This window comes from Sycon ciliatum, chromosome 3 (genome assembly GCF_964019385.1).
Source record: "Sycon ciliatum chromosome 3, ocSycCili1.1, whole genome shotgun sequence".
Taxonomy (NCBI): Eukaryota; Metazoa; Porifera; class Calcarea; order Leucosolenida; family Sycettidae; genus Sycon; species Sycon ciliatum.
Window position 1 is genome coordinate 11,950,528 of NC_088645.1, and position 141,585 is coordinate 12,092,112.

Here is a 141,585-nt window from a genome sequence, read left to right on the forward strand (position 1 = left end):
ATAATTCCCGTTTTAAAAATCACACTGATAATTCCCGAAATTATGCCGGCATATTCCGCGGAGGCCTACTGGCTAGCGCCGGACGTTACTGAAGTAACGTCTCCTGCATAGCTACGGGAATAATAAAATCTACTACTACTACTACACTCCATTATTATCATTATCATCCTCTACTGACATGATTATTATTATTATTATTAAATTTTGAATAGGGCATGATGAGCTCTGGCAGGGAGCGAAACAGCTGTCTAGAGGCGTGGAAAAATATCATCTCTCAACGGAAGTGTCCTTGCTGGCGTCTGTATGGTTCAGCTGAGAGCGCGTGGTTGCGACGAGTTGGGAATGCAATAAATAATTTTAAAATTGGAAAGACATGTACATTGTACATGTACATGTACATGTAAGGCCGAAAGCTCTGTCGCAATATTTAGTTGTGAAATATAGCCCTAAGGAGTGAAATATGCAGGAATATTTGACTGCTTAGGCATAGCGATAATCAATGGGAGTCACTACTAAGAGAGTGGTAAAAATTAATGTACAGTCAACTTCGCTAATAACGACTGCGGATATAACGACAATTCGCGAATAACGACCGAATTTCCATGCCCAGAGCAAAGTCCCATCTAACTGTATACATTTTACTTCGGATATAACGACTATCTGAATAACGACAATTCGCGAATAGCGACATGCTTTTAGTGCCCCGAGGTCATATTCACTGCTTGAACAACGACTTTCTGGGCTTTTGACAGCTATTTCAAGTACCTGTCAGTCAAGTATATGTACCTGTCATGCAGAAGTACCAGAACCTATGGTGATGGATAATATTATTATTATTATAAAAAGGCACACATGCAAGAAAATGCAGCCAAAGGGGGGGGGGGGGGGCTTTTTCTTCCTTTTACATGTTGGCTTCAAAATTGTTGGATTTACCAGCACACCTATAATTATGTATACAATTATGTACATGTAGTTGTACATGATTGTACAGTAATCATGACACATGTACATGTCTCTGGCCCTGTAGATGGCTCAAAAAGGCATATTTTTCAATTGATTTCCCTTGCATATTGAATTTTTAGTTCCTTTCAACTGCAATATGAAAATAAAGTACACATTGACATAGAGCAAGAAAAGAGCTTGATTTTGATATGCATATCATACTATACAAAATATGGGTTCACATACATTCAAATGGGACTTCGGTTATAAGGACACTTCGCGAATAAGGACACTTTTCTGATGCCCCGCCACATGTCGTTATTGGCGAAGTTGACTGTAATGTAATGACTATACATATAGTCATTACATTACATTACATTACATTCGCTCCCTGCCGGAGCTCATCATGTCAGTAGAGGATGATAACGATAATAATGGAGTGTAGTAGTAGTAGTAGATTTTATTATTTTTACTAGGGGAGTCCCAACAGGCGTTGCCTTTTTACTGGGAACCCTAGGTGAATCTTTACATGTACATGTACCCTGTACAGTCTTTCATTGTCATTTTCACATTTTCACATTAAAATTTTTATCATGACTTGTACTGTTGTAGCTACCAAACTCCAAAGAAGAATAAGAAGACCGCCGATTTCATGTCGGAGTCGGTGTCGGAGCGTCGCCATCGGCCGAAAATAATAATTAGCCTAGTGTGGACCTGGCATTAGACGAGAGGGCAGAAATGTCTGCGTATCTGGCGAAGTACTAAAAATAATAGGAACCAACAAACATTGAAACATTCGACTACGGCTACCGGTACACTCTCCCTGTACCATACTACTACTTACTAGTATTACTACGCCAAGCAAAGGAGTCGAGTAGATCTACGCCTAGGCTACTATGGCCTTCTCTTGAACAGACAGCTAGCCCCGGCCCCTTGCCCTTGGCCTTGTACAGTCATGACTCAGTCATGGTGTTCCGTAGACCATGGTAGACTGTAGTGTACTAGTAGTGTGGACCACGGACAGACGGGTCATGGTGATGCGCGGGGGTCCGGAGTGGCCTGCCTGGCTTGGGCCGGAGTCCGGAGGCCGAGGTGGCTACTCGTAGATCTACATGTACATGTCCATGATCTACTGACTTCTGCCTACTGGTAGACCCGGGCCGCGGGTCTATAAAAACAAAAAATATGGAGACCAGGTGCGAACAATGGAGAAAGCAATGCATGTGTCACTCTGTGGTTGAGGTCGAGAAGCAGTTTACGGAGCTGAGAGTGAGCATGGTGAGAGGGAGACAGAAAAAAACTGAAATGTGAAAGGCCGTCACAAGTGGTACTAGTACTGGTAGTGCTATGTACATGTAGATCTACATGGTAAATTATTTATTATTTTTATGGCTTGTGAAGTAAAGTAACATTAGTTGTGTAGATCTCGCCATAATGCATGTGAACCATTTTTGCAATGGTGACAGGAAGAGAGTTACTTACTTGTTGTTGCTCTGTACCTGTGACGTGTCCGGGCGTTTGAGTTGACTGTTAACAATACATGTTGTCAGTGTTGAGACTTTACAGTTTACTTCTTACCTACTACTAGTACTACTAAGTACTAGTAGCAGTACTCACACTCACTCATACCAGTCATCATGCCTTCATGGTCATGACTCCCTATGCTGCACATAGATACTGGCAAAAGGCAAACGCCATTTGCACACCGCCCTCTTGCCACAAAATTATTTGCTTGCTTGTTGCAGCGCCATTGCGACCTCAAAATCTTGACACTGCACTGAGATGGGTTCAGACGCTGCAGATCATGGCTGGAAAGTGGAATATTCCAGTACAGCCGTCAGCATGCGTTCTGGTCGGGAGACGCGCTCTTGTTTACAATCGTTCCGTCTCGTCGACGACTCGCGAAAAATAATAGTGCCAAGGGCCTTTGGATGGTAGCTGATGATTTGCATTTCAATACCGTTGCCGAAGCTGTTCACCACTATCCGAATCACCGCGCCTTGGCGAGGAGTCCAGCCGGCATTCCAAGCCCGTGCCGATAACACCACGGACGTATCGATGATAGCTATCGAGTAATTCTGCCAAACGAACGTTTGGACCAAGTTTCATTGGTACATGTACTCTGGCGAAGTTAGTTCGTTTGGGTAGGAGCTGGGATCTTCGTGGTGGCCGTCCAGCAGCACCTGTACACGCATTCTAGCTAGCCCAGCACATCAACGCGGCCGTGCTGAACATTCCGGATTGCCTCCGAAGCGGAGAGCAGACCCGGAACGGCGGAGTCCGCTGTTCGACCGGGCTGAGCGACACCGGTGCTGATCCGGCAAGATGCCCGCCACTGACGCGCTGGTAAGAGCGAGTTTACGAAGAAAGATCTATCTCCCACATAATTGCTCACAATAGGACCATTCGCAATACGGTTTCGTGTAGTTGTTTCTGTGCCTTGCACTAAGGCGTCACATGAATTCAAACATTCGTCCCTTCGGCGAGGCTTGGTTGTGAGCCACACTGTATACCATGGTGTACATGTAGATAAACAACACAGTCAAGTAATTGTTCTGTCAGAAACGAACCATCGAAACGATCATACCTGAGCTGGTTTGAATGTGAGCGTAATAGCGTCGGTCAACTCGGTACCATGCTGGATTTGGAAAGCCTATTGCTGGCTCAGCATAGTGCAACACAAACAATACTCAATAGTAGCAGTGTATCATGATGCACAACCTCCGACAGCTGTACTAGTGACGTAGTAACTGGTGGTGTTAGTGGATATTATACCGTAACTTGTAGCTCTTTGGTCCTCTTTCTTCATTATAGATGTATGTATTTCGTGACAAAATCTGGGTGCAGCTTACATGTACTTCAGTGCGGTTTATGCTGCGGAAGATGGTATTAAATTTGTATGATTGTGCACCTGTACACGTGTGGTTCACTATCTTTACAGCAACAACAGTTGCAGCAGGCATGCAAGGAAGGCAATGTAGCCAAAGTGCAGGAGCTCGTACGCATTCCCGAAATCAAGGTGGACTTCCCAGATCAGGTAGGCGCAAGCCGTTAACAAAAATTCATTTTAATACATTGTACTACGAAGTGCGGTTTGCAAGACGGACCTTAGTAAGTCGATCGATACGTTTTGGCAAAGATTGGGATGTCTGCAAATTGTACAGAGGGTACGCCAATTGAGGTACCTGGTTGGTTGGTTAGAATGTTTATTTTCAGGTCTGCAGAATGAACCGGCATTGCCGGCATTCTTGCATTGACAAGTTTTAAATTCATCCAAGCTCTCATAGAAGGACGTACTGAGTCAGTACAAGACATTTTGAATTGGGTGCATGGAGTGGTGACCAGTGGTAGTTTTGTTTTGCGTTGGCAAAGTGTGCTAGTCGGTATTGGAATTTTGAATTGAGTGACGAATCATGAAATCTGAAATCAGTGCTGACCGCCATTTCACGCTCAGATAATTAAATGTGTGTGTGTGTGTATGTGTGTGTGTGTATGTGTGTCTGACTGTCTGTACACATATGCACGTGTGTACTACTTCGAAGTATTATACATGTACATGCATGACTATTTGTGTGTTCACGTGCATATATGCATGCTTGAATGCCTCCATGTTTGTATGGCTGCATCCGTATTTGCATGCATGACTGTGTCTTGCTCCCGGTCTCCAGAATGGATTGACGGCGCTGCAGCATGCACTGTTTCATGGCTATCACAAGGTTGCAAAGGTGCTCTTTGAAGGAAAGTCCAGCTCCAACCATCTAGCCAAGGTCGGTGTTACTGGATGCATTTCAGACACCACTTTTGAAGATAACCTTGCCTTTGCACCTAGAACGGTTGCAGATACTGTCTATGTCATGAGTGCGTCTTGCAGTTAACAGCTCCCTGACTTCTCCTTCGTGTTCAATGAGATCATGTTCTACATGTACATGTCAACTAATACTTGGCAAATCACGGCACTCGATCGTGAAAAATGTTGAAAAAATGTTGATATTTTGTGAGGTTGAAAGTATTCAGTCAAATGATCACAAGGACTGTATTCGATTGTGGAAACTGAATCCCGATCCTCGCCGACCAGATCACTCCGATCCGACGGATACAATCGAATGTGCTCAACTGATAATCCGTTTCAAGACCTTAGCAACCGCTTTGCTACAGCTTATCCCGTACTATTCCATGGTACATGTATCTGTACGCATTATGGTGAACTCTTGACCTATTGCACGCATATCTGGGAGTTTTTAGTAGATACAATGCAAATGCATCCGTCGAATCCGTCGAATCCGGGTCTGTGAGGTGGGTTGACTGGATCCGAATCTGTGGGACCGGGATCCGGATTCGTACAATCGAACATGTAGGAATTTGGCGAATCCGGTTCTGGGGCCCATGGATTCGCACAATCGAACATGCTCTAGGTCTGAAGGTTGTGCCGTTACTCGTCATTTTGTAGTTATACTGGATGTCGTCATTCACTAGGTTGACTGTATGATGCAGACTCTTGTACATCAGATTGGCAGTGATGTTCCATGCTGTACAATACTGTGATGTTAGGAACATTCTGTGGCTTGTCTATACGTGTGATTGTGACTGCAGGACGACGTTGCCCCTATCCACACTGCTGCGCTGGGAGGGTCGGTGGAGTGCGTTCGTCTTGCTGCTCAGTACGGTGCGGATCTCGACGCCGTAACAAAGGTATGTCCCTGTCCGCTTTCCATGCCAGGGCCCCTGTTTGTATCTAAGATTCTCGTGCTCTTCCCCCTCCAGTAAATATAACAGAGGTTGTCCCTGCACACCGTCCATGCCAGGGTTCATGCTGTGGTATCATCAAGTCTATGTGATGATTAGTTATATTGAAATAGAATATTGCAACGAAGGACTGAGAGAGGACGACTCGTCAGGAAACTACCAAGGAAAAGACTGAACAGCAACAAGAGACATGCACTGTCGATTATGGGCACGGAGTACACATGCATGCATAGTATGAGTAGTATGCTGTAAGGTCGTACGCGCGTCCATGCAAGGAGATGCAGTAGCATAATAAGAAACATGAGAGTGCAAATATGTACGATGTACACGGGTACACCACACACCCCTTCTGAGATAAACAAGCGGAACATCGGAGCTGTTTATCTCACATAAACGAGAAGGAAAATTCCGATTACACGGGTACACCACACATGCTTGTATCTTTAGGACCGGCGGAAGCAGATTTTTGATTGATCCCACCATACCATAGGCTTTCCTACTTTGTGTATGGCATAGTGCGTATACGCATGACCTCCTCAGCAGTAAACCCGCATTGGTAGCCAAACAGTTGGTCCAGCCATGGCCTGACCAACCGGACTTGTTCCGCCCCCCCCCCCCCCCCTCTCCCTGATATTGTGTTCTTCTGTCCCACGCGACATAAGCAACAATTCGAAACGGTTGCTCGTGCACCTACTTCTTCCCATCGAAACGTGTGGAGATACTGTTCAGGAACGCCGGAATCAGTTTTTGATTGGTCCGGTAGTGTTGTGGCCTTTCATACTTTGGGTATCGAGTGCTGGTTACATATGCCCTCTATCCCTCAAACATTTTGTTGGTGGCCAAAAAGTTGGTCCGGTAATAACCTGACCAACCGGACGGGATCCGGCGGACCTGCTATTGTAGGGATGAAGGGAAGTCTGCGTCCACTCAGAGTTCCATGTTTTGTGTGATTATCAGTCACTCGGCGTGTGATGCGTGTATGGATATGAATATCAGATTGTTCTGCTGGTGAAGAACAGTGCAAGTACTTGTACTCCAGCCAGTCCAGCCATTTGAGCTGGTGAACAGCGCAGGGCGACGGGCATCCTAATGCATGCTGTATTCTGACTGTGCATCTGCTTTGAAGGAGGGACTTACTGCCCTGCACTATGCGGCAGACGGTCGGCCCGATGTGGCACGCGAGCTACTGGACCTGAAAGCCAAGGTTGACATCCCAACAAAGGTATGGCACGAGTCGTACATACACTGTTCTCACCCAAATGGTATCTATTGCCAAAGTTTCCAAATGTTTATATGGATGAAGTATGTCAAGAACCGTAATTTTTTTTACATTTAGCTAGCGTCTAGCATTGCCCTGGTAAGGAGTGTGTCACGCCGAGGGGAAGTTTGATGCCCATTGGCAACCGAACAAAGAATAGTGATCTCGAAGAAATCCAATGTGTTCTGTGCATTGAGTGAAGGCATAATTTGTTGGCTGCACATACCGTCTCTTGCTGGCCTTCTTACTCCCATCATCATAGAATCGAGAGAACTACCGTGTCACACGAATGGCAGATCACACCACAGGATTCACAAATATTCCTGTTTACGTTGGTTACTTTGTAATGTTGGTGTTATCACTTGCAGCACATTGGATACACGCCACTCCACAAGGCGACGTTCGGTGGTCACGTGGAGATTGTCGAGCTGCTGCTCGACGCCAATGCCAATGTGCACAGTCAGAATATCGTAAGTCGTCCACCGACCTCTTTTCAGCAAGATTCTCTCCAAGTAATGCTTAGTGGTGGAGTATTGCTGGCTATAAGCGAGGGTCCCTGGTGCAAGTACTCATGGTGACAGTCGGGCTTTCACTGTTTGCAACTTTGCCTCGAACTAATGAGCGGAACAGTGCTATAAAGTGTTGTGAGAGATGCAGTTTTACCCTCAAGGAAACAACCACGTCAAATGCTCTACCAGGGTCGTCGGAAGGTATTTTAGTGTGCTACCGTCAGCCATCTGAAGTACAATTGACTCATGGGGGAGGGGTGGCGGAGCCGGACGTTTTGAAAATCTAGCGCCCAGATCAATGCATTTTTGTATTCACGGGATACCCGGGGCAAAAGGTGGTACGGTCAATACTGTAGTGACCGTACCGTGTCCGGCGCCCCTGTCTGCCTTGGTTTGGTGAATGTCCCAGGAACTACTGCTGGTGTCTTACTTAAGGATAGTGAAACCCCTGAATGCACAGCATGTTGGTGTGTGTAGACCGGTGGCTGTTGTCCATTATGCACACTGAGAGCAGTTGATCAGCACCTATGGACACCCGCAGCTCATGATCTACAAACTCAAATGTTCTGGTACTTAAACCAGCCACGGGATATTGCTGCTATATCATCCTGTTGTTCATGAAAGTCATCCAGCCAACTTGTGGCAGCTCAGGCCTTGTGCTAATACCAAACAAATGATGCAGGTATTGTGGTATAGCGATGGCTTGCGCATTGAGTGTTGTTCATGTCGCCGGAGAATCTCTGTGACGCTTGCCATTCCCATGTGTATTCTCTTACTTCTGTTGTTTCTTTATCTTTATTTTCTCTCCTCTCCTTTCACTCTCTCCTCTCATCACCCCCCCCCCCCCCTCTCTCCCTCTTGTGCTCTCTTTCTCTTCACTCGCTGATAGAATGGCAACACGGCTCTACATGTGGCATGTCGTGAGGGCTATGTCAACGTAGCGCAAGTTCTGGTTGACAGCGGCGCCACACTCCAGGCAAAGAACAAGGTAGAGTTTCTGTCGCCTTACAATATATGCCATAGCTTCCAATCTTACAATATATGCCATAGCTTCCAATCTTACAATATATGCCATAGCTTCCAATCTTACAATATATGCCATAGCTTCCAATCTTGCTATACAAACCAATGTACCATAATCGTTAGTGTTTTGAGCGGAACCAGTACACTCAAGTAGAGTGATGCCAAATAAAATTTTGACGTTAATACACTGTCTGTGGAGCCGTGGCGACTGAAAAGACATCAACTGAATGGGACTGAAAGTGGTAGCGATGGCGGTACGGCAGGCTCAGCCGGCCAATGTTCTCGGCTTCAGCTTCAGTTCTCGGCTTCAGCATCTTCAGCACTTCTACATTATGTGTGTGCCACAACTGTACCATTCGTCCATACATGCATACGTATGATCTACGGTGCTGCTGCTCAATGCCATCCTATCGCGTGAGCCATGTTTGTGCTCGGCACCAGTTCACATCCGAGTGTTTGCAGGTCTAGGGATGCACCTTACCCGGCATAGCATTCCTTTGCTTGATCGGATTTCATTGAGCGGCACTGTAACATTAATAGACTTGGCACATGCCTGTCAATTCTGATATTGATTTTGATGATGTGGATGAGTATCACATGACTTCTAATACCTCAATGTCTGGTTTTGCTGTGCTTCATGCGTGCTACACACAGGGTGGCAAGACTCCCCGGCAGCTGGCCGAGGAAGATCGTCAGCTGGAAGTCCTCAGCTGGGTGGACAGTCTCTCATCAGAACGTACGTTGTGTGGCTTGATCGAAGAATAAAAAAGTTTGTGTCACACATGTTTTGACCATTCACAAAAATGAACAGAACGAAAACTGAGATCTGCCGACCAGAAATGGAGCATATGTGTCGATACAAGTCAAGTCCAGCCTGCTTGGCCAGGAGATCCAGGACTGGTTTCCTATTTTGCATAAATATGGTGCCTCCAAGCACACATTCAGCTTGAATGTCTTTCACAGGGTATACCCTGTATGAATTTCAAGTTTGGTGTGCTGTGCGCACGTGTAATTGTTTCGTGCAGAGATATCAGTAAACATGTCGATAATAGCATTATTGGTTTTACTGGATACTCGTCACACATATTGGCGGCTGATTCTCGCTTAAAGCATTTCAAATTTTCAATGAAGATTGTTTTGGTTACATGACAGAGAAAAGCATCTGTTGGGTAATCTGGGTGCTTCTGGTGCTGTCTGCCTCACTGCTACTGTGTGTGTTGCTGGTGCAGATGGACCAATGGAACTGGTGTGTGCGATTGAGGACTGTATGGGTGGAGGCATCGACAACCATCTCTCCTTCAAAGAGGTATGGGTCTAGAGGACGGGAAGCAAGTGAATAATTGCCATTGAAGCCATGCATGCAGCTGAGTTAGAACAGAGGCAGCGATTTGCCGCTCTGATAGCTGTGAATGCAAGGAGTGCAGAATTGGTGACAAGTGTGACTATCTGACATGTGTTTGAGACTTGTGCCGGCTTGCAGTCATAATCAGGCTCGGAACTACAGGGGGAGGGGTGGAGGGACAGAAGTGGTACGATCCCTACTTTAGTGACTATAGCTTGCCCCCCCCCCCCTGCTACCGTTTTGATAGGTTAGGGCGTCATTAAGCATGGCTATATTCGGAAAATATGGCTGGACAGCAAAACCTGTCAAGGCGACCACTCGGATAAGGCGACAACCTGTCCCAGAAGACCACTGCAGCCAGGACCAAGGGATGCTATTTCCAGTCAAATGGCACTGGATAAGGAGACCACCTGCTTACAGAGACCACACTTTGAATGTCCCTTGAGTAGTCGACTTAGACAGGCTTCACTGTGTTTGGAACTTTGCCGACAGTGTTGTGTATTTTTTATTTTATTTTTTATTTATTTATTTCACTCAACTCGTGGTCCATGACCAATTGGCACGCAAAGTGCGAGAGAGGGGTGACAGCCAACCACGGCAAGAAAAGAAAAGAAAAGAAAGGAAAGGAATAAAGAAAAAGAGAAGAAAGAAGGATAGACAAGAATCCAGCAAGGAGATCCTATCGTACCATCGTACTACATTATGCGATCGGAGTAATTGTAAGCTGGAGACAGGCACACATGCAGTTGGACTGATCTGGACTGTTATTGTTGTTGATGCGGCCCTGTTCATTACGTTATGTTATGCAGGGCGACTTTATCACCGTTGTCAAGAAGCCGTACGAAGACTGGTGGATTGGAAAAGTTGGCGACGGGCCGGAAGGCATGTTCTGTATTCTGATGGTGGATACTCGGCCGCTAGGTGAGCAAGAAATGATTAAGTGCCTGCAATACAATGCGCTGAGTGGAGCTGTCTAATGGCATGTTGTGCATGTGTCAGTTTATCATGGCCTTCAGGGTTTCATAGGAAACAACAACGGCGAGAGATACCTAGAGATATGGAGAGATATTCTGTCTGATGATTGTTTCACGCGAAACTCTGAGCAACGACGGAAAAGAACTTGGTTGAGACATTGCTGTGTGATCATTGTATTACTGGCTCTGTCCACTGGACGTAAAGCGCTATATGCAGCCTGAGGACCTTAGACAACTGTCTAGAGATACCTAGACATACTTAGAGATATGTAGAGATACCTAGGGATACTTAAATACCTAGAGATGCCTAGACATAACTATAGCGGCCGATACAACGAATTCATTCTATGGGATCTTGTTACGTTCATAATTTTCCTGACAGCTGCACAAAAAATGCAGTTTTCAGCCCAATTTAGGGCGCGTTCGAATTGTCTTCATCAACTGTTCAAACAAATTTTATAAAGAGATTAGTTGAAGTGCCCCAATAGAACGGTTTCTATCATTTTAGAGTTTTTCAGTGGAATTGTCATGGCGATGATGACGTCCGATCAGATTGACCATCTCCACGTACTACGTGACGTAGCTATTCCAAACTCTTCGAAATTAATCCACCTCTCCCATCGGGTGAGGTTGTGGAGTTTCGAGGAGCTTCGTTTTTCTGAAGAGCCCAATAAGGCCACCTCTTCAGAAAAACGAAACTCCTCGAAAAGTCAAAGAGTGACAATTCGAACGCGCCCTTAGTCTATTACCTTTTTTGTCATGAGCCAAAATAGGAATTGAATTTGGACGCTTGGCAGGAACATCAGCAGTAGCAAACTGGCAATGGAAAGCGCGATTGGAAACTTTCAATGGTGCTCTCTGGAGGATGTACCCAGTGTGCTGACAGTGCTCAACACCGCGGAGGCAGAGCGTAATACAAAACAACAAGGACAATCAAGGCTTGTTTGCTGCTACTACAAGTTCCATGCTCTGGCAATCACCAGGCAACAATGGTGCTCTTCTGTATTCTGTTTGCTACTTAGATCCAAGTGAGGGTATTGTTACCCCGGACATGGTTGCAGAGCAGGAGGCATCGAAGGGTCGAGTGTGCCGTGAAACAGACAAACTCATGGGTCAGGCATCAACAACAGTAGCGCTACGCCAGGAACTGCAGAAGATCAACACAATGCCCATGCTAACGGATAAGGTGAGAACCGCGGTGTGTGCACGTGTGTGTGAGAGAGAGAGATAGATAGAGAGAGAGAGAGAGAGAGAGAGAGTGTGTGTGTGCGTGTGTGTGTGTGTGTGTGTGTGTGTGTGTGTGTGAGTGTGTGTGTGCGTGTGCGTGTGTGCACTTACATGCATGTGTGTGTTCAGGCAATGGACTATTCTTGGCTAGATTAACTCTTGTGTAATCAATGGTGCTATCCAAGCCTACTAGTAAACAGTATGGCTTGTGTGTGCGTGTGTACTTGTCTCCATATGCAAAGCATGCATGGTGGTGCTATTCACTGAACCTCTGTTGTGCGATCGTATTCTCTGCTTCAGGCCTCTGGTTACGACAAAGTACCGGACCTCGCCACCGATGCCAGGAAGAAGTACAGCGCCATCAAAGCACAGCTTGCAGCACAGGTAAGGTGTCAGTTTGCTGACTACTACCGTGTTGATCTGGTATTCACAAATGACAGTGTGCTGCAGCAGTAGACTCATCCCGGTTTCGGAGGACCATGTTATTTGTACTGTGTACTGTCTGAAGTGATACCTTTACTCAATACTTGACAATGGCCAGAAGGCAGTGCAGTATTTACATTCGTTCATCTGATTATGATGAGTCCTGAACTCTTAGTTGTTCAACTTCCAGTTCAACTTCAAACTTCAAGTTTTTTGGTCAAGTTAGGCCGTCGGAATGAGAGTTCAGCTAACATCTCGTTTGTTTTTTCCTGTAGTGCTAATGGCATGATGTTCCGTTCTGTTCATAATTGCGCTGTCCATAGGAAAGGTGATTGCTCCCCACATCAGAGCTCGTGCTTTTCCGCCGGCTTGACTTGACACTTGACTCTGGTGCGGGGAGCAAACACCGTCACCTATGAAATTATCGCCAAAGTCGCTACAGTCACGTTCGCGTATAACGACACTCGGCGGGGCATCAGAACAGTGTCCTTATACCCCAAGTCTCATTATCTGTATTACAGTTACAGTAAAACCTGTAACTAACGACCACCCCTTGGTGCCCGGAAAAGTGGTCTTTAGTGGCAGGTGGTCTTTAGTTAAAGGTTTGCACCGCGTGACCATATATGGATCCCATTATATGATATGTATGTCAGAATGCAGATAATACAATCCCCCACCACTTGCGCACTGACATTCTTCTTTCAGATCACACAATGCGTGGAGAGAGAGAAAATCAAGTTTTATTGCAGACATTAAATTCAGCTCCTACTTCTGAAGCCAGGAGTCAAGAGTTCCCTGTTGAAGCTTCTCTTTGCGCTGGGCTTCAAGTTTGTTCATGAAGGCACCAAGTTTCTCTACATCCATTGCCATGGTAGACAAGCCACGCTGCAACGTAAACTGTTGCAATGTTGAGATGCAGGACAGTGCTTCTTTGCCGGATACTTCTCTGACTTCTGTGGACTCAGTGTGACCTGGTGACTGAGCTGTGTGATTGCACTTCGACAGAGAGCCGCTCAGTCTTAGTTTCTCCTTCGAGTAGTAACATCGATCAAAGAGCGCTTTGGATGCGCTCTCCAAGACGTTTCCTATCATGTTTGTTCTTGACAGCACTTGAAATTATGACAGGTGTAGTGCAGTCCACACTGATTCCACAGTCAAAATGAGACTGCGTTCATTTGTCCAGCTGTCGTATCGAAACAGTCCTTTCAGGACCATGGAAAATCATCAACATTTCGAGAAGGAGCTTCGAGCAATGTTTGATTTCCTACATCGAGGTCGCTAGTTACGGGTCAAAATTCGACATTGGGACAAGAAAAGGCGGTCGCTGGTCGCGTTCAGCAGGTAGTCGCTAGTCACAGTGCATTTTGAATGTGAGACCGTCCGTGCCTGACAAAGTGGTCTGTAGTACCAGGCCGGTCGCTAGTCACGGTGGTCGTTACTTACAAGTTTTACTGTAGATGGGACTTTGCTCTGGGCGTGGCAATTCTGTCGTTATTCGCGAATTGTCGTTACAGTCAACTTCGCTAATAACGACTGCGGATATAACGACAATTCGCGAATAACGACAGAATTTCCATGCCCAGAGCAAAGTCACATCCCATTGTTATACATATAATGAGACTTCGGGTACAACGACACTTCGCGAATAAGGACACCTTTTTGATGCCTCGCCGAGTGTCGTTATAAGCAAAGTTGACTGTATATCCGCAGTCGTTATTAGCAAAGTTGACTGTAGTTGCTTTGTCCATAGGAAAGACGATTGCTCTCCACATCAGAGCTCATGCTTTTCTGCCAACTAATTACTTGACTTGACAATTCACTCCGGTGCGGGGAGCAAACACCTTTTTCCTATGAAATTATCACCGAAGTCGTTACCACTATCTAATCCCTGTGTGTTGTTCACCTGTTTACAGGACAAAGGGCCTGGCGTAGCGGCAGGAAGCGTGAACACCCTCGGCAAGGAGCTGGTCTTGTCGGCCATGCAGTCACACGAACGACAAAGCAGCAAGCTGCGAGAGAGGGTAAGTCCGTCAGACATGTGCTTGTGCGCTTGTGCGCACGTGTGTATGTGTGTGTGTGTGTGTGTGTGTGTGTGTGCGCGCGTGCGCACGGGCGTGCGTGTGTGTGAGTGTTGTGGTTTTCTGGTTATTATGGCGAGGATGGTGATGGGATTATCTAACCCTGTGTTTTGTTTGTTCCATACTCCTATCACCTACCCACTCTCTCTTCCAACCACCACTTTATCTAGTATATACACTACATCATGCAGAGCAGAGACTTGTCAGCTTGAGCACTCTGGCGAGGTACGTTCGGGCCTGGTTATAATCTGGCTTTGGAAAATGTATCTTTCATTGCTACCAGGTAGGGATATCAGCGAACGCACTGCGCAGCCCATCTGCGCAGGTCAGCCTGGCCCATCTACGCGCGGCCGACAAGAAAACTCATGAACACTTTCATTTTTTTGCAAAATAAATCGTGCGAAGAAGATGCACGGAATGGCTGAAAACTAGGCTGAGGAATAGTAGCATCCAGAGACTCTCAAACAAATTCATGGTCCATCGCTTCTGACAATGGCAGCGAAGACATCAGGGAGCTGATTGCAGCAACTCTCTACCAAGCGCGAAGCTGATTACTCACCAGGGCAGGGCGCTTCCATCGCGCAAGAAATGGCCGCGAGTGAGAAATGCAAGTCCGATTTTGGAACGATCCAACCAGGGAAATTCCTTGAAAATTTGCCTGAACACCTCTCATACTGGTGTTTCACGATGTGCAAACTTTCAGAGAAATCGACCGGGGAGAACGTGGGGAGTACGTGGGTCCTCGAGTATCGCGTATGATTTGAATGGTCGCGGGGACAGAAGAACAGTAATTTTACGACTCCCAGCGGTGCAAACAGACCGCGGCCATGTTTTCTCTGTCGGCCGCGATCACGTTCAAAAAATCGATGACGCAATGCATGCGCAGAGGCCTGCGCAGTGCGTTCGCTGACATCCCTATACCAGGTTCGGCCTCATTTCCTCTGTGCTGCGCTGATGGGTCCACAAAGGACAAAACAGTTCTGCCTGCAGATTTCGTCATGACTGTTATTCCATGTCGTCACAAAACTGTGCTATGTGTGGTGTCTTGCTGCATACAGATAAGTATGATGCAGACAGCAGGTGAGGTGAGCAGAGAACAAGTTGATCAGCTGATGGAGAGAATCCGAGAAAATTCTACAAAGGTCAGAAGAGTATGTGCGTGGTTTATGGAGTTTTTGGGACTGTCAAGAAGTACTATACTGTATTATGAACTTGCACTCACAGAAAGCTTGCACCTTTGATATTCGTTGTGAGTTGGGTCATTTAGGAATCGCTGTAACAACACTACCACCCAAGGCCATGGAGTATAGCGATTGCTTGGCCAACTTCTCTCATTGGTCAGAGGCCATCGTGAGAATAAAGATTTGAAACCTGATATGTCTGTTGTATCTACATGTATGTTCAGATGATGGAGTGGAAGAATCTCGTGACAACTTGTCCTGAAGCACTCGTCTTCTGCACTCGCCTGTTCTGCAAGATGGCCGAGTTCTTCATTGGAATGAAGGTAAGGACAATGGTACTAATAAAATGATGTGTGAAAGTCGGCGTTGATGGCGACTAACAGAGTGTAGATCATTGTATATGCATCTCGCATAATGTGTCCAACTATCCCAGTGCTGTCTTGGTGCAGGTTTTTTCAGTTGCTCGAAGAAGCCAGTGTTTGAGGATAGTGCTTTGATTCTCAATCTCTCCTCTCTATTTCTCCCTTGTTCTCTCTCCCCGCCCCGTCTCTGTGTATGTGCGTCTCTCTCTCTCTCTCCTGTTCTGTCTCTGTGTGTTTGTCCGTCTGTTTCTCTCTCCCTCACTCCCTCCTTGCTGTGGCTGTATTCCCATGCTGACTGATTGCAGGCCTTGCGTCTAGCTCTGCAGATGAAGACACGTGATCACTGGGCAAAGAGCAGTTGTGGCATCAAGCTGCTGGATCAGCTGGTACCCATGCCAGGTAAACACACACTGTCATGCACCCAGGACCGCCGGAAGCAGTTTTCAATCGGTCCGGTCGTACCCACAGTCTTTCACACGTTGTGTATAATATGGCAGGGACATGATGCCCTCCTCAGTAGTAAACATCCATTGGTAGCAACAAAGTTGGTCCGGTGTTCACCTGACCAACCGGACCTGTTCCGGCGGGTCAGTCTGATGCACCGACCAACTCACTGCATGCTGCACACGGCAGACACCACGTGCTCTTCTCCGTTGTATACACGAGCGGGTGCGCATGGGGCAGTATTTCTTGACAGTTTCAGGAAAACTTCGGTTTTAACATCCCGGTTAAAACATACTGTGTCATTGCGTGAGATACGAAGAACCTTTCTGAGGACCCTGGGTAAAGAGTACGTTTCCTATGACCCTGTATAGAAATCTTGGTTATAGAATGACTCAAGTGTATGGAAATGATTCTGAGGTTTAGTTGATGTACCACTATATTGACATTTCGGCGTACAGTGTCCTCAGTTGCTTGTTCAATGTGCACCGTACGTATGATTCTCTATGATGCAATTTACACACTTTGGAAATTGTGGTCTGATCGAACACCCGTTGCTGTGGAGTAAAGACAAACAACTCGCTCCTTTTTTCCCACTTTTGTGACCAACTCTAGACGCTGTGCAGTGAGCAACAGTGCCTGCCTGTGTGCATGATGTAGCTTAGATTTTGTAATCATCGTAGTACTAATGATAATGTTGAATCGGTGCGTACATTCTGTGCTATAATCGTGTGTGTGTGTGTGTGTATGTGTGTGGTGTGTGTGTGTGTGTGTGTGTGTGTGTGTGTGTGTGTGTGTGTGTATTCGGCCGTGTGTATGTGTGTGTGCCTGTGTACTCTGCAGGCTTTTCGATGATCCTGGAGCACTCGGAAGGCTCGCTAAGCCTGAGTCGCGCGCGCATTCTCGACAAGGTGAAGAACATTGCCGCACTGGTGCCACACATGACGTCCACAGACGAGATCTGCATTGGTACAGCACTCGCCGTTGTGCACGCCTACATCAACCAAATCAAACAGGTAAGTCATCACTCTGCTCTAACACACTATTGCCATTTAATATACTGCAATCGGTGCATTGCAATTGGTCTTTGAGGAAAGACGGAAGTTCGAGCCGTTCCCATCGTGCCCTTTCAATCCTGCTCCTCAATGAGCTGTTTGAAATAGACTTTACAGTGAAATCTCTCAGTATAAGTACCTTAGATACAACAAGGTTTTACTCAACTACCACACCTCACCGTTGTGCTCTCCAGCCTACGGTGCTTGATAATAATCTGGACATGGCCAAATGCTGCTGTTTACCCCTCAAGACTTTCCTCAATTCCCCCAATCTCCGGACAGCTAGCTGTTTCGGCGTTGTTAGCTATCCCCGGCTGAGTTCAGCGTGACTGCCGGTCCGATCCAGTCCGATCCGATCGCAGTGAAGTCTAATGAGCAAGAAAGCATTTTTTTTAGCTGGCTCAAAGCATCCAAGTTAGAGTGCTCTGACTGAGATAGACGCAGTGAGCTTTGCACAAGGGCAGAACACTTTGAGGCTAAGCAGAAAGAGTGCTCATGTGCAAGCCGATTTATAGTAATTTTTTTGCGGGCACTGCACTAATTTTACAAGACCAGGTACATACCGTATTTCCACGATTATAAGTCGCTCCTCCATTTTTAGGTTTGAGCAATATCGTTTTGATATCTTGACTGCAGTAGTAAGTCATGCTCGATTGTAAGTCGCACCCTCTTTTCCCCCTTTGAATTTTTGAGTAAAAGGTGCGGCTTATATTCAGGGAAATACGGTAGTCACTTGTCACTAAAATAATATACAGTGCATCTGCAAAAGAAAACATTTTTCCTGGTCCTTGGAGACATGGTATGCTAACATTTACTGTATCTTCATTTTGATGGTGCAGTTGACGACAGTTGGTGCTGCCATGCTGGCTGATGGAGCTTGTATGCAGATGCTGGAGTATCTTATCCACGACTGTCCGGACCCGAAAGGCACGATGGTCACTATTGAAGCTCTTAGCAGGTAAGATCACCATAATGGTTTGTGTGTGGATACGACCCCTGATTGATATGGGGTTGCGATGCAGACTTGGCCCGAACCCTGATTGATATGGGGTTGCAATGCAAACTTAGCCCGAACCCTGATTGAAATCGGGTTTGCAAAGCTCACTTGGCCCGATACTTGATTGATATGGGGGGGGGGGGGTGCACACTTGGTCCGACCTCTGGTTGATATGGGGCTCAGCCGCTGACATGCACACTTGGTCCGACCTCTCATTGATATTATCCTCTCTGAATTAATTATCTTGCAAATGATATCTTGCGAGCACGGGCCTCTTACAGCAGTTGATGCCTCGAGAGAATATTGAATATTCTGGAATTCCCATTTCTTTGTGTGTGTGTGCGTGTGTGTGTGTGTGTGTGTGTGTGTGTGTGTGTGCGTGTTCTTGGGTGTGTGTGTGTGTACTTGGGTGTGCGCTTGCACGTGTTGGTGTAGATCTGTCGTGTTTGCACGTCGCGGCAATGACACGGCTCGCTGGCTCAAGTCCCATCACTTGCCACTGCACGTCCCTGACCCGCAGCACACGTGGACCATCAACGGTGTGTTCCGCGAGACTGGTGTCAGAACTCCAGATGGAAAGTAAGTTAGAAAGGAAAAGGACATTATGGATACAAGTTAAGAGTAACTCTCCACCACTGTAACTAGATACTATATACAGTCAGAAAGTGCAACAACTACAACAACATCCGAGTTTCAAATCGGAAAGTAAGTTGTTTGTCATTCTCTTATTACCATGCAGCAGTTGAGGTGGTGCATGTAGTGATTATAATATTATTATTATTATTATACATTCATATCAGCATCCTCCTATCCTCCCAGGTAGACCCCTGTACTTCCTCCATTCTTCCTGGAGGGGGACCCCTGCACTCTCTTGTATCCTCCTAGGGAGACCCTAGACTCCCTTCAAATCATCCTGGAGGGGGACCCCGTGCACTCTCTCCTATCCTCTTGGGGGAGACCCTGTACTCCCACCTATCCTGCTGTGGAGACTCCCGCTCTTTCTATGCCGATGTTCGACAGTGCCACGATCTCTTGGCTGTTTATTCTCTTGTTATGCAGAAAGCACCGGGGTCGAGACACCAACACCGATATCTACGGCTATCGCAATGGCTCCTATCTAGAAGCCAAGGAACTGTGCATGGCATTGGCCGGTCAAGAGCACACACTGGGTCCACGACGTGGGGTGAGTCCGATAATGCTCATTATAATAGAAAGCAAGTCTGAAGGTAATGACGATTGGGCTCTGCTGGGTTGATGACTAAACCATAGCTTAGTCGTAGAGCAGCGATGGTCATAAACAAGGGTCCATGGTTTGGGTCCAATCGGTAGCAGTCGATGTTTTCTGAACATTTTTGACAGTTTCAACTCCATCAAATTTGGGAATATCTGAAATCATCTCGTTGCATTCCATCAGACTTCATATTTTCTCTATGTCCTCAGCCATCACCTACACATAGGACTTGAAAGAAGGTGAACAGAATTGTTTGCAATGACTTATTGTCGCTATTCCAACTGTGTGTTTCTATGCTGTGTTCTTGTAGAAAATCCTCCACTCCACCATGACGCACAATCTGTTCAAACGTCCCAGTCAGAGGGAGCAGGAGGCCGTGCAGCGGAGACAGGCGGCGCGTTCCCGCTTCCAGGCCGGACTTCGCAGTAAGACCGTGGACGTACCGGGTGTAAGTGCCCGCACCGGGGGAGGAGGAGTGTTCGGGCAGGGCCGCTCCGCGGGAGGCATCCCGGTCGGAGGCAAGTCACCCACAACCGGTCGTAGGGGTACAGCGGCGGCTGCGATAGGCAGGCCGGCTTCGTCGCCTCTGACTGCCAAGAAAGCTGGTCTGGGCGGTGGTGACGTGTCACCTGCTGCTGGTGGTCCTGGCGGTGCTGCTGCTGCTGGAGGAAAGGACGTTGGGCAGCTGACGGCCACGATCGCACAACTGCAAGCAGGCTCCGAGCTGGGCCAGGCGCAGCTCAAGGCTATGTACGATCAGATGTGTGCGCTGAGCGCTCAAGTCGATCAGCTCAAGGGCCAGGGCCAGTAAGGAGACTTATCCTGCTATCTACTGTCGTGGACATGGAAATTCGGTCGCACGTCTAGCGGCCCCAGGGCGCTGGCCATGCAGCCGTGGGTAAGCAGTACACACTTACGCGCTGCAGCTCGCTGGTCGCATGACTGTTCACTGTTCTTTACGCGCTGAGGCTCAGTGCGGGCGCCGGCCCCGGTCAATCCACTGGATTTCCATGTCCACGACAGTAGTTCGTTTCTTTTCCTGTTCTATTGGTTTCCTGTTTTCGTCCTCCGCAGTCAATCCAGCTTTTCTTTTCTCCCCATGCAACTTACAGTAATAGCATGCCTCAAAGATGTCTTTAGTACAGACATTTCCTTGCACAAATAGTCGAGCAGATAATAATTTCTAATTTCAATATTTCGATTGTCCGCCATTTTTCAATTTCAAACTTCATGTACACTATTTAGCTCTTGTGACAGGGAAAATTCCGAATATGTACACTTCCTTTTACTGCATGCGGTACTTATTTGCATAGTCATATTTTGGAATGTGAAAAGAGAACAAGGAATCGATGCTAGTGTGTGTGGGTGTGTCCACTCGTACCATTGACCGTACGCGAACCTGCACGCACGTGTGTGTGTGTGTGGGTGTGTGTGTGTGTGTGTGTGTGTGTGTGTGTGTAGGGGTGAGTGTTTGCGTGTGTATGGATATACTTGATGTGGTGTGGCTCTGGCTCGGTCAACCGGTCAATGGTGATGGGAAAGCATGCATACATCCACTGCTGTCTATTACGTGTACAGATAAGCCTGTCTAAGACGACCGCTCAAGGGACCTTCAAAATGTGGTCTCTGTTGCCAGGTGGTCTCCTCATCCAGGGTGAATTGACTGGAAAGAGCATACCTTGGTCCTGGTTCCACTGGTCTTCTAGGACTGGTGTTCACCTTATCCAAGTGGTCGCCTTTACAGGTTTTACTGTATGGCGTATGTAATTTGTAAAGGCCTCACTCTAGTGCCACTACCTCCAATCTTCTATCGTCATGCATACTTGAGAATGTTGCTCCGGTAGACGACCATGTTCTCTCTCTGTGTGTTTGTTAGGCACTGCATAGTCTGTATCCGTGTTGATTCTTGTCGGTGACAATGATTGAAGGACGCTAACATGGTTCTCTTGGGACTACCGTTATCTACAACTACAAGGGATACACTCTCTCATCGAGTGCAGCGTTGGATAGGGATTCTCCAGTTACAAATCATTTCAAGTATTGGAAATCTGAATCAAATGATCTAAAAAATCATTTTTTGACGTTACTCTATGGGGTAGATTTACTGTATAAGCAGAAATAATCGTCTGGAAAATATGGAAATTAATTTCGTCTTTTTCGTCCAAGGTATACGAATAAGCGGCGTGGAGACAATAACTTTAATAAGGCAATAAGCAGAATCAACGAAGCGGACATTGGACGTACGTAGTCATGAACAAAAATTATAGATGGATAAAAAAGTTGGATAAAAAGTTTCCGAACACGTTTTCTAGAGACATTCATCAGGGAAAATACGTCTCAATAATGAAATCTAGCAATGAACAACGATATATACGTGGAAGAGTACGAAATGCAGTATGTGAAAGAAAATAGGTGCTTTTGGACTAAATGAAATGCCGGACTATTAAAATTAATGTCTTCCAGCTTTTCAATTATCTCTTATGGTCCATGGACTAAAATGGACAAACTCCCTTTCTTTGGAGTTGGACGAAATTATTGACCGACTAAATTTTCGGCCTGTACAGTACTAGTAGCGTCCTGTTGTAGTACCCGTATGAATTAGTCTGCACCCGAACATGACCCCTCATCTGAATACTTGGTCCTAAGTTTAGCATTGTGCTTCGCCACGAACGGCTACTCTTCACACATCGGCATACACCTGAACCTGCGGTGCCGTGGTGTCGGTTATCCGAACGTGTTGGAACCAGTCCTGTCTATCTTGGATGAGTGCAAACTCTGGATCTGGAGCCCGAATGTTCGACTGCTGTAACGACCCTCGAACCCAGTCGAGAAATATTTCGAAATTCGAAAAATATCTCAAGTACTTACTACCCATTATTATACAGTGGAGCCTTGAACGGTGCATGATATGTACGATGCATCACCATTATCACATGCATCACATGCATGACATGCATCACCATTATCACATGCAGTGTTTCACATACAGTACTCAGTAGGCCCAGACAGATTCTGCTCCGCTCGCCTCGATATTTTGCCGCAAAATGTTGCTGCAAAATCTTCGATATTTTGCCGAGCCTGGCGCAAGAATCTCGATATTTTGCTCCGGAAAAACGTGTATTTTCCAATTCTCGTACAATCCCGTGCGTTTCATAAAAATCGCAGGGTCGGTTTCTCAACACGGGTTTCCACGCACGTGTCCCTGTGTTCTTCCAAAATCATGTCGATCCACAGTGAATCCCAGTGATATTTCGGTGACATGATCTCGTCCTGGGCAGTGTATCCTGCTGAAAGGGTAAGAAACAAGGAAATCCAAGTATCAGGCATCGATTTTACCCAACATCTCGATATTTTGCTCCGATTTTGCCGGCAATTTCCGCTCTTTCAAGTCCTCGATATTTTGCCGAAAGAATTTCCGGCAGGATCTCTCTGGGCCTAGCACTCAGCTCAGTCGTTCCGCTGGATCGGAGCATGGAGTTGGTCGCATTCTCCTGGTATCGTATCCCTATATTAGCCAGTTATTCGTCGCGACGTCGATTGACGTGTTCGCAGGAGTGAAGTTCAGATAACATCTCCTACAAAGGCTACATGCACTGCGTAATAATACTATTATCGTTATCATTCGTGGATCAGGTGTACGGCAAACTAAATGATTCAGCAGCGAAATTTCCTAGGTAAGTTTTGTGGCAAGGCTATGATGACAGACAGACGCGAACACACAACATATTTTACCTCTCGCTCCCTACACGGAGGCCTGCTGGCCAGGTCATACCACGCCGAGGTCATTGCCATCTGACCTTCTCCGCCATCCTATCCGTGCGGAATATCCATGGAGGAAAAGGAGCAATGTTATTCGCCAAGTTGCAAGGGCAGAGGGGAGCAAAAACAATAATGCGTTCTACAGCGCTCCTCAATGAAATCCGGTCAACGAGTAATGATATTCATGACTGTGTGAGTTAGTTACAAACGCAATGATCATGAGTAGATCTACAGACAGTACAGTCATGTACTAGTATTCATGTGTGATATTCGCTGCCACAGACATGAGACTGAAACGTGAACGGAGGCAAACTGCAACATTCTGCAGGATACCTGACTGCGCGTAGATCTACGCGTTCGGTTCTAGACAAAGACCGGTGTAGACTCCCGATCTTCGGCTGCCGGGACACGGGTGTAGTTGGAAAAAACTCACCAGCGGGGCACAATTTTTCGCCCGAGGCAGAATATTACAAGCGAACTCTCCGTCATCGGGCTCCGGTATAAAAGCATGCGGGAGCTGCTTTTGATCTCTCTTCGAGGAGCTTCAGGCTATGCGTGCTCCGAGCCCCCTGTAACAATCCTATTTTCACCGGCGCAGTTGCTTGGGCAAAAAGGAACCTTGCAGAAGGTATCGCTCCTACAGTTGTCAGTTGTGAGGGTCGTCCACCCGCATAGCCCGGTCTCATTCGCTTGTAACACTAATTAGGTCCCATTCGGCGTGTAGTAAACTACGGAGAGTTATCTCCTCGACCACGTGCTCCGACCGTCTTGTTCCGTGTCCTTCGGGACAACTGCGCTGTTTGTTCTCTGGCGAAACAGACTCTGGGTGGTGTTTTCTTCTCATTTGTTCCGTTCGAGGCGCAAGGGTATACGAGCTTCCTGCATCCGCCGACGCGGCTTGTAGGTTGCCAGGTAAATCCGATAATTCTGTTGCGAGGCCTCGCCTGTGACTGCTGCTGCTAGCTGTTGTATTCGAGCGAGAGTGCTCTTCCTTCCTGTGCGGAGGTGATCAATCCGACTCCAAGAGCGGAGCAGTAACACAGCAGCGGCAGCATGGCAGATAGTCCTTCGCCCAGGGGCAGTGTCATTCCGTGTCGTGTGTTCGTCGGTGGCATTGCCTACAATACCACGGAACTCGAGCTAAAGAACTTCTTTCAGAGCATGTTCGGCCACGTAAAGGACAGCAAAATAATTACGGACCGAGATGGTGTATCGAAGGGCTACGGTTTCATTACGTTTGATAACCAGGAGGCGGCCGACCGGGCGCTCGAGACCAAGACCCTCTACTTCGAGGAAAAGAAGCTCAACATCGGGCAGGCTATTCGCAAGCCTAACAGCGGTCAGTTTTCGCGTCCGTCAAGTCCCGAGTCACCTCTAAGTCCCATCCCGGTCGCTCAGCAAACATTGTCGTCATTGTCGTCGCCAATGACTGCTGTGGCTGCTGCTGCACCTGGATTTGTCTCCGGCAACGCCAGCGGAAGCGGCTCAGTAGCCTATGCTAGTCCCCAGCAGCTGACCGGCGCTGCAGCTGAGACTGCGGCCACAGCCCAGTATTACTATGCCCCACAGTCGGCAGCGGCAGGTATCGCAATGGATCCCAACGTACTGCAGCCAATGGCCATCGGGCAGCAGGGTCTTTATGCGGCCACGGCTGCAGCGTCGCAAGCCCAGCAAGCCATCAACATGGCCTGCGTGAACGGATGGTACCAGGCCGATGCACGCTACATCATGCAGCCGCAGAAGCCAGCCCAGGCTGCTGCTGCTGCTACGGCGGCCACAGCTGCGGCCCAGCCCGTACAGTGGCATCACGCCGGAGCAACACACGCCATGGCTGCAGCTCCCGCCCAGTGGGGACGTGCAGCGCCGGCTGCCTACATGTCAGCTCCGGCTCAGGCAGTGTACGCTCCCACACAGGCCGCAGCTACCGCCGCAAGCGCACACGCTTATCCGATATACTACCAACAAGCCGAGCCGCAATGGTGGGATCCAAACACTGGCACCGCTATGACACAGCAGTACATGCCAACTGATGTGTTCTTGGACTACCAGCATCCGCACTCTGCAGCCGTACCTATGCACTCACAACAACAGCAGCAGCAGCAGCATCAACAACCACAGCAGGCGCCGCAGATGGCGCCACAGCAGATCACGTATCAGAAGGCTGCTCAGCCCTATATCCAACATGGAGGAGGCCAAGCAGCAGCAGCCTACGCTACACCATCGCAAACACCCGTGGCCACTGCTGCCGCTCCAGCTTACTCTATCCAGGCGTACTCCGGTGAAGAGCACGAGAGTCATCCATACCGCACTCCTCAAGCTGGACACCGCGGTGCACAGAATGGTCACCTGCTACCGAGACCCTCTGCTCGGAATGGCAACAGTCGCAGAGATCCGGGGAGACGCGGACGACGCAGCTCTTCGTTTAGAGCAATGCGCCCGTCCACGTCCTCGTCACTGTCCAGCTCCCTCGGTGATTCCGCTTTCATCAGCGGCAGCGGAGGGTCTTATGATCACGCAAGCCTCGGCTGTGACAGCAGTTTGCCTTCTTTGGGACAAGTAGTGATAGGAAGTGCAGCCATCGAGACGCCCTCGCCCTCTGCCAAAGCTGCTTCTACAGGCTCCAGCTCCAAGGACTCGGCATAGGCTGCCGTGGGCAGAACGCGGGTAAGGCATGGCATCATTATCGGTTCATAGTGTTTCGCTGCTGTTTTCATTTTTTTTGGTACAGGGAGTATGATGAGAGTATGATGTAATGTTCCAACTTTGTTACATCATCCAAGGCGCGTGCTATCGCGTACACATTGCTAGCTTCCTGGCGCTGGGGCATGGTGTAGTGAGCAGTCTTTGCATTACATCATTGCTGCCAGTGTATGACGTAATGAGCAGTCTTTGCATTATGTCATGGCTGCCAGTGTATGACGTGATGAGCAGTCTTTGCATTATGTCATAGTTGGCACCGTCATTGAGTGCAGTGTCGCAACTATCTAGTTCCAACCACCTTATGAGATGTCAGGCTTCTCCCTATCGACAGTTATGCCGCGGACAACAAGGGTATAGGCAATGCTAGTCCTCTAACCCGACCAAACCTTTACAATAATAGCACGGAATTGTGCAGGAAAACTCCCATCCCACTCTTCTTTATTCACTCCTCTCTCTCTCTATCTCTTTTTCTCTTTCTCTCTCTTTTGGCCTTTCGTCTGTCCATTTCTATCCCCTGATCACGAAATACTACAGCATTAGGAAAACACTTCTATAACGCACATAATACCCAGCACACACACACACACACACACACAACCTCTCTAACGGTAGCTATAGACGTTCACACAATATTACCAGCATGCCTCCTGCATTCCATGGCTTTGACCGGGCCTCCCAATCGCCTAAATCTTCCTTTTATTCCGATTCTTCTTCCTTTTTTTCCCCATGATCACGACGAGATATTTTATGCCTGCGGATACACTGTCTGGAGCAGTTCAACTTCATACTGTTATAAGTCCTGAGGAAGTAACCGCTTTCTTTCGGGCGCGGTGCTTTGCACACAGAAGACTTCACACTATTTTTTAACGCTTTGATTGCAATCTTTGCGCATAAACTGATGGTGCACGCGACACAATGACATCCTACCAGGCTCCCGCTGACAAAGACGACGTCGGCGAAGGTTATGTATGACTGGCGTGTATCTTCTCTATCTCCCTGCCGCTGAACTCTGTTCGAAATCTTTTCTTACTCTTTGTTCCGTCTTGTCAATATCTTTCCAATTTGGCTGGTGTTTTGGACCTGAAGCTTCATGTATGGTCCCACAAGAAAGTCCTGTACTTCAGTGAATGTAATGTGCTTTCCTTGCATTTGGTTTGGTTCCTTCCATGCCTCTGTTTCTGTATGCGGTCCTGTGGCGATGCGTCCTAGTACTTTTAAGCATTGTGGAAAAACAAACTCTTCTTCAACGTGGGTATGTGGGGACGTATACGTGCGTGTATTTGTGTGAAATGCTGGCCAGGTGTACAGCATGATAATGTTATCTGCTAGTGTTTGTTAATTAATATGCTCGTGTGCTCACTTGCATGCAAGCAAATGCGTACATGCTTATACATATCCAACTGCGTTAATGTCTATAATTATGAATATTGCAGCCTGAGTGATAATAATAGTGCTATTCCCTGAGTTTGACTGTTTCAGGATCTGTCGGAATGTCACAATGCACAATGCACAATGCGTTTATGTACTTGAAGTAATCTAGTGGAAGCATATACGCCCAAGAGTAGCCCGAGCCCGGCTTGCGTAATATCAGGAAACTATGTACACTGTACAAGGACAACTTTTCGTTTGCGAAATCTTTCGTCAGATCACTCGACCAGCAGGTTCGTTACGTACTAAATTTCGTCTCTGGTCGAGGTCTGTCACCCCGAACGTTCAGAAAAAACTAGTTTGGTAAAAACTTTGGTTATTTCGGGCCCCCTAACGAATATAGCGAAAGTTATTTCCAAACGAAACTTTGTACTTGTATAGTACACAGCGTTGGACAACAGGCAATCACACAAGAACTGAAACATCACCATGCATGTACCAGCATCTGATGCTGAGCTCAACACCTCTGTGATACAAGTGCACACTGCCGCAACGAAACACTGTCTTTGCCATGGTACACCGGTGTCAGTCCTCAGCGGAACGTAATTTGTTTGCAAAGTTGTACAAACATCATGGCATTGTTTTCAAGGCAAACCTTGTATTTCATGAACGCACAGACAGACAGATTACACAGACACATATACACATGCATGCACACACACACACACACACACACACACACACACACACACACACACACACACACACACGCGCATGCTGACCCGACACTGATAGACACCTTGCTTCCCTTCCCTTCCCAAGCATGCTTGAGTTACTCACGCCTCGTAGGAATAATACATAATCGGCAATTTACTCTTTGTAGAAGAAATGTAGAAGTCCCGGAAAAATATGTACATAACCTTTCAGTAGCAGCGGAGCCTCATGTAGATGGAGTATGACATTGTGGGGGAGAAAACTTGAAGAGTAAAGTGTGAGAAAAACAGATAGAGAATAAAGGAAATGTGAAATGAAGCACATTGCTTCTAAGAAGATAGGAAAGCTTGCAAGGTTGAGTTAATTGTTTGGCGGTGTGAGTCTGAGAAGAAAAGGATTAGACAACTTGGAGCACAGCATAAACGATGTATTGTGCATTCCTGTTGAATGTTCATGCAATGCTATGTGAAACCATCTGATCTCACTGCATGCTGGTGCAAGTACTTTGCCAGCATGGCTGGCCGTTGTGCGAGGACTGGTTGGCGGTTACCGGGCAACATTGGAAATGAAATTCTAAAGGTTCCTCTCAGTGCACACGTGGACAAGCAGTCGCTGTGCACTACACACTGCGAATGGCACGGCACGCAGAATGTCATTGCTCAGTAGAAAGCGGTTGTCTAGTTAGTGGTTATATGTACTCTGTTCAACTTCTTGGACAAAAGCATTTTGACTTTCAACCACTGATTGTGTGCAAGAGGCGTTTTAGATGTTTCCACACAACAGCCCTGCGATATATTAGCAAAGCATTGGTCGCGCCTGAAGAATTTCTTACGGAATATCAGCGATGGACTGCAGCTGCGCCGATAACGCATCGTCGGAGGCCTTCTGTCGCTGCTCAAACTCCAAGCTGATCTCGCGCATCAGATCGTGCCGTAGCTGTGCCATGTGCTGGGCGATGCCAGAGGAAATCTGCGAGCTCAGTGTTTGATTATTGCGCTATGCAGAGAAGCGGAAGATGGAAAGAATTTTCCAGACATTTTAATTTGTTTGTGCTGAGACAGAATTCTGCTGTCGTATGATGTTTGAAAAGAATTTTTTTACCATTTCATGTATTCAGTTATGAAGATCAACATGGATTGATTGCCAAGACGCAAAAAGCCACGGCAATTCAAGGGCGGATCCAGGAGGGGTTCCAGGGGTTCCACGGAATCCCCTAAATTCGTAAATGTACTACTGGCAACCATATGCGTGCCCATGTATATGTATCAGCTATTCAGTTTTGACTATACTGGAACCCCCCTGTAGAGATCGCTGGATCAGCCGCTGCAATTCTCCACTCCTCAAATTGCGAAACAACGGGCCACTCAGATATTGTTATGCTCTGCAAGTGCACCTCTTCCAATTTTCACAATAGAAGTCTTGCCCAGTCTGCCAAATTCAATGTGAAAATCTAATTTGAAAGTAGATCTCTTTCTATCAGTACAGTGAAAGCTCGTTAAGAAGAACACTGATCAGACAAACTTTCGCTTAAGAAGAACTAGTGTTCATAACTCTATTGGATAAATCACTGTGTATTCACTGGGTATAAAATATGGATAAGAAGAACTTCCGTTGTTGCAAGCAAATATCACCGGTCCCTTGGTGTTCGTCCTAAAGAGGTTTGACTGTACTAGTGTTACATGATAATAGTACGGCCCAGTCCGCCACATTCACTGCTATTCCTCACTGCCAGCCAGCTTACCGTGACAAACTGCTCCACAGTGCGCATGGTGTTAATGTGTGCCAGTTTGATGTTGTCCTGCGTCGCTGCCTGTGCATTCGCCACGATGCTCTGCACCTGTGACACAACGTGCGGCTGCTCACCGGGCGGCGGTGATGAAGCGGAGCGGCGCTCACCCGAAGCTGTGGCTCCCCCGGTGGGCTGGGATTTGGGCTGGTATGTGGACTGTGAAACACACAAGAATAGTAGAACGATCACAGTTTTTTGCATTTGTTTTGAAGTATTGAAAAGGAGAACTCTTCGGATGACAATGATTTGCCTTTCTGTGCAATTATACAAGAAAACTGGAGCATATCGAGCTCATGTACACTTACAAACAGGTACATACACACACACACGTGTACACACACACGTGTACACACACACACCTGCATACACACACACACACACGTGTACACACACGTGTACACGTGTGTGTGTACACACACACACACAGGTGCATACACCCACACGTGCATACACACGTGCATACACACACACACGTGTACACACACACGTGTACACACACACGTGTACACACACGTGTATACACACACATGCATACACACACACGTGCATACACACACGTGCACACACACACATGCATACACACACGTGCATACACACACGTGCATACACACACGTGCATACACACACACACATGCATACACACACGTGCATACACACACACGTGCATACACACACGCGTGCACACACACACGCGTGCACACACACACACACACACACACACACAACATTGACATCCTTACCTTGATCAATTCGCTCAGCTCCTCCACAGTGCTGCTGTGGGCAACGGATATCATTTCTTGCAAGGTCTCTGGTATCGTCTCCTCAACCTGAGTGCTAACGGCAGTAATAGTACTGTCTGTGGATTGCAGCTGAGTGGTCAATGACCGCAGTAGCTGACCAACTTCATCATGTCGTTCTCCTACATAGCTCTGGAGGGATTTCGATGTCTCTCCCATGCTGTGATGCATGAGTAAAAAGCTCTTGTCCTGGCGAGACTGGTTGCGCTCCATGCGTGTGAACACCTCATCTCTTGACCTGTCCACAACACTGCCCAGCATTGAAGGCAGTGTGTCGCGCACAAGCTCGTTCAGTGCCGAGCGCAGCTGCGGTGGTATCTCCTCGTTCTTCTGCAGCATGATGATGGCCGTGCGCATCTGAGCCCTGGACACAGAACACAGGTAGGGAGTGAACACACACACACACACACACACACATACATACACACACACACACACACACACACACACACACACACACACACACACACACACACACACAAAAACACACACACACACACACACACAGATGAAAGGAAGATGACGGAAAGCCCCTGGGCACATGGTGGATACACGCAGATCATAGTCTGATCATAGGCAAGTCACGAATCCATGCAATTCTGTTGTTGTTGTCATGGCAATCCACACAAAAGTCATCCCCTTACACAGCCACTCACTCACATGCATGCGTATTCATGCACACACCTTGCATACTGGTGTGTCAGTGACTGAGAACAACACATGCCATCTCTACAGTGCACAGCATCACCCAGAAGACAGAATGGCTGTACTCGCATACCCACTGCAGGTTCACAGGTCTTACTTCAGTGCCATGATCTGCTGCTGCTGTTGGTGGATGTGCTGGTCGAACTGGCGCTGGCGTCTCTGCTCTTCCTCTTGCTCGTTCTCATCCGCCGGTTCTTCCCAGCCAATCAGGGTATCTGTCACAGATATGATGCATTGTAACAACCAGGGCAGGAGCATCACTGTATTTTCCAGGTGCTGCCGACATGCCGCTAGATAATGACCTCATTAAAGTTTATGGAATTTCTCAGAACCAGCTAGTTTGCGAGGACAGCTGTTCCCGGGTTGCAATGGCCACACATATACACCAACTGTTGAAGCTTGATTTCACCCTGTTCACGTTACAGCCATCTCAGGAAAATTGAAATAAAAAACATTACTCCGCAAATATTGGGTTTACGGTGGAGCACCTATCTGTTATACACACTTTCTTGGATGGAGTGATTAAACACATTCCTGCAACCAAAGCCATGTGGAAAGAGAATATAATTGTTGTGCACTATTCACATTCACCGCCACGGCATTGCCCCGCCATTTGGCTGAGTTCCTTACCTCCTGGATGTTCAACATCTTGGTAGTGGCTGTATGTCTGGAATCTCAGGCGCTTGAACGGCGATGTCGACTGCTCCAGATTCTTAAGTGATACACCCCAATTCTGCTCCAACTCGCGCTGTGCATCCGCCTTCACATCGGCATATGTATCGCTTAGCTGGATGTAACATAGAGACACAAGAGACAAAAAAGAGCGGTTTGTTGCTCACAGGACACGCTCTGGCGTTTTGACGGGCACTGTCACCAAGGCAATGACCATTGCCAGTACCGAATAGACTCGGATGGAGAGCCAAGGATGACAATTACAAAATTAAGGTATCTGTTTTGTCCAGCACTAACAATTACAAGCATTATACTGGTGAGTCAGAACATACAACAATTTGCACCAATGGTCCAATACTGAATGATGTGATAATGACATTCGACGACCTGACGCTTAGCTGCATCTTACGGTCTGCCCTTTTTCATAGCCCGTACCCTGTGTTTTTAAACCTGGAAGTCAAGCTATAGCTAGGTAACTGAGGCCAGAAACCAGGATTTCTATACCCTACCTGAGCAATCAAGATGTTTAGCAGCACGATAAGCACAATGAACAGGAAGAGCATGTTGATGATGATTCCCAACCAGCTGTAGGTGACAAGGGAGGCACACAGATAAGCACTAAATCTTCACACAGCCCAAAGCTAATATAATTATATCTAAGGCCATGGTAAAAATAAAGTTGTTTCTCAGGTCATGAGCCTGTGAAAATCGGTGTGAGTGAGCGATTTTTTATTTTTATTTCCCACAATTTTTTTATTTCCAAAGATAGGGTCACACATATGTACATGGTCACATGTTCATATATTCAGGCCACCGAGTAGAAAAATACGGGTATTTTACTACTCCCGGATTCATGCCTTTCGCATTGACCGTTTTCATGCGCGCATATGCATGCATAGAATTTAAAAAAATCGTCGGTGCGCCGCCAAAAATCGGTGCTGAGTGTTGTTGACGAGGGGTGCGTGGCGGGCATGTGTGAATCTGACGATCAAGGGGAACTAGAGGGGCAAGGGGTGGTGGTGGGCAGTTTAGCTAGGTGCAAGCCATTTTGGGAAACTATGGGGCATTCTTTCTCTTCTTGCTGTTGCTGCTGTCCCCGCAGAGGCTGTTTGTTGTTGCTGTGTGCGTGTGTATGTGGGTGTGCATGTGACTGAGGTGTGTTAGGGGTGGGGGCACGTATGGTGTGGCTGCACACAGGAGTGAGAAAGAGAGTAAAATAAGAATCAAAGATATTTTTTACCATGGCCTAACTATAGGATAAATTGAATACATTGAAGCACAAGCAATGCTGTTGACGCTTAGCACACATATCAGGGAATTCCCCAGACATGACAATTGAGACTATGTATTATGCTCTTGTTGTTTTTGGTACAGGTTAACATAAGCCTACACAATCCAATAATGAATGGTTATGCTTTTAGAACCGATGGCTTACCCAAACGAGTTGTGCGCACTGTCTTCATTGATGTAGTCGACGACGGACTCCTGTTGGATCATAGTCCGTATACCAGTGATCAGTATCTCAGGATAGGAGCTGTCCAGCACACACAATACATTGATGCAGGCCATGTTATAGTAAGGTGAGTTGTGAATAGTCAGAGCAGGAACACGGGAGAGAGGGCAGCTCTTCTGTCATTGTTTCACCACGTTCTCATAACGGTATTAGCTTGGTCATATTGTTATAGGTAACGGAGACCGACTATCATGGCAACTGGTCTGCTTGTCTCTCTCTCTCTCATACCCAGTTACACTGTTTCTTGCTCTCAGTCTTGAGTCTTGCACAATAAAATGGTATACGGTTGACATTACAATAAGCCCATTGCGCATTGCCAAAATATGGACGGTATGAGTAATGCATGTGAGTACACTGGGATCAGGAATTTACTGTTCAACACCCCAGACGACCATGCCCGGTTAGCTATGTGGGGTGTTTATGGTACAAATTTCGTCATTGCGCAATGGGCTTATTCACACCTGTGTGAGGTTGGCACCGGTCAATTGCACAGGGACCAGTTGATTGTTGCCTGGTGATTCCGTCCATATGGTTAAAAACAAACGAGCAAATAATTGAGCTGCACAGCGGAAACGGTTTTGCTCTTCAAGTCACACTGATCATCCCCCCCCCCCCCAATAAAAACCTTGTCCGTCCCCAACCCTAGGCCATGAAAGTCTCAAACCTTGTTAGTCTCGTGATATCCAGCTCCGTTCCGGTTTTCCCCGGTTCCGACGCTTGTGCAGTATCCCCTGCGCCAGCTGTTGGACTCGCCTCGCCTTCCTCGGGTTCCGGCTCCCACCGTTCACCGCGCAGGGCCAGCAGCAATGCCCCGGTGTACGTCAGCAGGAAGAGGATGAAGATGATTGTGAAGCGAGACACATCCTTGTAGAGGATTCTTGTCAGGATCTGCAAATAGATACCGACAATCCTGGGTGACAACAAACACACAAGACAGCAAACAGAGGTGACACACACACACACAGCAGTTTAGGGACCATCCATTATTGATCTCTAACACACAACAAAAAAGTTTTGTTTATGGGTGGGTCCAGGAGGGTTTTGTTTCGAAAAAATAATGATTGCTGAAACATCAATCCATTCTAGCTGCAAGGTCAGTCTATTTTTCATTCGGGGGGGGGGGGGGGGGGGGGGAGTGGTACCTAAAGTTTCGTTCCGTGAAAATTATCGCTCATGCTGGATGGAACCTTAGAACACAAAATATTCTGAAATTGGAGTAAGCACATAAGTCCTCCACAGTGTCCGGACCGTACCAACCTGAGAACAGAGATGAGCTGCAGCATTCTCAAGCACAGGAACGTGTAGGCAATGCTGGCAAGATGCCACTGCGCAGTCACTCCCGTCCAACGCAGTGGTATTATCAACAACAGCAGCAGCGTGGAGAGTATCTGCAGATAGTTGTACGGCTGTTTCAGGTATGCCAGACGTTCCCTGGAAGAAGAAAGAAGACAAAATGATCAGACGGTAGGCAGAACAAATCGTGGAAACTCTGAGCTTCACAAAGCAAAGAAACTTGTGGATGAAGCTGAGTAACTGGTTACAAAGTCTGGATAGCTCCAAATACGGTTAGACGTTCAGACGTTGATCACAATACAAAAATCTCTGTAGATTCTACGTCAGCATTTCGCTCATAGCAGCAACACTCTGCCAAGGGTGGACTGATAGGAGGAAACAGAAGCTACGACTCATCACACATACACACTCAGACACACACATACACACACACACACACACACTCACCCGCACGCACCCGCACGCACGCACGCACGCACACACACGCATGCACAAGCACAACTAAGGGGCCCTATTCTCTCAGCTACATGACAACAAAACAACTTCATCAGAAGTGAAAGGCACGGAATAAACCTGATGCAATTGGTAACTCATATAAAGTGGGATTCCAACAGATACATGCTTCATTCTTTCAAATGATATGCAGGCGTGTAGCTGGTGTGTAGTGAACGTTGTCTTACTTGTTAGTTACCTGCAAATGGCCGTCGCATATACTACTACACAGTAAAATAAGCAACATGGCGGCTATGAGGTTCCCATGCAGTGGTGCATGGTCTCCACATCACATAATGTGCTCTGGGTAACAGTCGCCACTTCACATGTGTGCGAGCTACGCCCCTTGATAAGAATTAGTGGTATGCACGGGTAGTCGGGTACCCGTGCTACCCGTGAGGACCTCGGGTAGACGGGTACCGAATCGTACCCGAAAACCCGAAGTCGCAGAAGACATCAAGTACAGTGCACGTGTACAAATTGATGTAATACACCGCATGTCTGCCCAGTGTGTAAGGGAAGGGGTGAATTGTGGTGTTACCATGGATACATTACCCGATCGGGGACCCGTGGAAAATTATCCGAACCCGATACCCGAAGAAAATGCTACCAGACTCTGCACTAATAAGAATATAATGTAGTACAGCTTGTTCAACGCCACATCTGACCTCTTCATTTCTCGGACTTCCTCGACGACATTTAGCATGATACAGATGATGGAAAGAATTTCACAGATGCCTCTGATGATGTTCTCAGCTCCTCGGTATTTGCGCGGGTCAACCTGGCGTGCGGCCGACACCAGTGAGAAGGAGACGAGAACCATGAACAGGAAGTACATGCCAATGTTCATCCTGAATAGGAATGATAGGAGCAGACGCACACAAACGCAGATACAATGGCCCACTGACGAACATACAGATAATTACAAAGACCCATCGCTGTACATACAGATGCAAAGACCCATTGACGTACATCGTACTACGTAAATGTATAGTCTCATTGAGATACATACAGATACACAGACCCGTTGGCAAACAAACGGATATAAAGACCCATTTACAATGGTGTTTGAAGAAGGCAGGTGTAGTTGAAAATGAGCTCACTGCTCTTTGGACGGAGTATAGGCCATAAAAATATAACATGTGTGTAAAATATCGTTATCCGATCTCTTCATGCTCTTCGCCTTACCAGGCCATCTTCTCACCGTAAGCTGACCACTTGTTATGTATGAGCATGCGAACAACGTTGTGACGAGGCAAATCCTGCAGAAGAAAATGAAATCAAATAACAGAAAAGGAAGATAGGAATGGTGTGTTACCATAATAGGGGTACATGATGTCTTGTGAGGAGCAACATTACACATAGCGCAGATAATGTCGCACGCATAGACTGACCCACACACACACGAGCGTGCGTAGGCATACGCACACATGCAGATACGTGCGCGCACACATACACACACAGAACCCACACAGGCACGCAACCCTGCCACGTGGTAGCCTGGGGGTGTGTGTGTGTGGGAGGGGGGGGGGGGGGAGGAGGTGGATGATTCATGATGAGGCAAGTCTTCCCGACGTTTGAAATCACAACCACAGGCACGGTCAAACTGGCCACCATCACCGCTTGGGAACACGATGAATGCGCCTGCCTGTTCCCTAAGTGAACAAGATCGGTCCTGAGGTTTTTCATCCTGACGGGGTAACCAAGGCACCGTATACAGCGAGACATACAGAAACAATACAGAGAGATAGACGGTCATACACAAAATCAAGTCACTACACAACTTGCCTTATTCTTTCCATCCAGTATCCTATGAAAGGCTGTCTTTGCAGTCTGGCTGAACGTGGGCATGTTGGGTGAATGTCCTGCACTATCAGCCTCCAGAGCACGGTAGTGAAATCGATACTCGTCCGGTTCATCGGTCGCCTCCAGCATGGAATCCAGTATAGCCTTGCATGTGTTCTGCAAAGACACAGATGCACACAGCATGCTTAACGTAGTAATACTACAGGTGTTATGTTACACATGCATATAATAGTACCAGGCATGCTCAAGGTTGTGCCATAAAATGAGCAGTATGGCATGTTGCCGAGTTTGTAACCTAGATCAACACGGATACTGTTCGAGTGCATCCCAGCTGTAAAACGTTTCAGAACTGAACGAAGTATGCCCTGAACTAAGATCAGGGCCGGCGCCACTGGTACGGGCGGTGTGTCCATGGCCGCACCAGTTTTTACCAATTCCAGTGTTCAACGGCTGCTCAGTGTGCACGTGATTATCTGAAAGTACTAGTAAAATGCTATCCTCATAGACTTCTCGCTGGAGACTCTCCCTCCTAAACTGCTTTTCTTGTCCAGTGAAGTCTACTCCGCTAGTTGTCATATCTGTTGCTAGAGGGGTGTGTGTAGCTGAAACAAATACATAATAAAAATAATTATTATGATGCATAGAGCTACAGATGTAAGAAAGTAAGTAGTAAAATAATAACTTACAATACAATACAATACAATACAGATGTAAGAAAGTAAGTAGTAAAATAATAACTTACAATACAATACAATACAATACAGATGTAAGAAAGTAAGTAGTAAAATAATAAATTACAATACAATACAATACAATACAGATGTGTCCTCCCAGGATTTTTAAATGGGCATAGGGAAATGCAGCCCCGTGGCCGACCTGGGGCCGTACCACACCTCAGTAGCTGGCTCCGTGCCTGAAGATGGCAGAACTACTACAAGAAGGATGAGATAATTATTGTTAGCTGATTACAGGCCCAAAGCGTTGGCATAATTCTAACACTACTTCCAAGTACACTAATTCTCTTACCGGCATAGCACTCGAGGAGACCATCTCGGCAAAGTTCAACGAGGGCGGTGTGACACTTCCATCTTCAGCTATTTGTCCTTCGAAGAGCAATCGCACACTGCATCACACAGTCACAACATATCCACTTCAGCAGGGGTCGGTAGAACAAGGAGTGTAATACGGCCAGAGAAACAATTTGTCGAATGATACTGACTTAACCTTGGCCCTTTTCAGTGTCCAGTGATGGGACAAGTTTCAGTCTGTGGAAAGAGCAGGATCAATATGCACTAACATCACCAAGACATGTTGGATTACTAGTTCTCACAGTTCTGGCTTTGGAAAATTTATTTTTCATTGCTATCAGGTTTGGCTTCATTTCCTCTGCGCTGCGCTGATAAGTCCACAAAGGACGAAACAGTTCTGTCCGCATATTGAGTTGTTTTCACTACAGTATTGTAGGGCGCAGGAGAACAGAGCGCCGAAAAACAAACAGGCTAGGACGTCAGTAACAATAGAATACCGGTATAATTACGACTCAACTACAGTTGGACTGCAGCCTCGAAAGGTCTGGTGAAAAAAATTGACTGCCACCACCAGGACTCGAACCAGGGACCTTTGCTAAAGGCCAGCGATGATGATCTAACCAAGTGCATAATGGTGTAGACTAGTGATGTAAATCAACTAATTTTCGATGGCGATTTAATTTCGCTGCTTTTGGCGCTGGGTACCAACCGGCCAAAGTTTGTCATAGAGGCAAATGATGCATGGTTGCATGTGAGAACACCAACTACTGATCGATTTATTTTTTGGAAAACCCTAATCGGCTAAAGTTTAGTGACGGCCAAAAGTTTCATTTCGAGATCGGCCAAAGTTTCTCACCGGCCAAAATTTGTTGATTCACAGTAATCGCCCAAGCACACGGCAGTTCATGAAAACTGAGCATGGCCAAGGCTCCGATGCTGACTCCCTTGTTCTTCTGCACCCAACAGTACTGTAAAGAGAGTCAGGCTACTGAACTCATACAGTGTGCAAGAAAGGGGCTGACATCCAGGGTGACTACATTTTAAATGCAATCTGCCTCTTGCTGTGGACGCCCCAAGACATTCTCAAGAGAAACAGGGAATCTGCAACGTACATGTATAGTATCCTCAAATGCTTCAAAACCGGTTGTGATGCAATACACTTGGTCCAAATGGCCGCCAGTTATGACATGCAGGGTTCACTTGTGAGCTGAAAGACCCTACCTTGCTTTGGACATGTTGCGCATGATAACCGCAGCCAGCTCATCATTCTTGGCTTCCAACGCGATCTCCACAGGGAGCTTTCCGCCAACACCTTGAATACGCAGAGCAGAGCAGATATCCACAAGTTGGCTCTGTCCCTATGTTGTCTCTGGGTTGTAGCCGTGGAGTGTATGCATGGGAGTGCGCGTGTGTGTGTGTATGTGTGTGTGTGGTGTGTCCCATATGGTGCAGTGGTATGTGCAGCGATTTCCAATCGATAGGTTGCGGGTTTGATTCCCGACGATTATGGTCACACACGTCTTTCTTCTCTTTCTCAGACTCTTCCTGACTTTTCTTTCATTCTCCTGGGTGGTTACCAACAGCCAGTGCATGCCGGAGTATGTGGGGTGATGTGTGTGCGGGAAAATAAAATAAAAAGACCAAAAAGTAGAGATTCACTGGCCAGAAAAAGCCACTTCAAAGCTGTGTGGTGTAGACCAGGCTGAATAGTGGTGGTCAATTCTTCAGCCTTGCAAGCTGTTGAATGGTGCAATCCCAGCACAAGTTGCTATGGCTTCTGCTGTAGCATCGCTATCATCGCCTCTGGCGATGGGCGTCCAATGGTCAATGGTGTGGTGTGTGTGTGCGTGTGTGTGTATGTGTGTGTATGTGTGTGTGTGTGTGTGTGTGTGTGTGTGTTGTGTGCTGTGTGCTGTCTGTGTGTGTGTGTGTGTGTGTGTGTGTGTGTGTGTGTGTGTGTGTGTGTGTGTGTGTGTGTGTGTGTGTGTGAATAGTGGCGGTCAATTCTTCAGCCTTGCAAGCTGTTGAATGGTGCAATCCCAGCACAAGCTGCTACGGCTTCTGCTGTAGCATCGCTATCATCGCCTCCGGCGATGGGCGTCCAATGGTCCAATGGTGCGCGTGCGCGCATGTGCTAGTATAGCTAATAGGTTAAATAGTAAGCTGATCAAATACTGCCTTACACCGTCTACGATGAGCACCCTGCATGCTTGCATACATGTACATGGAGTATCCAATGAAGGCTGTGTACCCGACTAGATTCGGATGGGAGCCAGGGATTAATTTATAGTAAAGAAAAGAACCAAGGAACTACACGTTACGCTATACTGTCCACTAACATGTTATCGCATGAGCTGATTGTCAAGTAACTGGTGGTGTTCGTGGACATTCAGGATAGCGTAACTTGTAGTTCCTTGGTCCTTTTCTTTGCCAAACTAGATTCCGTATCAGTGACCAGAACTCCCAATCTGTTCAATCCTCATTGGAAGTTCGTTTTTTAACCACCAGCCACATCGTGTCAGCGTCTCACCTCCAGCTTGCGTAGGTGCTTCATTGTCCAGCAACAGTCTTGCAACGTGGACAAAGTTTCTTTCGGCCGCCAAATGCAGGGGACCGCTGAGAGTTCGGTTCTCACGGGTGTTGACGTCCACTCCGCGTGACACGATGCCATTGATAAGCTGACGAGTCTGTTGGATTCGTGGCAGCAGAGTGAACATGCACATCCATGCACGCACGCACGCACACACACACACACACATACACACACACACACACACACACACATGTGCACACACTCTCACACATGTACAAACACACACACGCACACATATACCAGAAATCATTTCCACGCTTACCGCAGCACCATCCACAATGTCACAAACACATCCGTTTGTGACTGGAGGCATTTTCTCCGACCGTGAACCATAATCACAATGCCTCTTTATCACTCGACAAGATATTTCGAATTAATTAGATGAGAGAGAAAGCTTGCCTTCGAAAATATGGCGAAGTAAAAGCGATTTTCAAGAGCAAATCCAGAACACAAATATTTTGTCCTCCGTCGAAGACACAAAATGGGTTTACCCAATTATTATATTTAGCTCATAGACAACTCACCTCTCCTTGTAGCGGGCACTTTCGTAGAATGAAGAACAGCGCCTTCTCCGATGATCCTAGCTGCTTGATGATTCGGTCCAACCTGGCCTCGCGGAATGCAAGCTTCGGTGGCAAGCCCTCCAAGTCCTCCTTTTTGGAAACCTTGCAGGATAATCGAAACGGGATAGAACACAGCTGAGGAGGGTGATGGGTGGTTGGCAATCTGGGCAAGTCCTCGGCGAGGATCCGAATAGACCACACAGATTGTGCGTGCTCCTGATCTGTCTTTCATTACTTTTGATCAGCGCCACTAGACCCTCTACAAGAAACAGTACCGGTAGCACTAGTAGGCAATCCTGTATCTACATATTTTTGTTACCGCTGATCATTACTCCACTGCACGAAATGCGTATCAAGAAGTTTTATAAAGGTGCAACGCTTCCGTTTCGTCAAGTAATAGTCAGTCGCCAACAACAAAGAAGGGGTTTTCATTTTAGTCCAGAAGTTTGACGGAGTGAACATGGAAACATTCTCAAGAAATCAGCCATTGACTATCCCTACCATTACTTGAGCCGGGGACCTCCACTACGGCCAGATTTCCTATTGGAGGGAAATGTATCCTTGTACTCCGAGTGAAGGGGGAGAACGGACAGAACCTAAGTCCTTGTTGAACATTTAGTCAAACCCGGAGTTATCGGGACTCTGAAGACTGTGTGAGAGTAAAGCTGAAACATTCTTTTAGAGTTCACCCCTTGACCTCACAGTGCTTCGCAAGCGCGCAGTCTACTAGTATCCGTGTTCTATGTTTGATTACACTATGAGGTAAATCTACTACCGGTAGTAGATCTACTAGATCTGCACACCATTTTCTGCTCAGCTACACATGATCACGTCGGGGACCACTGAGACTACCAAGACAAGAGGGTAGTAATAGTATCGATTTTTGGCAAATAAAGTCACTCGGTGCTCCGCCTCAGCTTCCTATGGTCGATGCTCAGTTGCCCTGTTCTTCACAATACGAATTCCCTCCACAGGGTGACCTCATCGGGTATTTTTTTTCGGGATTACCGATATATATTTCGCAGGATAGCAGTGGTGATGAAAGGTAAGACATGCTTATTTGCCGTGTGTTCAACTTGAACAAAGCAACGCCAGGGTCTGTATTGTGCAGGACCCGTAAACCCACAACAGAATTGAAAGATGTCTTGCGAGTTATGGCACTTTTCGGCCAGTTTCGACTAGTATTGCATGCAATCAAGAGTACAACACACCTATTACATGTATGTACTCTTGATACAGTGGTTCTAGGTCAAGTTTAATAAAGTCAATCTATAAATGCTACCTTGTTTTCGTACCATTGGTCCGCTTCTTCCGGGCTGAAAACCCATGACATTTCCAAAATATTTGCATCGATTCGGGGAGATTTTCATTGACATTATTGGAAAAGAAAAGTTGATCCCCCCTGCCATGACTAGTGTTGCCCTACCTCTGCCCAGAAAGGCTGGTCGTATGCACCGTCGAAGCCAGACGTAGGAATGTCGGCCTGGTTTGACAAGGACCCTGACGTTGGCTTGGTGAGTCGCTGGGAGTTGGCCAGGCTACTGCTGACCCCGGTACTCACCCCCGACGAAACATTGTCCTGGCTCTGTAGCGCTCCCAGGTGAGAAGCAAACTCGCTCTCGCTCTTCATGGAGCTGTCCAAGTCGAGAAACGGCTCCTCATCATCTCCAATGTTGCTCTTCGGCTCTGTAGTGATGTCCTTTGTCAGCGGGCTGAGTGGCACTCCAGAGTCGGTTTTCGCGGCGGCGCCTGTCTCCTCTCCGTCTCCCTCCTCTTCTCCTGCGTTCTCCGCTGCTGCCATAGGCTTCATCTCCACACCCTCCGATGTGTCAGTGCGTTTGTCCTGATCCATGATGTTTCCGTATCTTTTCCCACTCGAGAACAATGATAGTGGTGGGTTGTGATGGGCGCTGAGGGAACAAACAACCCTAAAACACAAGCATTATGTTGCCTATGCACCCGATGTTTCCTTGTCTCACATGGTACTCCCAGTTTTGTCTTCAAAGAGTTCTATACCTTGGAAGTTCAACACTTGAGCACACAAAACGCTCGCTCGTTAATCTATGATCATCGTTCAGTGAATGCGCCATGATGCCTGTTGAAGCAGTGTTTCCCGACCAGGCAAGGGCTTCCGACTCCTCTAACACGAACGCTCATCAACTGGCTAACCAGCTAGAGTTGTTCATTGAGCTTGTTCACGTGAAGCTTGACAAATGCTCGGCGTGTGCCTTGTGGCACCAGTGTTGATGCTGGCTGGACGTTATCAACACTAGTTATCAGAGAGCAATTTAACACAACTCCCTGACACAATTTCAGCGCTACAAGAAGGGGTTAGTTGGAAGGAGCGAACTCTTTCAGCGCAATACACAAGCGACCGGTAGTGCTCCATGTAGTAGTTCGGTGCTAGCTGCACTGTCAACGCATTTTGTCAGTCGACACGACACTGGGCTGCCTAGGCTGTAGCCTGTGTAGGAATTAAGGCTTCATGCGGTGGCCCGTGGCCATTTGTAAACGTGACGACTATGCGGGTACTGTGTATTCATAATGCCAAAAATTCGGTGTCACTGCTATTTCGACATGGACACTCTGAGACGTGGTACTACCGGTAGTACTAGTCAGAATGGAGACGCCATCATGGACTGCTCAGGACAGCATTGAGACAATAATGGTATACATGTACATGTACATGGATATTAAATTATTTTATACAGCCAAGAGAAGCATGTGCATTCCAAAATTCTTGAAAGTATGCAATCGAAAGCGGCAACATGCAATGGCAAAATTTATAATAGTTTATAGTTTAGAACAGCTTGCTGTCCACAGCATTGGGTATTATGCTCCTCAGAATCAAGTTAGTGTTGTTGAGCACTGTCCGTAGGCTGCTCTAGTGCTGCTGCATCACGCATCGCCCACTACTTTTCGTAGTTAGAGCACTCTGGCGCTGGAGCCTCCATGTCTGTGGTGCCTCCTTTGCGCCATGGCTGGTAGCTCGGCTTGCTTTTAACCCATTGAACGCTGATGACGTCTATAGACGTCATTGAAAATGCCCCCCATGCGCGGGATGACGTCTATAGACGTCATGGGATATAGTGATTTCTGGCACTGTCTGGTGTGTAAAAGCACTGTTAGTCAGTTGGATCGTGATCCTGCCTCTTGTACGATAGGTCGTTGGTACGAATCCCGCTTGGAAACACTACGTGTCTTTTTTTTCTTCTTTTTTCAGCGATCTTTCAGCTGCAATTTCACGCATTTGGCGTATTTCATGCAATTTGAGCAAACTTGCGTCCCCTATTGTGAGGCGCTATTCTTTTTGGGGACTGTATCGATTCTGTCACCCTGTGGTTGATAGTCTTGGCAATCATTTCCAAAATATTTGAGGACCCCAGTGGCCAGAACCCTTGAGTTTTAGAACTTGCTATTGGCTCTGCTTTTAGCAATTTATATGCAGAGTACCATAGGCAAGGCCCAGTAGCGCTGAATGGGTTAAAGCTCGTAGCTGTACTGATTAGGCCTTTATGGCCGAAACAGGTTGCTGACTACAGCATTGGGTATAGTAAATTAGATAAGGATCTTGAAAGATGAATAAGTGGGACTGCAACCATCGGTATTTCGGGTTTTAGGGTTCCAGTAACTATACCACGACACTAACTGTTACGGATTGTGATTACCGAATTCGGTAGGTTTAAAGCACCTTTCACTTATGAGAGGACCGCACCAACCTCTTTTTTCACTTACTGGTATGAGGAATGGTATTCCTTGATACCGCAACTCTATACGGATAATATAAACGTGCCACCAGAGGTCAGGATGCCTGCAATCTTCCCCTTCCCAACATCCGCAGTACTTCGGGATCTCACAGACCAGTATTTGCTGCTGCAAAGTTGTGGAATATTTTGCCCTCGCCCTTAAAGTCATGCCCTACCACATGCCGATTCAAGTGTCTATTGAAAGTTTACTTTCATGGCTAATGCTAGGATGTTCCCTAACCCGAGAGTTCTCCAGACTCACTGTTTTCTTTACTCCACCTATCCAGGCGCCAGGCGCGAACTGATGGTGGTGGTGGTGAGAAGGAGAGCTCTGTGCCAGAACTTTGCAGCCTAGAGAGCGTGTGTGGGCAGGCGTGTGTTTACCGCCATATTGCCAGGTGTGTCTTCACCACAATTTTTATCCAGGCTATCTTATATTTTATCCGCTTGGGGATGATTGTCCTTGGATTTGCAATGCATTACATGAAACAAACCCAAAATAGATGTTCTTCGGAATCTCACAGCCTAGCACTCCCCTCTAGTTGTCCTGCCCTAGCACATCTCAATTCTCACTTCCATTGAAAGTTTACTTTCATGACTAATGGATGATCTAAGGAGAAATTCCTAGACTCACTGTTTTCTTCGCTCCCCTTCATCCAGGATACCTAATCTTGTTCTTAATCCTTTCTCCCTTTCCATCGAACTTAGAAGTTGCAACTTCGGCGGTAATAGTCATGAAGTTGATTGTTCCAACTAGGAACACACGCTTCTTGCCGAACTTGACACTTGACTGACTCACGACTGCCATCCGGAGCACACGAGGAGCACCATCGTCATCATAACATTGGGCATGATTGCCCGTTTGACTTGCCATGTAAAACAAAAGCACTACAATACAATAAGGAGTTACCGTACTCGCGCGATTAGAGCCCTCTCTCTTGAATAGGGCCCTATCTCGAATAGTGCCCCAGCCTCTAAGAGCCAGTGAAAAAATGAAGCCCTCTCTTGAATAGCGCCCCGCTGGGCTTGTACCAAGCGCATGTACACGTTTGGTGTTCTTTTGCTAATGTTCTTGTCCATGTCATTACACTGGTGGTTTCAGGATCAAATTCTCAGTTCTTGTTGCCGTTTCCGTTGTGTCGTGATAGTTAGAGTAAACTTTAGGCTCTGTTTTTCATTGCATTCTTGGTTTTATGCTCGATGACACAAATATACCAACATCGTGCCCTCTCTTGAGTAGTATCCCATCTGTGATGGACATTGAAACAATATTGACCCAGGGGCACTAATCGCACGAGTACGATATGAATGTTTGTCGACCATGAATTTTTCATATCCCACCCCACCAAAATTACATCTCATCTGTCGAGATTGGAGATAACCAATCTGGCCATTGTGCACATTATGTTCCTGAAGAAATCTCTTGCTTTTGGCTTGATCATGATTCATGTTGTACGGTGCAGGTGTTGAGAACAGCGCATGTGCAGTCTTCAAGTGTTAAAATGTTGAGGGTGTCAAACCCGAACTTGGTTCAAGGCCTGTACCACGTTTTAATACGCCGTTCTAAGGAGATACTAGATAGCTTCCAAAAGAGCTATATCTCACAAGCGATGACGTAATGTATGTGCATAGGAATGTGTGGCGGTATGTACTATGTAGCCTGGACGGCTTCAAACTCATTGACGCTGACAGAATCAGAGATTGGACAGGGGAACGCCCGTTGGTGTAAGGCTAAAGCTGTCACCATACCACTTCATGTCCCTTCCTGTCGCGTCTATCACAGAGCACGTAGTAAGCGAGCGGATCACTGTGGGAATGCTCTTCAGTGGTGTGCTAAGGCATTTCGAGGTAATGGCAGGTATGGTTCTAGCCCCCAGGCGAAAAGGGTATATCAACTATATAAATTTTACACTTCATCTAGGCTTCGTCGGCCCGATTGTTCTAGGTTGAGTTGACGGCTATCGAACGAAGTGGTTGTGGGTTTCAAGCCAGTGTGATTGGGGTTCTCACGTCGTCAAACCATGTGAAAAAGGTATGTCTCGTTGGTCATCGATCATAAGCAACTCGCCTTCGTCCCCCCCCCCCCCCTACTCATATGCGAAGCGGGAGATTGCTTCATTTTTGGCTACCATTCGTTCTCTCCGTGCTATCCTAGGTCTTCAGCTAAAATATTTGATGAACTAAACACGTCGTACACTGTACCACAAAGCACGACAAACTCTACTCGTCGTCCCGCTCGCGTACATCAGAAACTCAGCAACGACTCTGGAATTGCGCCAAGTACATTTGAACGCCAACCACCGGAGAAATTGCTTCACTAAAAATGATGTACGGATGAAGATGTACCCACCTAGGCTATCGAATGGACGATTTTTTTCTTTTTACTAGAGCCACGTGAACCCGTCATGTGTGAACCATGAATAAGGGGAGTGGTGGCGTGGTCTGGGATCTATAGTGAGTCAGTTTTAGATGAGTGACTAATAACTTCCAGCGAGAAAATGAAGATACTAGTAAACTACGCTATGGTTGCATAATTTTGAGATTCTATTCCGAATCATCGTCACGTCGGAAAGGAAGTCGCCATCACTATGAAGTCTTTTTTTTTTTTTTTTTACTACGTTCACATAACCAGCTCGAAAAGAACAGATCTTAAAGGTTGTAGCAAGCATGTACTCTTGGTTGAACACGGATTTCCCGTACACCATGATAATTTATGTAACGAGAAGAAACACAACGTTGAAAACTGTTTGTTAATTAAAAAAATATTTAATCAGCATCGGAATCATTAGTTAGAAGGAGTTCTAAATGGAAATGGCTAAGTCAACAGTAGCATATTATTATAAGTTAGATCGCTAGAGACTTAGTAGTTTGAAGTAGTAGTTGCATATGTACAATCTGATACAGCTAATGTGTCTGCTAGGCGTGATCAACATTATCCTAGGTGTGGTCGACAATAAAGCTGTTCTAAAGACCATGTATGGATTCGGATGGAGAGCCAACTTGTAGTTCCTTAGTCCTTTTTTATTTTCCATAAAGACCATGATAGCATTCTTTTGTAGTACATGTACATGTGAATCAGAACTGCGCCACAGGTGACATCTTCACGATTTGCTAAAGCGGATACGCAGCGCACTTTCTGTAGCAAATACAGGATCTTTCTATTTGAAGCAATCAGAGCAGAATTGGCCAAAGGTATAATATAATATGCAGATGAATACACGGATCCACGCACGGATTTTCAAGAATTGCCTCAATTCTAGGGTAAAGAAGTGCACAGGAGCCTCAACACGTGACGCCAAATCGCCGAATCAACACACGAAATATCATAAGCATTTTCCAGGTACCTGTACATCTATTTATGCGATCAACAAAAGGAAAAATTGTGAAGTTTTCAAATACATGTATATGTAGATGAGAGGTAAGAAGTTCAACTCGTCATGCGCTGACCTTTCGCTCACTTTGTACGGCGATGCCGTTCTTCTGCGTCGAACTGGATGTGTTTCGGCGAGACAGCTTTCTGCTGAGCCCCACTTTCCGGTTATTTCCCGTTGGCGATGAGCGACTACTGGTCGCAGGAGATACGATTGCATGGCCCGGAGCCTGTCTGAACGACGTCCGGAGATGATGTCCCCGCTCCATACCGGGCGGGGGCGCTTGCCTCTGCTTGATCCCCTCCAGGAGTGCACCGTAGATCATGGCGTACAGACTGGCCCAGGTGTCCGCCAGCATTGCAGTCCATTCCTCTTCCAGATAGTCTTGCAATGTGAAGATGAGAGCTTCACCGATCATCTACAGCGAGCAGTGAGAAAAGTAGAAGTGAACCAGATCATAAGTACACAGTATGCGACAAACTGGCACAAACCCGGCTAGGAGTACTGAGACATTCACCGAACTGACGCCTGACTATAATTATCTGGTTACGTCGTGGACAGTTAGTCATAACTCGTAACATTTTGTCCTTCTCCTTCTTTAACGTAATTAAATTGGCTCGCCATCCGAGTTCAACTTTGTTTGCTTAATTTATATTTTACAACCGCAGAATCACCAGCTTTTGCACAACGGGGGCGGTGGCATATTGGATGGAAGTGGGGGCGGGAAAGAAGTAACTCCTCCGACCAAGAGTTTCTGGTTCATCATTACTCATGTGCACCGTCTCTCTCTCTCTCCCTCTCTCTCTCTCTCTCTCTCTCTCTCTCTCTCTCTCTCTCTCTCTCTCTCTCTCTCTCTCTCTCTCTCTCTCTCTCTCTCTCTCTCTCTCTCTCTCTCTCTCTCTCTCTCTCTCTCTCTCTCTCTCTCTCTCTCTCTCTCTCTCTCTCTCTCTCTCTCTCTCCCTCTCTCTCTCTCTCTCTCTCTCTCTCTCTCTCTCTCTCTCTCTCTCTCTCTCTCTCTCTCTCTCTCACTCTCTCTCTCTCCTCTCTCTCTCTCTCACTCTCTCTCTCTCACTCACTCACTCACTCACTCCTCTCTCTCTCTCTCTCTCTCTCTCTCTCTCTCTCTCTCTCTCTCTCTCTATTGCCAGCGATCAATATTGGATTGGATTGGATTTTTATTTATAGTGGTGACTATAACAGACAATTGCCTAATAACAATAGACCCACTCAAGGGAAAGATGCAAAAAGATATGAATAATTAATATAATAGACTACCGGTATTGGATAGGTGATCATGTTCGCATTTTGCATAGCTGAAAGTCATAAGTACTAGCGTGAAAAAGCAAGGCATTGGGGTAACAGTTTCTTAAAACGGGCGGAGTTATCCACACAGCGAGCTAGAGGGTGTAAATCATTCCACAGCTTAGCACATTGGAAGGAAGCGCCATGACGGGCAAAGGCAGTTCCGAGCATGGGCAACTTAAGAGTGCGTGATACAAGGCTGCGCGTTGCAAGACCATTATTTAAACGCTCGAACATTTGACTTAATGTGACACTACAGCGGCCTTCCATACAGCGCCACGTCAGATACAGTAATTTCTTGCAATACATGGATGCCAAACGATCTAGACCAAATCTCGCAAATAAAGGGCTTGATGGGCTACAAAAACTAGTATCGTCCACTGAACGCAAAGCTCGCTTTAGCATTCGTTCAAGCCAACCTAACTGGGTTAAGGAAAGGCCAGCAGAAAAACAATTTGATGCATATAGAAAATCTGGCAGCACTTTACAAAGGTTTCTCGGCAAGTCAGGGGAATATTGTATGAACATTAATATTCTTTTACAGTAAAAATTGACTTTTAGATTCGCACGAAGTAAATTGGCTATTTACTTTCCATCAGGGGAAACATTCTGCTGTAGCCTATCGCCCTACCGCGGTTTTTTGAATGTTTGTCTCAGCAACACTTTGCATGAAACTCGAGTTCCAGACACCCCCAGCGGATAATGCTGGCAGCAAAATGACAGAATTTGGCACTTTTTCTGGTATGTGGATAAAGAAAACGAGCAGAATTCAAGGAAGTGCTCGCCATAAAGTTTGTATGGTTCCGCCAATTTCACTGCTTTTCGAGCAGAATCTGTCAATTTTACGAGCATTATCCGCCATGGGCTAGTATAATTATATAATATTCGCGGGATCCGCGTCGGCATCGCTTGAATGTTCAGAAACACATGGGCTAGTTCCAGATACAATATCCATGCACAGGACAGTAACCATGGTAACACCTCGCTCTGAGTTCTACTTCTAGCACACACCGTAAGTCCAAGTTAGTTCGTATCTTACCATGAGTTGTCTTTCCTCCACGCCGTACTTAGCATGATGTCGTCCCAGCATCACCAACAGCGGTCGTACGCGATCGAACTCGCCGTAGCTGTCCACTACCATGCCAACGGTTTCCATGACGCGTCGAGCGTGCTGCCGAGCACGTGGATGCGATAGGAGGATATGAGGCGAGATTTGTGCACCCTCCGGTAGGCCACTGATCGTGCGTGTGATATCCGGACAGAGGTCTGCCACCCTGCGGACACAATAAAACAGATATAGGGAGAAAGTTTTGAGAATTTGAAAGTTGTATTATTTAAAGTCCCCAAAGGCATCTTTCGTCTGTCGAGGGTGTCTCAATAATCGGAAGTGTCATTACAGATGATGAAAGATGAGCACCGAAGGGTAAGATGGAAAGTGCATCAGGCATATGCGGATAATGCCGGCAGAAAAATTGGCAAAATTCGGTACTTTTTCTGGTACATTTCATGCATGTTTGGTATGTGGATAAAGAAATGGAGCAGAATTCGAGGAATTGCCCGCCATAAGGTTCGTATGATTCTGCCAATTTCACTGCTTTTCGAGCAGAATCTGCCACCTTTTCGAGCATTATCCGCACACCCCTAAGAGCACTACAGTTCACCATTGTTCGTTGCTGCAGGACGTGTGTTCTACTAGAGCATCTAACAGCCAGCCAAAATTACAGGTACTCGTAGCTCGTATCCAACCGTCTCCTCTCCTGCCTACATCTAATATTGACTCTCTATCCGAGGAGAGTTGTTGTGAAACGACTGTTATACGAACCTCAATGGTTGTATTTTTTTCCTCTTTGACCCTTCTCATGCAGCATGTAGCGCAACCAAGCAGAACAGGTGGGTTGGAGGAGCGATGTAATGCATGATTCATTATCCCGCTCCTGAGACATCTTAGTTGCGTTACATGACGTTATGTCCAAGTATACTGGGTCTAGCACTCTAGTTTTCCTCCTTCTTTTGAGACCAATGAGTGCAGATTCGATCCAAAAGGAATGAGTTAGTGAAAGCCATCTGCGGATAGTCGTGGATTTTTTGACTCGGCGGTGGGATAAGAGCTAAAGCTCGTGCAATATCCTGTTGCGAAGTACAGTAATCGTTTGTGATGACTTCTGCCGCTTGTTCCCTCGCCTAAAGGTTCGCTGGCCATTGCAGCGAGTACCGAAGTGGCGTCCGGCGTCGGCAGTGCCCAAAACATCTTTGCAGTGGACTAACACATTTGTGCCACATCGGGACCTTTTTCCTATCGGTCCCATCTGCACTGCACACTAGTATAATAGTACTTGGAGTACTTTTGTTCTATATGTGAACATTGATACACGCTCGTGGTTACCGGGTAACACTACTCGCGTGTCGTGTATCTGTCCCGGTTCTTACGCAGATTGCCTGAAAGGCGGTGCGTCAAGCTGCGTACTGGATGCTCACAACACTCACATGTTTCCAGGCGGCACGGCCACGGGCTAGTAAGAGAAAAGCAAGAAGGCCGTGGCAGAAGAGCGGTGAGATACATTGTACATGGCTGTTTGGACAGGGCACGATGCGGAAAACGAGGCAGTGACCGATTTGTCGTTATACGCGATCCCCTTCAGCCCTCGTGTAGGTACGACCCTACACTAACACACAGCCGGTACACGGGAAGGAGCGCCGAATAGTGATTGTGTTTCTTGCGCTCAGCAATAAGGCAAAACACAATTTCCCCAGTGACAGGTTATAGGTTTGTACTGACGAGTATTGTCATGTAGTTTTTAAACATCTTCCAGGTCACGTATGGTGATCAGGTAGTTCTCACGGCCAGTGCAGCTGGCCAGGATACGGAGAGGCAATGCGTACATGTATCTGCTCAGCGGTGTTGATTGACTTTTACTAGTCGGTCAACTCTCCATATTCGCACTGTATCGGCGGGAGAAAATAGCCTCGGTCATCTACAACCTTGTGAAAGCTATCAAAAACAGACGGGTTACAACGTCATGGTGACCCGAGGAGGTGTAGAAAGGACTAGGCATAGGTCAGTATGTTTAGTTCACGTGAAGAACCAATTACTGAGACATGAAGATAGAATCTCTTGCCAAAGTGGCAAGGTACAGACATAACTGCAGCACCCTGCAGGTGCGCTTCATTACCTTGTCAGGTCATATTCTTCTTGATGTTACTTGTACATGTGCCGATGTGGTGTGAACTCTTGAAACTCCACTATAGTAATACATGTCACACATGTCTAGGTTAGACCTTTGGCTTTGTGGCTCTCTGCCCATCTTACCCGCGATCATAATGCACCTCACTGGACTGGTACTTGGTAGTGTTCGCGCTGAAGTGCTCTTATCATTCCCGTGATCTCCCCTTTAGGACTATCTGGCTGATTGCGGCCGAGTGCCACGCGAACTGGCGCTGTGTCCAACGCCAATGGCTGAACTGGCCGCAGCCGAGACAAGATCCAGTTCACTTGTAGCCTCGGGTTACTCGTGGATAGCCTGTTCCCCTTGACTCTACGCGAGAATCTATGGTGCTGTCGCGGTGTCTCCGATCGTCTCTCCATTGCGCTACTCGCCCTGTACAAGGAAATTCCCTTGTTTGCTGAGGCGGTCTTGTAACAAAAGGTTTAGCCCCTGAGAATCATTATCATGCTGTCAAGAGCATACGACAGGCTAAGCCCGGTACTGAATTCAGCGCATGAACGCTCCAGCCATGTATAGCAAATTTCGGGGCCAAATGGAGCTGCGAATCTGTCTTTGGTATTCTCACGCAAGAGCGATGTGACTGATGGGCCGTGAACGTGTCAAACTCTCCTGTGAATAGCTTTACAGTGGTGGGGTAGATGGTAGATAGATGTGGCATCGACCCTGGCCTCCTCAACTGTGCGGTGCTCGCGGTGGCCAGCAGGCAGGGGCTTTCAACACCTCGCGGTACCATGATCTGCTAACGGTTGGTGCTGTCATGCCAGGATGGGTTGATTGCGTGCCTAGACGATTGCCCCTTGTCAGATTTCTACCATACTTGTACTTGTACATTAGATTAAATCCAGCCTAAGCTAAAGGTCTCGTGCAGAGACGACCGCAGACTACGTGGGAATGGAATTCACCTATTAAACAGCATTTTCCAATATCTGACTCACACTTTGTCTGGATGAATAAGTTGGTGGGGACTCTGCGTGAATATTTCCACGAATGTGACTGGGAAATATTCATGATCGTAGAAACTTCACGCGTGGGGGCAGTTCAGCAGATGGACAACTGAACGAGGTATTCCAGCGTTGTGTGACTCGGACAACATCTTGTTCGCCCTGGCCAGTGAACTACTGTAGCTGGGTTCCAGCGACAATTGCTCTTACAACTATCAGGACATGCACGTGTTGTGCACAAGGACATTCCATGCGAATTGAATAGAGAGATCTACGCGCATGCCAGGGGCTGAGGTCGTCGAATGGTGTGTACTGAGATAGCAGCAGGTACACGGAGTTGCTTGTAGCGATACATGCAGTTAAAACTACAATTACTACTACTAGCATATCAGTATACATGTATTTGTACATGCCTGAGAAGACGTACCGATAACCTTTTCACCAATCATTCAAACATTCATACCCCGGTCTCTGTACCTAAGTCGATATTTCAGGATCCTGAAGATGACCTCAGGCCGACCGATCGATTGATCGTTTTGTGATTATTCCAGTGCGAAAATCATGGAAATAATGGTGACGTCACTGACGTGTAACTACTAGAAGATCCATATTAGTGGCTACTGTAGCGTTAGTGCACGATCAGAACAGGTTTCTCGATAAAAACATAAAAAAGCACAACAGCGATGCACGGTTTATCCTTTTGACAGCACGCATATGATCCGCGTGCCCACTCCAATGGGGTCTATATTGACACACTGTTGTCTGTACCCGTGAAGGCGTGTAGGCGTGCGCCGACCTACAGTACACGTTTCCCCGCGGTGCAATATTTGCAAATGTCCACCCAGTATTTGCGCGGCAACTGCAGCCCGACCTTTCCCCGACCTGGATAAGGGGCAAACGTTTTGCACAAGTGATACTTGTGAAATCCCTGTAGGCTAAGGAATCAATGCATTGTTCAAACACGAAAAGGGACTTGTATGCCCCCACTGTTACCCGAGGCGACTACACGAAAAGGGACTTGTATGCCCCCACTGTTACCTGAGGCGACTACTATGCATAATTGTACTTCGAAGTATACCTTAACCCACAGGTATGAACAAGCATGGCTGGGTTATGCTACAAGATTTCCGCGTCCCGTGACAGCTAGAAGTAATTTTAGCTCCACCTTCCGTTCTGTTGACTTCCGCGCGAGCTAAAGACCAACACGCGGCAGGGATGATGCCAAAGCTGCTTGCTACTACATAATTATTACAGGGTGCAAGCCTTATGACAGCCCTCAAAGCCACAGGCAGACTTCGCGCGCAGTCCCAGGACACGGCGACAGACAAGGACACCACCACGGTCCCTGTCAGACAGAGCTGCAACTATTCTTATCACGCCTGTTTGCCAAAGAAGCTGTTCATCGCTCTGTACGAGTTCCGAGGGCATTGCATACAAGTAACTGTTAGTTTGCTGCACGTTCCTGGGGTCTTGTGCAAACACAATACACAGCTCAGTGCTTGTACTTTCACTGCAAGTTAGTTCACAGAGTGGGGACACTCCCCAATCCACGGAGCAGGTACAGGTATTCGCTTTGGAAATAGACGGCTGTATCAGTTACCAAACAATACAATTTGGTATACCAAAATACATCCATTCGCACAAGTTTCTCTTCAACAGAAGTCAAATTGTCAAGGCTCTGATTTCAAACCATTCGCCCAGATGCATTCCTCTTATACGAGCCTCGGCACTGAATCCATAATCAATCAATGAATTAGTCTTGTCTCAAGGTGACAGTTCGGCGAGGTCAGCAAATACTCTCGATCGATCACGTTGACGGTGGATCGGAAGCTCATGCGACGACATCTACAGTGCAATACCAAGGCGAGGGACACCGAATAAGTGGCTATTTAATCCCTGATGGTTCTTGAGTTAGGAGAATGATCCTCACGGTGGGCGGGTATGCAGGCTCCTGCCATTAATCATTGGTGACACGCCATCATCCTTCCCATTCCCTGAGCAGCTTGTAGTCGGTTCTGCAATCCTGAATCCATGGCTCCACTGGATTGGGTCTCCATGTGGACGCTACATGCTCGATTCCATCACAACATCACTTTCACAATGCTCTCCTTGTCCATACTGGCGGCATATTCTACTCATAGCGAGTGTTTGGAGCCATCACTACTAGCGCCGCACAACTGTTACAAGTAACGCTAGATTCGTGTTCTCTTCAATAAGTAAATTATCTAGTAACGTATACGTTTCTCGCAGCTCATACCAGAGCGCAGCTCGGCCGTCTCATGCATGCGGCGTATCGGATGGTACATGAACACACGAGTAACACAAGAAGTGGCCAGTTGCCACACCGCGCCCTTGTGACCTTCAAACAATATACACGGGCTACTGTCATCGCGATATAGAAGATCTAATCTTGTTTCCAGTATTGTATTTCACAGATGTCGAAATACTCGCCCCATTAGGCTTAAAACATATCACTCGGTCTTCAGGAAGGTTTGTGAGCAGAAGAACGAGTAATACCTATTCATGCCTTTTGCGAATACAACACAGAGACACATGTATACTTGATTATAACCACGGGATTACTGTGTATGTATAGATTTCAATACACTTAGGGCCAATAGCACGTTATGTAACAGGGTGATAACTGTGTGCCAGTAGACTTGAACGCAACGACATGATGGACATTGGCACACCAAATCAATTGCTTTCCAACGACACACTGCACATGCTTTCTCTCACCTTCTGAACATATCCATTCCGAGTTGCTCGAGGTTGTTGCTAACCGCCAACCAGCTCTTGCTGAGCTGGGTCATCTCACGTTTGCGTCTGCTGCTCCGGCGTCTGGATACAAGCGAGGAGTTGGAACCACGCCGGAGCTTCAGCGATTTCAGAGTTTTCCGCTGCTTCCGCTTTCGCTTGCTCTGCTGCGATGGCTGCTTGCTGCTGATGGCGCTTTCAGATATCGGCTCTGGCCGCTGCGGTGAGGACTCGGCTTCCGAGATCGCCTTCCGCTGCTTTTTGTTCGGAACCGAGGGAGGAGAAAGGTCTTTAAACTTGCCCTTCTGCCGCTGAAGCGATGATACTGACGGAGCAGGGCGTAAATCGGACAGACTAGATGACGAGTTACGGCTAGGACACGTACTAGGAGCTGCGGATGCATCATTCCTGTCCTGATCCGAGGTCTTGCCTCCACCGCACTCACACGACGAGCAGCTTGATCTCTGAGCGCTTGTTGTTGGCTCGGCATCTTTGGTCCTCCCCAGACGCGTCTTACATGGCTGAGCACTATGGATGATCAGATGTGTCTGAGGTGTGGATGTGCAGGGCTCGTCCTTGCTTTCGTTGTGCAGAATCAGCTGCAACTGCGCCGTCTTCTCTGCTTTCAATTTCTCTGCGTTGTTGGCCACGAGAGGGTTGCGGTTCAGCTTGGGTGCCTTATTGGCCAGCTTCGTGGCACGAGACGACTGGTTCTGACCCATATCTGGCTGCGCGCACCACACTCCTTGTGTCTGTGTGTGTGACAATCCAAGGGTTGATTAGACACGCTTTGATCCTATGTGTCTCTGTCTCACAAAATCTTTTGCAGGAATGCCTTCAGCCAGTCAACCGTTCCAATTGGAGTGGAACTACGTCTACCGGAGACTTCAGCATTGTGGCACAACATGTAACAGATATCTGGCTATGGATGGAAGCTCTTCTGTTCTATCCCGATACAGCTGGACAGTGTAGTTTCAAGTCGTGAAGTATTAGGTAGTGGTCTGAACCACCTGGCCTTTGCTATGAGGATGCTCTAATAGCTGCGGGGTATTTGTAGGAGCGGGGTTTTATGCACTCGCATAACCCGATAGGTAAAGCACTCAGTGTTCGCCGTGCGATGCCTCGACTTCTGCACTGTCCTTTCGCCAACTCTGTACAATGAGTTACACAGATCAGCGCTCAGCTGACTAGAGGATGAACGACCTTCCGTGGACAAGCGAAGTTGACGGTCGTCTCAGCGCCGTTCTCTAGCCATGCGCCAACGCAGCTGCGGCCACCAGTCATAGGTCAGACTCGATATGAACGACCGGCAGCTGGATAGCTCATCATCGCGCCTTTGCACTGCTTTCTCATGGCCTGGGCAAGAGTCGATGGCAAGGAAAGCAGTGACAGCCACTTTCCTTAGCCTATTCAATAGCTGATGGCTTTCCAAACTGTCAGCTCACAGGACACGATTATCACCCAAAGCCAACTTCCTCCTTTCGAGCAGAGTTGGGCCTCCAAGGGGACAACATCGGGTACGTACGCGCACTAATTTGCGGCTACAACCATTCTAAGCTGTGACCATGTATGCTAATCTAAGAGACAAGGTGGAGAAGCGCAAGATTCCTCTCCACGAGTTCGTGACTTCAACAAACGAGCGAAAGACACAAATTGAATTTCTGCAGAGGTGATCATTGGCCAGTGACAACTACACCACACCTTGAACTTGTGCAATTGTTCGTTTGTTCTGACGGTCCACTAACGATAGAGCAAGCCCGCACACGTACTCTATTCATTGCCGAAGAGCCCAAGACTGATGTTAGTGTGGCAGCCACTCTGTTCTCCCGGCCAGCTGATGCCGCTGTCGTCGGTGGCTCACCCTGGACCTTCACGCGGGAGAACATGTTTCTGCCGAGACCTTTGCCACGGCTTCTTATCATTATTCTCGGTGCGCGCGCCACACTGCACAGGTCTGTGGGAAGGTGCACCAGCCGCACACAGGAAGGCAGCGATGTAGTTGCTCGTTGTAGGTTCTTAGGCCTGACAGGACGCGTCTCTACGCACTGGGATTACATGACGCTGGCCGAGGTAGTTGCTTGTACAGCCAGTGCATTCAGCCGGACGACAAGCCAGCCAGCAGAACGATTCTACAAGCCTAGCCTTTGCCTTTGCCAAACTGCAAGCAACCTCGGTGTATTCACACATGCAAAACAACTTTTAAATACAGTACTTGATCACGTAGGGTACCCTGTAAAAAGGCCTTAGGCCTGTGGGGATTGCCCTATTCAAAATTAAAAAATAATAATGATAATAAAATAAAAATAATAGATCCATACCTACTACAGATACAGTATTATTGTTGGTCGACCTGAGTGGAACATACTACAAACAATCATGCAACAGGAACATACGGGGAAAGCCCGTTCATGTCGCATCCACCCCCGGAGGGTACTTATCAGTGTACTAGTGCACGCACTTGTACAAACGCCCTGAACTTCATGTCATGCATACCCTAGTAGTAGTACCCTACAAAGCACGGGCTCACTTTGCGGCCGCCGGTTTGTGCGCGGTTGTGCCGCATGCTGGGTGCTCGAAAAGCCGTTTTTTCTGATGATGATCAGTGGCTTCTTTCAGCACGGACGAAGAGTGCAATGAATAGGATAACACCCAAGTACAGTCATGTGAGACCGAGAAGCGGTGAGCTCAGAGAATCTAGTCCGTGCTACATCTACCACTAAGCATTACAATATCTACATGTACATGCGAGAGTGCGCTCGGAGCCTCTTCCCCCGCCTGCCATAATAGTTTCCACAAGGGAGGGCTCCCACCTATTCAAGGTAGCTCAGCAACTAAAACAAACCCCTCAAGGTAAGAAGCAACTAACTTACGAGATACACTGTTAACATCCGCGAATGGACTGGCAGACTGTCGCTCCTAAAAAGAACTGAACCACAGACTTTCGTCTCTCCAATTCCCTCGCCGAACGCATGCCAATCGATTGTGACATGCATGTCAAAAGATTGTTGCTGTAGACGCACGATCCCTAGGTGTGTGAATGCTCTACATATTTCTAGCTCTAGGCCATAATCAGTTACTCTCTTACATTATTAAATAATGTTTTTATACGGTTGACGTTCACTGGTGAACATGTTCACGTGATTTTAGTTCCCACAGGTATCATATCCGCACTCGAGCGTGTACTAAAAGATGTTAGGCTTGCCGGTCGTCACTCGTCACACAGTTACTGGTCTATGAACCTATACATATTTTATACTTGGTATTAGATAATCCCACACTAGTACAGCACCAGTATTAGACACGGTGTCCTCCATAGGCATATGCTGATAATGCCGGCAGAAGTTTTGGCAGAATTCGGTACTTTTTCTGGTAAGTTTCAAGCATGTTTGGCATGTGGATAAAGAAATGGAGCAGAATTCGCGGAATTGCGCGCCATAAGGTTTGTATGGTTCGGCCAATTTCACTGCTTTTCGAGCAGAATCTGCCACCTTTTCGAGCATTATCCGCCAATGCCTAGTCCTCCACGTTGTTTCATGCTGTCAAACCAACAACATGTCTCATTTTTATACATGTACATGCTTGTGAGAGCACTAGCATGCCGCGAGGCTACCATGCGAAAATAGGATCCTCGACATCACTGGTGCGCTGCTTGCCTGGTTAGCAATTTCCTTACACATTCTGCATGGCACATACATGTACATGAAATAAATTGAGTTCTCCACTTTCTTGATGTTTCTTGATGTTTCTTGATGTTCTAATTTGAGTCCCACGCGAACCGTAACATATTGTCTTTCTTTTCTCTTGATGTTGTCTTCAGTTGAGCATGACTTATAGTGATTTCCTCCATCACAAAATATCATTGGGCTCAATTTGCCCGGTGTGGGGAGCAAACACTTTATTATTATTATTATTATTATTTGCATTTTCGCGTCATCGTCAATCAAAATGATTGATGATTTCGCTTATGCTGAGTGGTGGTAAACAGAAATCAAAAAATATGGAAGATACGTCAAGGCAGAAAACAACATGAAGGACGGAAAAAGGAAAACAGGATAAGTATGGATATCGCATGCGATACGTTATGATAGTTATTGCATGTTGATATTGTGATAGATGGTGTGATTCTATTGCTACAGTTAAAATATTGAGGGAGTTGATAACCATAATGATATTATGGTATTCGGGTAATATAAGATACGTATTTGTATGTGTAATGATATTACATTTCCAGTTGATATTGAGTTACACATTATTCTGGTTGTTGTCGTGATCGGCTTTTAGAGAAAAAAGGGAGAGAGAAAGAAAGAGAGAGAGAGAGAGAGAGAGATACAGAGAGAGAGAGAGAGAGAGAGAGAGAGAGAGAGAGAGAGAGAGAGAGAGAGAGAGAGAGAGAGAGAGAGAGAGAGAGAGAGAGAGAGAGAGAGAGAGAGAGAGAGAGAGAGAGAGAGAGAGAGAGAGAGAGAGAGAGAGAGAGAGAGAGAGGGAGAGGGAGAGGGAGAGAGAGAAACATAGGGAGATGAGCAAATTAAGGAGATATATCCGGTTGATTTGACGTTACACTCTCGGGCTAATATGGGATTACAAGTACATTGATTTGTAACTACCGGGTAGTTGGATGAACATATTGCCTCACACAGAGCCTTCCAGCTCTTACGACAGGCAGCTGTTGCCCGGAGCGAATGGAGATCTCCCAGAGTCAGGAGTCTACCCTGCCATTTGCCCGTATTACAGAACAATAGTATATTCGCAGGTAGGTCCTGTGTTGCGGGGACATTAGTGTACCTGTGCCATTGGGTACACGTGTGCATGTTCAAATGTATGCACACGTACATGTACATGTACATCAGGGAATGTACATGTACATGTACATGTACGTGTATATGCAACGCGTAGACGTGTACATGTACATTGTATGTGCTTGTAGATGTTTCACGGAGCTGAACTGAAGCATATACATACATGTACATGTACATGTGCACCGGAGACATTCCTGTTTTTTCCTCCTCACATTTCAGCAGAAACTAGTCCACATTGAACTGTAAGCGTTGTACGCCGGACCGATTTCTCTGTCTCGACCGCACAAAGCAGAGACATCGTATACATGTCCTTCATAAAGAACGATTTATTATTTTTTTTGTCAAAGCATATCAGGAGCATAGAAGTATGCTTCTCCATCATCTTGCGTTTAATATTACATTTTTCGAATTTTCGCAAATGGGATGTTGGTGCCTGCATTCGAATATTCGGTCTGGTGTCAGTATTCTAGAATATTCGAAAAATTCGAATGTTCCTTCCATCTCTAGGTTCATTGCATTGTGATGGAGTTACTTCGAAGTGGTATGTGGCTATCATGCCCACGTGGGAAAACATATTCATTGTGTCTATTTTGACCGTAAAAAAGGGCTGTGTAATCACGGCCCAGTTAACCAACACATGCATTGCAAGCTTGGGCTGCGTCTGTGCTACACCAATGCATGACCCCGGGCGGCGTGCACGAATATTTGCACAGCGAAGCCTGCGTTTTATCGACCATTCCGTCGTGCACCGAAAACTGGTCCTGTTCAATGGTGATCGTTCAATGCAGGACAAAATGCGTCACGAAACGTTCCTGAGATAGGCAGTCTCCCAAGACAGGTTTATGGTCGCTAAACACAGGTTGTAGTGCATAGCCCTGAGCTAACCAGTCTCCTGAGAGAGATGGTCGCTCAACACAGGTCGTAGTGTATCGCCTTTCGGTCATGATAATATTACATGATAGTATTCTTCCATGTCAACTGTGTGATACGAAGCACCAAAATGTGAGGCAAGAAGGAATATGCTGCACTCGAAAGAGAAAAAGCCAACAGGGCAGGCGAGATAAGGAAATATTGATGAGTTTTAGGGAGGAGAAAAGAAGAATAAGCTTGAGGAAAATTGCCTGCTACCACGAGGACTCGAACTAGGGAGCCTAGCTTCTGAGCAGCTGTGATCTAACCACCCAGCCGTGATGTAATCGGATAAGGAAAGGTTACCTACATGTATTTGGAAAGAAAATTATGATTGGGCTCGGTTCCCGTAGAAATTCTATACAACATACATTTACATCATTGTGCAGGAAAGAGAATAATACTCGGATTGTCGAGTGAGTGAAAAGCAGCAAGGAATACAGATCAATGAGCAGCATGCAGTGCTCGTGCCCGAAATACAACGGCTATTCCTCTCCGCAACCGAGCTTGGTTCCGGCTATAGCTGGCATTCAGCATTTATCGGACGTACAAATGAAGCTTGTCTAGTCCCAGCTCATCGTCGCTGTTATCCTGGTCCGAACAGATGCGCACCTCGATTCTATCACTCGTCGAACTGTCCAGAGTCACATGAAAGTCAGGCACCGGCTCGCATTGGTATTGGGTCGTCGAACTGCAGGATACGGTGGTATCGAACAGATGATCATCGTGACCCAGTGACCAGGTAGCTGGGTGCTGAGCATACTTAGTCTCTGCGCAGTAGTAGTTATCACCGACGAACGGCTGGGCTTGCGTTCCTCCTCGGCACGGGCACTTGCTACCACTCTCGCGATCCATACCTACAGCATACGTGAAGACGTGATTGCGGACTCCCGGAGCACTGTCCCGCGAGATCGAGAAGCCATCAACGTACGCACTGTCGATCAGGTAGCCAGGCTGCGAATGGAAGGCGTCCGGCGAGCGGAACTACATATTCGGAACAGAATCATTGGCAGGGAACGAAACAGACGGAAACAGACAAATTAAATCAATGTGCATGAAATATTTGATGATTAAAGGCTCAACCACCATACAAATGTTTTTAAATAGTGCAACATGTGCTAACAACATACACGTACATGTGTTGCATAGCACACTCATGTGCTCTGTTGCATGTTGCTCTGAGAACTGTTGTATTCATGTGTTGCCTGCCACTACTGAAGATTACATTGCGTAACAACACTAAGTTGTGTTCCAGTTATAATCCACGTATGGATACGTCCCAGTAGACAATACACTGCACTAAAATGATTGGAGAGTGTCTATTTTCATTTTGTGTAGCCGAGGACTTGGTGAGGTTGCGTGCGGTGGAAGTTCAAATTATGAGGAAGATACCGTAGTTCAGAGGAGGTACGCCATTATCATTGAATATAGTATTCTAAACAAAACCTCATGTTTTGCCAATCCGAAGGGTTCCTATAGCACTGCGATTAGTCACAATACACGAACGACAAAGTGTTTCTTGTACAAACGTAAATGCATCTTCGGGCGTAGGTTCGGCCGACGAAATATCAGGTTCTCTCGACAAGCAGCAAAAACATACGATACGATTTTAGCAGTGGTTGATTAACACACCTTCAGCCTGTAGGTGAAACCTGAGAGTTCGTCGTGTTTTGAGCGAACCTTAAAGCCAATAAAACAGGTCACGTGTTCCCAATATTCCTCACCTTGTATCCGTTCAAACTTCCACGAATTTCGCTGTACTGTCCGTTGAAGGGTTTACTGAAGAAGGCACTAGCGCAGCCATTTCCCCCGGGGCGAGTGCAAACGTGTTTGGCGACTCCGTTATTTTCCACAAGCTTCCGCAGCCAGCCGGCGGGGCAACTGTACTTAGCCTGGACATTAGCGATCTCTGTCCAACCCCAGAAGCTTGTGCGGTCGTGGCCGGTCAAACCACCTCGAGAAGCGCAGGACACCTGAAAGTGAACGCACAAAGTGGGAGAAAGCAAGCCTGTCTGTCGGTCTGTCTGTCTGCATGTCTGTATGTCTGTCTGTCTGTATGTATGTCTGTTTGTCTGTCTGTATGTATGTCTGTCTGTATGTCTGTTTCTCTGCCGATGTTTCTCACCCGGAATCCCTTTTGAATGCTCTTTCGCATCACGAACAAGTTTCTCACTCGCAGAGCCCCAATTACAAGACCATGGATCCGTTTACAAACAGGAAATGGACCAGCCTACGAGTATTATAACCGTGTGAAACGCATTGTATGAAGTTTCCTTCCGAGATTTGATTTCTGCCGTGACCAACCATCGCAATCGATAACCCTCAAACGATTCATAGGGAAATGAACTCATTAATCTGCATGAGAATGTCATAAAAGGTGGCGTAACTAGGCTCTTCAATATTATTATGATGCTAATCTCTCGTCTGCAATAACCCTTCCGAATATGGAGACCGGCCGTCAGGCGCGATGCCTTTGGGAAATCCTTAATCATAGAGTATTCATGGACACGCCACACGTACCTGTTGCAGACCACGGTTACCTCCTACGTTGAATGTTCCTGCACGAAAATGAATGCAACAAACAAAGTGCAAAGTATTGAGGCGACAAGACGAGACTGGGTATGTTGGCTGGCACGACTTGGTGTTATCACTCAACGGCTCGTAACTATGCATCAATCACAGCAGTGTCAGCATACATGTAGCTATCTGTGTAATTTTGGGGCATCTTGCAGCTTCATCTGTAGGAAGTAGGTGGGTGGGTGGGCAGGGTAAGAATTGATTCAATCCTGTGCAGTGCTTTGCGAATTTGTGCGTCCACCCAACTATTTTCTTTTGTACATTGGAAGTTATTTACATTCTTCAGGCATTCCGATCACACAAATACGCGCAAAACACACTCACACGCTCACTCAGACACACACATACATGTGCATGTACGTGTACGCACATGCACATGCCTGTACAGATCAGGAGGCAGTGAAGCAATGGGTTCCGATGCACTTACCTTCCGGCATTATATCGCCAGTAGGTCGATAAAGCGAATCGTAGATCTCCTGGCATGAAGGCTGTGGGCAAAGGCTACCGGACAAACCTGCCAATTGACAAACCAAGCAGGATCACGAACAACAGGTAAGCCAAAAACAGCGATGAATTCAAACTCGCAGATACGCATTGCCTAAGGTGAAACAGGGCAAAGAACTACAACAACTAGGCCAGAGAAAAACAACTTTGCGTGTCCACATCAGCCTTGGGTACCGAGCCAGTAGCACGCATACTAGAAGACTTTTGAAGATAGCAGGGAGGCAGGTGAAACTGTGAGAAAGACGGCAATGTTTCCCTAATTATAGTCATAACTTACTGAACGCGTTCGCACATCCTAGCAGAAGGCACATGAAGAGGAGAGCCGATAATGCTCCAAGAAGTGGCGCCTTAGCCATGTTGGCAAAATGATAATGAACTGAAGACCTTTCTGAAGACCAAAATGTATTCTGGCTTGTGATTCTGTTGCGTGCTACGTTTTATAGAGACAAATCGACTGGTCGTGAATGTAGAAACCATCGCCTACGATTTCAGGGGTACTGGAGGCTGTGTGAGGAAGAATCGCGCAATGTCTAAGTTTGTAGTAAGACACCATACTGGCGAGACGCTGGTGGACAATGAGTGGACATCACGATTCCTATCTGGCCTAGAAATCACCTGGACTGGCATCACACCTACGCACTGGGACAATGGAACACTGCAAAGGGTACAATCCGGAGTTTGTGGCGAATGATAGTGACCGTGTGGATACATCCAGTAACACGACCACAGCGCTATTTACAGACCACACTGGTTATGCCTCGCCAACCCGAACATGACAGAGGGACTCTCAACGCTGATGAAGTATTCAGTAGGAACAGAATAAGAAGTACTTGTACAGTTTAAAGATAGCATTCTGTTGTCATGTTTGCCATATCCAGAAACACTGTAAAGCAGTATACAGGGGCTGGGACAGCATTGGGACGAAGTGCATATCGTACACCAATAATTATTAACGTCTAATCAATGCATTGGATTTTACTGCACATCTGAAAATGAAATCGGTGCCAATAATTATTTGTACATGAGACCTACTCCGAAGTTTGTGGTGCCCGTGTCCATACGTATTGATCGAAACAGTGTAGAGTTGCGTTGCCCATTTTTTGACCATTGTACAATGTCCGACAGCTGGGGGTGATGAGAACAAGATGCGTGTGTTATCCTTGATTACAATACTATTGATAGCAGATACTACTAGTATATGTAAGCGCTCGATACTACTATTATACTACTGGCTGAGTGACGAATATGTGCAGTATCCACCTAGGCTACCTTGCACATGCATAAGAACCATTGGCATTGTGAGTCGGAATATCAGACTTTCGGGACTGATTCATTCCGAGTGGCACTCGACCTGAACGCTGAGGGATTGACGCGATGCACGCACGTCAAAGCAAAAAAAATAGTGAGAGTTGATAACATCGTCAACTTTACTGACACTCAAGTTGACATTTCTTGACAGATCTGAGCGAACTCCACAGCTGTGCAGTCGACTCAGTCGAATGAGGATGTATTCATGAGATACAAAACAGTAAGGAACTCAAGCTATGTAGCACGAGTATTGCCTGACCCGTCATTCATTTCGTTATGTATTGGGCCATGGGATGGAATCACCCACTTACTTTTTCCACAGCCTATTCTTACCGCTCATAGGACTATGGCACTGGATAAAAACATAGTCTTCACCAAGTACTAAAACGAAACTGATATTGCCTTCTGTACAACAGGAGTTTGATCTTCTTAGCGGTGAGCAGTATTTGGATGGGTGAGTATAATAATCGGGTGACACTGAATCTTCCGCGGCTGTACATAATGAATAGCCATCGCACTCAGATGCTGCAGCCCCCAGGCCCTGGAGTCGACTTGACCATCAGTCAACAGCTAGTGTAATGCGTCTAATGGCCAATCTGAATACACATGTACCTAGTCGAGCAAAGGAAACAACTGAAATCAAAGCAAACAATTAATTTTGTCCACTGCCGATGTCAGAACAAAAATCGAAATGTATCTCCAAACGTCTACATCTTCCCCGGTGATTCCTTGAAAGAAAACAGGCTGATTGGGCCAAAAAGGAAAAAAGGAAACATTTCACAATATTTAATCGCAGCACGTAAAGCATTATCATTTAATCGCGTGAAAATTCAGTTACACATGACTGTAATCAATCACAGTCAACATACGTGATGTAGGCCAATGCCGCGTGCAAGGTTGCGAATTTTGTGCCGCAGCGTGTAGATCTCCGTTTAGTTAACTGCCTACTGCACTGGCGAGGGTCAATGATTACGATCAATATGAATCTTATCATGTCTACAGCTAGTTAGAGTGCTGCAACGGGGAAAATTAATTTTATTCCCGTAGCTATGCAGAAGACGTTACTTCAGTAACGTCTGGCGCTAGCCAGGGTCCACACAGCTTTAATTTGGTGTTTGTTTGTGTGTTTGTTTGTGTCACGCCTGGCGCTATCCGTATCTGACGGCAAAAAAGCATAGGATGTTATAAATTTTTCAATTCTCCTTTTTTTCAGGCATATCCTGGGATTCGAACCCGCACTATCGCCCTCCATGCATTCCCCCATACACTTCGCATTCATACCCATTCTTCCAAGTTGCGTTACGTTACTATCTAGCGTTTGAAAGCCCTATTTGAATATTGCGGGAAGCTGTATGTGGCCAGCTGTGTTTGATGGTACGGTACGGTACGGGAGACGGTGTCGTATTACCCTCGATCGTACCTGTCCCGTCCCTATCCCCTACCGTACCGTGCCATCAAAGACGGCTGGCCACAATGCATATAACTCAAATAGGGCTTTCAAATGCAAGATCACAATGTGAAACAACTTGGAAGAATTAGTATGTATGCGAAGTGCATCGGGGGATGAATCCAGGGCGCGCGATAGTGCGGGTTCGAATCCCAGGTTATGTCTAAAAAAAAGGAATTTTTTAAAGAATTTATAACATCCCTATGCTTTTTTTTTGTCTAGGTCATCAAGGCAAAAAAGCATAGCGTAGGGCCCTGAGCTTCCAAGCTCTCTCGTTTACAAGTCGTGTGTATCGAGAAACAGAACTTCGTTCGGATGGTGGCCATGACAGAAAATACATGTTACAGTATCTGCCCTATAGAATTTTTAGCCCGAGAAGAGATGGTGTGGCGGGCATTCGTGCGAGGGTCCATTGACACTCACAGCAGCAGTGAATAATGTAACTAGAGGGTAACAGGGGTAGCGCTAGATACATGGTTGTTTACATCATTCGTCAACGTTATCATGGTATGTCAAAACGCTGTGTGTGTGTGTCTCGGGGGAACGGACATGTAACTGGTGTTTTGGCATAATGTAAATGTGACAGGGTACCCAAAAATATTACTCCACAACTGTGGTCTAGACCGTGCCATCAGAGATCGGCGTACAGTCCTGGGTTTGATAAACAGTTTCGCCTTTGACTCTTGGGAAGGATGTGGATCCGCCACGACATTGAATTGAACAGGTTACAGTGTTTCAGGATTAACATGCGTTACGATACGACATTCTGCTTTGGTTTTACCCTAGAGATGGAACAGAAACAATCCGAATGATGCCTAAATTTAACCTTGATTCGGCACGACAGGGTGAGAATGAATGTGCCACCAGAAAACTGCAAATATGTATGCGCATCACTATGTACTGTAGGCGATCATGAAATTGCAGCAGCTCACACATTCGGCATGTGAATGTTTGACTCAATGGCAGTAGTTGGTTACAGGCGTACAAGCTGTCCTAGAATTTGCTGCGTGCGTTTGGGTAACGCAGCATAGGCTCTCTACCTCCACGATTCACTGAGCACTCAGGCGATCAACTCGAGAGCGACACTGACGAGTGCGAGCTCGGAGCTTGGACTGGTTATAAAAGGGCACCGAGTTTGGCTAGTAAAGTCAGTTGCTCAGAGAGTCGGTGTTCAGTCTTCAATTGTTGTCTCAAAAAGAAAGTCCATTTCAGTGGTGGCAAAATGGCTGCCACACTATTTGCAATGTTTGCTATTGTGCTGACAATGTGCCTAGTCGGTCCTCAAGCTGTGATGTCCTCAGTTTGCCGTAAGTGTTAGGAATTGCAACTATATGTAGTATTAGATTATAAGCAGGATAATGATGAGTCAGAATGTGCAAAAAATTAGCACAAGATGACTGATGTGATACTGACATTCAATGACCTGATGCTTAGTTGCATCACGTTATAATCGTTATTTTTGGACGAAGCGGGTAACTAACTCGTAAACTTATGGTCCTCTTTAAAAAGAAACTAATCCTTGACTCTCCGTCCGAGTCAAGTATCATAATATCCAGTATTTCCTTTACTCTCTGACTACATTGCGTGTCCATCGCTGCGCTAGTTTGATCTGCATGGTCGTACAATGATATTCTTGACAGAGGCTGTGTAGTACATTGGTGACAAACCTGCATGCTTCTACTTGCAAGTAGCACTATAGCCAGGCAGTGAAGTTTATTCAACGTCTGTGATGTTACTGGCTCTATGTGCGGAAGGGAATGTCTCACAGCCTAGCAAATATAGATGACTTTAGTTTGTTTCCTCAAAACTCTCCAACTCCACTACTGCGCCGTATATCCACTTGTGAACATCTCCATCCCCGAACAGGCGGCTCAGCTGAATGACAACAATAGTATTAGATTTACTGCCAGTATTTGGCCCATTGGGCATCATCGGGGCAATGTGCACTGATGGAGATGTTCACGCTAGTTAGTAATCATTATTGTAGTTGAAGATTTATAGAATATTCCTCAAGGTTGAAGTATCTGCCGCAGACCCCTGATGGGCGCTTTGAAGTGCCTTGCTTACAGATTCAACATCAGCTGTACGCTGCATTGATTGCGCAGTGGCACGCAAAGTTGTGATTTGCGAGGAATTCAGGGTGTTAGGCTGCGTCTAAAAGTCCTGAATGTTGGTCCAAGAGCGTGACCAAATATATTGCCACCAACTGCTTTATAAAATTACCACCTGGTGGTAGGGGTTACCACCCCCGTGATGCTACTTATCCCTATGTTTCATTGGTTCTGGTTACTTGTAATTCATTTGAAGAGGATGCCCGAAAACTGGTGCATGAACTACTTCCGAGTCCTTATTGATGATGATAATGAAGAATACTTGAGATTTGTAGTTTTTCGTTCCCTGGCTAACTTCTTTCGTTTTCGTTTTTTTGTGTCTTTCTGTGCTTGTGTAGATGGTGGGAACTGTAGAAAGGCAACGTGCGCAGACATGCCGAATGCTCGAGGTGAGTAAACAAGCACGGCAACATACTGATTCACATCCAACTGAAGACTGGTGAAGCGATAGTGTACAAAGTCATGTACAACCTATCACTTGAAGGACAGCTGGTTCGCCCCTCTAGAGCGCAGAGGCAGGCAAACGTAGCGAGCCGGAATACAAGACTGCAAATGTCAAGTATTTTCAGTCCTAATGCGGCTGAATGATACATGCTTTTCAGGTATTATGAAATGAAAGAAGTGCCTGCATTATTTCGGCTTCAATGGCAGTATTGCCCGACATTCTGTATGCTTGCGTAGCAGTGATAGCGTATTAGCTACCGTTCTGGAAACCACTTTCTCCTTCTAACACAAGATTTTCTCCTGCTTTCGATGAGAAAAATGGTAGTTGTTCAATGTCCACCCATTCCCTGAACACCAAATTCTGAAATCTGAAGATCAATCTATGCCCATGCTCACATGGAAGTCGCTTCTTGTTCTCTGATACCCTTGCAGGTGTGGTCCTAGTTACGGGAGATCATGGACGAGTAGAAAGGGTGAGTGAGTGTTGATGCTGCTAACAATGTGGCGTCCGTTGACCTATGGACTCGTTCTCGTAATGAGGCATCCGGGCCTAACCTATCAGCCTGTAGATTGCTGCTATGCATTCTAATCTTCTTTCTATCGACCTTTGCTTATCTGGTACGTCTTCGTGTGTGTAGTTGTGTGGGTCAGGTGTGTGTGTGTGTGTGTGTGTGTGTGTGTGTGAGGGGGGGGGGGGGGGTGTTGAAAAGACCAGTGACCTGACTGTTGGTGATTGACTTAGATCTTGAATTGGTTTCAGTAGAGTCTGCGCAATCTGAAAAAGGGAGAGGCACAATTATCTGATCTACTCACGCCTCCCACCGCTTCAGGCGCTGCATCTTCGACTTTGCGATGGTGGCGTTCCAACGGATGCGGAAAACTCACTGAGTGTAGCATTAACCGTTTTAACAAACATTATAAATGTGGACCCTTGGGAAAATTGGCGAATTATTTGAGGAAAGTGAAAACGCTTAAATTAAAAAAATAATAATTTAAAATGTGATGGCAGCTTAGACCACATGCAAGTCTGTGTACATGCGGTGAGTTTGCTTTTCTCATTCCGTTTCTCCGGTACACGTCATTCTAAAACTCAATTCTTTCCGCGCCTCTATTTAGCTCCCGAAAATCCTCAAATAAATTGGACGACGAAACACAATTGCTCCTCTAATGATGTCTTGCGTAATCGTGTTCTCTATTTTCAGTTGAATTGCGTTCCAACGCAGAACTGGCAACGCGTGATTTCGATCAATCCTCTGTCGCCGGGTGGCTGCGGAGGCAACTTGGTCTCAGGAACAAAGTCAGACAGGTTTGGAAGGCAAAGGACTCTGTGCACACGTAGGATCGGATCCCGTGGATGTGCTGAAATCACTGTTAATCCGTCTTCAGCTTATCGCTACGTCAAGGGTCGCATCACCGGCTTTCAGGTAGGGGTAGCATTGTACGGAATCTGTCCATTTTTATATATTTTGTTTTACTATTGACACAGCCCTACTGGAAAACAGAAGGAGAACAAAAAAAACGAGGAAAAGGACAAAACAAAGGGGATGTAGGGACTCCTGCTTTTGATCTTGCCATGCTGAAAACTGACTTCATCTCCCGGCAGCTAACTGTTCGACCTTGTTTGTTACGTCTCATCCGCGCATCTCAGAGGGACTGTGCGAACGGAACGCAATTATATTCTGGCTTACCAGAGAGCACTCATACACCGGCTCAAAGGATGTGATGTAAACTTATGGGGATGGGTTGAAGCGCGTAGAGTGGTATACTGAGCGGCTGGGAATGGGACGGCTCACCCCAGCGACACGAATGCTCCTGGCATAACGGCTCATCATAATAATGCCAGCACACCAAGGGATTGTTTTTGTTGTTCGGCTATACATGTTTTTCTGGGGTTTGCACTTGTATTGTATTTCTATCCTTTGTGTGTATTTCTATCCTTTGTGCGAATTTTGCCCGTAAAAGAGGCTAGACCCTACAGTCCATTCATCGGAAACAGTCCCGCTGGCTTTTGAAAGTCGGATTTGGGCCGAATTGAGGATCAAACCCACTTTAAAGCTCAAAAATCTGGGTTTTGGATCTGCTTCTCCATACATTTTGCCAGGGCATACCTGTCCTAATTTTGCAAAACCTGGCTGAATTTCTATTTCCCTGTTCTTGGATTTTTGTGGCCTCAAATGTGGCAAGGAGTAATTGCACGGGTCACACTATGCAGGATGTAATGTTGTTTTCATGATATCTACAACTATGTGCGGGAGACATCAAAAAGTTAGGGTGCCAGTTTCCAATGAATGGACTGTAGTGCAACAAAGGAGAGGTGGTTGTTGAAGGACCATATCAATGTCCGATGGAGCAACATAGTGGGAAGTAGTAGCCGGAGTGTTTGCCTTGAGTAAGCCCCCCCCCCCCCCCATCGCTATGGGACTACGTTGGAGTGACATCATTTCACCACGTCATCCCATTGGTTACTCGCCGAGCTACTGTGTAAAGTCTGGCTTTCGCAGAAATATCCACAATAGAAAAGAATAAAAACTCGAATGTTGAGCCAATAGTAATAATTATGGAAAGAGAAAAGGACCTATAATTATTGTTATCAACAGCTCGATAGGCACATTGCCTTTGGGTCATTTCATAATAATATTAATAATAATAATTAAAAAAAACAGTCCACTTCACAGAAAAGACAATCTCACCCGTGGCATGGAGAAGTGAATTATGACCATTCCTGAACACATGTATCACTATCTTCCAATCTCTTTTGCTCTTTTTCTATTGCAGTACAACACTCCGGATGGTTTCCCCTGGAACTTCAAGAGCCTGACAGAGTCGTACGTCGACGGAGTATCCATCACCCAAGTATCCCCATGGAATCAGCGAAAGCACATTTATACATATGCAGTGGCATTCGGTGAGGGTCTTCATGGCCCACACTGTCCCTGCAATTCCTATAGTACTTGGAATCCTCAACCCCAGTTCTTTGTGGGTAGAAACTATACATGCGCCGAGTTCCCGCGTTTGAACAACCTCCACCTGTGGCATTTCGACCCGCAGGACCATCTGTTTGAAGGCGGCTACAGCTGCGGTCCAGACGGCAGCCGAACCGGCCGCGCACCCGAGTTTGAGGTGGACACTGGACGCAGCTCGACCGATCCTATCAGCCTGCGTCTTTGCATGGATAATAATTATCTGGACGAAGATATTGGTCTTGACTTCGGCGAGATATACGTCAGCGCGTAGGTTTTTGCAGACTGTCGTGACGTCTTCGTTCCACGACACAGCCCTGCATGCACTGACATCTATTGTACACCAGTAGCTGATACCATTATGGTGCAACACACCTCACTATACGTATCTAGATTATTGTACTCATGCTCAGCAAAATTCCTTTCATCATCAACTCCTCCCCACCTACATTGTAGCTCTCCCACTATTCCCCCCCCCCCTCCCTCTCTCTCTTTCTTCCACAGCGGCCAAACATCACTATCCCTGCATTGCATTAGCGCAATCGAATGCTGTTGCTGTCATTACATGCGACCATGGGTGATTGAATCATTCATTTTTTGGCCCTGTCATTACAATCATGTAAAATAGATCAAAACAATTTGCATTTCCGACGCAATTCTCGTACAATATCCTGCTTGTTCTATTTTTACCTTCTCTTTCAGCGCACATGGAATGAAAATTTTGATAATGAAAATTTGAACTCTGTGGAAGCGCCAGCTGGACATGTTGACGCCCCAGTATCCTCCAAGATCCTCGTTAGTGCGATGAAACATCGGGGTACTCATGCTACAGACGGAACGCTGAGTGGCGGTTCAGAAAAGTTGGTTTTCTATTTTGGTTATTTATTTGGGAAATTTTCTAGTATGTTTCTGGCATGTCTGGTAAGTGGATAAAGAAATGGAGCAGAATTCAAGGTAGTGCCCGCCATATGGTTAATTTCAATAATTTGTATGGTTCTGCCAATTTCACGGCTTTTCAAGGCAAATCTGCCAATTTTTCCAAATTCATCTGCAAAGGCAAGGGCTAGTGTAGCAGGCCTGAGATAAGTCGCAACACTATAATTATTTCATACCGCCTGGGTCTTCTGCCCAGTCCCATAATTGAATTTGCACTACTGTACAATAGGCATTGGCGGATAATGCTCGAAAAGGTGGCAGATTCTGCTCGAAAAGCAGTGAATTTAATTGGCAGAACCATACAAACCTTATGGCGGGCAATTCCTCGAATTCTGCTCCATTTCTTTATCCACATACCAAATATGCATGAAACTTACCAGAAAAAGTACCGAATTCTGCCAATTTTTCTGCCGGCATCATGCGCAAAAGTTTAGTGCTGTACAATGTAGACGTTCTACATGACATTGTAATACAATCAGGAAGGCTGTAGCTCGCTAATCCGTGGATTGAGAGACGGGAGGGATGGATAGGCGGGGAGGGGTTGAGAGGTTCTAGAACCCCTGCGACCGGGGACCGTTTCAGTTCGCAAAATATTTGAAGTCAAAAGAATGAAAAGATGAACAGAGGAGTTTCAAAGCATGCTCGCGCTCAGGATCACTGCAGTTGCACCAAAGTCACCCGTGCAGCACGTGGAAAAGACGGAGCAAGCCGAAATCAGTTTTTGATGTTTGTTCTCCAGGCCATTCTGCAGTGACAGCTTGGGCAGCTAGCTACCGACAAGTGAGACGCCTCATGAGAGATGCTGTAGAGTGAGGGTAGAACTGAGTAGCTGCACTCTCCCGTGAATACGTCAACGTAGGCAACACCACATAACCTAGGTAGGACTTGTTGGTGCTTGGAGCATGTCGCGGAAGGCTGGCTTGGCAGTCAGCAAATAATTCTTGTACTCTTGCAACGATTGAGTGGGATTTGAAGCGGCCCTCCTCCTCGACACGGTCAGCATTGCATTCGAAGAGAAGTTCGCTAAAAGTTCTAGTCGCCGTTCGATGTTTTCCTCCTGGGAAAGGTATTGTAATCGTTGTACTTGAACTAAAGTTTTACAGAATAAATCTTGTGTAATGGCACTGAACTTTTTTTTCTTTCTTTCTCCTGGACATAAATCAGCCTTTTGTACGAGCAAAACCAAAAATAACTCTGAACTACGTTCGTCGTAATTAGATACAGTACTAAGTGTTTACAGTGGGGCTGCATGACATCGATTCTCTGTAAGAGTGTTCAACACTTGTGACTTGGAGACTGATCCACATCTTTCGAAGCTCGCATCCCTTGCAGCCCAGGCTGGTGGACCGCATGGCCTAAACAATACTCACGCACTTCGAGTGTCCTGGGAACATGAGTAAGTGTGTGCTGGGAAAGGGGTGGGGGGGGGGGGGATGACAACAGGAGGATCAATTCATGAAGCGTGCAGTACGTTCTGACGTGCAAAACACGCCCGCCATGTGGCCCATACCGGTATGTGTATGCGTGTGTGTGTGTGTGTGCACGCGCGTGCCATTGCATTTGGAAGTGGGACTGTTTCGGCTCCACAGTCCAGTGTGTCGTTACTATAACAGCTTTCATGGCTGAGGCTGTTGGTTCATTGCGCGAAATCACGCGACACCTGTACATTTTCAATCTGCGGGATGAAGATGACGACGTCCATGCATCAGGTATCAGGGGGTAGTAAGATACTGGTATATTACTACTCCACGCCTCAAATCGTGCTGTCAAGCGTATGCGGGGGAGTGTAGCATGCCATCCCTTACACTTTCCAGCTCAGGGTTACCCTCGCTACCAATGGACGAAATTTCAGAGTCACAGCTTGCGCAACGGCTTTGTCCTGTGCGAATGGCCACTCGACATACTCAGCACAAATTTTCTATTGCATGCATGCACAAAATGTTCAACTTTCGTATTTTTGGCGACTTTGACACCGTCGTGGAGGCTGGTTGGTGAGGAGCAGGTAGCCATCCCTTGTGGAATCAAACACATGGTTCCACAGTGTGGCTGATTCCGCAAGAGCCAGGTCCATACGAGGAACATTCGCTTTGTCTTTTGCCATCGAAGTAAGTCACTTTTCTTGTTCTCAGTGTTTTTTACGTTCAACGTTTCTGAGATTTTTGAATTATTCACTTTTCATTCTTTAATACTTTATTTCTTCATGTTCACTGCATTACTTGCCTTCTGATCTGGAGAATGTGACGGAGGTGACTGTTGGTTACTGCCTGGTATAACGATTGTCGTGCTGTTGCTGTATTTCCGTCCTGCACGCGACGTTGTAGATCACAAACAATTTGAAATCACATGAATTGTACTTACCGTCGTGCGTGCGGTATTAGGAAACACTGTGCAGATTAGATCGTCGCAATGTATCTATATGTGTGTCTGGTCATCCTGTGCCACGCAAGAACTCCAACCAGACGCATTCGTCCTCGGCCCTGTTGATCGATTGTCCACTCGTCTTTCCTTGAAGAACGATCGATCAAAAAAAAAATCGAGTTCGAGGACTTTTTGCAAAAAAACGGCTGAAAAAAGGAAGAAAAAAGGGTGCTCAGAATGAGATTCGAGTACACAACCATGGTCCCAGCAGTTTATGTGGATGTCGCTCATAGATGCGCGATTTCGCGCAATGTGTCTGTTGGCCCTGTTGTCTGTTGGCTCTAGGTTCCCAGTCGACCATGTGATGTAAACCAGGTGTGCATTGTGTGTGTGTGTGGGAGGGGGATTCATATGGCTTTGCCAGTTTGTGTGGATTAGACAGTTATTTTGCTGCTGGTCTTGATCTGTTTCAATCAGATTCAGATCTGCTATCGTGGCTATGAAAAAATCTGCGGGTGCACATCGGTGCATTTTCAGATTTGCGTGCTTCTCTTGCGACGGGCAAATACATGGTACATGGTGTGTGTGTGTGTGTGTGTGTGTGTATGTGTGCGTGTGTGTGTATGTAAAAAAAATTTCGCGGAGAGGAAGCAGATTTGTTAGCTCCTGGTTTTCTCTTTGTTGGCCTCCTCCACGGGGCGGCCTTGGCCTTCTGGTCAGGGTCGTCCCTGGGTATTGAGTGGCAGTAGGCTTTTCATGCCCTGCAGCCGGTTTCGCTCGCGCGGAAGGACATTCAGTGAGCTGACGACCAGGGCGGGTAATTATTTGTTGCCGTCACCGTCTTCTTGCGTCCTTTCCGCATCCTCCGCAGTGGCGTGGCGAGCCCTCGGATCGATCCCCAGCCTGAAACAATGCAGTGGCGTTCGGCAAAGCAAGTGGATTCCTGAAGGAACAGGTCACACTCGCAGCAATATATTCCTGCGCGATGTATAGCTGGAATTGTGGATTTCTCGTGTTGTTTGGACCTGAGTGGCCAGTCGTCGTGCGGCGATGGTGTAGTGATGTTAGCTTGCTGTGCACACTCCTCGTCGTTTCGTGAAAGTTCGTCTTGTGGAACCCTTGTGGGACGTTCGGTTCCCACCCTCCAGTTCAAGATTGTGCTTTCCTGGTTTATGAAGGCCGAAGCAGTACGCGTACAGACGTTGAACAGAACATCATGTTCCTTTTTCAGTCGTTGCATGTTATAGTGGACCTACAGCAGACTGTTCATCTGGTTTGTGATATTTCTTTCCTCTGTTTGTGAGTTCTTTTCCATCAATATGGCAGCTTGTTTTGATTTCCTTTTTTTTCAATTCATTTTGCTGTACTTCCTGTTTTGTTTTGCGCCACTGCCCCTCACCTTGCGCTCAGTTCTCTGAGTGGAGGGCGGCGTGACCCCACGGGGTAGCTGATTGATAGTAGTAGTAGTAGTAGTGTGTGTATGTGTGTGTGTGTGTGTGTGTGTGTGTGTGTGCAGGGTTCATATACTTGCTTTTTGAAGCATAACGTTACATGGCTGTTAACCATGGACTGCTTCTGTTAACTCTTGTATAATCAATTGTGCTGGTGAAGATCAGATCCACTCTGATTTAGCCACCCACACCAGTAGCAAGTGTTACCTTCGCTGTGGGCAGGGGTAACTGCAGTTAGGTCCCAGGACGGATACCCTGATGCCGTCAATCCTTTTTCTGTACCTTGTCCTCACCCACTTACTGAGGTGTGGTGAGCCAATCAGTGGGAACATTATCAAGTCCACTCAGAGTTTTAGGGATTTCAAGGGGTGTCGGCCGTTGGGCGGTTCAATAGCCAATTGAGTCATCTTTCCAAGATCCCTTTTGAGTCTCTCCCCTCTCTCGGGGAGACCCACATGACCAGTTTTGGCAGTGAGCAACATGTGCAAGTGTGTGTTTGTGTGTGTGTGTGTGTGTGTGTGTGTGTGTATGTGTATGTGTGTGTGTGTGTATGTGTGTGTGTGTGTATGTGTGTGTGTCCCATATGGTGCAGTGGTATGTGCAGTCGATTTCCAATCGAGAGGTTGCGGGTTCAATTCCCGACGATTATGGTCGCACATGTCTTTCTTCTCTTTCTCAGACTCTTCCTGACTTTTCTTTCATTCTCCTGGGTGGTTACCAACAGCCAGTGTATGCCGGAGTATGTGGTGTGGTGTGTGTGTGTGTAGAAAAAATGGAAAAATGAAAAAACAGGGATTCACTGGCCAGAAAAAGTCACTTCAAACAGCTGTGTGGTGGATACCAGGCTAAAAATAGTGGCGGTCAATTCATCAGCCTTGCAAGCTGTTGAATGGTGTAATCCCAGCACAAGTTGCTATGTCTAACATAGCTGTTCGCTATCATCGCTTCCGCGATGGGCACGTCTGAGGTCTGAGGTATGTGTGTGTGTGTGTGTGTGTGTGTGTGTGTGTGTGTGTGTGTGTGTGTGTGTGTGTGTGTGTGTGTGTGTGTGTAAAACTAAATTCATGCCTATGGGCGTTGGTGTGGTGGCGTCGGATATGTTGCCTTTGGGTGGAACCGTCGAATGCGTGGACAGCTTTCGCTATCTTGGCTGCCAGATCACTCCTGATGCTAGGAGTACCTTTGATGTCTCTCGCAGGATCGCCGCAGCTTCGGGTGCATTTGGCGCCTTGAAGAAGGCTGTGTTTGCGAACCCCGAGTTTCCTATCGGTTTCAAGCGTGTTGTGTACGGAGTCACTGTGTTGGCGCTACTCCTCTATGGTGCTGAGAACTGAACACCGAGGCAACGGGATCTCCAGCGTCTGGAGTCGTTCCACCTGCAATCTATACACATGATCCTGGGCATCAGTCGGGCGCGCCAGATGGACGAGCACTTGACAACCCTTCAGGTACGGCAGTGGTGGAGAGACATGGAGCAGGTCTCTGACAAGGTCCGGCGGCGTCGTCTCCAATGGCTGGGCCACCTGGCTCGCATGGATGACCGTATTCCCCGCCAATTGCTCTTTGGTGCCTTGCCGTCTAAACGACCTCCACATGGCCTCCGGAAGAGGTGGAAAGACCCAGTCAAACATGACCTGGCGGCGGTGTCCATTGGCATGAATGAGTGGTTTGACACAGCAGATGATAGGTCTGAGTGGAGAACCAGGTGTCAGGATGGAGTCTACAGTGTGGTAGGCTCTCGTGTACAACCTGCCGTGAAACCACTCCTGTGTATGGTCTGCACACGCCGTTTCAGCCGTCCTCAAGACATCGCTAAACATAGTTGCACCTCCCGTCGCTCTGCAAAAGCAAAAAAACAAACAGTGAAACAGCCGTTCACGTCCCGCCAGACTCGCAGGCCCTCATGCCGCGTCCCGAAGACAGCACTCCTTCAAGTCGCCCCGTTTGGGAACACATAGCCAATCCTGGCAGTGGGCGAAGGAAGGTGTGTGTGTGTGTGTGTGTATGTGTGTGTGTGTGTGTGTGTGCGCGTGCGCGTGTGCGTGTGCGTGTGTGTGTGTGTGTGTGTGTGTGTGTGTGTGTGTGTGTGTGTGTGCGTGTGCACTGGTAACAAGTATCACCTTCACTGGGGGCAGGGTTAAGTGCAGTTGGAACCCCAGACGGATATCCTGATGCCGTCAATCCTGTTTCTAAACCTTGTCCTTACCCACTTACTGCAGTGTGTTGAGCTCATAAGTGGAATCATTTCCAAGTCCACACAACATTTGGGGATTTCGGGAGGGGGGGGGGGGGGGCTGTTGGCCAGTTCAGTAGCCGATTTAGCCATCTTTCCAGGATTCCTTTTGAATCTCTCTCCCTCTCCCGGGGAGACCCACGTGACCAGTTTTGGCAGTGAGCAACTACAAGTCCAACGTGTGTGCGTGTGTGTGTGTGTGTGTGTGTGTGTGTGTGTGGTGTGTGTGCGTTGTGTGTGTGTGTGGGGGGGGGGGGTATGTGTACTCCCTGTAGACATCGGTGGGCTTCTGCGGTGCCATCGTCTTCGCTGGCTTGGTCACATTGCCAGGATGGATTCCAGCTGTCTTCCCAAGCCAGTCCTCTTCGGGGAACTTTCGTCGCTCAGCCCCAGTCATTGGCCCAGAGGAAGAGATGGCGTGAGGTGGCTAGATCTGACCTGGCCGTAAGTCAACCGATCCAAGCGTTCACGCCATAGCGTCACACCTGACCGGGACCAGAGTGCCACCACCACTGGATCCAAGCAACGGAAAAAATGGAAACGAAAATCTCCTGAGAGTGGCCAACAAGTCCTGCAGTAAGTCACTTCAGAAACCTACCGCTTTGATACACATTTACCTTTCATTTTTGCACACATGCCTAGTTCTGCTATTCATCACAATACTGGTAAATGTTCACTCAGACTACTTTGCACCAATGCATTTAGCTTAGGTAACAAGCTACCTGAGTTCCAGCACACACTGCACCAGCATAATCCCGACATAGCAGTAGTGACGGAAACAAAGTTTGCCCCTGAAACTGTTCCACCATCTGACTCCACATTTGGCGGGGATCCCGGAAATTGACTGGTATGATGTAGCACAAGACAGGGGAGAGTGGAGGAAGTTGTCTCGTTGTCCTCGTCCTCCTCCGCCAGAGCCAGCGAAGAGTTTTCAGTGCATGTGTGTACAAACATATCGCCGGGCGGGTGACTTGAATTGTCACTCGCCATATTGCTCAGCTCGCACACTGTCATCGCCCTAGCAATATGCGTCCAAGGTCCAAGGTGTGTTTGTGTTTTGTATTTCCCACTGATTCAATAAATTCCCCTTCCATCCTTCCTTGCTGCATATCTTCACAACATGAATAAGGCTGCGTTCGTTTTAAGCTACCTGGTAGAGTAGAGTAGAGTCACCCTACCGATAGAGGTAGAAGGTAGAGGTAAGTGGCTGAACGCTGTCTTACAGAATTTAGTAGTTTTTCACGATATGCACGTGAAGTTTTTCTCTTCTGTATGGAGTAGTGTGCAACTCCTTGATGTTTCTGGAAGTCCCATAGCTCTACCGACTTCTACCAGCTTGAACCTGGTAGAGTCGGCGGAGAAAGGTAGAATCTACTTTTTTTAGTAGGAAAAACGAACGCATCTACCGAAAGAAGTAGTTCTAGTAACTTTCTACCCAAACCTGTAGGGTCGAAAACGAACGCCCCTAAAATGCACAATACCGCATGCAGGCGTGCTGAAAATTTCCTTCTGAGAATTTTCCAAGCGAGTGTAGCGCTAATGTGGGTTTTTATTATTTTTTTATTTTTTTATTTTTTACAGAATACACCTCCTACTGATAGACCATAACAAAGAGAGGAGAAGAAGAATACAAAAGAAAATAATGATCGAGACAACAAAGGAGTCCATGGTGCGCTATCCAGCGCACCACCATGGACGGGATTACGAAACACATGTAAATAGATACATGTAAGTGAGGGGGAGGGAGGTGATTGGGGTGTTACAGTGAGTCTGTAGCCCAATACCAGCGGCTTTGTCGTGCACCCCCTTACAATTTTGACCTAGGTTCAGCATGCACATTATGACCATGAATGACATGCACCAGCCATCCTACACATACATTGTATGCGGTCATGCACCCCCCCCCCCTGAAAGGGGGACCAGCTACTCCCCTGCATAGACTTTCTAGTAACTATTTTCCGTATGAAGCCCCCGCCCCAATACTGTAGGTGATTTCTGGTCAAATTGATCGACTAACAAGGCCTACTAGTATTATCTTGCTCTGGTTTGCTCTGCCACAGTGCATGGTGTTTCTATACTTAGTTGGCTTGTAAGCATGCAGCGCATAGCATCAAGTTGACCTCACTCTTTATCTTTGTCAGGAATAGATTGTCTACGTGAAATTGTACCGACTACCGACTTTTTGCAACTTTCTGTTTGAGACTGCCAAGAGACTGCCCACAAAGTCTTCCCCTCAGCTCCATCACTGACATGTATTTTACAAGCATGGGTATCGGCAATGCCCCCACCCCCAATAAGGTCTACGTACTTTCTCTACGCAGATGTCCTGGTTGAGTAGTGTACCCATTCAAAGTTCATATTTAAGCCGCGACACGACAAAAGGGTGCTTATGGCACGCGACATCAAACTGAGAAAAACTCGTTCAAAAGTTGAGTATGCAATATTGAGAGTGCACATTTTCGTTTTGAATTCGATTAATTTTCGTTGCGATTTATCAAGCTTTTTGAATGCGGTTTTTTGCAGCAGAAGCAGTGAGAATTCAGCCCTTGCGCTGTGTCCATAACTCAGTTTGTGAAATTTTTGTCATAAGCACCCTTTTGTCATGGTTGTCATTCTTCATTGGCATGGCTCTGGGCATGTGAGAGATAGAGAGTAGTTTAAACTTGAATGCGAATGCTAAGGTGTCGCGAAATGTTTTCTCATGACCAAAGACACTCTGCAGTATCCTATTGCCAGCAGACTATGAGTAGCAGATCTACTGGATTCAAAGGAAACACATTTTAAAATTCATGCACAAGAAAAAGAGGAACATTTGTGAAAAATCAATACTGAGCAATGACACAATCGGGTGTAGGGAGGCACACCATTCTAGGATTAAATTGCTATTCTGCAAGGAATGGGAATTGTAAAGACACATAATATCTAAGCTGTAAAAGTTGTACGAGCTGGTGCAGCCTGCTTGAGATTCTTATAATGTGAGCATTGGTCGAGACTCTCCAAAGCTTGGCTTTGTAGCAAAGTTGAGCAAAATGAGTGCTATCAGGACAAGAGCATGCATTGGTATGTGTTGTTCCACTGATATGAGAAATACAAGTACGCTTGATTAGTACATTACTCCCATTAAAGGAAGAGTGAATTCATATGTTCCCAGATTACTATCCACTCGTACACGCTCAGCGAACATAGATCTCTGCATCGTCTATGCCGATCCTTTCAACGGCTTCATCCGTGCAAGGAGTAACCCTGATCGGATTGCCACGTTCAATGCCAAATCCTGGCGGTGCCGCCACCTTGAACCACGCACCGCTGTCGTCACCCGGACAAAGCGTCGAGTCTTCCCAGAGATGGTCTGACATTTGCCAGCCTGGGTTTCCGGATCTCATTGCCGTACATGTGTAGTTTCTTCCGACGAACTCCGGAGGTGCTGTACCCCCATGGCAAGGGCACCGTCCCATGTTGTTGACGACTGGGGGAAGGCCCACTGCATACGTGAAGACGTGAGTATCTAGGTATCCTGCCGTGATGGTTATGCCGTCAGCAAAGCACTGCTTGTCCGTCTTCCCGGCCGAGTCCCGGAACGCATCCACAGTCCCTTGCTGTGCAATGAAAACAGTGAGGAACATTACCAATTTGCCATACTGAGCTACGCCCTGGTCACTGATCTCAAGAAATAAAGTTCACTATAGAACTGGCAAATTGGATGTCAGTTTGTTCTGTTTCTTCCCTTTTGGAACACTTACAATGAAACCTGTCTAAGGCGACCGGTCATGTGACCTTCAAAATGTGGTCGCTGTGTACAGGTGGTCTCCTCACCCACACTGCATGGGTAATGTGTCACTTACCCTGTATGCTTTCACGTAGCCGCTGATTTCGGTGTAAGGGATATAGTCCGGCGCCAGGAATCCGGAGACTCCCGGTTCCAGAAAGTTGTTTCTTGCCGGTCGAGTACACATGGCCTTTCCCTCGACCTCGATGTATTCCATCTGCAGAGGGCAGTCCTTGTGGGTTTCCGGATGGATTCTACCCACTCGAGTCCAGCCACCGCCATACTTTCCCTCCATCTTACAGTACACCTGAAGGACAAGAGAAAACAAAAGATTATCCTTGGTCGAAGATCAGCCCGCCGCTTTGTAACATGCTGAAACAATATACACAGTTCGCATATACATGTAGGCCAAATGAAAAATAGATGGGGTTAACGCATCTGTCTGCAGGAGTTAGGTGAAACATTCGAATCTGACGTACAGTTGATAGTGGTTAGTAGTAGGGGCTACCTGGACAGATTCAGGGGACATGGGAAGGTTGAAATGCAGTAAAATCAAACTTGAATATGCTGAAAGACCAGGACCAAAGAGAGTGAGTAGTGAACATCCGCCTAGATTATTTTCTCGATTTAACATCGACCTGAGAGGCAGAATACGTACCCGCCTCAGTCCTTCACCTGATGACCGCAGAGAGTAATACCCTGCAACGAGTGAGGCACATAGAACGGAACATGGTCGTATTGAATGCACGCACAGTCTAGGCAGTTCAGAAGAGATATTCATGATCAGGAATCTTAACTACTTGTACCTAGCATTGAACAGAACAATGATCTGGCCGTCATACCTACCAGTTCAGATTTACAGTGTCTTCGAATGGTTTGTGGTACCCATATCCTTTCCACAGTTGGGACTGTATGAGTCCTCAAGTTCTCTACTAGGTTGAGCAACAAATGTCATGCCGTACATGTACATGACAATGTTAGTCCTGCTGAGAGGTGCATTTGCCTCTGAAGACACCGGATTCTAGAGAGCAGCACAATGCTATCAGGTATGTTATAAAAAATACTGCAAGTGCAATACCTGATGGGAGGTCTCCCTCTTGGTCGTGCAGCTGCTTGCAGTCACGTGCCTCATACACCGCCTCGCCAAGCTGTGTGAAGCAAAACGAAATGAGACAAGATGCACACAGAGACGTTATGCAATCTGATAGGTATTGTTTTTTTATACTTCAAAACACTGCCCCACCGGGAAAGGGGAACGGGAAAACTTGAAAAGGACAATAGAGAACAATTAAGTGCTGTGGGAGTATAGAAGAGCTATGCTTATCGTGAACAAGCGTTTCAGAGACAGCAACTTTATTATGGCAATCAAGAGTACTAACTGTGCCGTAACCATGCCTTATTACGATAGTAACAAACATGCGAGAGAAATGTGAATGTGAAATGTACACGTGAAAAGAAGAAGAATGATACCAGCCAGATTGTACTTTGCGTGATTATAGTACATGTACATGTATATATTCTTTTCTGCGTTGATGAGCCGAGACGAGTACGTGCACAGTCATGTACCATGTGGGAAGTTCAATCCGACACCAGCTCGGTGCGCTCACACCAACGGTACTCGTATCCAGCACGCAAAATACAATCTGTTTGGTATCATTTCCACAATTGAAGGCTCTGTTTTTGGGGAGCATGAAACGGTAAGATTCCAACTCTTTCTTTGCAAGGTTTTGAATCATTTTCAGCTGATCAGCATGCTTGCGAGTGTGCCTACACTCTTCTGCTGTTGCTAGGTTCGGATGACAGGCCCATTGAAAACGGAAGTGCTGATCATGTGTACACAAAAATAAAACGCTGCGAGCGGCGCCGATTGTCCAAATTAATAAATTAGTGTATACAATAAAAAAGATGCTATTATTTAAACCATGTCCATTCACATAAATTTGGAAGGTGTGTGCGGACGGTAGGCCTACAAGCTGTACCACTAGCAGGTACTTTCCACATGCATGTACATGACACACGTACATGTACATGTACCGTACACTAGAACTGTTTCTCGTGTACTAGAGAGTGTGGGGAATGTCAAATGATTTGACTTACGAGTCCACAAATGTGCTTTTCGACTTCGCCGAGTTTTGCCTTCGCAGCGCTCAGGCCCGAGTTGCCAGCCTTTTTGATGTCGTCTTTGGCCAGGTTAAAAACCGTCGTCTCCACAGCTTCGAGGTTGGCTTCAACGTCACTGATAGACCCTTTCAGCTTGACTGCAGAGTGATAGCATAGACCGGTCGTGGACAGCCAAAAGCATATCACCATTAATTGAAGAGCATAATTATCGTCAGGGTAGGCTAACACCCACCCACGCTCACAGTCACCTAGTCGCCCGATGCCTTCAAATGTCACTACTTGGATCCCCAGTATATCCTAAATCCAACTGTTTGACCGTGCCCCTTTCAGCGTATCAACACAGGGAAAGGACATTGCAGCCTCACAATGTTGCTGCAGATTCAAAGGTAGTGTGCTATGTGTTAAAAAGAAAGTTACTATGTGTGCACCAAGATGAACGAAATATTACCAAGAGGACAGTAGCAATGTGGGGAAAAGTGACCACGATGCTGTGTGACAAAGGGTAGAAAATATTCTTTCTCACCTATGGTGGGCACTCATACTCTCAGGAGGACCACTAACCCAAACGAAAACGCACAGGACTTACATTCTTCGCATGTGGCACCGGTGAAGATACTCAAGCATGTGCAACTTCCGCTGTTGCACGTGCCTCCATTTCTACAATCATTGGAACCTGAACATGCTCTACAAGTCTCCGCTGCTATGAGCAAGCAGAGGAGTATGGCGATGCCGGCACTCGCAAAGTATCGAGAACTCATACTGGTAGTGAACGTTTTCACCTTCGTTTACCGTCTTGTCGAGAAACAAATCGCGATATAAATTAACTTTCCTTCTTTTCAATTTCTGACTGATTTGCGGTGAAGGTCCTTTTTATGCCATTGTCGACCAACACTGAGCTCAATGAGCTTGCCTGGATAACCCACTGCAACAAAGTGTGTCGTAAACACACGACGTTAAAGTTGTTAGTGAGCCATTCGAGTCTCCAGAGACATGTCCATGTAGACGTGGTTGCAATCTTGGTCCTGTAACATGTACCTATAGTTCCTGCAAACCCCGCGCGAACCTGTTACAGGGTTTCCTGCGAGTGACGCCAACCACCCCCGAAAGCAACATTACAGCAAATGTGATCTTTACGCCGTTACGTGAAGTGTGACCGCGAACATTCTATCGCCATCATAATATTGGGCATCAATGCCCGTTTGGTTTGCGATGTAAAATAAAACTTCAAACAAAAAAAACATTCACGTCGTTGGTGGTGCTGTCCGGGAAATTCTCTTCTCCTGTTTTCCTTTAAATTAATCATGATGTGAGTATAACTGTACTTTTAGAGGACACCATGCATTGCAGTAGAACAGTGAGTGGTTATCTAGATGTTGACAACTTTACAAGTAACTTCGTTCCATCCACCAACAGGCTATAGGATCAAAACTGTTCCTTCATCCAAATTGGGGATGGGTTCATGTTCGTGTATAATGGTCGCACTGTTTGCAGTAGGTCATTGTGAATCGATGGCAGTACACGATGACGATGAATTTCGCTGAGGCTCTGCGTTGTCAAGTTGTCGCTACTGTACTGTACTGCGCGCAGCACATGACAACGCACTTTGATGTGTCGTCCGTGTCTGCTGGCCTAAAGTATCATCCGTACATACACAGACAGTGTCACCACTTTGCAGCGTGCCCTGGGCCCCTGGCCTTGGGGAAAGCTGTCCCTTGCAACAGTTTGACAGGTGGGGAAACATCGATGCCCATCAAGCTAACTTTGCAGTGTAGGCTGAGTGACAAAACACGTCTTGGCTCCATCGTTCGTCCCCCATTCATTGTAACAGATGCATCAAAGCAGAGTTTACGCACGGGTGCACTTGAGGTTTCGTTTATGCACCAGTCGCATTTCACTGCTCAGCACATTAATCCGCGTTACACGTGCGTATTGACTATTGTTGTGTTCGTTCATAGCCCTGAAAAACGTCCGGGATCCTCCATCGGCTCTCCATCTTTTCGGAAAATTCCGCTTCCACACTGGGCCTATATATACTCGTCCTTCAGTTAAAGAGCTAGGTATCTCTGGTGAACAACCTTGGCCCAACGGAACGATATCTTTTTTACAGTTATTTCCCATCCAAAAGAGGGCAGCCATGACGTCCTGGCGAACAATGTGCGGCGCCTTTGCCTTGCTTCTTGCACTCCTCTTTGCTGGTGTGAACTCACAAGGACAGGCGTGTGGAACAGACACGTGTAAGAATGGCGGTCGGTGTCGGCAGGATGGTTGCGCATGCGAACCCTTCTTTACTGGCCGAACCTGCGAGGAACGTAAGTTATTAGGCGAGTCAGCTATCTACATGATTGTACATGTTCATTGTATATATCTGACGTGACACCTGTACTGCAGCCTTGAGCTTATTTCCGCACGATTGTGTTAGTGTCATGCTGTATGCGGGCGTCATTGCAACTAAATTTAGATAGATTTGTCCAGAACTGATCCTGCGTTTTTTCAAATAGAAAAGTGATTTTAAAATGCTCATTGATGATTGATCATGGCTGTGGACTCGTCGACCAACTTCATTCAATTAATCTACGGGGTATCTGTGTATCTGGTTACGCCCTGATGATTGGCCATGCCCAAAATTTGGTTAGGTGACGTCAGCAGCAAAGATACCGTCTTTTGAGTGATTGAGTTGAGAGACCCTTGTCTGTGCAATTCCATGAATTTGCCGGTTATTTTCAAGCCGGTTTTAACTTCGGAACTTTGAACTCCTTTTAAACTTCGTGCAGTTGTCGTTGAAGATCATGTGGACTACTTGGCTGAGAAAAGAATCAGGGAATTAGAGAGAGGATGGCAGAACGGAGTGGAAAACGGTACAATAGTGAGGATCGACAAAGCCATTTCAAGGGCCGAACAGCAAGGAGCTATGCGGCTGACCATGGAAATAAACGAGGTCGTCGACAGGTTGAATAAGAAGGTAAGAACGCACAAAAAATTCCCTCTGCCACAGTTCTCGCTGATACACACAACACAGTGATGGGGCACTAATTCCTTGCCTTTTGGAATTAATCCGCCTGGTTTTCAATTTTATATTCTTCTGCTTTACTTCATTGCTTCTGCAAACACCTGAGTGTACCCTGAGGACAAGGCGATCATCCCGATAGGCCCAACACATCTCGACTAGTTACTACAACAGTACAAGGCAATACTATTATAAAGTTAAATGAATGGTTTTTGTTGTTGTTTGAAACTCGGGTATTGAGTCAATAATAAAAGTAGAAAGGAAAAGGACATAATATTATGGAAACGAGTTAAGAGTAACTCTCCACCACTGTAACTAGATACTATATACAGTCAGAAAGTGCAGCAACTAGGCACAAAACTGACAGAGTACTGAGACATTCGACGTCCTGACACCTAGCTTCAACACATTTCCGTAGCGCTAACCGACAGCCTTCCAACTTGGAAGGTTTAAGGTTATGGAAAGACCAAAAAAGGGAAGGCAAGCGCAACGAAAACGAGCACAAGCTACAGTCCCAACGGAACAAAGAATGTCGATTGTCACTGGACGATGACGAGACCAGTAGGCGATTTGACAAAGCGGTCTTACTACAATTCGAGGCAGCAAAGCAGCACACCACCCAACTTGGGTGGGTCAAAAATATCAAAGATAAGTTAAATCGCCTACTGGTCTCGTCATCGTCCGGTGACAATCGACATTCTTTGTTCCGTTGGGACTGTAGCTTGTGCTCGTTTTCGTTGCGCTTGCCTTCCCTTTTTTGGCCTTTCCATAACCTTGAACCTTCCAAGTTGGAAGGCTGTCGGTTAGCGCTACGGAAATGTGTTGAAGCTAGGTGTCAGGACGTCGAATGTCTCAGTACTCTGTCAGTTTTGTGCCTAGTTGTTGCACATTCTGACTGTATATAGTATCTAGTTACAGTGGTGGCGAGTTACTCTTAACTCGTTTCCATAATATTATGTCCTTTTCCTTTCTACTTTTGTTGTTGTAGTAAAACTAACTGGCCCACTAGGCACAGAAGCCACTGGAAACTTGGACGAGTTCTTTCGTAGCACTCCTCTTCATAGTGGATACAATGTTCAGGTGGGCAGCAGCAAACACGTCGTTATGATTATCAAGCTTTGTGATAGGTCAGTGCAATGACAAACACAGTACTTAATATGAAGACAAAACTGTCGTTCTGTTTTCTACATGTACATATCATGCCTTTCTGCTCAGGTGGCCAGGGCCGGGAAACCCATGGTGTACGACCAGCTGTCCTGCGATACCCTGCATCTGTCTCACCCCACTCTCAAGTCGGGTTATTACTGGTTGCGGGGCGAAACTGCTGCCGCTATACAGGTAGGGTCACATGACAAATGATCAAAGCCCTCCTGATAATAATTATGACATGTATATTATGCATGATGGTGCTATCATGGTCGACTGATGGGCCGCACCCCACATGTGGTTCTTGGCTCTTGACGGAATATCACGTGCTAAGAACCTATCGGAAAACGATCTGCGTGGCTTCAAGTCACGTGCACTTACATGTATGCTGTATGAGATAAACCTTGTAATGTACTTCGAAGTAAATACACGCTTTTAGTTTGACAGCATACTACAATGTGAAGAAGTGGTTGGTGCGACTTCGGCGATACATATTACAAGGCCGTAGAACAGTGCCCCTAACTGCAACCATCCACGGTTGGTCGCCTTGCGACCATCTGAACTGTATGGGTGCTACACCCGGTTCAGACCATTATCCTAGGGAAGTAACTGTACCTCAGCCCACGTGGCCTTGTGCCTACCAACAGTCCGTTAACATGGTTACACGGTCTATATATGTGTTGAATGTCCAGGTGTATTGCGAGATGGAGAGGTTCAACGGCGGCTGGAACCGCGTGGCCAACATCGACCCGGCAGGACAGGGCTACTGTCCACCGCGCATGCAGCTGCGCTCAGAAGGCGACGTGAAACTGTGCGTGTTCAAGGAAGATAGACCAAATATATTCCCAGTCAACGCGGACTACAAGTATGTGATGGGATACGTGACCGGATTTGCTGTAAGTGACATCGCTAGGCATAGTCAATGCTGGGTCTTGCTGGACACTCTTAAGAGAGTGAGGAAAGACACTCAGGATACCCCCCCCCCCCCAACAATGAGCCAACCTACATTATACATGTAGCTTCAACATAAATTCACTGAATACATTTCACTGAATGCTTGATTCTAGGAAGCGCCTTTCCGTATTACATTCATGACTGTGTCTTTGGGGTTAGCGAGTTTAGAATTGACATAATTATATACATGTAATAATAATTACAAGCAATGGTTGGCAATGGAACAAGACTAACGATTTGTTGCTATACTATTACTACTAGGGTTTCATGGCTGTTAGGGCAATCATCATACAACATTGATTCGTGTCCTGGGTTAAGAGGTTGAGGAGGGGACCCATAATCTATCTTAGCCTTGTCTCATTGCAAACGTTTGTCATTTAGGGTTTGTACTCTTGATGTTGAGCTCTTTTTCAAGTATTTTTTTAGAATAACAACATAGCTCATATTCATGACGTATATGGTTTGTTTCATGTATTCTGTCTACAGTCCGGCCGGCCAGAAGCATTTGTCAACAACCCCACTCCACCATGCAAAGGGGATGGCATCATGATTGGACAGTCACCAGTGGCCAATAGTCACGTGTTCACGTATGCCGTAGGTGCAACACGCACCAGCGGTTCCAGCTCTCGCTGCCCGTGCCATGGCGGCGCAAGAGCGTCCAGCATCTCCATCAACAGCTACGTGTGCAGCGAAGCACTCGGTTCGGGCTCGGGCTATGATATCAGCGAGCGTAGCCGTTTGTGGCAAGGCAGCAATAGCTGCAACTTCACGCACACCATTCCCCAGACCAATGAGCCGACCTACTTCTATCGCCCGTTTCTGCACCAAGGCATCACAGATTTGCCTATCATAATGCGGATATGCCAAAGCAACTCGGGCACCCCCAAGGGTGTTGGCATCCAGAAGGCTGAGATTTATGTGAAGTGATTGAGCCCGTGATAATACTGGACATTTTCACCATATTTTGATCACTGTTTGCACAATGATTTCCATATCTTCATCTGCTTAAGTACAGTTCTGTGCACCCTACTCAAGCAACATCTTATCGATCTACAAAATACAATGCATTTGCCACATAATTATGTTCGAAGGACACTTTAAGTACTAGCACCCCCCCCCCCCCACACACACACACCCTTGCACTCCCGTTCCTTTCTCGAAACATTTGGAATACCCGACACTGAAGTGACCAAAGCCCTGTATCTTCTGCTGGCAGCACACTGCATTTTCTTTGCTTAACGTGCATCTAAGTTTACATTTTAAGTACTGCCTCGTATGATATTGTTGTACCAGCTTCCAAAAAAGATGTATACATTACAAGTGGTATGTAAAATTATACATGTAACTACTCGAGAAGATTGTAATGTTGTAGAAATCTGTATGGTCCTTCTTGTGTGGCGATGCCCAACATGGGCACTAGTACGAAGTAACCTGGTCCTAGCGACCAGCCCACGGTGAACAGAAGACATGTTAAAGTATCCTCAAGAGTAGATAAACAAACTGTTTATCTACTCTTGAGTATGCTGATGGTATGTCAATACAATAAGGTCTGCTTTCTGACGTGACCGGTCGTGCAGTAACCTGCACTTAGCGACCAGCCAAGGGTGGAAAGAACTCTTCTAAAATACAACGTGCTCATGCACTCATGGACATGGCATTGGCACAAAATGTAGCTTTTGCCTGGCAGTATCTACATTTACATGAACATGTCATCTCGACCACAAATACGTTGCTTTTATCAGAATAAAAGAGGACCAAAAAAAGCTACAAGTTACGCTTTAATATCCACTAACACCACCAGTTACTTTACAATTAGCTCATGCGACAACATTGCGCAACACTGACCAACAGTACTTACGTCCTACACCTAAATGTAGGTGGAAGTCAGCTCTAACACGTCGATATTATAGCGTAACTTGTAGCTCTTTGATACTCTTTTCTTCTTAGAAATAATCATTGGCTCTTCACCCGAGTCTAACATTGTTTTTATTTATTTATTTATTGCAACATCCCAAGACTCAGTGGAAGCACCGGTCAGTGTTAAGAGAGTGGTTGGTAGCCAACCACGGCGATAAAGATAAGTAGAGGTTAGGAGGGAAACAAATTGTACGGCCGGGTAATAGCCTTCCACATGACCACCTGTATAAACTTCTGTTGAACCAATACCGTCACCAGCGCAACCATTGGCACGAGCATTATGATAGCAAAAATTCAGAATTTCTATCAAAATGTCGACACCAGAATAGATTATACATGTACCTCTCCATCTTCAATGTATACTGGTGTGACTTTTAAGTTTTAGTAACGAGCCTGCCGTCACAGCAACTTGACTGTCGCCTCTTCTTCTTTTCACTTCTCATTTAAACTGACACCATCCGCGCCATGTCTCACTAACTGTGTTTTACTCAATCTGCGCTGTGTTTTATGTATTTATTTTTTGAAAATCACAAACCTTCAGACATTATGAATGCGCACATATACAGTATAAATGGGTATGTTATAAGACAGTATATTAAATGTGGCGCTTGACTACTTGCATCATCAGTTTGTGGCCGGATGATGTGCAGATTATGCTGTCCGAGGATTGCTTTAGACTTGGTTTGGGCATGAACCGCGGCATTACGACTACGTGTAGCCGGTTGTCTCTGCTCTCTTCCGCCTTTTCGGTGTCGCTCCATCCTCGTGGTGTTCAGTACTCTAGGAATTCTCGCTATTTAATTGTGTAGAATCTGATGTGCGTGGTTAAAAGGTAAACATCCAAAGATCGTGTACAGTACCGTCGGACCTGCAGAGCTGCATGGGTGGCCATACGGGTAACCTTAAGTCGTTATCCCTCTGTAAAAAAGTCTCATGCTGAGAATACTGTAGGCATCTTTCTAGCAAGAGTTCAGACCCTGCTTCGCAATTTTTACTTTCTCTACGTAAGAAATGAAGGCGAGATAATCAGTCGGCCAAATATCGGATTGCTGAGTTGTTCTTGAGCGATCTCGGTAATACATGTACATAGTCGCACTATCAAAATTCACAACCACAAGAGGCTAAGGACTCTTTAGCTGTAGCTTCAAGTTCACGCATTTGACCGATCATCAGACAGCGGCATCTACTATGGTTTTTACTATTGAAGTTTTTTTGCGAGCGGGCCTAGGTACTAGTGCGGAAGTACCGGTATGTTGTTACACGTAAGTGTGAAGTCTTTCATTCCATTCCCATATTCGTTTCCATGTAATTTGGCTTATAGCCCGTGTGTACTTGCGATTTCAAAAAATGAAAATACGAATACAAGTATGGAGGTGGTAATCGGATCGCGTCATTGAGTCAGCGAAGATGATACCAACGCAAGAGCAGGGCGAACAACATCATCACTATTGCCAGTATTGGTTCAACAAAGAAAAAAAGGCGAGATGTAGAGAACGGTAGGGGTTTACCGTTTAGTCACCATGCCAGTCTTGTTGTAGGAATACTGAGTAACTTGCACCTCTTTTTTTCGCCTTACTACTGTAATCGGCAGACCTACCTCCGTCACCAATTCGACCAGCCATGTACACGCCAACGATTCTGAATACCATACAAAGCCATTTACTTGATTCCGCAACTGCCAACACAGTTCCTGTCTCGCACTATTTTGCACTGTGTATGTGCAGCGACATCCGTCACACTCTCATATTTTCCAGGTTGGAACAGGAGGTTCGGCGCCAGCGTTAAAACTTAAAAGCACCAAATACCGTGTTTCCTCGCCCACACTGATTCTCACCAATTACAGGGTGAATTTGAGATCAACAACAGTACTCATGTAAATGTTCCGCTGTTCCGTTCTCGCACCCCTCACACCAGTAACTGGGGCGGTAAGCAAACAATACAGTACCACGCAACGTTTGCTTTGTGTATTGGGCTGCCTAGAGAAATCCCTGAAGGCCTTTCCCGACTGAGCAAATCACTGAATTCCAATCTACGTAACCCTGTTCTACGATATCTACGAGGGGAGAGGGAGGGGTTGGTCAGTGTTCCCGTCACGATATTCAGCCTGATCATGACAGAATTAACATTGGTCCGGCCAAGAAGGATAGTGGGAACTGACTATCATCGCACAAGCAACAGGGTTTCCACCAGCTCAGAGACGTTTCTCTCGTGCCAGGCCACCCCGTGGCTGATTGAAAGGTAACGTCAGTATTGCAGTATTACTAAACAGGGTTACGATCTACAGGGGTTGTTTTCAAACACGCACGGGGGCAACCCCATGTTCTTGCATTGTCGAATATATAGAACGAGGGCACTGTAAACAAGAGCACTGTAAACGGACCCGCAGCATTGCGTGAGGCGACTTACTGGTATCTTGTCCAATTCAGTGTGCGGGATATCGTGATGTAGGCTGTGACGATGCAGAGGTATTTCTTACTTTACACCGCTCCAGGTCTGTCCCATGAAGCCTACGTGCGACTGTCAATCATGACGATGACGGACGGCATGGCCGATGTTGATCTTGCACTGGCTCTAAACTGTGGACGCCTGACATTTGGCATCCTTTGACACCGAGTCAAGACCTGTAAAGTCAAGACCTGTCAAGAAACGCAAGCCTGCCCAGTCTCAGGGAGTGTGATGTGTTCTGCAGCAGACCATCCGTGGGACCACCAAGCGCGTCTTGTACTGCGGCCAGAGTATATCCATCTACACTACAATCGCAGCTGTTCCGTTTGCTAATAGTCACGCCTCGCCAGGAACGCTGTAGCGTGGCATACAGCACATGTAGCGAGCGAAATAGCACATGATGCATTGGCGTTAATCTGCATCCACTCAGACCTCACTAACTGCCTACCTCTCCCTCTCTATCTAATGACCGAACAACTTCACGCCCGGCCGCAGCTGACAGGAAAACCCGTTAAATACGCTGCTCGGTCAGCCTGACAAATTCAGTTTTCTTGATCGCCACATTGCGACATACACGGTGAAGATTATACCTGACTTCATTTACACGCAGCGTGGTGTTGTACTTGGTATATTGGCTTCATCGCTGTTGAACGTCATAGTTCACCACCGGACTCAGTGATGGCGAGCAAACCGTTGCTTATCGCGGGGATCGCTCTGGTCCTGATGCAGTTATGCCAGTTCACGCTCGCGTTTGACATCTGCTCGTTCTCCTTCAGTGCTTGCCAGAATGGCGGAACATGCAACCCCACTGGTTCTCCCGACTGTTTTTGCCCACCGTCTTTCACCGGAAGAAACTGCGAAAACCGTGAGTGACGTTAAGACTATTCTGTACAGTACTGGAGACATGTCTCAATACTAGCTTCCGAGAAGAAGCACTTGCATGCACCTTGCTGGTCTCTGGTCGGTCCTGTTAGCTAAAATGTGATCTGGTACGTAACGGAATAGCTATGAATGTTGATGTGTCTAGCGCACTATCTACAGTTCTCTAAAGTCCTTAGGCTACCTTCAGTGCTCAATGTCCAATGGACATGGGGGGGGGGGGGGGGGGGGATCGGCTGTCTGAGGAGTGTTTTCACACGAAACTCGGAGTAACAGCGGAAAGAGACTTGTTTGATTCATTGCTGTGAATTATTGGTAACTTGGCTTGACACTGTTGACAGATGCGTCGACTCTGCTCCTGTCTAACAGGTTCAGGGAAGATGCGAGCTGTGTTTATTATTATTATTATTATTATTATTATTATTTTAACTGGTTTTGAGGGAAAGGAATGGGGAAATTTTGGAAGAACCAGGGTTCGCAACAGGGATATTCTCTTTACGTTAGCGATGTTCTACCACTAAGCTATGGTGTGGTCAGCAGAGATAGCTTAATTGGCATTTTGTGTTCCAATTACTTTACCGTGTCCAGATATACTCAAAGACAGGCTGGATGATATGAACGAGCAGATTTCCACACTGAGTGAAGCTGTGGACGTGGGGCCACCACCTACTTTCACAGGTGATGGACGAGGCATGAAGAGCATTTTAGACCAGGCACAGACGAACCTCACCGATGTTAAGGAATCTCTACTCACCAATTGTGACCGAGCAGCTCGGGCAATTCGTGTCCACTTTGAAGCACAGGTAAAGAAACCGACTCGAATCATATGCCATCAGGAACATTCACAAATTATAATAATTATTACAGTACTACAAAGGATGGTTTGGCAAATTTTCGGAAAGGCATTCAGTGCCTAGACTCGTGCCTGAGTTGCCTCAGGTTTTAGTCTCTATTGTCTGATCACTACCTCCGCATTAAACGTTTCAAAATTGAGGGGCATATTCAATTTCGATTGGACTTCTCTCTATCCTACTACGCAGTGATTGTGGTTGGCAGCATGGTTATTATGTAATTTAATAAAATTAATAATAATGTACTATAGTAGAATAATAATACATAGTCTGTGTGTGTGTGTGTGTGTGTGTGTGTGTGTGTGTGTGTGCGGGCGGGGGGGGGGGGAGGATGCGAATGCTTGTGCATCGATGCCCGATGGGTGTTTACTCTGCCAGGCGTCGAACCTTTCGTTGATTGCGACCTTGGTGACACTGTGTGTCCGCGCTAAGAGTACCCCAAATAACATGTATGTTCATGTATATTTACCGTATTAGATAAACCTCACTACCTTGCAATATGCTGTCCAGCAGAAAGCATGTACTTGGATATGTACGGATTTAAGTATAACCTTTAATTAGGAGTGGTCGTACGGCGGTCACTACTTGCTCCAGAGAAAATAAAATTATGAATGAGAGACCTACATGACATGTATCCGGTTCTATCATGAACGATTGCTCCAAACAGAACATTCCTTATAGAAGGTATTACGAGTGTGTTACGTCCTCTTTTGTTTTACATGTATCTAGATGGAGGACCTCGATGTTGGAGTGTATGATGTCCTGTCCTGCAAAGGCTTGAGACAACTCCACAGCAACTTGGAATCCGGTGAGTATGAATGTGTCATAATTATGACGATGTTCTTCGTATTGTATTTTTTCTATTTTACGATATTAAGCGGATAACAATGCCAGTATGCAATCACGTACACAATAACCTAAAATAAATGTACTTGCAGGACAAACAAATATTAATGTTCGCGTCAAACCAATGAAGGAACAACTGAGGGCCGCTAAAACTAGAGTCTACATTGCGTGCGGCGGGTGATGACTCTGGGCTAACGAGATACATCTCAATATCACCAAGGGTGCATAGGCGTGTTCACCATTGGCTAATTATCACAAGTAATAGTTCTAAAAGTCGCATTAGCCACACGCAGGCGCCACTCCGTGTACCATCTTTACTTGATGTTCGACTGAACTTTCCCGGAAAAGGATCTTTGCTGTTTTGCTGCTTCGACGCAGTCGCAGAATAATCTGATAGTTGATCCTAGTTAGTGAGAACTATAGTGTTGCTCAATGAAATCCGATCAAGCCAGTGAATGCCACGCTGGACGCTGTACAGTCCTAGGCATGCAAAAATATGAACTGGTGATCGGATTTCAATGAGCAGCACGTTTGTCCGCTTATTTTTTTATATTTTTTCTTTTCTCTTATTATCAGTGGGACCATTGTCATTAGGCTCAGGCCGGTTTTGGAACTCCACTCTAAATAAAGCTAAACAACAACAACAAGCACTCTAGTTGTTACAAACCTTTCAAAAACCATCATCGTATGGTATTCTTTAGTGTACGTCACCAAGCGATCAGGCAATGATGCCTTCTCACCAGTCAACGGCTGGCTCTCACAGAATGATGAACCACTATAATATTAATGATTTTGACGATAAGAAGAAAGTATGTGAAGTGGACGCAGAACTAAAATAAAACGAAGTATGAGATACTGTGCATTTGAGGTCAAACCTTTCCTGTCACTAACGTACCCAGGTTTTGCGCAATGTTTCATGCATAGGATACTACTGGATTGTGGGACAAGCAGCTGAACTCAAATTGGTGAGTTATCCCGATTTTTCACACTAGGCCTGGCACTAGCAAATGGCCGATTCTGCTCGGAAATCAGTGAAATTCCCTGAACAACTGTGCGTGCATGCTAATCGTATTGCAAGCATCTCCTTGAGATTTCCTATACATCTTTATCCACATACCCTGGTACCAAACATGCATGAAACATTCCAGAAAAGTAACAAATTCTGACAATGTCTTCTTCCGGCATTATCCATCCACGGCCACCAGGCGCTGATGTAATGTGCACATGACTTATATACCATAATAGAAGATGTGAGTATTTACTGCAACGGTGAAACTGAATCACACTTTCAAGTTTTTCTCTTAAAGACGAGATTGCATTCACATGGTTCATGGTGAAATAATGGTCAGTGCGTGAGAGATTAAAAATTTAAAAGCTGTGGCTTTGCACAAGACAGTGCGAATAGTCTGGTGCTAGTGCATTTGAGAACAATGGCCTTTGGCTTTGCCATTTGTGTGTACGCTTTGCAGGTATACTGTGAGATGCGTAGACACGGTGGTGGCTGGACCAGAGCCTTTCACTTCAACGTCACCTCGCAGGGCAAGTGTCCTGGAGGTTTGCGCCCGCTCGTTGTGCAGGGTGTCAAGATGTGCACCAAGGGCGACGAAAACTACGTCTACGAAGTGCCAGGAGTCCACTTCAGTGAAGTCATGGGTTACGTCACAGGCTACAAGGTAACGGAGACTGGAAAAGAAGAGCACTGATGACAAACATTCGCTTTAGAAAAAAACTAGCACTCATAACTCTCTTGGCTTCACAGGGTACATGGATAAGAAGAACTCTCGTTATTGCGAACGGATATCATCCGTCCCTTGGCGTTCGCCCTAAAGAGTTTTGACGTATACAGTATGCACTGTCTTGCATTAACCCTACACAGTAGCGCCATGCATAGTAGCAGTGCTGGCAACTGAAATCCGACCCTTGAGCGGTGGTGCGCTCACATCGCAAAGACCCAACACGGGATTGTAAAACTACGAAACAGAGACCGCAAGAATGTGGACCGCTCAGAGGTCGGATTTCAGTTGCCAGCACTGTACATAAACTCTAATTGTACGGCAGCCAGGGTGCCGATGATATCTGCTGGTCGATTGAAGGGCCAACGGAGAAGAGGAGTACATGTACAAGTAGAGGACCATTGGATTATTGTACTTCCAAGTAGGGTTTTATAGTTACACGTAGTTGGCTACGGAATGAATTGAAACCCTGGAATGCGATTCCAGTAGATTAATCGGATCCTTTGGAACACTCGACAACAGAAAAAATTCATCTCCCTGCCTGTTCTGCCTGTGCTGCCCGTGCTGCAGCAATTGAAAGATGGCATTCACAAAGCCTCTCTTACGCCTGAAATAAAATTGGAAAGTTGGATCATTTTGCCTAAAATTTAATGGTATGGTCTATGGCATGTTTCCAGTTCTTCAAAGAACAACTTGGATTCTAGTCAGGCAATACGTGAATGGTATTTCTCCCCCAGTATTGCTGACTGATGCGAGTGCTACGAAAACTGTTTTGCAACTGGAGGTCAAGTCAAACACACAGTAAAAAAAAAAGGAAAAAAAGGACATTATCGTGTCCGTTCCCGAAGGGAACTCACGACGGCCCCTAACACCCGGTAAACCCACCAACACACCGGCTGGGGGCATATTACAATCTGCTCACCAGATTAGTTTCTTGCCTGTGTGTTTCCACCTACTCTTCAGTCTGGTACTCCCGATGCTTTCTGGAACAAGCAATCTGCTTCGGGTGACAGCAAGTACGTCGATGGAGTTGGCATCTACGCCGGCCACCAAAGGAGCCCAATCTACACGTTAGCCGCTGGGTTCGGCGTTGTGGAGGCCGCGTACACCAGTGCCATGTGTCCATGCAATGGCGGTCACAGTCCGCCTTCATTCGTCGGTACGAACTACATGTGTTCAGGATTTCGAGGAATACGCGGTGTCTACAGTGTTGGTCCTGGTAGGCGACTATGGCTTGATGCTCCGACATGCGAAGGTGGCAACCATTTCAGCTCCAACGGTGAGCCTCGTTATTTCCACGTCACTCTGGACAAAGCTCTATCATACCAGGATAGAATCCTCCTAAAGATTCTTACTGACGAGGGAACAGGCAACGAGGCAATCGCCGTTGACTCAGCTGAATTTTATGTGCGCTGATGTTCACGAAAACAGTGATGTTATGTCTTTCTCGCTGGTGATACGTTCTTTTGACAATGGGATGCAAAACTACTGCATTTTTTATTGATTCCATAGACCTATTCTATTCTGCATAATTATGTGAGGGCATTTGCAATTTAAAATTTCGTTCTTTGCCGTGGTGCAATGCATTCACGCTACCTTGGCCTTGCTGATACAACTGAGGCGCGCCTTTTGGCCATCCACACTCCCCTTGCCCAATTTTGTCCTTAGGAATTTCGAACACATAAATTTGTTGTCCTTCTAAATCCTCTTGAGTCATGGGTTTGAGGGAAAGATGCATACGGGAAAATCCTCTTACTACATGGCAGGCGCCTTTTACTGTAACAGTGTACCCACCGGAAAATCGCTCATTGGCCGCAATCACAGAAGTGCCACAGCGAAAAATCAGCATGCAAAACACTGGTTTTATCACAACTAGGAATGTGTATTGTTTGGGTGTGTACCGTCTCCTTTCGATTCAATCCTTCAAGCCATGGCGCCATGGACAAAATGCGTACACAAAGTTGTAAGAAGCTAAATTTGAGTTGAAAAAATATAACCTAAAAAAAGAAATGGACCTAGGAACTACCATGTCCAGTAACACCACCAGTTACTAATACTTGACAATCTGATGATCGCTTAGTATGTGAAACTCAGAGTTAAAAACACCTTTTCTGGCCACTTATTGTTTGTTTGTTATTTAGACAGCAAAATCCTGAAGAACAGACACGAACCAGCAATGAATAGAAGTCACGTGATTATTCTCAGCACCGCCTCTGCTGCGTCTGCATTGTAGATTCTAGACCGTCACAACCAGTACGGCAGTAGATCTATTGTACTTGTAGATCTGCACTGACTGTCTGTAGACTGCACTTCGTCACTGCAGATTCTTATCCGGCTAGGCTGTGCACGACCTAGCGCCGCAGAGCCAAAGATTGATTTGACTGGAAAAACCAGTCAACGATACGTGCTCTGTCACCATCCACAAAATTGTTTTCATTGGACTCCAAATTATTGTGGGTGTGATGTTCCAAGATAGCTTGGATAGAAATCGGACTGAAGTCACAATCCGATAATTTCTTCGTCTGCAAAGCAGCGTGGGGCTGGGTGCTGAAACCAGTGAGGGAGGAGAAAGATAGCACCGCGGCCACCGTCACTTGGCCAAGGGTGATGGACATTACCACCTTCTGTAGTCGTTTGGTGCTGTCAACGATAGCGTTAGTCGGTGGATTGCAGTACGGATCAGTGGTGCGGGCGGTAAAATTGTAACCCCCGTGATGGATCTACGTGTATTTGCGATATGGACGACGGGTCGGGGTATTTGGACCTGACGCCAATCAGCAATAACGACGGCACAGCATTGTGAGTGTTGCAAACTGCAGTCCGCATCTTCGACTCCCATCCATTCACACGCACATTTATTACTGAAGTATTTTTTTAACCCTTTAGGGCCCACAATTATTTCAAGAAATGCACTGCATACGCGAGCCCAGGTACATATCTGGTCGTAACTTCGGTGTCATTTGCCCGATTTTGGTGATCTTGGGCTTTCTGGAAAGCTCTTGGCCAGAGGAACACAGCGATAGCCAGCAATACATCACTCAATCCACAGAACCAGCGCCGCAGCGCGATACGGCGCTCCAAAGCCAGCATTGCGAGCGCCCAACTCAAATTCTCTGCCATTTCAACAAATAATTGCATCGCAGATCGCTCAAATTTTTTTACTGGAGAGCTGAGAAACATGCCGTTGCGATGACGTGAACTATCTGTAGCTGCGTGGACCGCGAGTCAGGGAAAACTCCTAAAACGAGTTCAAAATGCACGCGCTCGAGTTGACTCTGCTGAGCGAATTTAGTTCGAGTCTCGTATCTCCGCTCTCCAAACTCGGATCGCTTTCGGGTGTTTTCGAGCCGATAGCTGAGAGAATTCTAATGTCGATAGCCCTTTCGATTGTCCGATTTAGTCAAGGGACAGCCGAGTTACGCCAGGTTGCGCTTCGAAAAGTATGCACTGTACACTGGTACGGATATATCCGTACTATGGGCCTGAAAGGGTTAATTATTCCCGTAGCTATGCAGAAGACGTTACTTCAGTAACGTCTGGCGCTAGCCAGGGTCCACACAGCTTTAATTCCCGTAGCTATGCAGAAGACGTTACTTCAGTAACGTCTGGCGCTAGCCAGGGTCCACACAGCTTTAATTTGGTGTTTGTTTGTTTGTTTGTTTGTTTGTTTGTTTGTTTGTGTCACGGCTGGAGCTATCCCGTGTCTGTCCCGTATCTGTCCCGTACCTGTGACTACAAAGGCTCTACAGGATTGTACATAACAGCTGTCTACAATATTTGCGGGCTCCTGTATCTGTCCCGTACCGTACCAATATTAGTCGTATTATGTATACGACTCCCTGATGTAGAGGGAGATTTGGAAAGAAATAGGGAGACGAGGAGGAAATTAAAGAATAGACGCCGAATAGGTGATAGGTTGCGTCAGCATAAACATACTTTGGAAGAGAGATCCCGTCGTCTCCAAAATAAGCGTGAACGAGCGATTCAGCGCCGGTCACAAGAAACGTCGGAAGAGAGATCCCGTCGACTCCAGAACGCCCGTGATCGGCAGAGTCCGCCGGTCCCAGGCACGTCAGGACAGACATCCCGTTGAGTCCAGAACGCCCGTGATCGGCAGAGTCTAAGCCGGTCCCAGGAAACGTCAGGACAGACATCCCGTCGAGTCCAGAACGCCCGTGATCAGCAGAGTCAGCGCCGGTCCCAGTAAACGTCAGGACAGACATCCCGTCGACGCGCAGAAAAACTAAATCTGCAGCCTCTTTTGCTGTCGGACAGGACACGTATTATAGGAGACTGTAAAGTTATGTAATGTCCAAATTTCGACGTGAGCAGCAGGTCACTCGCGTTGATTTTTCGACGTGCGAGCCAAATAACGCGAGCTGAACTTTCGCGTCGCAGACATCCCGTCTACGCGCAGAAAAACTAAGGCTGCGTTTACACGACAACGATTGGAGAGAGATCCCGTCGACTCCAGAACGCCCGTGATCGGCAGAGTCCGCCGGTCCCAGGCAACATAAACATACTTTGGAAGAGAGATCCCGTCGTCTCCAAAATAAGCGTGAACGAGCGATTCAGCGCCGGTCACAAGAAACGTCGGAAGAGAGATCCCGTCGACTCCAGAACGCCCGTGATCGGCAGAGTCCGCCGGTCCCAGGCAACGTCAGGACAGACATCCTGTTGAGTCCAGAACGCCCGTGATCGGCAGAGTCTAAGCCGGTCCCAGGAAACGTCAGGACAGACATCCCGTCGAGTCCAGAACGCCCGTGATCAGCAGAGTCAGCGCCGGTCCCAGTAAACGTCAGGACAGACATCCCGTCGACGCGCAGAAAACTAAATCTGCAGCCTCTTTTGCTGTCGGACAGGACACGTATTATAGGAGACTGTAAAGTTATGTAATGTCCAAATTTCGACGTGAGCAGCAGGTCACTCGCGTTGATTTTTCGACGTGCGAGCCAAATAACGCGAGCTGAACTTTCGCGTCGCAGACATCCCGTCTACGCGCAGAAAAACTAAGGCTGCGTTTACACGACAACGATTGAAAACGATTTGCGTTTACACGACAACGAAGTAGGACCTAAACGGAACGAAATCGTTGCGTTTACTACTATCGTTTACACGACAACCCCCGAAAACAATACCTAAACGGAACGAAATGGAAACGCACTTCAAAGTGTTTTGAAACGTTTTCAAAACGTTTTCGTTCTCGTGTAAACGGTGAAAACAGTGAAAACGATTGGAAACGGAGCGCGGTCACGGAAACCATTCCGCGCGGGACTATATTTCGCGGGAAATACCTGACCTTTGCGACCACCAGCACGTACCAACTCCAACTAACGTGTTACTTCCCGCCCTTGCGCCAAGCCAGCACGTGCTAACTCCAGCCTGATCGCCCGTTTTCCGTTTTCGTGTAAACGGTTCAAAACGGTTCAAAACGATTTGCCGTACTCGTGTAAACGGTTTGAAAACGATTCGAGGCCTGCCCGTTTTCGTTCCGTTTCGTTTCGTCTCCGTGTAAACGCAGCCTAAATCTGCAGCCTGTTTTGCCGTCGGGCAGGATACGTATTTTAGGAGACTGTAAAGTTATGTAATGTGCTCCACAGGCAACCATGCATTCGGCGTCGTCATTGGGTCAACCGGTCAATGTACATGTATTACTACAAAAAGGCCAGAAAATCCGATTACTGTATTAAAATCAACTAATTTTCGCTGGCGATTTAATTTCGCTGATTTCGCCGCTTGGTACCAACCGGCCAAAGTAAATCGCAGGCCAAAGTTTGTCATATTCATGTAGGCAAATGATGCATGATTAAGCAACGGATGCAAGTGAGAGCAAAAATACCGATCGATTTCAAATTTGAGGGGAAATTGTGCGTCAAGTCGGAAATGACGTGCATCTTAATTTCTCTTATATAGAGGTTTCTATTTCTCATATGCCAAAATTTGTTGATTTACAGTATAAGGAGATAAAAAGAAAAGAAGGAGCAAACCAAGTGTAGATGATTATTAGAGAAATAACAATCCGCAATAAATTCTGCATATACTTTTGCCTAACTCATAATATTCAAACCGATTGAAACGTTTTTGCAACACAGTAGACATCCTTAGCAAAAGTACGATAACGCTAACTTTTACGGTACTCACTCCCAGCCGTGACAAAAGACGTTATCGGATAACGGAAAAACGTTACAGAGCTCAAAATAACGGGCCGACGTTCGTTATGGAAATTCTGCAAAAAATGCAAAAACTCGCGTGGTTTTGTAACTGGCGGGAGATAAAAAGCACGTCGACGTGCAGATCGAAATGAGATCGAGAGTCGAGATTGCTTCCTCTTGTGACATTTAGCTTTTTGGCGAGTTTTGCCTTTCAGTTGACAATTTCTGCGTCCTCTGCTTCGTGCCGTTCTCCCTCTATCCCATCTGGGAAACAAAGGACCAGTTCCGCGGCACTCCTGAGGAAGAAATTCATCGGCCTCTCCCAGACGTGCTGGAGCTGGAGAACCCTTACAGTCTTCGGTGCTGCGTTTAGGAAAGGGTTTCCAAGGACCTGGGAACAGCGAAAACTCATGTTCGCCGTGCTTTTGCTATTCCAGAGTAAAGACCTCGCCAAGGTATTCTTTTGGAACGACAGCAAACTAATCCCTGGTTCAAAATTTTGAATTTCCCGCATCTGTTTCCACGAAAATTCATATCGCCATGGTTGTCACGACTACTTCGTCTCAACTATAACGTACTTTGTGCCAAGGGAAAAGTCAGCTTGAACGATCCGAAGTACGGAAAGGTTTGCGTTTACGTTAGCGTTTTTTTAGCTAAGGATATCTAGTGATGTGGCCAATCAACGGAAAAAGACATTTCCATCAGTTCTTATAACATGTACGATGAGCTAGGCAAAAAAAGTCATAAAAGCATAGCGTAGGGCCCTGAGCTTCCAAGCTCTCTCGTTATTTGGTGTTTGTTTGTGTGTTTGTTTGTGTTACGCTTGGCGCTATCCGTATCTGACGGCAAAAAAGCATAGGATGTTATACATTTTTCAATTCTCCTTTTTTCAGGCATATCCTGGGATTCGAACCCGCACTATCGCCCTACATGCATTCCCCCATGCACTTCGCATTCATACCCATTCTTCCAAGTTGCTTTACGTTATTATCTTGCGTTTGAAAGCCCTATTTGAATATTGCGGGCAGCTGTATGTGGCCAGCTGTGTTTGATGGTACGGTACGGTACGGTATTGCCCTCGATCGTACTTGTCCCGTACCTATCCCCTACCATACCGTGCCATCAAAGACGGCTGGCCACAATGCATATTCAAATAGGGCTTTCAAATGCAAGATCACAATGTGAAACAACTTGGAAGAATTAGTATGTATGCGAAGTGTATCGGGGGATGCATGCAGGGCGCGCGATAGCGCGGGTTCGAATCCCAGGTTACGTCTAAAAAAAAAGGAATTTTTTAAAGAATTTATAACATCCCAATGCTTTTTTTTGTCTAGGTCATCAAGGCAAAAAAGCATAGCGTAGGGCCCTGAGCTTCCAAGCTCTCTCGTCTTTGTACGGTACTGCTCGATGAAATTTGATCGAGTCACTCACATAAGCGCCCGGCGTTGCGAAACCTGGCCTAGACCCACGAATACTAGGTTGCTAAATGGCGCACCGCACAAATTTGACTCAGCGATTGGATTTCATTGAGCAGCAGTGTACTAACGGATGCATGCAGGGTGAGCCCAGTGCGAGATTGATAGGCACAACCACTAGCCACCATCCAACCGTGACTATTTGAATGTCTGGGAAACACAATATCAGCCAGGGTGCTGGAAAGGTTCGCCTGCATATCCGACAGCACACAATACTACTTGGTCTCCAGCTTTTTGAGTCATCATACCTTTCCGACAATGACACCAACCACCATTCTATACAAGCATGCATTATTTCTGTTGTCACTTGTAACTGGAATAAATTGCCTCCCCTCATTGGACCTATCTGAACACGAGCCTTCCAAGTTGGAAGGTTGTTCGCTTGCACTTCTTAGACGTATTATAGCAAGGTGTGAGTTCGTTGAATGTCTCAACACTCCCTATCTGTTTTGTGCCGTGTCGTACGCGCTGACTGAGTATCATCTTGTTCCTTTGGCGGACAGTTAGTCATGGCTCGAAACATTTTGTTCTTCCCTTTCTTCATCCATGGCAAGACTTGGTGTAGACTTCGATCAATGATACAGAATCTAATGTATCCCATTCTAGTTGGAGTGCAGCTCTCAGGGGAACACAAACATATCGCGCGTCAATTCCACAGCTAATCCCGTAGACATGCCAAAAAGCGTCGATCTAGTGATGTTTGGCGCAACCCAGGGTCCACTGCGCTATATTTGTGTGTGTGTGTGTGTGTGTGTGTGTGTGTGTGTGTGTGTGTGTGTGTGAGAGTGTGTGAGTGTGTGTGTGTGTGTGTGTGTCACCCTTTGGACTTTTTAACCGCCAATTCAGTCCTCTTTCTAAGAATCTGTTTGAGTCTGTCTCCCCTGTCCCGGGGAGACTCGCATGACCAATTTTGGCAGTGAGCAAGCGCAAGTACAAGTGTGTGTGTGTGTGTTTGTGTGTGTGTACGTGTGAGTGTGTGTGTGTACGTACACAGGTGAGTGGTCACGAACCATGTCATACGACAACAGTGAACCCTGTCTAAGACGACCGCTCAAGGGACCTTCAAAGCATGGTCTCTGTAGCCAGGTGGTCTCCTTATCCAGTGCCATTCGACTGGAAATAACATCCCGTGGTCCTGGCTGCAGTGGCCTTCTGGGATAGGTGGTCGCCTTATATGAGGAGTCACCTTGACAGGTTTTGCTGTAGTTTCTCCCGGCCTGGCGTACTATTCATACATAGCCCATACCTTACGTAAGGCCAGGGTACGCCAAAAGCCGGTTGTTCAACTAAGCACAAGCTCGCCTAGCTCAGGAAAATAACCATGCAAAACAAGCATCGCTAAACGTTGTACGCTTGCTCTCTCTCTTGATCATTTTTCTTCTGTGCAGCTTTACGAACATTGCCGGCGATGGCGGATTTAGCTACAATCCGTGCTATTCATTTCAGGACAACAAGTGCCAGAATAATGTTGCCGTAAGTCACCTGCAGGTCTGTGTGCATACGTATCTCTCCCCTAGTGAACTGAACTGGCTCATAGCCAGTCAGGAATTGCAAGCGTGCACAACATCGTGGATATAAGAATGACTGAATGAGAGTTTAGTTTCGGCTAGAGCAGGACACCCTTTGTTCTGTGCTGCACCCGGAATTCAACTACTGTATAGCAGGAAATTTTCGGACCGAATATATTTTCGTACGATTTCATACACGGCCTTTTTGTACTAAAATTAATTCCGTACTAAAATTTGTTCATGTGACTTTATGTACACTGTACATGGGTACTGCTTGCGAACACGTGCATTTAGCATGCAGCACTGTACGAAAATAAAATCCGTACGAAAGGTCGAATTTCGGCTTTGTCCGAAAATATTTCCGTCCGAAAATTTCCTGCTATACAGTATTTCAAAAAAGGAAGTTTCAGGGAGTTTTGCAGACCCAATCAGCTGTGATTTTACAAGTCCCTTGTGCGATGAGGTGGCGGTGATTCTGGGGTCGGTATAGGGATACGGGCCTATCACCACCAAGCTAAAAGACAGACCACGTTCCATGTGTCTGTCTGTATTCTTTCTGCAGAAATTCTCTGGTCTATCCTTCTGTCTATCTCCACGGCGGAGAGGCAACTGTGTTGAAATAAAACTTAGCGTTTTAGACAATTCTATAGAGATCCAACAAATTAAGTCAGTCAGGCTTAATCTATCTGGCTGTTTGGCTGGCTACCTCATACGTAATCAGATATCCAGACCACAAGCCAGCGCTGGAACTCCCTACAGCGCAATGTTCAATCTTCAACGATACTGGTCCTAGATATGTTGTGTTGTACTCGAATTGTTTATCGATGACAACGCTGGAACTCTTCTGGTGCATATTTGTATGGATAACCACGTTTTTGGTTTGTTCTCTTTCTATTTCTGTCTCTCAAACTGTGTCTCATTTTCTACTACTGCCTGTTATCTCTCTCTTCCTCTCCCAGTCTCTTCATTTCTCTCTGTCTCTCTCCATCTCTACCGCTCCGTCTCTTCCTTTCTCTCTATCTCTTTCTCACTCTGTCTCTCTACCTCTCCATCTCTCTGCCGCTCTATCTCTCGCTATCTCTATCTTCTATCTCACTTTCTCTACCTCTGTGTGTCTATTTGCCTCTTTCAATGTCTCTTTCTCTCCATGTTACATGTTATCGGTCTCTGTCTCTTTCTTTCCCTTTCCCCGCCTTCTCTCCTTCCCTCTCTGTCTGCTTGTTTCTGAATCTCCTTAGGTATGTCAGGCGGGTGATGTTGTCTGTGGCCAGCAATCCACAGCTAAGTTCACCATCACGAGTACATCCCCACTGCAAGGAACTATAGCCTATGGCAATGGTGATAAGCGGGAAGGCACACCAAGGTGAATTCTGAATTTATGGTTCAGGGTCTTATACCTTGTTGGTGGCGGTGGTGATGGTGTTTGTCGCCCTGCTGATGATGGTGGTCGCAACAGGGAAAGTGGCGGTGTGATTAAAAGAGGCAGCCAGTGCGAGACAAGTTGCTAATATCGTTAGAAAAGAGGAAGAGCAGGGTTTTAAGCTTAAAGCAAATTTAATAGTTCAAGAGTATTCTCCAGTGGGAACATTTTTCCAGTCGTGCTGCTGCTACTCACAGCCAACTGGGAACTTGTGGCCAGGTATAAGGGGTAGGTGGATTCGGCTTTAGGGCTTTTCGGCACTTGTGCCAATGGTGTGAGGCCTATCGACTCACCCCTAACGTTAGGCACTGCGTCTGCCACTGTATTCTCAGGGCGTTCCCTTGGGAACAGAGACAGCACAGAGACAGCACTTTCCTTTTGTTTTACATAACTTCTACCATCTTGCCTTGCGCATTCTTCAGGGTGGCAAATGTAGCAATAAGCTGCGACCCAACAAAGGACCATGATATCATGTTCACATCCGAGGCGCCAGGATTAACTCGTACTCAGCACGCAAAGGGTTAATCCTGGAAATCACGGCCCAGAGTGAACGCGAATTTTTTTGTTCATGAATTCATTTTGTTGAAGAGCGTGCCAGGGGATTTCCCTTTGGCACGGCGCATGCGTGATGGACATCAAATGAAGCGCTTGGATCTGAGCTTTGCAGCGCAGTTTGAATTGTGAAAATCTGTTGAATTTGGGCAAGAAGCCAAACAAGATTGAGTTGTGGTGCCGTTCCGAGGCACGGTGGAGTAATTTGGAGAGGACATGGAAGTGGCTCTGATGTGTCTATGGAGCTGAGAGCTGCCAGGATGGATTCGCTTGGTCCTGACCTTTCCAACGAGCAAAGGACGATGAAAATCCATCAAGGTGGAGTGAAATGAGAATAAAATTCGTTCGGAGCTGTGAGTGCATACTCCACCAAGAGAGTCAGTGCGCTGGAAAGCCAGTGGATTGGAGAAAAGGGGCTTAGCATGCAAAGGGTTAACATACGTGAGTTAACAAGTTGCTATTTTGACGTATGGCTATGGTTTGCAACAGCCTTGGGCATGTTTACCCAAAGTGTTGTGGGGCTTGAATTGGAATGATGTTAACTTCGTCCCGCAAAATGCCCCCCCCCCCCCCCCCCTGTGACTAAGTAATGTTTGGTATGTTTGTAAGGCTCAGGGGCGGATCCAGGATTTTTCCAAGGGGGGGTTCAATTTTTCCCACCCTACCCACAATGACGAAATGATGACATACACATGTACATGTACGTGATTGTATAACAAGTTCACACGTTCGCGTTATCGGCACAGCACCAAATAATACTTGAACATGCCAGCTGCTATACAAATGTAACTTCAGTACCTCTGTTTTCAACACTCTGCAGCTAAAACATTGTTGAAGACACGCAGCACAAGGAAGAAATTTTCAATTTCTTTCCTGCAGAATAGCTGATTGGACTTTCCGACTCCAGCAGCTTGCCTGTAATAATTGTCCACAATTTTGTACTCCGAGCCACCAAATGTTGACTCCACTGTACAGTAGGTTCCATAAGGCAGGCTTCCTGCATCTTTCGTGTCTCAGTCATAATTGTCCCCATTTCGGAGAAACTTAGATTATTGGATGATAGGACGTTGAACTTGAAGATGATTTTCAAAGTTTTGCTGTTTGTTTTACCTTCGATACTAGTGGCTACACTTTTCTTTGGAGTGTCACCAAAATTCAATGGCAGCTGGTCTTGAGCCTGCCTCTTTTAGACGCTTCGACGAACTCTAAGACAGCTCATAAACCACGAGCCGTGACGACAATTACAGCACTGCACGACCACTATTCAGGATCTAGTTTTTGAAACTGATGGTAATACTTACTTTCGAAGTTTCCGCAGCGGCTCAACAAATGCATGCACCTCTTTCTCCGAAGCGAACTTGTAGCTTTAGATCTACATTCAGTGCAGATCTACTTTAGTCTTTGTATTATCTATAGCTACGTACAAGACAACAATGTTCAATGTCACAATTATAGATCTACCAAGTTGCATAGCTAGCGGACCGCTCTGGCCTGGGACGACTAGGCCATAGCATGGGGCGAGCACGTCGTACAGGCATGGGTTCGTAGTCACACCTGAACTATGGTCGGAAAAAAAATCAGGGGGGTTCATTCGAACCCCCTCCCCCCCCCCCCCCCCCCCCCCCGCCTGGATCCGCCCTGAGGCTTAGTACTGAAGCTCTTGATCCTTTTAGCAGCATGACACATTCGTACTTGGAATAGCTGAGCAGCATACCTCCCCCTCCCCCTTCCCCTCCCCCTCCACCACATGGCCATGCATATTCGAGAACCTGTGATAACACAACAGTCCGAGAGTGAGAGCTCCATGGTACATAAAAGCGCTAATGCCAAGACCAGAGATCGGCCTTGTTGGTGTGCGTGCTGTGCTGCTCAGTCACTCCACCATGGAGCTCTCCCTCTCCCACTGTTGTGTTTGTGCTTATATCCCTCGATGTTACTCTCTTCAGTGGATTGTTTCCATATTCCCTCAGTCCCCAAGCGGTCTCCGGGTCACTGGGTAGCACGGAGACCGCTTGAACAGTGTTTTAAGAGAGCATGTCTGAGAAAACCAGAACATACATGTATGTGCAAGTCGATCTCTCAGATTTCGTTCAAATTTTGCAGGTAGGTTTGCTTTGGGGTGTAGATCGACATTCCAAAGCCCGCGCAAAATCTTTTGAGGGGAACCATGAAATTGGCATACCCCTCAATATTGGCCGAATATTGGCACGATTTATGGGTCTAAAAACGAGCCACGGCACAGCGTACAAGAACAAGCTACGAACAAAACTCCATCAAGCCAACATTACCTCACCTCAGAAGAGTTCTTGGGGCAGCACCACTTAGCCACGCCAGCATCCCAGAAGACGAGGGCAATCATCCCTTGACGCCACAAATGATCGTCTTGAAAATAGCCAAATTACAAGCGCTGATAAAACAGCGAGCTACGTCCTCAATTAGCAAACACTATACACCGGCAGATAGTAGAACACCTCTTCTAGCACTGAGGACATGTCCCCCATCATCCTTTTTTGGGTTTTCTTGAAATAAACAATTTTGAATTTTTCCACTCGTCCATTCTGAAATACGTCCAAACTCATACCTGCGCAGGAAAGCTCGCCCTTCCGCGACGTCTAGTCAGCAATTTCTACTCCAACAGCACTCCCAACGCTGCAGAACAAAGTGTATTGTTGACTTTGACAAGGAAAATCAGCGGTGATCACTTGTCATTCCAAACGACAAGCTTCTCCTTGCGCCACCAACAATTTTTCGGTGTAACGGTTGATGCAAAAGTGGCTGAATTTTTGCGTGTAGTTTTTGGATTTTACTGCAAGAGGAATGATGAAATCACGTGCCTCGTGACACAAGAATGCCACGTCTCGTAGTTCACGGTTCAGCAGTTGTTCCGAGTCACCTTGATCAAGCGCACCTGGACTTACATGGATCACCCGTTGATCTAGATCGGATCAAGTGCATCTCGATGTCCAGCTCAAGAGCACGCATGTTGTGTTGTAGGCCTTCCAGCCGGGACTTTCCCTCGACATGCAGCACAGAGACAGCGCACGAGTAGGGTCAAATCACGTTGTTCATGACGTAAGAAATCTGCCATGTGGGCGCGCCACATACCCCATGCAACCAACGTAGGCGCGCGCTGGTCAACTCCAAGCGACCTTGATGGCATGGACCACCATTGACCACGCTCATTCCTTGCTGTTGCAGACCTACGTGGATCATCAGCATGTAAACTGGCCGTAGTTCCTGTTGAACCATGGTCGGGATGAGCGAGGTAAGTGTGAAAAAATGCATCACTGTTCATACTGCAAGAGGAAATATCTTGCCAATGCAATACTGCTAGCGCTATAACGATAGTGTATGCATGTTCTGAGCAGAGCATGCAAGAAATATAATGCATCTTACCTCCTCCCTCATGGTCCGTTTCGAATAGCGCCTCCGGAACGATCGTGATCGTGTGCATTGTGTCGTGCACCAGAAAGCATTATTCTACGTCACGATGCACGTGAGTTCTGGTCAACTCAGAGATCACCTGTCATTGAGTATTCCGTGAAAGGAGGCCTCGACAGCAGAAAAGCTAAATTTAGAAAAGAGATCCTGTCAGCTTTTCCATTATTTATTGTATTCCACCTAAAATCAGCACACTTTTCGTAAATGAAAGAGTCAACACAAGCAAATGAATCAAAGGGAACTGGTCAACTCACCTGTCGTTGAGTAATATTCCGTGAAAGGAGGTCTCAGCGGAGCCGAAGCGAAATAAGCCAGGACACGAAATATCCGAAACAGCTCATGCAAGAAGCAGTTCCAAAGAAGGAAGTTCCTCGCGCATGCACATCCGAAAACGGACCGCACTCAGTGCACTGCAACACAATGTCTGCCCGGCACGTGCACAGCACGCGGCTACCACGCGTTGGTAGATCTAATACCGAGCACCTTACGTAGAAACTTACGTAGCCTAAGTGAAATACCGAGCACCTTACGTAGAAATTTACGTAGCATAGCGATGTCGTTTTTCTGCTATGTGAACACAATAATAGAAAAGCTGACAGGATCGCTTTTCTAAACGAGAGAGCTTGGAAGCTCAGGACCCTACGCTATGCTTTTTTGCCTAGCTCATCGTACATGTTATAAGAACTGATGGAATTGTCTTTTTCCGTTGATTGGCCACATCACTGTATTGCAAAAACGTTTCAATCGGTTTGAATATTATGAGTTAGGCAAAAGTATTTGCAGAATTTATTGCGGATTGTTATTTCTCTAATAATCATCTACTTTTGTTTTGCTCCTTCTTTAATTTTTATCTCCTTATATTGTAAATCAACAAATTTTGGCCGATGAGAAATAGAAACCTCTCGATTAGAGGTTAAGATGCACGTTATTTCCGACGTGACGCGCAGTTTCACGTCAAATTTGAAATCAATCGGTATTTTTGCTCTCACATGCATCCATTGCTCAATCATGCATCATTTGCCTATATGACAAACGTTGGCCTGCGATTTACTTTGGCCGGTTGGTACCAAGCGGCGAAATCAGCGAAATTAAATCACCAGCGAACATTAGTTGATTTTAATACAGGAATCGGATTTTCTGGCCTTTTGGTAGTAATACATGTACATAATCATTGACCTGTTGAGCCAATGACGACGCCGAATGCATGGTTGCCTGTGGAGCACATTACATAACTTTACAGTCTCCTAAAATACGTATCCTGTCCGACGGCAAAAGAGGCTGCAGATTTAGTTTTTCTGCGCGTCGACGGGATGTCTGCGACGCGAAAGTTCAGCTCGCGTTATTTGGCTCGCACGTCGAAAAAATCAACGCGAGTGACCTGCTGCTCACGTCGAAATTTGGACATTACATAACTTTACAGTCTCCTATATAAATACGTATCCTGTTCGACGGCAAAAGAGGCTGCAGATTTAGTTTTTCTGCGCGTCGACGGGATGTCTGTTCTGACGTTTACTGGGACCGGCGCTGACTCTGCCGATCACGGGCGTTCTGGACTCGACGGGATGTCTGTCCTGACGTTTCCTGCGACCGGCTTAGACTCTGCCGATCACGGGCGTTCTGGACTCAACGGGATGTCTGTCCTGACGTTGCCTGGTACCGCCGGACTCTACCGATCACGGGCGTTCTGGAGTCGACGGGATCTCTCTTCCGACGTTTCCTGTGACCGGCACTGAATCGCTCGTTCACGCTTATTTTCGAGACGACGGGATCTCTCTTCCAAAGTATGTTTATGCTGACGCATCCTATCACCTAATCGGCGTCTATTTTAATTTAATTTCCTCCTCGTCTCCCTATTTCTTTCCAAATCCCCCTCTACATCAGGGAGTCGTATGCATAATACGACGAATATTGGTACGGTACGGGACAGATACAGGAGCCCGCAAATATTGTGGACAGCTGTTATGTACAATCCTGTAGAGCCTTTGTAGTCACAGATACGGGACAGATACGGGACAGATACGGGATAGCGCCAGCCGTGACACAAACAAACAAACAAACAAACACACACACAAATACCAAACGAGAGAGCTTGGAAGCTCAGGGCCCTACGCTATGCTCTTATCATGAAGAGTTTCTTTGCCTAGCTCATCGTACATGTTAGAACTGATGGAAATGTTTTTTTTCCGTTGATTGGCCACATCATTGTATTGCAAAAACGTTTCAATCAGTTTGAATATGAGGTAGGCAAAAGTATTTGCAGAATTTACTGCGGATTGTTATTTTTCTCTAATTTCATCCACTTTTGGTTTGCTCCTTCTTTTCATTTTATCTCCTTATACTGTAAATCAACAAATTTTGGCTGATGAGAAACTTTGGCCGATCTCGAAACGAAAATTTTCACCGTCATTAAACTTTGGCCGGTTGGAGTTTTGAAAAAGAAAAGGAGCAAACCAAAAGCGGACGAAATTAGAGAAAAATAACTATTTTGGAGTCGACGGGATGTCTGTCCTGACGTTTCCTGGGACCGGCGCTGACTCTGCCGATCACGGGCGTTCTGGAGTCGACGGGATCTCTCTTCCGACGTTTCCTGTGACCAGCGCTGAAGCGCCCGTTCACGCTTATTTTGGAGACGACGGGATCTCTCGCTCCCTTTTTCTTTCCAAATCTCCCTCTACAACAGGGAATCGTATACATAATACGACGAATATTGTGGCCAGCTGTTTGTGGCCAGCTAGCTGTGTTTGATGGTACGGTACGGGACAGATACGAGAGCCAGCAAATATTGTGGCCAGCTGGTATGTACAATCCTGTAGAGCCTTTGTAGTCACAGATACGGGACAGATACGGGATAGCTCCAGGCGTGACACAAACAAACAAACAAACACACAAACAAACAAATACCAAATTAAAGCTGTGTGGACCCTGGCTAGCGCCAGACGTTACTGAAGTAACGTCTTCTGCATAGCTACGGGAATTAAAGCTGTGTGGACCCTGGCTAGCGCCAGACGTTACTGAAGTAACGTCTTCTGCATAGCTACGGGAATAAACTCAAATTGTACGGCAGCCAGGGTGCATACCGATGATATCTGCTGGTCGATTGAAGGGCCAACGGAGGAGAGGACTAGAAGTAGAAGACCATTGAATTATAGAACTTCCAAGTAGGGTTGTATAGTTAAACGTAGTTTGCTACGGATTGAGTTGGAACCCTGGCATGCGATTCCAGTAGATTAATTGGTCGGGGGAGTCCACTGCATCTCACCAGCGCAGCTCATGTAGCGCCTACACACTCATTGTTGTTTTTTTGTTTTGTCTTCGTTTTGTCTACCCTTCTTCCGTAGGTGCTTGTAAGTGCAATGTGATAAAAAAATCGGATCCTTTGGAACACTCGACCACAGAACAAATTCATCTCCCTGCCTGTGATGCCTGTGCTGCCTGTGCTGCCCGTGCTGCAGCAATTGAAAGATGGCATCCAAAAAGCCTTTTTTACGGCTGAAATAAAATTTGAAAGTTGAATCATTTGCCTGAATGGTTTGGTCTATGGCATGTTTCCAGTTCGTCAAAGAACACCGTGGATGCTAGTCAGGCAATACGTGAATGGCATTTCTCCCTCAGCATTGCTGACTGATGCGAGTGCTACGAAAACTGTTTTGCAACTGGAGGTCAAGTCAAACACACAGTAAAAAAAAAGGAAAAAAAGGAAATTATCGTGTCCGTTCCCGAAGGTAACTCACGACGGCCCCTAACACCCGGTAAACCCACCAACACACCGGCTGGGGGCATATTACAATCTGCTCACCAGATTAGTTTCTTGCCTGTGTGTTTCCACCTACTCTTCAGTCTGGTACTCCCGATGCTTTCTGGAACAAGCAATCTGCTTCGGGTGACAGCAACTACGTCGATGGAGTGGGCATCTACGCCGGCCACCAAAGGAGCCCAATCTACACGTTAGCCGCTGGGTTCGGCGTTGTGGAGGCCGCGTACACCAGTGCCATGTGTCCATGCAATGGCGGTCACAGTCCGCCTTCATTCGTCGGTACGAACTACATGTGTTCAGGATTTCGAGGAACACGCGGTGTCTACAGTGTTGGTCCTGGTAGGCGACTATGGCTTGATGCTCCGACATGCGAAGGTGGCAACCATTTCAGCTCCAACGGTGAGCCTCGTTATTTCCACGTCACTCTGGACAAAGCTCTATCATACCAGGATAGAATCCTCCTAAAGATTCTTACTGACGAGGGAACAGGCAACGAGGCAATCGCCGTTGACTCAGCTGAATTTTATGTGCGCTGATGTTCACGAAAACAGTGATGTTATGTCTTTCTCGCTGGTGATACGTTCTTTTTACAATGTGAAGCAAAACTACGGCATTTTTCATTGATTCCATAGACCTATTATATTCTGCATAATTATGTGAGAGTATTTACAATTTAAAATTTCATTCTTTGCCCTGGTGCAATGCCTTCACGCTATCTTGGCCTTGCTGATACAACTAAGGCGCGCCTTTTGGCCATCCACACTCCCCCTTGCGCAATTTTGCCCTTAGGAATTTCGAACACAATCCTTCTAATCCTTCTTATTTCTTATTCTTTATTTCCACGATGGCCCATGGCCAATAAGGAAGATAATAATTATGATTCAAAATCATATAAAATCAGTCTAGAAAGTGAGGAAACCAACACATTGCAGGATCCTCTGGAGTCATGGGTTTGAGGGAAAGATGCATACGGGAAAATCCTCTTTATTTTGAGGTCTCCGATGCCGGACAACATTACACTAATAGAGAGGTTAAGTTTCACGTAAAAGTCTTACGTCCGTGAACTTTTTCGTCAAAAAGTGAAAAAACTCACGTAAAATTTGACGTGTTTTACGTGAGTTGACTGTACCGCACGTAAGTTCATGACGTGAGTTTTTGGAAGTTTCGCTTGGTTATCCCGACCGAATTTGTGTGAGTTTCCGGAATTTTATCGAGATTTATCAAGTTTGTTGGAAGATTTGATATTTGTGTGAACTAAACCCGAATCCTGCCAGGCAAAATTTCACGTCACGTCGCACGTGTAACTTAACCTCTAAAAATTACACGTAACGTGAGATTTGCACCGCGTTTTGAAAAAGGGCAAAAAACGTGTAACTTAACCTCTCTAATAACACGAGACGCGGGTGTTGAGACAACAATAAATGAGCCGTGATCAGGAAAAACAGACCTATAGGTCAAATTTTTCAAAATGGGTTTTGTTGCTGGAAGTTGTTTGCTTGTATAAAAAAAAATATATAAGCAAGCAATTTCCAGCAAAAAAACCATTTTCAAACATTTGACCTTTAGCTAGGTCTTTTTTTGCTGATCACGGCTCAAATAGAGAAAGGAAAGGAATATATCATAGCTCGTACCCATGCGTTCCTTTCCTTTCACTACTCACTGTATTAGCAACAGTACACAGCTGCTACTCCCTCGTATCTGGAGATCTTGCTTGCCTTACCTATAGAAGGGAAGACGTGCAGCACTTTCACCTCCTGCCCACTCACACTGATCACCGTTTCCGCATTAGTCTACTACATTCCATGATCACCCCGTGAAACTCCCTGCCTACCGAGATTAGGATATCTGGAACCCGTGGTGTATTTAGCCGGCACGTTAAATCCCATTTCCACAGGTGTAAATTCCATCCCCGCGGTTTTCTCACTTCCTGAAAAAATTAATCAATGATTGCACATCAAAGGTATGCCAGTGCAGTCGAACTGATACTTTGCAATGTAAATACGTACCGGTAAATGACCCTTGAATTCGGTTAAGGAACCTAAAGTTGTCAATCGGGGTGGGAGACGATTCCAAAGTGCACCAGTTTTCTGTACGAATAGGTATGAGAAAATGCAGCCATGCGAGTTCAAAATGAGCTTTTTGGGCCTGCAGGCACCACGCGAGATGGCAATCGCAAAGCGAGAGAGATAGTCTGGGTGGAAATTGATGTACTTAAATAAATAAAACAACCAGAGAAATACAGATACAGTACTGCGAAATTGCAGGGATTCCGAGTGACACAATCTATTCAAATTCGATATTCATTTATAGTTGTCAAGTCTATTTTCGAAGACATCAGGAGTCGCCGGCAAACCTCAGCCTGGAGTACATCAAATGACTCTAACTGTGCTGATGTGATCCTAAGAGACGAGACAGGAATGGCATACTCAATTGCCGGACGTACATAACACTTATACAAGAGAGCAATGTGTGACGATGGTAAATGTCCGCAACAGGTTGCTGAAACTTCCTGAAGATGGTGTGGAACTGGTCGTGGAAATTTAATCCATCACCGAGCTCTATGCTGAGATGCTTGGTAGAGCGCCCAGATCCGATTGAATCATCTGTGTCACCTTACACTAATTCTCAGTGTGTTTGGACTTACATGTACAGTAGATATATGGTGTAGCGAATGAATGGAACAGGCTTCCGCAAGACATGCTTCCGGATCCGATGCCCCAGTTGAAGTCTCTCCAATCCTTCAAGACGAAGGTCCATCGCCACTTGCGTCAAAATAATTGGCTCCGGGCTACGGACTCCTTGTGAGACTATGTCACCCCTCAATCAGCAACTACCCTCATCCATCATCTCTTTCTTGTTTTATTCTATTTCTCTCTCTCCCTCTTTCTCTATTTCTCTCTCTCTCTCTCTCTCTCTCTCTCACACACACACATACACACACACACACACACACACACACACACACACACACACACACACACACACCTACACACAGCTTGCAGTTGATCATTCATGGTTTTATCGCTATCGTACTTACTACATGGCAGGCGCCTTTTATTGTCCCGGTAACAGTGTAAGTAAAAGTAAAGTTTGCACGTCCGCGTTACCACCGGCTATACAATTGCGTTGAGAAACACAACCAGCTTAGGAAGTTTCGCATGTGCCAGGCCACCACCATGCCTGTGCTACCAGGGTGGCAAATGCAGCGCCTAACGGCGAGGGTGAGGTGGTAAGTCTCACAACCAATGCCCGACAAGGGGGCTAACCTCGTTAGCTGCATCCATGTTACCCTCACTCCGTAACAGTGTACCCACCGGAAAATCGCTCATTGGCCGCAATCACAGAAGTGCCACAGCGAAAAATCAGCATGCAAAACACTGGTTTTATCATAACTAGGAATGTGTATTGTTTGGGTGTGTACCGTCTCCTTTCGATTCAATCCTTCAAGCCATGGCGCCATGGCCATGGACAAAATGCGCACACAAAGTGTAAGAAGCTAAATTTGAGTCGAAAAAATATAACCTAAAAAAAGAAAAGGACCTAGGGCTAGGAACTACCATGTGCAGTAACACCACCAGTTACTAGTACTTGACAATCAGCTAAAGCGGTAACCATGGTAACATTGCACAACACTGACCGATGGTAGTACATGTACCGCACCGGTCCTTGGTCCTTTTGTTTGTTTTAAAAGACTTCAGCGATACTTTGGGAATTTGTGTTTTGCTCCCTACGTGGGAGCGGGCGCTATTCCTGCCGACTTGAATTCTCACTTCACTGGCTCACGACTGCCATCCAGAGCACACGAGAAGTCCATCGAACCGGCCACGTCAGGTTTTCGTTGTGGCATGGTTGGCCGGGCAATAATGGATTTTCAGTGCCCTCCAGGTGATAATCCACTATTGCCCTCCCAACCATGCCATAAAATTATATACTGAATTCTTGGCTCTCCATCCGAGTCCCTGATAGTATACTCGTGAAGCTTTCGAGATGCTGGTCAGGAGCCTAAGGTGTGTCTTTCTTCTCAGTGTTACCTCATCCTTGTCTCCATGGAAACAACAGTTGAGGATTGATCATTCCATCGTCAGATCACACGCTTAGCTGCCATTGCGTCGGTATGCCTTGATCGGAGGAGTACAATCTCTTGCTGACTCTGTATCGTGGTGTCATGTGCTTTATGCGACCAACGCCTGGATATACTGAATCGTAAAATGTGACCTACATGACTGTACACACGTGACCTACATGACTGTACACACGTGACCTACATGACTGTACACACGTGACCTACATGACTGTACACACGTGACCTACATGACTGTACACATGGACATTGTAAAACATGTAAAGAGCGCCGCCTACTGTGGCTGGGGCACGTTGCGCGGGAAGGACCGGACGCGGCCTCTTACAAGGCACTGCAGCTAGCCCTCAATACTTCGGACATCAAGCGCCCCCCGTGGACGACCCCACGAGAGATGGGTCGACAACATCAAAAAAGACCTCGAACCTCTGAATGTGCCGATTCAGGAATGCCTCAATTCAACCTCGCCACCAACAAGCAACTCTGGCTAACGATCATTGACAGATGCATGACCTCCGTATGATTTGTTTATGTGGGCAATATGCGACCTCAATAAACTGTTGAACGGTATCTTTCGGCTGTTGATTAATATAGTCGGCTTTAGAGTGCATGGAGGAGGAGAGTTAGTTTCTAATATGCCACCTGTTCATATTATTATTGTAGCACGTCTTGGACCTTGACGCTATAATTTTTCGTCTGCTTTTTCTTCATTTTCTTCCTGCCTCTCTTACCAGCTTTTCCATCTCACGTATCTCATCAATCAAGCGAGAATAGGAAACCCCCTCGACACTCGACAGGCGAACAGCCTTTGGGAATAAAAAAAGTTTGAATTCAGGTTAACCGTGATACTTTTTCTGATTGGGTTAGCCACAAAGCAATAGAGTTTAAAAGTTTGGGTCAATCGGTCCCGACGGTGGTTCCGGAGTTATAGTGGATTGTAAGTGCGTCAATTACCAAAATTGAATATGAAGTTGCATGAAATTAATTGCAGCAACGATTAATTTCCCCAAAGTCAATTGTTTGCGCTATTTTCATCAATTATTATTTCGATCGTAGCGCTCTGATTTTTTGACGCGAGCTAGACTGTACATCATGGTACATTGTAGATGACCTCCTAGATCCTCTGCTCTGTGATTCATTGCCTTGGCAATCATTTCCAAAATGGCTGCCCTTCATGACTTACGAGTGCTAGACAGTCAGCTGACATCAAAATAAAATTTGTCAGCGAAGTGTCAGCAAAGCAAATTGTTGTAGCTTGGTTTCATCAAGGCTTGTCGGTGTTGAGATTGCTGGAGACGTAAGCCGTGGTGGATCATCTGCCATGGGTAACAAACGCAAGAGTAGGGTTTTCAGCAGACCAAAGAAGTGCCTCCCCGCGCGGAAAAGGACTGTCTTGGCTCGTGATGAGCCGGGGCTGCCCACAACTGAAGATGGTGATTTGGACGTTTTCGTCGCAGCATCTGAGGATGTTGCAAATCAATCTTCCGTGGCATCTGATTCTTGTACTGGTTATTCAAGCGATGAGGTTATGTCCAGCGACGAGCTCTGATGATAATGATGATGATGATGATGATGATGACAGTTCGGACGAGCACAACAGTGGTAGCCGAATCGTCCACTTGCAATCTCTGACACGTCTTCTTGGCTCATCATGTGTCTGTGCCAATTGCCAGACTGGGTCATTGCGCGTCCTGAAGTCGACTCGATATGGCCTAGCCTCAGTTCTTGAGCTCACCTGTGATCACTGTGGACATGTGTTTGAAGGTCGCCTTGCTGAAAAACAAACACCAATGCGATTTTATGATGCGAACAGACCTTCAGCAATGGCCACGCGGATGATTGGCAAGGGAAAAGAAGCGCTGAGGATGTTCTGTGCCATGATGGACATGCCCGAGCCCAAGTACGGACAGTCGTTCCAGTCTCACTGTTCAGCATTGCATGATGCAGTAGTTGAAGGTGGGACAAATACTTTATTATAAGCATGCGACATCATGCTGGAGAGTTGCTGGCTATGTGGCAAGCAAGTAGATCTGACCATCCGTCACACATGGCAGTAAGCACTGACGGCACATGGATGCAGCGTGGGTACTCTTCTGTGTTTGGTGTCCAAACAGTAATTGCGCACGACACACTCAACGTGGCGGATGTGGAGGTGTTATCGAAGCATTGCAACCATTGCAAGGTTTGGGGGGGGGGGGGGGACGCGACACGAAGACAGTCACGGCAGCGGAGTTTGCCACCTGGAAGGCTGCACATGCTGACAACTGCGACATCAACACCAATGTATCATCGCCAGCCATGGAGACTGCAGCAGTAGGGAAGATTTGGAATTGATCTGAGGCTCCCAATGGCCTTCGCTACACATCCTACATTGGTGATGGTGATTCGAAGGGATTTCTTGCTGTGACTTAACAGAAGCCGTGCTGTGACGTGATGATCGAGAAAGAAGAGTGCATTGGACATGTTCGAAAGCGACTGGGAAAAAACCTTCGAGATCTTCGCCAGCGTCTTGGTACCAAGAAACTCAGTGATGGTAAGCCAATAGATGACTTGCACAAAGATCCGAGCCGAGAGTGAGACGGGGCAAGTCTCACCTGCCTGAGTGCACCCTGTATACCCAGGCTACACTACGGCCACCCCACACTGCCTGTAGTGTACTGCTTTTGTCAGCATGACAGAACGGTACACAGCATGTACGTGCAGCATCTGATGGTTCTGTGGTATTCAGTAAAACAACAAAACAAAAAACTTAAAAAAACCATGTACATGGCATTGTCACTACAGTCCATTTCAAAACTATAGACGCGTACCTAGGCAAAAACCGTTATGCCAGCATCTATACCACATAAAATCTGTGATCACTTTGTGCATAAATTTTTCCAAATTGGGCGTCTGTTATCCAATCCTTCAGAAACTATATGAGAGTAATTGTGGAGCGATCCTGAGCAATATTCCGAAATATATTCTCAAAAAGTTCCAGCCAAATTTGAAATATATCAAAAACCCTACGCGTCTATAGTTTTGAAATGCACTGTAGTAGTACTTCACTGTCTTCGGCAGCTCATGAGCCATGGTAACTCTTGTCTTATTTTTCTGTGGGACAGTTAGCTAAACTGTCTTACCAAAACACAGTGAGCATAAAGGTATCCTAGGCGCTAGGCCTTTCCCAAATCGGCCGGCCGAAAAGTTCGCCGAAAAGTAGCCTTTTCAGAAAATCGCCGATCTTTTGGCCGAATTCTGAGATTTTACCAAGAAATCGCCGAATATACACCTGTACATGTTTTGCAGGGTCGTGGGCAACTGGGCATGCATGACCGCTTGTGCCCGCCTGCGTCACGGCCCGTGAGCATTTCCCAATCGGCCGGCCGAAGATAGAGGTTTTGAAGAAATCACCGATCTTTTAGCTGAATACGCTATTTTCGCACTGAGTTTGCCGAAAATTGATGTTTTAGTGCCTCAATAGCATGCAAATACAATTTCTGTAGCCATTATCTGCGAAAGGTGGCTGCAACTTTAGAGCCGAATTTCCACCTTTTACAGAAATTTTCAGCCGATTCTGGCGATTTTTTCAGCCGATCGAAAAGCCGAATAGGCCAAAATAAATGGCCGATTTGGGAAAGGCCCACTAGGCGCAACCCACAATATGGCATCTGAGAACAGCAAGTGTTGCAGGATATGCAAGAGGCTCCCAAGAAGCCGTCAAGTGTCATGCTACCCGCCGCCATCAGAAGAACAAAGGAAAACTGTGCTAGCCAAGTTCATATTCAATGTAAGGCTAACAACGTAGGGGAGCCTGTTGGGACGGCTTTGGTGAGCTGAAACATCGTGAACGATTCGCACAGCACAACAAGCATGCAGCAGTTATTGCAACGGTTAGCGTCGATGGACGGTCCATGGCCCTTGGGGTTGACGTTTCAGGACTTCCTTTCCCTCATTTCTTCTCAAATAAAGCGGAATCACGCTGATAATACCAGTCTGTTATGAAGACCAAGAAAGCAGCCATGGACGTTGTGCCATTCTAAAGGAACAATAGGTAAACGATAAAACAGTTCATCTGAAAAACTCATAAATGCAGCAAATGATAATCCTAGCTTGGTGAAGCCCAACTCCGTCATGTGAGCCATCGGTGAGGCATCATGGAAAGCATAGTGTTCGAAATGCTGAAATTTGAAAAGTTGAAGCTGTGTTCGTTGCCACATGACGCCATCGCCTGTTCACATTCAAAATGTAGCCATTTTTACGCTTGTATCCCTGTGCACAGCATGGAAGGTTGAGCAGATTCAACACTTCCATCCCTTCTCGATCTGTACAGTAGTGCGGTTGCGTTCCTGTCCCTGACATTCACATTCGTCGCGGCTAACCAGCATCGTGAGCACTCCAATGGTTCTCGCTACTCCTTACATAGCGTCCTGGCGTGCCCCGTCAAAATGTGAACTACTGTAGGTAATGGAGCCAGTATGTGATGAAGCCACATTCAAGGTGAATGCACCGTTTGATGATGCTCCAACAAGTCCTTTCATCGTTGCATGCGGAATTTGTAAGAAGAGAAGTGCCCAACTGCAGGTCCAACGCAGAAGGTACCTCACAGCGCAGTTCTGTTACATCCACAATGGTTGCAAAGCTATGTCTCTGGCCTAAGTCCAGTCTAGATACAGTTGCTCAGAGTCAGGGCTGATGAAATGTTCATATCGGAACAAGTGAGACTTCAACAGTAGCTAGTACTACATCAGGCCTGAGGACTTCGCAGCGTTTCTCCAGCACACTTGTTCTCTCCTTCAACTCAGATACTACTTGAAGTACTACTAAACGCCATCTAGCTCTCACACTCAGTCCTTCCACCCTTCATTTTCGTGGTTTGGACTTCTACTCGTGACTCGGCAGGTTCCTGGCCTCTCCGCAGTCTGTCCTCACGAGAGGGTCACTCCGGAGGACGGGAATCGAGTTCGACGTCGACAAACTTTCGTTGTACTTGACTTCGATTCCACTGCGGCCCGGGCCGGGAAAGCAGTCACACTCCAGGACCACGACGTGCTTGCTGCATGCCTACACTACCGTATTTCCAATGAATTAATATTCCCTCATTCAAACTCATCTCGATATGGCATGAATCGAGTTTTCTGCCTTCCGGTTCGGAAAGGAACGTATGGAATGGGAGCCTCAGTGCCATCTCTCGTCGGTTGGTGAATTCAGGAGCGCAGCAGCGCTTCGGCACGACGGTACAAGCCAAATGAAAACAACTCTAGCCAAAACACTAGTCGTCAGTGTTCGTCAGGCAAAAAGCAAAACTCTCAACTCAAAAGGACGGGAAGTCAGAGTCAGAAGGTCCACTTGCCCCGTCTCGAACCCAGGCAATCTTTGTGCAAGTCATATATTGCGGGACGAGGCCGGTTGACAGAGAAGAGGATCGATTCGCTGCAACACTATTACGGTGATGCTATCAAGTCGGGTGCGGGTAGTGTTTCAGAAATGGCCAGGGCCATGTGGGCATCACTCTGCCACAGTTTCTCAACAGATGACAAGCGCAGACACGAGTTCTGTCCACCAGGCCTCAACTCGTGGTGTGGCTGGCAGCGAGATAAGGCTGGGTCAGGGAAAGTCTACGAGCATCATGATTCCTTGCCGAAGGCGGTCATGGATGAGCTGAAGCAGGTGTACCAACGACTGACGGAGAAGGATCTACTACAGCGGGGTGCTAGATCGGCCACGCAAAACGTCAACGAGAGTCGGAATGGCATGATCTGGGGCTTGTGCCCGAAGGAGTCTTTCTGCGGCAAGCCCACAGTGGAAACAGCTGTGCATCTTGCGGTTCTCATCTACAATGATGGACACGAGAAGCTTGGCGATGTGCTCGCTGCGATGGGTTGTGAGCAGACCCCTTCATCAGCTGCCTTCCTGCAAAAATTCAATTCTGAAAGCAGGTACCATGCCAGGAGGAAGTCCTCAGAAGACCAGAAGAGTGCCAGGAAGAAGAGGCGTGCACGTCCACGATTCATGCCTGCGATGCTGTACCGCTGCTTTGCATGTCATGATTGGAAGCTGTAGCCTTAGTAAAAACCCAAAAAACACCCAAAAAAACATAAACAAGAGGGGTTATGCGGACAAGGCTAAAGAGACGGAATTGCGCGGAAGGTGTTACGTATTGTCCTGGTGGTTTTGAGTGCTAAACGTTGCCCATTTTGGGGGGTACCGGGAGACCTTCGGTACACCATAATCTCCAGTTTGGTATGTCCAAATCCAGTAAACTGTATTATGTATTCATATCTACGTCCAATGTCCGAGGTGCTTACGTCTCTACTTTTGAAGATTGTTGAATTTCAATTCTTTATTCTCACGATGGCACCATCGCCAATAGGATTTTTTTTTGTCACATCTTCTGACTTAAGGGCACAGAAATATAATTGGACCAACTATGCGTTCTTTACGTGATTTCTTTATGTGTGTGTCAGCCTGATTCTTTACATCTAGAAGCATAGATCTCTTCGTGAGCATCTAGTGTTGAGCAAGAACGCTCATTATGTAACATAAATATCTGGCTAATAGGCATGGGCGGGTAATGGTTGTTATTTGCTGTGATAATACTAAAGGCAATGCTCATAATTATGAGGATATAAGGCCACATATAATGCTCAAACTACTCTATAATGCCAGCTTGAAAGTTGGAAAAGTCGATTAAAGAAGGCTGTCTTGGATCAAGGCCAAAGCGTAGAAGAAAAAAACTTAAACAGCAGTGAGCATGTTGTCTGAAACAATCCACTGAGAAGGTTGATTTGCAACGTCAAGTCTCCGGACGAAGCCGGATGGGGTCAGATGCACGATTTTCGGAACTGAACCTAGCCAGCTTCATGCATGACACCGTTGTCGACCGGCAATTTTTATGCTTGAAATGCCAATTTTGCATGCGAAATGGTTTTATAATGTCAGCATTATGCCACCTGGAAAAAGGGACTATAATGCCAGCCATAATGCTAGCATTACCCACCCATGCCTACTGGCTATTGCTAAAAGCCTTGCAGAAAACTTGTGCCAAAAAAATGTTGACCGCATTTTTGCGGTTTTCTTGTTTGGCGTGTCCAGCATCCTGTTCTCCATGTCGAAATGCATGTGTGGTGGTTGTTCAAGTGTTCTTTATTCCCGTAGCTATGCAGAAGACGTTACTTCAGTAACGTCTTGCGCTAGCCAGGGTCCACACAGCTTTAATTCCCGTAGCTATGCAGAAGACGTTACTTCAGTAACGTCTGGCGCTAGCCAGGGTCCACACAGCTTTTTCGTTTGTTTGTGTCGTGCACGCCTGGCGCTATCCCGTATCTGTCCCGTACCGTACCATCAAGAGAAGGAGTATAATGTATAGCAGTTGGTTCACATAAGCAAAATCGGCGCCGCAAGACATCGCAAGACATCGGAAGACATCGGCGGTGAGCCAGCTCCCGATCCGTTGCGCATACGGTTCGAGTACCAAATCTACTACAAAGTAGTACAGAATGTGCCGAAATGCTACGACAGGTTTGCCAATTGAAGCTTGAATTCTTTGTTTCTTCAGTAGTTCAAGGTTCAAGGTGATGGCCACTGGGTGCTACCTTTTATTGGAGATCATGAAACTGCTTCTACACATTGTATTGCAGTGTAGTAAACAATGGCGTCGAAATTATGCATGTAAACGTTGATGAAGTCACAAGAACTTGTCAATGTATCCATCGTATTTTTTATTTGTTTCAATTGTATTAATTTTGTCTCATAAGTTGCACAACAGTCAAGCAGATCATCCGAGAAGGACGGGTTGGTATGCTGACTTATTTGCCACCTTCAAGCGATTACAAGAATGGCGAACGAACCTCATCTCTAGCTTCAATTTAGGAAAATTTAGGACGAGCCTTGGTTTGAAATTTAGACAAAGCCTGGCTTCCGGCAGCCGGCGATCACCGGCGCAAACGGTTCACAAACCACTTTTGGTCAAAATCGTACGGGATCGGTGCCGGGGCAGATCCCCTCATCCATAATTCTTCCTAAAGCTGGCACCTACTTTCATAAATCAACCCTTTTTTCTTTGAGTGTTGCTTGGAATAAACTTCCTGAAGATATTCGTTCACTCTCTACAACAGCATTGCTGTTCGTCGGTATCATTCGCAATCTATGTTTTCTTTGAAAGGTATTCCTGACTTTTATGTCTAAGCTAACCACATGTATGATAGTTTCAATAGTTTGTGTATATGTCAGTTATAGTAGTCCGCAATGCTGCTTTTCTAATTCTCAATGCAATGTACTACCCGAAGTACTGAATTTACTTCTTTGTACTCTATATTCTAATGTATCTTCCACTTCTTCTCCCCTACGAACATACTTTCTCATTTTCCATACTTACTTAGGAGACTCCCTTCGATAGGCATCTATTTGCCTCTGGAGGATCCGTGAAATAAAAATCAATCAATCAATCAAATCGCAAAAATTGGGCACTGTCCAACTTTGCCGGCGGTCCCATGCGATATTTTACTGTATGATTTTGTTACGACTGCACTGGTTCACATAATCGCAATGCGCCGGGAGAGGTTCCCGATGACTCCCGGCGCGTACCGGCGATATGTGAACCAACCGTAAAGCGGTCAGCACCATGAAATGAGAGACTGTAGAGGCCTGGCATAATGTATGCAAAGTGTATCGGGGCAATGCATGCAGGGCGATAGTGCAGTAACGTCTGGCGCTAGAAAGGGTCCACAAAAACTTCCTCCGTTAACAAAAACTTCGTGATGGATTTTGATGTATTATATCTAAACGCTTAGAACAACTTTCCTTAGCCACGAAACTCACGTCGGACTACAGACTTCTGAAAGAATGCATGGTCAATCAGCATTCGAATCTGGGCTTTGCGCAGGTTGAACAAGAACATGAATTCAGAATTTTTTGATTGCGCCGTGCTATCGGAGCAGCTGCTTGTTCACTCGCTCATTGTGTAGGCTCGAAGCTCCGTTCCAACGCTCTCTATCACTCTCAAACTCAGTGCTAGAGTAGTAGAGAGCCGAAGGTGCGGTTCTACTATCATGCATGATGAGCTAGTCAAAAAAGCATAGCGTAGGGCCCTGAGCTTCCAAGCTCTCTCGTTATCTGACCAGCACGTGTGGAACATTTGGTGCAAACACAATGAGGGATGCCAATGTTACAGGCATTTGACTGCATTTATGTTATTGGCTAAGCCGCCTTCCCGCTGTGAGTGTTCCAAAATGCACGGGTCGTCGACGACCGAAAATCCGAATGTTCAAAGTTAGTAGACTCGGTTGGAGAGCCACGGATAAGACGAAAAGGGGACCAAAGAGGTGCAAGGTACATGTACGATCTTCGCTCCTGCTCTTGTAGTAGTTGAGCACTCTTATGTCGGGTAGTGCCTTTGCTGTGTGCATTAAGCAGAGCTCACTGACTTGTCAGTTTGAGCACTCCGTCAAGGTACGTTCGGGCCTGATTGGAATTTTTTTGTTTTCTTTGCCATCAGGTTCGGCCTCATTTCCTCTGTGCTGCGCTGATGAGTTCACAAAGAACGAAACAGCATGCTGTCCGCAGGGTTGCGGTACATGTATGCTAGAATATCCACTAACACCACCAGTTACTTCTAAGATCTAAGTTCTACGCCATGGTAATAATAATGTGCTTCCGCCAACGTCCTTCACCGACTTTCAGCTTGTGCTTGTCCTGGTTGCGCTCACCTTCGCACCGATATGTATGTTATTACCATAACGGAAGAATGAAAGCCGTTTCGGAGAAAGAAATTCCAAAGGTATGAATAAAACAATTGATGCCGACATAATAATCGCACCTTTCCGTCAAACCAATGAACTAACGAAATAAAAATACAATACCTCGGATGTTGAGTTATTAACTATTTAATAGAAGAGAAAGGACAAATAAGTTACGACTCATAACTAAAAGTCCGCCAAGGTAGCTATATCTTACACAGTGAAGTAGTGCGACAACAAGGCACAAGACGGACAGGGATAGTGGTAGCAGTAGTACAATCATGTAGTAGTAGTAGTTTATATTATTTTACTTGGGTATACCCAACAGGCCTATGGCCTTCTTACAGGGTGCTCAAGGAGATATTGTGAGCAGCTAGCGCGAAAAGCAGGCAAGGTACGCTAGGGTCGAATGATATTGAGACATTCAACCACCTAACACCTAGAGCCAACACATCTACGAAGCGCAAACCAACAACCTTCCAACTTGGAAGGCGAAGATGTTGGGTGGTCTGTTGCCTTGCGTGGTCGACTTGTAGTAGATCGGTTCGTCCAATGGTCTTACTAGTCTCGCCATTATCATTTGGCAACGTTTCACATTCTTTGCTCGTGCACACCTTCGTGGCGCATCCCTTGCCCTCATTGGAACTTTCCGCACATGAGCCTTCCAAGCTGGACGGTTGTTTGTATTTGTATAATTAATTTAAAGGATTCCCCAGAGGCCGTTTAGGACTATCGACGGGTCTCCATTCTGTGCAGTTAGGATGAGAAGTGTTGGTTTGCGCTTCTTAGATGTGTTGGAGCTAGGTGCCAGGTCATTGAATGCTATAATAATTGTATTTGTCAGTTTTGTGCCTTGATGCTGCACTAGCTGAGTAGATGAATAAGATGTTTTTTTCAAATCTGTGGACAGCAACTGTTTCGCTCTGTTAGAGCTCCTCAGCACAGCTCAGAGGACCGAAGCGCAGCTCTTCGCAATGAAATACGTTTCCGTGAAGCAAAGCATTTTTATAAAGAGCTGCAAACCCCGCCAAGAGTGCTCGAAATGCTCCAAGAGCAGTGAGCGTTGTACAAGATGTTATAAGATCTTTTTCCATTTTTATTATTGCCTAGGAACTGTGGCATCATTCATGATCCACAGCAAGAAAGCAGCAATGCATGTACCTATGATGAAGTAAGAAAAAGCTAGTAGTACCGCATCCCGTCTAGAATGCGCAAACCAAGAGCCCTCTAACTATCACTTGGAAGGTACTGTTATGAAATATCATAAGAACGGGGGAAGGTGAACGCACTCAAGACGAGAACAAGCTAAACATCACAGCGAAATAAGAATGATAGCTATGACAAAGTGATGACGAAGGACTAAGGACCATGGCACAGGACGGCCACGGTTCACTTCGAAAACTCGAAACAACAATAACCCAACCAATTTACTTGGGTGCTTTGTTTGATATGGCTACATTTATCCAGCTTTCATTTTTATGAGAGCAGTCGATAGCAGCAAGAGTCCTGGATTGTACAGGTGGGTAGTATAGTAGTAGTAGCAGTAGTAGATTTATTATTATACTAGGGGAGTCCCAACATGCATTGCCTTTTTACTGGGAACCCTAGGTGAATTGTTTCCATGTTTACATACAGAGTAAGAGACGGGGCCTGACGGCAGTCAGTGGGAAGTATGATGTCATAGACTTGCAGTGAAAGAAAGGTTTCATTTTTACGGTAATGGCACCGATCCAGGGAGTTGTATACATGTTCTATACAACTCCCTGCACTGATCGTATGATCTGCCATACGCGTCTGTACGTGCCGGACTCTGTAGTGGGTAGTAACCTGGCACTCTGCGAGCACACCAGAGTATGGTGGAGATGACACACCGCTCTTCATACATGTACCCGTACATGCAAGCAGCACAATGGCGTACAATAAGGGTTGTATGATGTGGTTGTATGATGTGGTTGTATGATGCGGTTGTACTCGTTTACTCACCAGCATCGTCCACACGTTGATACACATTCACACTGTCTGCCCTCTTCAGACCAGGCGAGAAATTCGCTTTCAGAATCTGTCAGGCCACCGAAGACTGAAGCGAAAATGGGGATCAGGCGCATTGTAAAGACCAAGGCCAAGGTCATGGTGTACCAGAACCCTATCTGGGTGTTGCATTCTGCGTGTGCAGATCCAAGCGAAGTGTCCCTCGTCTACGACTCGGATAGGAAGGAAGCAACACTCCTGGCCAAGGACCCCGCTACTGGCGCAATAACGCTTACGCAGAATGTCAAGGGATGCGGCTATACTCAACCGGTGGACAGATTTCACCAGTTCAAGGACGTTTCGGGGCACATCCTTGGATTTAGGTTCCAAACGGACGAAGACACCGCCGAGTTTCTCAAGCATGTTAAGCAGTATCGAGCACGGGTGGATGAAGAATCTACAGCCGCATCGGCCGGGTCATCAGGTGCCAGTTCCCGCCGTCAGAAACGTGCCGCCCCACAGCCACCTGGAACAGGAGGCTGCTCATCATCATCATCAGCAGCAGCAGCAGTAGCTGCAGCAACAGAAACTGGTGTTGCACCGGATGGTGGACTTGTACCAGCAGCAATTATAGCCCAAAAAAGATTGGAAGCAGCCGTTCTAAGACCGATACGTGTACATATTCCCGAGTGTGAACAGCTCAGGCCCATTCCATTGCCGAAAAAGGAGCGCCATGCGCAACGGCTATCACAATTAACCGCTCAGCCAGATAACTTCTCTACCACCCTCACAGCAGAGCGCACGACACAGATTGCAATTGTAGCCTCACAAGTCGATCTTGATGCTACTAACGTACCTGAAGAATCTGCTGTTGCTGGTGCATCGTCGGCCATAACATCACATAGAATGGAAACCTCTAGTTTACCGTCGCCACTCCCCGGAAGCCCAGTTCCTGATTCCACGCCCAAGAGCCAATCGCGCCCCGAAAGCCTAGGTCCAGTTGCCAGGGCCCTGGCGGAACTGGCAAGACCAGCACCTGCGCCAGTTCCGCTCGTTGTCGATTCTTCACCATCTCCTGCACCAGCAGCTCTGGCTCCACCCCCGGTTCCCGCAAGTGGTCCGCCGGCGCCGCCGCCACCGCTTCCAGCCGATCTCTTCGATGTCCCGGATCTTCAATTGAAGATCAAGAAGACAGCCAAACAAGCCCAGGCGCTCAAGCAGGCGAGGACGGCGCAGACAATGATAGATCAGCTTAACGAAAATATCAGAATGAGAAATCTGCGCGTTCATCCTCAAAGCGAAGACGAAGATGACAGAGCGGCCGAATATGAGGATGATTACGGTGGCCAAGCCGATCAACCAGCGCCAGCAGTAGCTCCTAAGCCCGCCACAGCTCCTAAGCCCGTCGTAGCTACGAAGAACGAGAAGCCGAAAGAAGAACCACAGGAGCCAAAGGCAAGAAAGCCATCCGAGGTAAGAGCAGCTGCCAAAGCCGCGAAACCTGTCACTGCCACCGAGCTCCAGAACATGAAAGCTGAAATAATGGAAGAAGTTAAGCAGATGATGGCCGATCTAAAGAAGGAATTGTTAGATGCCATTGAGGGCCAATATCCAGAGGAGGAAGACTGAGATAATGGAAGAAGTTCGGAAGATGAAGGACCAGCTAAAGAAGGCCATGTTAGATGCCATTAATGATCGCTTGTCTGACTATCTTTACTAAACGTTTTCTGTGTTAGCATCCATCATATGTATAATATTACCCTTGTCCCTGTAATGACGTTTTAGATCATCATTTTTTTGTCGTGACATAAGCCTCATTAGCCTTCCAAATAGAGTTTGTGTTGAGTGCCAATAGCAATAAATCCCTTGCATCCAGTGCACTACAGTGTACATTGTAAGACCCATCAGCCTTTCCGAAGGCATAATGAGGTGTGAGCAATGGACACAACTTTATGTACTCTAGTATGTTATTTCGTTACTCTGTATTATACAGTATTACGCCTTGATCCTTGAAGGGTGGTGGCGTTCCTACGGATGCGGAAAACCCGGCTTCCAGCCGAGTCTCACGCGAACCGTGACATTTTTAATTTTGTATTACGCAAGAGAAATTGTAAGCTGCGTAATCGAGTACATGTAGTGTGCTTCACTGTCCGAAGAGCGCTTAATACCTGGATTATAAATCGTAACCATTATTTCGTATTACAAATCGTGTTTCAATAATCCCCATGCATGGCACTAGGTAACTTGTGATAGGTCGGTGCATGATATCTATTCTGCAGTATTTGAATGAGGGCATTGTTCCTCTTGCATTGAAGCTGCAACAAAAAAGAAAAAAATTGTCGTATTATAGTCAAGTACAATCATGCATGTCCGCGGCTTTTGACACTCCGTAGGCCTACGTCAACTGTCTGTACAATGTCAGAGCTGTATCAATATTACAGTACAGTACTCAGCAGTTTTCGAGTTTTATTTGTTGAAGTAAATTGTTGACCGTTCTTTTATTTTTATAGTGAAGAAAGAAGGACCAAGAACCTACAAGTTACGCTACAATGTCCACTAACACACCCAGTTACTAAACACTAAGCTCATGGGATAACATTGCATGACACTGACCGACGGTACTGACTTTTTTTTGGACTGTTTTGATATTTTCTGTTTCGCCTTTTCTGTAGTTGCATGCGTATAAGCACCTCATTCCCGCTCGTGCCTCCTTCTTTATTCCATTTGGCAAATGCTGATTTTATCTCTTAATTTGCTGGCCAAAATCCTGTATACGAGTATAGGCCCGATTTGAAAATGTGTGCCTTTTATGCCGTTGTTTTTGGTCGTCACGACCAAGAATAACGGCATAATGGTTTTCATGGAAGTTGTAAATATGTTTGAGGCATGAATGTTTACATTTTAGATTCATAGGGCGATAATATTTCTGATGAATACCCATTTTCAGCAAGAATTGGAAATTTGAGCATAATTTTTCAGCTGCTGTCATGGAAAGGTTAGAAGCAGTGAATGTGCAGAAGAACATTGCAGGTGTGGCACGGGGTATAGCAGCTTATGCTTCTCGCTCCTTCCCGTTTTCTATCGCTTCGGTATGGAACAGCTAGCCAAGCGAAAAATGGTTAGGGCACCACTCAGCTTGAAGCGGCTCCACACCTTCAAGAAAGACGTCCATAAGCACCTCACCCACCAACCCCGGATGATGGCTAATGACTTGTACGGTTGCACTGCTCTGGTAATGTAAACAGGGAACGTTTATACTGTACATTGTTCGTGGTTAAGGCTGAACCTAAAAGGCGCTGACAAGGTTTTCAACCCAAAGGCAGCTCACAACACGTGCCACATAATTATACTGATGGCACTTGGCTCTTTTCCCTCTCGCAGGGGACCGACCAGGGTCAGTTTCTAGAACTTACTACCAGAGGTGAAAGAATGTGATCAATTTTGAGAGGATTGGGAGAACTCCAAATTCATAGGATCATCCGGGGAAGTGAACTGTCTGGAAAGAGAAGTGAGCTGCCTGAAAACGGAGCCTGGCGGGTCTGGCATTTTTTCTGGAGGAGGGAAAAGACCCAAAATGCCATTAGTATGTGGGGCGCGTGTTGTGAGCTGCCTTTGGAGTGAAAAACGTGTCAGCGCCTTCTCGGTTCGGCCTGGTCCCATAGCTCTGATGCAGTGATGGATAGAGCTAATGACTAGCTACATGTACATGTAGAGTCGGGGATGTAGTCCTGGTGGGTCTGGCATTTTTTCTCTTTCCAGGCAGTTCACTCCCTCAACTGGTTCTTTGAATTTGGAGTTCTCTCAATCCTCTCAAAATTGATCACTTTCTTTCATCTCTGGTAGTAAGTTCCAGAAACTGACCGTGTTTGGTCCCTTGGGAGAGGGGAAAAGACCCGAGTGTCATCAGTATGTGTGGCACGTGTGGTGAGCTGCTTGTTGTGAAAATGATGTGTTTTTTTCCTGTGTGATGGCATTCCCCGAACTGTCTCGTCTAGTCGCGTGCATGTGTGATATGACTATGAGCATGCGTGATTTCGTAGTCGAGAAGCCTTTTGTCAGTCTTCCTGTTCGTCCCTTTCAGTGTAGTCTTCGTTTCCGTAATGTCAAAATATATAATGTAAAACAAAACCAGTCTTGTCCTTTGCGTCCTGCGTCCCGGGGAACGGAATGGCTGTGATTCCGTTACAACGTGGTGCCGAAACCCGGGTCGTAGAGGATGAGTTAGTCTGTAGTGAGTCTGTTCGTCGTCGTCGTCGTCAACAACTAAGTAACTTTGAAGTCGCTGGTCCCTACCTCTTTGTGTCTTAGCCTCTAGAACCGCTAGTGCTTCAGTACCTTCTTTTTCTGCACGATTGCCTTGTTTGTAAGTTCTCACCTCTTTTCTGCACCATTGCCTTATGCTCTATTTATGTGCACCATTGCCTTCCGGAACGCTGTATTTTTGTTCTCGCATCCTTTCTGGACATTTGTCTCCAGAAACGCTTTATCTGTAATCGTCAGGGAAATCTCGCATAAGAACTAAACTATCGTAATCCGTCATCATCATTATTCATTTTCTCATATCTTTCTCATATATATTCATATCGCAGATTTCGCTATGATACGCGTCGCCTATGACACCCCTCGGAATTTCCCACCTTGCTCCCCCTTATGTTCTGGCTGCCCGTTTTGGATCCATCAGTTGCCTGATGATCGTAGAGATACGTGAAACTCGGAGTTGTGACAAAGCTTCCAAACTCTCTCTCTTGTGTATCGCAGATTTCTCGCTTTTGGTAGGAATCGGAGAATCCCCTCTCCGGTGAGAAGGCAGGATTGCCTGTGCCCTGAACGAATTGAAATAAAAGAATACAACAACAAGTAAAAGTAAGCGTAGGAGCGGAGGAGATGAGGAGCTGGTGGGAGAGCAAGACGATGGAAAGGAGGCAGAGGAGGTGGTGGACTGAAACTGAGGCTGGGGACTGGAGCCTGAGATGGCAGGTATCGCATGGAGCGTGTGGCTGTGGCTCGCCAGAGGCCAGTGGACAAGTCTTGCATCACGGACTGTGTGTCGTCCTTTGTTGTTCGTCTTGTTTTTGTCTTGCTCACTGTGTTGTTTGATCGTGTTTCTCTCCCTTCTCAGTTGGTTGCTTTTTGCTCTGTTGTTGGGTTTGGTTGTTGTCGTTCTGTTGCTCTTCTCGTCGTTCTGTTGTTCCCCATTGTTTTGTTTAGTAGATTTATTTCGCGGTAGTCTGTTGTCATTTTTTGTTTTGCTGAAGGTCTAAGGTTTAATGTACAGTATTTTTTATGTGGCGCAGTAGAGTACTAGTGCAGTGGTGGGATAGTGAGCTCTCCTTGAATCAAAAGCCTGAAAGGAGCTGCATATCCTTCTGGATGTTGCCTGCACAGTGTATCCTGCTGAATGAGATCAATTCACCACAGAAGAGAATAATTAGCGATACCGTACGAATTCTGGTATACCGTACGACTATACCCCGTACGCACAATTCCACACACACAAGTGATTTTCAGCTTTTTCCAGCAGGCCAATGGCTAGGGAAATATGTCTGAGCCCGTTATTGTGATACGGAGATTAGGCCACCCCTTTCTTTTTTCGTTGTTTAACGTCCGCGCCCGCCTACCTTTTTGCCTCCGACCGGAAAAAAACAAGAAAGTAGTAAAAAGTAAAGTAAATTATCGTATCCGTTCCCGAAGGGAACTCACGACGGCCGCTAACACCCGATAAACCCTAGCGGCAGATGCAGCGCCTAACGGTGGGGGTGAGTGGGTAAGCCTAACAACCACTGGCACAAGTGCCGAAAACGACCCCATTAGCTGCATCCATGTACCCCTTGTGCCTGGCCACAAGTTCCCAGTTGACTGTGGGTAGCAGCACAGCTGGAAAAACCGCTCCCAGGCAGGACTTGAACCAGGTACCTCTCGTATCTCAATCATGGTCTTTGACCAACCCACTGTGCCTGCCTGGTCAAGTAGTAGTACCAATAATATGCGAAGTTGTAAAAACATGATTGTGTAGTTTCACAGTGTGCCGATCATGACCTTAAACTTATAATCTTGCCTCCCGGGCATGCCTTTGTCTTGTGTTCTTTTTCTTTTTTTGTTGGCTTTTAAATATCGTACGGTGTGTGTCCTAGTAAAAATCCAGATGTAATGAATTCATGATATGCTAACTCCATGCTATATACCTGTTTTGTTGGATTCATCGGATCTAATAAGAAACCCATGGCCACTCTTGATCAATTACAGGCAAGGTTTGCTAGAGCTCTACTGAAAAAGAAAAAAATTGCATTTGATTACACTTCTTCCAAATCTGTCTTAAATTCTAAACGCTCCCTAGAGTCACTAGCCTATCGTCGTCAAATCATCAGTCTCACTACTTTTCACAGATATGTTTTCCGTCATCGTGATTACCTTGCTGATTTCCATTTCAAGATTACGAATAGTGAGCGACGACCAAATAAAATCATTCTTCCCAAATTTAAATCATTGTCTAAGTCTCTCTTCATGTTCCGAACTGCTATTCTATGGAACTGTTTACCCCCCAGTCTAACATCGGAAGCCTCGCTCTATAAGTTCAAAGCTGCCCTCAGGAAATTTACAGCTGACTATGCTTATGCAATCAACGGAATTCCGCCACCTTGCAGTTGATTTTCCCCATTTCTCACCTCATCAATCCCTACTTCTCTTTGTACATACATCTGCATCTACTGTTCTTTCAATCAAATGAACCCCTCGATAGGCACATTGCCTTTGGGTCATTTCATAATAAAAATAATAATAATCAGGCATGTGCTCCAATGTACCATCAAAGAGTGTTGTTCTATGCCTGCAAGTGCCGTTAGACCCAGAAATATTGTATTATATCACATGCTTTACTGGTCAAAATGTTTGATTGGGGTTTCCAGTTTT

The 141,585-nt window shown here is 46.4% G+C and overlaps 11 protein-coding genes across 13 annotated transcripts; 7 read left to right on the plus strand and 4 right to left on the minus strand.

The window, feature by feature from the left end:
* The first annotated feature begins 2,787 nt into the window (after positions 1-2,787).
* LOC135811441 (ankyrin repeat domain-containing protein 17-like) lies at positions 2,788-21,136 on the plus strand. 2 transcript variants are annotated; one of them, XM_065324681.1, is made up of 21 exons: positions 2,788-3,288; positions 3,884-3,979; positions 4,611-4,709; positions 5,533-5,631; positions 6,812-6,907; positions 7,312-7,413; positions 8,342-8,440; positions 9,130-9,211; positions 9,705-9,781; positions 10,627-10,738; positions 11,814-11,977; positions 12,319-12,402; positions 14,355-14,462; positions 15,578-15,661; positions 15,925-16,023; positions 16,368-16,461; positions 17,347-17,519; positions 18,398-18,516; positions 18,991-19,134; positions 19,615-19,738; positions 20,097-21,136. In XM_065324681.1, exons 1-21 carry the CDS (start codon positions 3,268-3,270, stop codon positions 20,595-20,597), a joined length of 2,577 nt encoding a protein of 858 aa, XP_065180753.1. In that variant the 5' UTR covers positions 2,788-3,267; the 3' UTR covers positions 20,598-21,136. The 2 variants fall into 2 exon arrangements, with proteins under 2 accessions (XP_065180753.1, XP_065180752.1); XM_065324680.1 differs by having other exon boundaries at positions 10,627-10,734; positions 11,810-11,977.
* Positions 21,137-23,934: 2,798 nt separating this feature from the next.
* Positions 23,935-27,373, plus strand: LOC135811442 (DAZ protein 1-like). The gene has a single exon (XM_065324682.1). The coding sequence runs from the start codon at positions 24,599-24,601 to the stop codon at positions 26,186-26,188; it is 1,590 nt and encodes a 529-aa protein (XP_065180754.1). The 5' UTR covers positions 23,935-24,598; the 3' UTR covers positions 26,189-27,373.
* A 1,066-nt stretch (positions 27,374-28,439) lies between these two features.
* Positions 28,440-43,802, minus strand: LOC135811445 (uncharacterized). The gene is made up of 17 exons (XM_065324686.1): positions 43,005-43,802; positions 41,540-41,680; positions 40,953-41,109; positions 39,644-39,734; positions 38,421-38,517; positions 37,377-37,550; positions 36,777-36,850; positions 36,257-36,439; positions 35,061-35,234; positions 34,468-34,713; positions 33,726-33,824; positions 32,800-32,875; positions 32,249-32,405; positions 31,716-31,833; positions 30,857-31,277; positions 30,069-30,272; positions 28,440-29,323 (listed from the first exon to the last, which is right to left on the minus strand). The coding sequence occupies exons 1-17, from the start codon at positions 43,428-43,430 to the stop codon at positions 29,156-29,158; spliced, it is 3,006 nt and encodes a 1,001-aa protein (XP_065180758.1). The 5' UTR covers positions 43,431-43,802; the 3' UTR covers positions 28,440-29,155.
* Positions 43,803-48,017: 4,215 nt separating this feature from the next.
* On the minus strand, positions 48,018-58,839 carry LOC135811446 (uncharacterized). Its single transcript, XM_065324687.1, has 3 exons — positions 56,902-58,839; positions 51,037-51,271; positions 48,018-49,113 (listed from the first exon to the last, which is right to left on the minus strand). The coding sequence occupies exons 1-3, from the start codon at positions 57,639-57,641 to the stop codon at positions 48,760-48,762; spliced, it is 1,329 nt and encodes a 442-aa protein (XP_065180759.1). The 5' UTR covers positions 57,642-58,839; the 3' UTR covers positions 48,018-48,759.
* Positions 58,840-62,661: 3,822 nt separating this feature from the next.
* LOC135812469 (uncharacterized) lies at positions 62,662-66,127 on the minus strand. The gene is made up of 5 exons (XM_065325827.1): positions 65,983-66,127; positions 65,629-65,715; positions 65,145-65,182; positions 64,349-64,597; positions 62,662-63,608 (listed from the first exon to the last, which is right to left on the minus strand). The coding sequence occupies exons 1-5, from the start codon at positions 66,059-66,061 to the stop codon at positions 63,162-63,164; spliced, it is 900 nt and encodes a 299-aa protein (XP_065181899.1). The 5' UTR covers positions 66,062-66,127; the 3' UTR covers positions 62,662-63,161.
* A 3,502-nt stretch (positions 66,128-69,629) lies between these two features.
* On the plus strand, positions 69,630-74,725 carry LOC135812470 (uncharacterized). Its single transcript, XM_065325828.1, has 5 exons — positions 69,630-69,767; positions 70,910-70,960; positions 71,448-71,488; positions 72,218-72,439; positions 73,791-74,725. The coding sequence occupies exons 1-5, from the start codon at positions 69,683-69,685 to the stop codon at positions 74,247-74,249; spliced, it is 858 nt and encodes a 285-aa protein (XP_065181900.1). The 5' UTR covers positions 69,630-69,682; the 3' UTR covers positions 74,250-74,725.
* An 865-nt stretch (positions 74,726-75,590) lies between these two features.
* Positions 75,591-93,313, plus strand: LOC135812471 (uncharacterized). Of its 2 annotated transcripts, XM_065325829.1 has the most exons (6): positions 75,591-75,977; positions 88,796-89,149; positions 89,612-89,799; positions 91,060-91,182; positions 91,683-91,886; positions 92,431-93,313. In XM_065325829.1, the coding sequence occupies exons 2-6, from the start codon at positions 88,975-88,977 to the stop codon at positions 92,869-92,871; spliced, it is 1,131 nt and encodes a 376-aa protein (XP_065181901.1). In that variant the 5' UTR covers positions 75,591-75,977; positions 88,796-88,974; the 3' UTR covers positions 92,872-93,313. The 2 variants fall into 2 exon arrangements, with proteins under 2 accessions (XP_065181901.1, XP_065181902.1); XM_065325830.1 differs by lacking the exon at positions 75,591-75,977 and having other exon boundaries at positions 88,492-89,149.
* On the minus strand, positions 83,593-87,598 carry LOC135812855 (uncharacterized). The gene is made up of 6 exons (XM_065326071.1): positions 87,427-87,598; positions 86,817-86,977; positions 85,798-85,867; positions 85,378-85,418; positions 84,796-85,026; positions 83,593-84,549 (listed from the first exon to the last, which is right to left on the minus strand). The coding sequence occupies exons 1-6, from the start codon at positions 87,596-87,598 to the stop codon at positions 84,127-84,129; spliced, it is 1,098 nt and encodes a 365-aa protein (XP_065182143.1). The 3' UTR covers positions 83,593-84,126.
* Positions 93,314-96,868: 3,555 nt separating the features above from the next.
* On the plus strand, positions 96,869-102,558 carry LOC135812472 (uncharacterized). The gene is made up of 6 exons (XM_065325831.1): positions 96,869-97,171; positions 97,774-97,988; positions 98,766-98,844; positions 99,807-99,847; positions 100,352-100,555; positions 101,579-102,558. Exons 1-6 carry the CDS (start codon positions 96,985-96,987, stop codon positions 102,029-102,031), a joined length of 1,179 nt encoding a protein of 392 aa, XP_065181903.1. The 5' UTR covers positions 96,869-96,984; the 3' UTR covers positions 102,032-102,558.
* Positions 102,559-103,057: 499 nt separating this feature from the next.
* Positions 103,058-119,159, plus strand: LOC135811448 (uncharacterized). Its single transcript, XM_065324688.1, has 4 exons — positions 103,058-103,414; positions 109,631-109,715; positions 110,989-111,113; positions 119,001-119,159. Exons 1-4 carry the CDS (start codon positions 103,353-103,355, stop codon positions 119,110-119,112), a joined length of 384 nt encoding a protein of 127 aa, XP_065180760.1. The 5' UTR covers positions 103,058-103,352; the 3' UTR covers positions 119,113-119,159.
* Positions 119,160-134,799: 15,640 nt separating this feature from the next.
* LOC135812856 (uncharacterized) lies at positions 134,800-136,308 on the plus strand. The gene has a single exon (XM_065326072.1). The coding sequence runs from the start codon at positions 134,800-134,802 to the stop codon at positions 136,306-136,308; it is 1,509 nt and encodes a 502-aa protein (XP_065182144.1).
* Positions 136,309-141,585: the final 5,277 nt, after the last annotated feature.

Bases quoted from the DNA above. Each gene is read 5' to 3' on its own strand.
- LOC135811441 (XM_065324681.1), top strand. From the start codon at position 3,268: ATGCCCGCCACTGACGCGCTG. The intron at 3,980-4,610 runs GTAGGCGCAAGC...CCCGGTCTCCAG, and splicing joins AGGTGGACTTCCCAGATCAG to AATGGATTGACGGCGCTGCA. The intron at 19,739-20,096 runs GTGAGTCCGATA...GTGTTCTTGTAG, and splicing joins CACTGGGTCCACGACGTGGG to AAAATCCTCCACTCCACCAT.
- LOC135811442 (XM_065324682.1), top strand. From the start codon at position 24,599: ATGGCAGATAGTCCTTCGCCCAGGGGCAGTGTCATTCCGTGTCGTGTG.
- LOC135811445 (XM_065324686.1), bottom strand. From the start codon at position 43,430: ATGGATCAGGACAAACGCACTGACACATCGGAGGGTGTGGAGATGAAG. The intron at 41,681-43,004 runs GTAGGGCAACAC...TTATCCTGCAAG, and splicing joins ACCAGCCTTTCTGGGCAGAG to GTTTCCAAAAAGGAGGACTT. The intron at 32,876-33,725 runs GTAAGCCATCGG...TGTCACCTACAG, and splicing joins AGTGCGCACAACTCGTTTGG to CTGGTTGGGAATCATCATCA.
- LOC135811446 (XM_065324687.1), bottom strand. From the start codon at position 57,641: ATGGGTCAGAACCAGTCGTCTCGTGCCACGAAGCTGGCCAATAAGGCA. The intron at 51,272-56,901 runs GTGAGAGAAAGC...TTGTGTCCGCAG, and splicing joins GGAATGGATATGTTCAGAAG to GGTGGCAGACCTCTGTCCGG. The intron at 49,114-51,036 runs GTAAGATACGAA...TGCTCGCTGTAG, and splicing joins TGGAGGAAAGACAACTCATG to ATGATCGGTGAAGCTCTCAT.
- LOC135812469 (XM_065325827.1), bottom strand. From the start codon at position 66,061: ATGGCTAAGGCGCCACTTCTTGGAGCATTATCGGCTCTCCTCTTCATG. The intron at 65,183-65,628 runs GTAAGTGCATCG...ATTTTCGTGCAG, and splicing joins TGGCGATATAATGCCGGAAG to GAACATTCAACGTAGGAGGT. The intron at 63,609-64,348 runs GTGAGGAATATT...CCGAATATGTAG, and splicing joins GAAGTTTGAACGGATACAAG to TTCCGCTCGCCGGACGCCTT.
- LOC135812470 (XM_065325828.1), top strand. From the start codon at position 69,683: ATGGCTGCCACACTATTTGCAATGTTTGCTATTGTGCTGACAATGTGC. The intron at 69,768-70,909 runs GTAAGTGTTAGG...GTGCTTGTGTAG, and splicing joins TGTGATGTCCTCAGTTTGCC to ATGGTGGGAACTGTAGAAAG. The intron at 70,961-71,447 runs GTGAGTAAACAA...ATACCCTTGCAG, and splicing joins AGACATGCCGAATGCTCGAG to GTGTGGTCCTAGTTACGGGA.
- LOC135812855 (XM_065326071.1), bottom strand. From the start codon at position 87,598: ATGAGTTCTCGATACTTTGCGAGTGCCGGCATCGCCATACTCCTCTGC. The intron at 86,978-87,426 runs GTAAGTCCTGTG...ATCACTCTGCAG, and splicing joins CGGTGCCACATGCGAAGAAT to TCAAGCTGAAAGGGTCTATC. The intron at 85,868-86,816 runs GTAAGTCAAATC...TGCTTCACACAG, and splicing joins AAAAGCACATTTGTGGACTC to CTTGGCGAGGCGGTGTATGA.
- LOC135812471 (XM_065325829.1), top strand. From the start codon at position 88,975: ATGACGTCCTGGCGAACAATGTGCGGCGCCTTTGCCTTGCTTCTTGCA. The intron at 89,800-91,059 runs GTAAGAACGCAC...CTTTCTGCTCAG, and splicing joins TCGACAGGTTGAATAAGAAG to GTGGCCAGGGCCGGGAAACC. The intron at 91,183-91,682 runs GTAGGGTCACAT...TTGAATGTCCAG, and splicing joins AAACTGCTGCCGCTATACAG to GTGTATTGCGAGATGGAGAG.
- LOC135812472 (XM_065325831.1), top strand. From the start codon at position 96,985: ATGGCGAGCAAACCGTTGCTTATCGCGGGGATCGCTCTGGTCCTGATG. The intron at 97,989-98,765 runs GTAAAGAAACCG...ACATGTATCTAG, and splicing joins GTGTCCACTTTGAAGCACAG to ATGGAGGACCTCGATGTTGG. The intron at 98,845-99,806 runs GTGAGTATGAAT...TTTCATGCATAG, and splicing joins CCACAGCAACTTGGAATCCG to GATACTACTGGATTGTGGGA.
- LOC135811448 (XM_065324688.1), top strand. From the start codon at position 103,353: ATGGACGACGGGTCGGGGTATTTGGACCTGACGCCAATCAGCAATAAC. The intron at 103,415-109,630 runs GTGAGTGTTGCA...TCTTCTGTGCAG, and splicing joins AATAACGACGGCACAGCATT to CTTTACGAACATTGCCGGCG. The intron at 111,114-119,000 runs GTGAATTCTGAA...CCTACTCTTCAG, and splicing joins AAGCGGGAAGGCACACCAAG to TCTGGTACTCCCGATGCTTT.
- LOC135812856 (XM_065326072.1), top strand. From the start codon at position 134,800: ATGGGGATCAGGCGCATTGTAAAGACCAAGGCCAAGGTCATGGTGTAC.